The 144,179-nt window shown below is 43.3% G+C and overlaps 3 protein-coding genes across 3 annotated transcripts in view; 1 reads left to right on the top strand and 2 right to left on the bottom strand.

Moving 5' to 3' along the window:
* LOC308164731 (neuroplastin-like) overlaps window positions 1-24,798 on the bottom strand; it is a gene marked incomplete at both ends in the record, with an annotated part of 31,632 nt that extends 6,834 nt beyond the window's left edge. Inside the window, 4 exons of the mRNA XM_080538751.1 lie at window positions 3,265-3,359; window positions 8,641-8,815; window positions 13,509-13,856; window positions 24,723-24,798. Of these exons, the coding sequence (XP_080394877.1) occupies window positions 3,265-3,359; window positions 8,641-8,815; window positions 13,509-13,856; window positions 24,723-24,798 (694 nt within the window). The remainder of the gene's footprint in view (window positions 1-3,264; window positions 3,360-8,640; window positions 8,816-13,508; window positions 13,857-24,722) is intronic.
* A 25,291-nt stretch (window positions 24,799-50,089) lies between these two features.
* LOC308164870 (E3 ubiquitin-protein ligase TRIM21-like) lies at window positions 50,090-52,719 on the top strand. The gene is made up of 2 exons (XM_080538923.1): window positions 50,090-50,139; window positions 50,388-52,719. The coding sequence occupies exon 2, from the start codon at window positions 50,390-50,392 to the stop codon at window positions 52,028-52,030; it is 1,641 nt and encodes a 546-aa protein (XP_080395049.1). The 5' UTR covers window positions 50,090-50,139; window positions 50,388-50,389; the 3' UTR covers window positions 52,031-52,719.
* Window positions 52,720-64,754: 12,035 nt separating this feature from the next.
* igdcc3 (immunoglobulin superfamily, DCC subclass, member 3) lies at window positions 64,755-129,845 on the bottom strand (the record flags this gene model as incomplete). Its single annotated transcript, XM_080539717.1, has 14 exons — window positions 64,755-64,907; window positions 69,757-69,979; window positions 71,083-71,218; window positions 71,999-72,103; window positions 72,315-72,503; window positions 74,616-74,780; window positions 76,664-76,911; window positions 82,248-82,413; window positions 83,752-83,910; window positions 87,585-87,722; window positions 88,041-88,171; window positions 88,309-88,453; window positions 118,899-119,204; window positions 129,779-129,845. The coding sequence occupies 14 exons, from the start codon at window positions 129,843-129,845 to the stop codon at window positions 64,755-64,757; spliced, it is 2,331 nt and encodes a 776-aa protein (XP_080395843.1).
* Between the last annotated feature and the right edge of the window lie 14,334 nt (window positions 129,846-144,179).

Here is a 144,179-nt window from a genome sequence, read left to right as displayed (position 1 = left end):
GCAGAGGGCTTGGTTCCAGATGCTGCGGTTTGAAGAACACATCATGCTGAATCTCCCAGCTAGGGCATTCATAGGTGGTCAAATCTGCCATGTGCCAAAAACACTTTCTTAAAGGTGAAATGTGTGAAATCAGAGAGTCTCTGGGTTCAAACAGAGAATCCTCAGTTTAACTCTGTTCTGCAACAGGGAGATAACTGCTACAGCCTTTCGCTAATCCCTGAAAATTACGGTAATTCCTTCCATGCAATTAAGCAGGATCAGGGAGAGGCCTAGAGCAAGCATGTCTGCTGTGATGGAGTAGGAGTAGCATGAGTTCTCAGTGACATCACCCCCGTCTCTAATTATGGTGCACATGTGCTCTCTGAGCGGGGTCGGATGGAGGGGGCCACGTTCATCAGTGCCTCATCCACAGCCCACTATGCCTCTGATTGACAGCATGGACACTGCCCCCTGAGTGGCGCCAAAACAGGCAGAAACCTCCATTTCACACTCCTCCTGACAGCCTGTGATTACTGATCCCTATGCTTGTGTGTGTGTGTGTGTGTGTGTGTGTGTGTGTGTGTGTGTGTGTGTGTGTGTGTGTGTGTGTATCAGAGGGGTATTAAGCAAGGCACCAGGTCATTGTAGTCAATAGGTCTGGAAATGGTGATAAGGCAGTCAGATGACATTTACTTGACGCCCTCATCTCTTAACCCCCCCCCCCCCCACACACAAACACACACACACACACACACACACACACACCACTGTGTTCTCCCATTTGAGGAAAATAGGATGATTGTGTGGAATTTGGAATTATCTATCATATAGTAATATACCTAGAAGGCCATTGCAATTTACTGAAAATAAGACTATCCAACAATAATAATACATATCCAGCTGGCCTGGAAATAAGACTGTCCAAGATCTGTTGATATTGGAGTTGAATCATCTTCGGGTAGGGGTTAATGGTTCAGGCCATACGTGAGGTACGTACCTCGGTTTTGGGGTGACGCTTCGGTTTGATCCTCGGTTTTTAAAGAAAAACTCATTTCAGTTACCCATTTGAGTTTAAATGAAATTGACCCCAGCTCCAGAGCAGAATCATACTATAGACTGTAAAGCCCCAAGACATCATCACATGTTCAAATTCTTAGGCTTTGTGGCTCATATACGGAAATATTACACAAAAAAGGAATAATAAAAAAAGGATTTAACTTCTGATCAGTAATCTAGCCTACACTTCACTAGACAGGGATAACGTTTAAGTGACTGCAAGAGGAGCAGAGGAGAGGACCGCGGCCCCATTGCACTAACAAGGACTTCTTCACTGGCTGAAGTAGTGTCAAAAACTAAGTGGTATAGTAGCTGCCTGACAATTCTCTGCTGTTGTAAAACCAAAACAAATCCATCCCTCGAGGTTACAATTGGAAGTGAAGTGAAGTGAATGCTCATATGAAGCGGTAAAATGTAGTCAACTCGCAGCTGAGTCAGTCACTGGAAATGGGCAAGCATAAATACCTCAACATCCGATTGTTGTTTGAATGTCTTAACACGCTAGACCAGGAGACTTCAACAGTCAAGTCGGCTATTCACATGCGATTGCTGAGGGGAAATCATTGAGAGAATAAAAAAATATGCTTTTCCGCCTGCAACACTAAATATGTTGAACTACTAATTCATTTGGCCTGGCCTAATAGGCCGACACGCAGAGTAGAATGTCCGGCTTGTTGATAAAACGAAGAACGGCAAGACACGGGTGGAAATGAAACAAATGTTGTGCCCCACGGTTCACTTCGGCTTGTTTCCCGAACAATACGGGTATTACCCAAGAACCCTTACCACCCCGACCTCGGGTGGTTAAACACCCGTTTGAAAACATACATAAACGGGGGGAAAACTAACTGAAAAAATATGCACGCTCAAGACAGCTTATCATCATGGACAATAAACTCCTGCCATTAGAAACGGCTGGGACCGGATTCTGAGGCTTAATCCCACACCATCACACAAGCCTCCATCTGTTGCCTCAGAGCTGAATGCTGGAGGGCTCAGAGTGCCAAGGACACTGTAGCCGGGGGGTAGCGCAGCCCACTGCTGCCAGGACCAGAGAGCCATGCTGGCCTGGCCTGGGATCCTTTACCAGGGCCAATAGTGGGTCACCTAGTGCCCTTAAAGGGATTCTATACACCAGGGCAAAGTTAATTGTTTAAAAAAAGGGGGTCACAACCATGTACTGTTTTTGTTCTCAGATATTGGACATGGATTTTTAAATTAATTTGACCATTTTGGTAACCTCTCTTTAACAACCAATAGAAAAGCATGCAATTATATCTGCATACAAAAAACCTGTCCTGCTCATATTTTCCTTTTCCAAACCAAGACATCTGCATGCTAAATACTGTCCCACCAAACAACCATCTCACTAACTCATGTCTACAGCCATCGTAGTAGAGGCCAACGGGCAATGTGCAGTCATGGTGTTTGTCCGGGAAAAACTGGGCTGCAGACTTCCACAGAGGTTACAGGCTGCAGTCGCCCCGCCAGCCGGCCAGGGCGGTGGTGCATCTTTACTGGAGATGAGGCCTGTCATCTCCTAGGCTGGCGGAAGCAGAGCTGCTGAGCACATGCTGTCATCACACACGTTACGGAGCGAGGCAGCACTGAAGACCGGCGCAGCACAACAGCCCGGCCACGCTCAGTATGCAGCGTAGCGATGTCTCAACAAATTGGCTTAGACACTACAGACAGGGGAGCTTCTCTTGAAGAGAGTTTCACAGCTCTACCTTCACCAGAGAGATCTAATGGAAGACGGGAACCAATATAAACAGATGAAAGCTGAGCTGTCGACTTTAATCTGCCTTTGCATGGTAGTATCTCTTTTTTATGCGAATCGTGCGCTTCAATGAATGGATATTTAAAAAAAAGACTTGTTATTTCAAATGTGAGGTCATTATGTAGATTTGTATATTTACTTACTGCATTTATTGTGTATGTCTACAAGACACACAAAAAGTACAATGAAAAATTATTCATAATATTCTAAAGCATTGGCTGTTAGATGGTGTGTCTACAGAAGGGACTAGCCAAGAGGAATGGGTAAACAGACAGACACAGTATTCTGTCCTCTAAGTGACAGCGCAACCATGAGTGACAACCACAGCCGATGGCCTCGCTGTCATCATCGCTGCACCAAACCTCTCCGTCTCTCAAGCACACAGACTCCAATTAACCTCACTCTAAACCTGACGCACAATCCAATCTATGCTAGCCGCGGAGTCTTACCTTTTATCTCTATGGTGGCGTTGGCATTAGGCGCGTTGGCAAACGTGTAAACACACATGTATTCCCCCGAGTCGTCTGCCCTCGGCTTTTTAATTCTGCAAGAAATCACAAAATAAGCAAGATTAGGCCAGATTAGATTAGCATTGTGGAAATGTTGAAACAAGTATTTTTTTCCAGTAACATGTGCTCTGTTATGTTTAAACAATGATGGAAGACAAATGGAACACTCTGAGACTAATGTTGGCATTCTGTTCTGTGTTCTATGAGACGGTGTTCTATGAGACGGTGTTCTATGAGACGGTGTTCTATGAGACGGTGTTCTATGAGACGGTGTTCTATGAGACGGTGTTCTGTGAGACGGTGTTCTATGAGACGGTGTTCTATGAGACGGTGTTCTATGAGACGGTGTTCTATGAGACGGTGTTCTATGAGACAGTGTTCTATGAGACGGTGTTCTATGAGACGGTGTTCTATGAGACGGTGTTCTATGAGACGATGTTCTATGAGACGGTGTTCTATGAGACGGTGTTCTATGAGACGGTGTTCTATGACATAATGTTCTATGAGACGATGTTCTATGAGACGGTGTTCTATGAGACAGTGTTCTATGAGACGGTGTTCTATGAGACGGTGTTCTATGAGACGGTGTTCTATGACATAATGTTCTATGAGACGATGTTCTATGAGACGGTGTTCTATGAGACGGTGTTCTATGAGACGGTGTTCTATGAGACGGTGTTCTATGAGACAATGTTCTATGAGACGATGTTCTATGAGACGGTGTTCTATGAGACGGTGTTCTATGAGACAGTGTTCTATGAGACGGTGTTCTATGAGACGGTGTTCTATGAGACGATGTTCTATGAGACGATGTTCTATGAGACAATGTTCTATGAGACGGTGTTCTATGAGACGGTGTTCTATGAGACGATGTTCTATGAGACGGTGTTCTATGAGACGGTGTTCTATGAGACGGTGTTCTATGAGACGGTGTTCTATGAGACGATGTTCTATGAGACGGTGTTCTATGAGACGGTGTTCTATGAGACAGTGTTCTGTGAGACGGTGTTCTATGAGACGGTGTTCTATGAGACAGTGTTCTATGAGACGATGTTCTATGAGACGATGTTCTATGAGACGGTGTTCTATGAGACGGTGTTCTATGACATAATGTTCTATGAGACGGTGTTCTATGAGACGGTGTTCTATGAGACGGTGTTCTATGACATAATGTTCTATGAGACGGTGTTCTATGAGACGGTGTTCTATGAGACGATGTTCTATGAGACGGTGTTCTATGAGACGGTGTTCTATGAGACGGTGTTCTATGAGACAGTGTTCTATGAGACGGTGTTCTATGAGACGATGTTCTATGAGACGATGTTCTATGAGACGGTGTTCTATGAGACGGTGTTCTATGAGACGGTGTTCTATGAGACGGTGTTCTATGAGACGGTGTTCTATGAGACAGTGTTCTATGAGACAGTGTTCTATGAGACAGTGTTCTATGAGACAGTGTTCTATGAGACGGTGTTCTATGAGACGGTGTTCTATGAGACGGTGTTCTATGAGACGGTGTTCTATGAGACGGTGTTCTATGAGGCGGTGTTCTATGAGACGGTGTTCTATGAGACGGTGTTCTATGAGACGATGTCCTATGAGACGGTGTTCTATGAGACGGTGTTCTATGAGACGGTGTTCTATGAGACGGTGTTCTATGAGACGGTGTTCTATGAGACGGGGTTCTGTGAGACGGTGTTCTATGAGACGGTGTTCTATGAGGCGGTGTTCTATGAGACGGTGTTCTATGAGACGGTGTTCTATGAGACGGTGTTCTATGAGACGATGTTCTATGAGACGATGTTCTATGAGACGGTGTTCTATGAGACGGTGTTCTATGAGACGGTGTTCTATGAGACGGTGTTCTATGAGACGGTGTTCTATGAGACAGTGTTCTATGAGACGGTGTTCTATGAGACGATGTTCTATGAGACGGTGTTCTATGAGACGGTGTTCTATGAGACGGTGTTGTATGAGACGGTGTTCTATGAGACGGTGTTCTATGAGACGGTGTTCTATGAGACGATGTTCTATGAGACAGTGTTCTATGAGACGATGTTCTATGAGACGGTGTTCTATGAGACGATGTTCTATGAGAGGGTGTTCTATGAGACGGTGTTCTATGAGACGGTGTTCTATGAGACGGTGTTCTATGAGACGGTGTTCTATGAGACGATGTTCTATGAGACAGTGTTCTATGAGACGATGTTCTATGAGACGGTGTTCTATGAGACGATGTTCTATGAGAGGGTGTTCTATGAGACGGTGTTCTATGAGACGATGTTCTATGAGACGGTGTTCTATGAGACAATGTTCTATGAGACGGTGTTCTATGAGACAGTGTTCTATGAGACGGTGTCCTATGAGACAGTGTTCTATGAGACAATGTTCTATGAGACGGTGTCCTATGAGACGATGTTCTATGAGACGGTGTTCTATGAGACGGTGTTCTATGAGACGGTGTTCTATGAGACAGTGTTCTATGAGACGGTGTTCTATGAGACGGTGTTCTATGAGACGATGTTCTATGAGACGGTGTTCTATGAGACGGTGTTCTATGAGACGGTGTTCTATGAGACGGTGTTCTATGAGACGATGTTCTATGAGACGGTGTTCTATGAGACGCTGTTCTATGAGACGATGTTCTATGACATGATGTTCTATGAGACGGTGTTCTATGAGACGATGTTCTATGAGACAGTGTTCTATGAGACGGTGTTGTATGAGACGGTGTTCTATGAGACGGTGTTCTATGAGACGCTGTTCTATGAGACGGTGTTCTATGAGACAGTGTTCTATGAGACGGTGTTCTATGAGACAGTGTTCTATGAGACGGTGTTCTATGAGACGGTGTTCTATGAGACGGTGTTCTATGAGACGGTGTTCTATGAGACGATGTTCTATGAGACGGTGTTCTATGAGACGGTGTTCTATGAGACGGTGTTCTATGAGACGGTGTTCTATGAGACGGTGTTCTATGAGACGGTGTTCTATGAGACAGTGTTCTATGAGATGGTGTTCTATGAGACGATGTTCTATGAGACGGTGTTCTATGAGACGGTGTTCTATGAGACGATGTTCTATGAGACGATGTTCTATGAGACGGTGTTCTATGAGACAGTGTTCTATGAGACGGTGTTCTATGAGACAGTGTTCTATGAGACGGTGTTCTATGAGACGATGTTCTATGAGACGGTGTTCTATGAGACGGTGTTCTATGAGACGGTGTTCTATGAGACGGTGTTGTATGAGACAATGTTCTATGAGACGATGTTCTATGAGACGATGTTCTATGAGACAATGTTCTATGAGACGGTGTTCTATGAGACGCTGTTCTATGAGACGGTGTTCTATGAGACGGTGTTCTATGAGACGGTGTTCTATGAGACGATGTTCTATGACATGATGTTCTATGAGACGGTGTTCTATGAGACGGTGTTCTATGAGACGGTGTTCTATGAGACGATGTTCTATGAGACGGTGTTCTATGAGACGGTGTTCTATGAGACGGTGTTCTATGAGACGATGTTCTATGAGACGGTGTTCTATGAGATGGTGTTCTATGAGACGGTGTTCTATGAGACGATGTTCTATGAGACGATGTTCTATGAGACAGTGTTCTATGAGACGGTGTTCTATGAGACGATGTTCTATGAGACGGTGTTCTATGAGACGGTGTTCTATGAGACGGTGTTCTATGAGACGGTGTTCTATGAGACGGTGTTCTATGAGACGATGTTCTATGAGACGATGTTCTATGAGACGGTGTTCTATGAGACGGTGTTCTATGAGACGGTGTTCTATGAGACGGTGTTCTATGAGACGGTGTTCTATGAGACGATGTTCTATGAGACGGTGTTCTATGAGACGGTGTTCTATGAGACGGTGTTCTATGAGACGATGTTCTATGAGACGGTGTTCTATGAGACGATGTTCTATGAGACGGTGTTCTATCAGACGGTGTTCTATGAGACAGTGTTCTATGAGACGGTGTTCTATGAGACGATGTTCTATGAGACGGTGTTCTATGAGACGATGTTCTATGAGACGGTGTTCTATGAGACAGTGTTCTATGAGACGGTGTTCTATGAGACGGTGTTCTGTGAGACGGTGTTCTATGAGACGGTGTTCTATGAGACGGTGTTCTGTGAGACGGTGTTCTATGAGACGGTGTTCTATGAGACGGTGTTCTATGAGACGGTGTTCTATGAGAGGGTGTTCTATGAGACGGTGTTCTATGAGACGGTGTTCTATGAGACAGTGTTCTATGAGACGGTGTTCTATGAGACGGTGTTCTATGAGACAATGTTCTATGAGACGGTGTTCTATGAGACGGTGTTCTATGAGACGATGTTCTGTGAGACGGTGTTCTATGAGACGGTGTTCTATGAGACGGTGTTCTATGAGACGGTGTTCTATGAGACGGTGTTCTGTGAGACGGTGTTCTATGAGACGGTGTTCTATGAGACGATGTTCTATGAGACGTGTCCTGTGAGACGGTGTTCTATGAGACGTGTCCTGTGAGACGGTGTTCTATGAGACGTGTCCTGTGAGACGGTGTTCATATGTTATACTGTGTATATATGTTATATGTTATAGGGATATGTTAGAGCCGACACAGTGACTTCAGCTGGGGTCATACACTGGTGGGTTACTCAGATGCAATGTGACAGGGTATTGCCCAGTGGTCTCATCAAGAGGCTGGGGAGAGTCTGTGGGACGTATACGGGGGCGGCAGTTGCTGGGTTTTCTTCTCTGACAGATGCCCTGAGAGGGCCAGGCCACTACAGAAATGTGTGTCTGGACTATTTTCACCCAAGGCCATGGCAACGTGTTTGTGCTTTCCATTTCCAAAGCAGATGGAAGGAACCATTTAACACTATGAGCGCCACAGCATGATTTGAAACAACTTTGCCGCTGTGAAAGTGACATCCCCCTTACTACCGACCTTACCTCAATAATAGTTGTTTTTTGAATTGGTGAAATTGTGGTATATCTATATGTACAGGCTTAATTATCTGTAAATATGATATTCAATATGTAAGCCCTTCAAAACACAAAATGTGTTCTTTGTATGAATTTTAAGTCTTGACTAAACACAACCAATGCATAATTATTTGATGGTATTTATCTAATTGAATAATTGCACTGTTACACTAATGTAAACAAAAACTGACGGACAAAAAAAAGATGTTCTCTGGCGGCATTGGTTAGTGTGGAGGGCCTAGCGCCCTAGCGGCCTAGCGGTGTTCAAGGTTTTGTTTTGGGGTCAATAACCTCCGACAACCACACTAGCTTATCAGTTCAGTTCCTCACCTGTACTCTGTACTCCCCTGTTCAGTCCTGGTGTCTGAGATCTCCTCTCCGTTCTTCATCCAGAAGCTCTCGTGGTGGGGGCTGTGGGCTCCTGTCAGGTTGCACTGCAGTGTGATGGGGGGCCCGTGGGACGCCGCGGGCAGGATGACCTGATCAGAGGCATTGATACTTGGCTCTGAAACACAGAGACAGCCAAACCTTATCGCAGAACTGAGGCTCAATGCTATGCTAACTCTTCCTCACACGACTCTCGCTGTGAGCGACCTGAGGGGGAGGGAGGGCGGGAACAGACAACAGAACACATGTAAACACACTTCCATATAAACACAACCAGGACCAGAAGGGGCATGCCTGGGTCCTCTCCTCTGCTCCTCTGGTGTTCTATATTTACTACTCTATAGCCTTGCTTTACCTTAATGGTAATTATCCTCAAAACAATCTAGTGCACTAAGCCTACTGTATATGTTTGATGATAATAATAATAATAATAATAATAATAATAATAATAATATTCAACTTTATTTGTATAGAATCTTTCATGCATAAAATACAAAAACAAATAAATGTGGCAAGAACAAAAAAATACAACGGCAAAGATGAAAAATAAAACTAATTAGTAGAAATACATTTATAAAAAAATAAAAAAAAGTGCTTAGTAATTATTTCATAGCAAGCCTAAGGTTACACTGCCAACTCCTGGAGAGAGGAACCAATTAAAACTATTTTATTGGCCCGACTGTAGACCCCCTGGGCACAGTGGCAAGGAAGAACTCCCTAGTAGGAAGAAACCTTTAGAGGAACCAGGCTCAGTGGGGGGCAGGCCCATCCTCCTCGGGCTGGTCGGGTGAAACTATGCTTTTCTTTCTTCCTTAAAAGTGACACTGCCATACTCACCTTCAGCTAGGGTACAGTGGAGGAACAGAAGAGAAGCTTCTAGGGGTGCAGGGGAACACTCAGGGACACATTTAGATAGGAATCATTTGTGAATATACAGTGTTTACCACAGTGTTTACCGGGTGGATCTCAGACCCTCTAAAGTCCTTCATCAACAGGAGGGCAGGGTATTATTTCCATAGCGCTCAATCGTATGGCGAAAAATGGGGTTAGTCATTGGTTAAGACTATGGTGGGACAAATTAGACTATGGCGGGCCGCCATTAATGGGAAACACTGATATACATAACTGCTACCAAATATGAATAGACCTAACAAGAATTATATCTGAAGGAACTGTTTATATATATATCTCTCTCTCTCTCTATATATATATATATATATATATGAAAAAAAGACTTAGAAACTTAAAGATTTAAGAAAAGAAACTGTTAGCTTAATGGAACTGCAAATACAGTAATAGTAGGCTTTGCATTCCCTGTAAGTACACTCACATTTAGTTGAACTGAAGTTGTAAATGAATTGCACTTCAGTTCAATGTAATACATGTGCAAAGGTGTATATTACATCACAGACAATGATGGCAAGTTCCTGCTTCAACCGTTAAATTAAACTGCACAGGTCAGAGATAAGAAGTTAGATAATCATAATGCTGTAAAAGGCTTATGTGAGTCATGGCAATAAAGGTGTTGATGGCATAGTATGTCTGATTTAGAGCAGCAAGCTCTAACTGAACATTATAATGTTGTCATTATGCCCAACTCATACCACCAGCAGTAGCATTAGTGTTTATCTAATATTATGTATTTTATAAAATAGACCTACAATACCTTCAGGAAAAAACGTATTTAATTATATTATTATGAATTATTACAAAATTATGCAGAACATATGTGGGTGAAATGATGAGAAAAATGTGGTCTGTCTGACACATTAGGTGTTCAATCTGACCTCCTGACAAATCTGTAATTCAAACCAAGAACAGAAGATAAACTATACCACTGAGCAAACTGAAGGAGAATGGACGTTGAATTAATAGTACAACAGAACATTAATTATTGTTCTAGGTGTGCAAACATAAAACTGACAACATACTGCTACCCTATGGCCACCGCTACAGGAACTACTAGCCCATCTACTAACAGCCTGTGTTGGTTATCAGCAGGGAGACATTAGGGTCCGTTTCTCAAGGACGTTCGGAGAGGCAGGATGTGTCATCAGTGAGCATAGCACACTCTCTGCCTTGGAGTAGTGAGGAGAGAGATCCCTCCCCCTTCTCCAGGGTGGGCCTACCATGGCAACCATGGAACCCCAGAGGGGAGGAGCAGGGAGGAGGAGCATCGTAACCTACTATTGGCTGCTGCGGCTAGCATAACCCCTCTAGTAAAGGAGGGGGATGTGGGGGGGCGGGGGAGGTCCCTGGGCCTGGCGAGTGACTTATATTAGCATTCATGGCACCTTCTCCTGCAGTTCTGTATACCCAATAGCCAGAGGGATCTCTCTGTCTGTCTCTCTCTCTCTGTGTCTCTCTCGTGAATGCCACTCACCTCACACAGTGTGGGTCTTGTATAATAATGCATAGACATAAACCATTGGGCATTTTGCATTGGGTAAGGAAGGCACAGAGGTCCGCGGGAGGTTTCCCCAGAAGGTCATTTGTAGGACACCTGCTCAAGGGAGAATGATTCAATGAAAAACAAATCATGCAGACAGTGACCCACTTGGCCACCTCTGTATTTATGGCTGTTTACAGCCATTATAGCACCGGCACTGACACACTCATTACATTGTAGTACACTCCAGGATGACCTATATGTGTACCTCTGGAGGATGGTGGCAGGAAGTGTAATTTCTTGCTGACACAGAGAGGATGTTTGCCCACATAATCCTTATGTCAGGCCAATTCATTCACATCTCACAAGAAACACAGCTATACGAGGGTTAGGTGTCTATTAAAAACATAATTGTATTGTTGTTGCTTTTTGTACGATTAAATATTTATAATATGTATTCATTTGAAAACTGCTTGCATTAGGGAATTAATTATGTACTTAAGAGAGCTACAGTAAAACCTTGGCCAACCAACCACAGATTCAAATGAAGGACCACCAGAAGGCTAGGACAAGACAACCACATAAATATTTGAACACATTCCCAGACAACAAACTATACATTATCAGCTCCATAGGTTCAGTATGTATAGCCTGTTATATACATGTAATAATACAAACATACATGTATATAAGGACGTTGATTCTCAGTAATGACAGAATATGTTCAGTGACAAAAGGTCTGACTATGACTTAGAAAATATAGGCTAGTTGTTGTTTTTTAACAAATTAATATCTGCACACATTTATTGAGTGTGTGATACATTTTGTGATACAAGTGATGCATTTTATTCAGGGTAACACTTTACCTTACAGTCCCCTAATTGCCTGGTAATTATGTAAACAGTACATAGTAACAGTGTAAATGTATGGTTTTTTACTCAATAATTACTATAATTTGTGATTCACTGTAGAAAATAACAGAAAGTATTAATTGTATGCATGCCGTTACCAATTTTGTTGAATTATGTCTAGTTGTTAAGTAACAATTGTTACCATGTAAGTTCATGGTAAATACCAGGTAAGTACTAGTGGTAATAAGACTGTAAAATAAAGATCATGAATCCAATTATTATCATTAGTAGTAGCTTAGTCAGTGTAGAGCCAGTGCATACAGTTCAGATAGACAGCATGGTAAACAAATGTGTAAGACAGACTGATAGGTCGCCAATGCTTACAGGAGCCGGAGAGGAGCAGACTCCTCTAAGCCTTTAGAGTGCCTGCCTGTGACTAAAAAACATTCCACATATCCCTGTGCTCCAGTGGGCAAGGTGCTGAAGCGTGCACAAATTAAAAGGGTCCAGTTAACATTCAGTGTGTTTGAATGTTTGTATGCACACAGCGGAGGGGTAGAGGATATAATGTCATTACTGATTCACGGTCAAACACTTAACGGCTAAGAAGGCACAAGGTCATCCAGTACACAGGGTGAGTCCGGAGAGAGAGTGTCTGCCGCAGAAACGACACTTCTCTCTTATCTAGAAAAGGAAAAAAGAGACACTGAAGACCCTAAAAATGGTCTTGTCCTTTTATTGGATCTTCCCGCACACATTTGCAAACAATTGCAGATATTTACTTTTGCGAGGCAAGACTTTAAAACAGGAGCACTCTTTACACCTGAACGACCCCTTCCTTGTGTCTTCTTACGTTCCCATCTACCCCTTCCCCAGGACGAAATGCACAAACAAAAGCAGCACAACTTCAAAGCGCCGCAAGGCCTAGGCTACATGTTGCAGACAGCGCAGGATATTGTCAGGCTTTGAAGTAAATAAAACAACCCACGCAATGCAAGAGACGCGACAACATTTGAACACAAAGAAAAGGTTTAGGGGTTAGGGTCACAAACAAAATCCAGAAATAAATGGATGAAATTAGGCTTTTGAGAATAGGAGCAAAAAAAAAGAAACTGTCGTAGGACACATGAGACAGAGGAGAACAGCCAGGAATGGGCTATATGTAGGGTGGGAGAGTTTGGTGTGGAAGGAGAGAGGGTAGGTGGACAGAGACTGGGGAGGTTTCTGGGTTTGTGGTCATCTACAACCAGACGCTCAAGGGGTTTTGGGAGAGGCAAGAAGTCTACTGAATTGTGAGAGTCCTCAAATTCTGCAGGGATGGGAACGGAAGGGGCTGTCTAAATAGCAGAACAAAAAACAGGAAAGGAGGTACTGATTGGCTTGAACAGAAATAAAAAACAATAAAATGAACAAATAACAACAGTTGGTTGGTGTTTTTGTTTTATTTCTGTCTGGCCAATGCTAGTTGTGGCGCAGATGGGCTCCCAAAGGGTTTTTACGGAGTGGGGGTGGTGGGACAGGGGTTGTTAGTTCGTTCATCATCTAGGTACTACAGGACATAGACCACTCACTTAGCAGCACCGAAATGGTGGCCTGGGCGCGGATCCAGGTGATGGCAGGGTTTTGGCGCAGGTCGTTGCGCCGCGGGTCGTTGCTGGCCCGGCACTCGTAGGTCCCGATGTCCGACAGCTTGAGGTCCGTGATACCCAGCACACTCACCCCGTTGTTGCCATAGGCCGTGTTGATGGACACCCGGCGCCTGCGGGCGCCGTCCCACAGCTGCTTGAAGGAGTCGGCCCGGTTGATCTCGGCGTACCACCATTGGATCTCTGGGGTGGGGTTACCGACCACGTCGCAGTACAGCTCAAAGGTGTCCCCCGTGAGCTTAGTCTCAGACATTGGCGACTTCACAAACCCAGCTGGGGAAGAAAAGTGTGTTGGGGTGGCAGGGGAGGAGAGGGGGGTAGAAGAGGGGTTAGAGTGGAAGGGAGGGGATGGAAAGGCCAGGAAATAAAAGAAAGGATCAGTTGGAAAAAAAGAGAGGATGATTAAAGGCAAATCAAGAAGAAGCAAGCCACAAACGTAAGTGGGTGGAAGAGAAAAAAAACTGTTGAATATAAGAACGACAGAGTAAGAGATTATGTGAGTAAGAAAAAGAGTAAGAGATTATGTGAATGAGGAAACAGGTTAATGGCCCCTGAAACCCAATGTGTCGGATGTTACTCGATAACTCCCTTGGCCCGCTCAGGGCCAGGCGACCTTCAGCCGAGGACAAAGCCACCCAAACCCTAGCCCCTGTCATAGAGCTGAGAGGAAGTAGCAGTCACCCCTGAGATCTCCGCATGGTTCTAGGATGATTACTTTACCAACATTCTGGATCGCTGCTCTCAGAGCAGAGCTAGTCTTCAATCCTTTCAGAAATCATGATATAAAACTAATACTTTATGCTCAAATATTAAGCCAAAATCATATTCATCTATTTTTTGTGGAATTCAAGATATTGATTCTATTTCAGACATGGATTCCGACAGATTATCCCTTAGGTGGCTATCTGACTGCTCACAACAGGAAGTGAGGAAACTGACACGGCAACGAAAAAGAGAAACTAAAATGGAGGAAGTGAAACGCATCGGTTTCAAGTACAACTCTTGCGACACAAATCTCTGCTGTTGACACACGTCAAGAACTATTGGTGAATAATAGCTCACATAACAACTCAGTCTAATCTAATCTATGCACCTTGTCTTGTCAATAAGTCAACCTTACTTTACACAGTTGCCTTACAAACTAGGCCAAAGGGAAGTAGTGGCCATCATTTGGATCCCACATTACTGTAGTTCCTCTGATGCCTCGAATGCCATCACGACACCCCCACGGACCATTATGTGGAGGTCGATTCAGGTGCCGCGTCTCAGCGATTTGAAATATGCAAGTGCTCTAAGCACCAACAAGACTTGGTACATGCCTGTTTCTGTCGAGAAGCATTGAGGTGTTGAGATGCATTGAGCATGAAGAAGCCGTAATGACAGCAGAGCTTGCTTTGCTTTAAGCCTCACGTGATGACTTTCGGAGGATTTTGTGTATTCTCCTATTGCCAGACAAATTCGGTCTGTATCTGCTCGAGTGGGAAACCCGGGTAGGAAATGAGGTCAGCTATAACCATCATTCACAATGAGCGGGACTGAAAGGTCAGCATATCATCATTACTGGGAGGGTTCTCGCCTGTGCGTGCTGTCTCATTACCTGAATCATGCTACTACGGTTCCACATCAGTAGTCAGCCCTGCAATTCATTCCCGAGGTCATTTCCCGGTCTCTCGTGAAAAAGAGGTTTTTATCTCAATGAGACTAACCTGGATAAATAAAGGTTAGATAAATCACTGTCCAGTCTTCTAATCAGCTCGGCCTAATTCCACTCCACCCGGGCCCCAGGGTTCATGCTGTGTGGTCTGCAATGCCTGCCTGTTTCCTCCATTCAGTTCATATAGGATTATAGGGTGATGTTATAAGGTTATGTTATATGGCTATAGGGTTATGTCGTAGGGTTCTAGGGTTATGTTATGGAGTTCTAGGATTATAAGGTTATGTTCTAGACTAGTGTTATGTTATGGGGTTATAGGGCTATAGGGTTATGTCCTAGGGTTATAGGATTATGTTATGGGGCTCTAGGGTTATGTTATAGGGCTATAGGGTTATGTTATGGAGTTATAAGGTTATGTTATAGGGTTATGCTATAGGGTTATAGATATAGCTTGTATATTGGAAACGGATTGACGTATCGCCATTTCTTTAGCAACTTAAGATCAGTGAAGTTTGTAGATGATCCTGATTGAATTTTGGGACGATTGGGCCAGCGTTTTCGGACGAGACTCTTGAGGAAGAGTGCCTTTCTGCTTGGACCCCTAATACTTAGGGGTTTGTACTCCCCTTGGACTTAATCCGATAGCTCTGCAGCTAACGATTGCATTATTGAAATCATGGTTTCTCTTTTGCTCTATGCAAAACAAGGCCCTACAGTATGTGTGCTCAGGTGAATTACAAGAGAAAGACTACTCCCTAGACCAGGGGTCGGCAATTAGGTTTGGCCTCGGGCCAAAACATTTTTGAGCCACTAGATGGCGGGCCCGAACGTTTTTTTTTTTATTTTTTTTATTTTTTTTTCCTAACACCAGGGGAGCCACCCCTCCTAAATTTCGTTGTTTGGTACCTGTACTGTAGCAATGACAATAAAGACCATTCATTCATTCCATTCATTCATTCATTCATTCATTCATTCATTCATAAGTAATTGATTGTTTAAAAATGTGACACGTTCTAATGCTTTGACTTTTCTTTCGAAAAATGTACACATCGCTAGTCAACTAACACAGCTTGTTTTGTGAGCCTGCTAACAATGTAAAGTAGTGTTGTAGTTAACTAGGTAACAATGTAAAGTGGTGTTCTAGTTAACTAGATAACAATATAAAGTAGTGTTGTAGTTAACTAGGTAACAATGTAAAGTAGTGTTGTAGTTAACTAGGTAACAATGTAAAGTAGTGTTCTAGTTAACTAGGTAACAATGTAAAGTAGTGTTCTAGTTAACTAGGTAACAATGTAAAGTAGTGTTGTAGTTAACTAGGTAACAATGTAAAGTAGTGTTGTAGTTAACTAGGTAACAATGTAAAGTAGTGTTGTAGTTAACTAGGTAACAATGTAAAGTAGTGTTGTAGTTAACTAGGTAACAATGTAAAGTAGTGTTGTAGTTAACTAGGTAACAATGTAAAGTAGTGTTGTAGCTAACTAGGTAGCAGTCCAATCCATTACGTTGCAGTATTTTGGCTTGACTAGCAAGTTTGTGTTGTGATTCTCAACAACGTAGAAACGTAGTTTCACCCTTTTCCATAGTTTTGAATAATAAATGTGTGGACTGACGATGTAGCGCAGCCTAGCTTATTCTAATAATTATTTAACATACTTTCATTCTGAATGATTCCCCCCTCCTCCCAGACAAGGTCACATTATTATTGGATTGGTTGTTTGCCTGCCGGGTGAAGTTAGCTAAACATTTAACCTGCTAACTAGCAAGAGAAACATCATGTCACTCTCCAAAGGTGTAAAGAGGAAAGTTGACGGTGAAAACAGGGCATTTAAAGAAGAATGGACAGCGAACTATAATGTTCATCCTACCTGGTTTCATCAACGCAAAGCCGTTGTGAGACTCACATCTTCCGTGCTCACAATGTTCCCTTTCTATACATGCGAGTCGTCCTTTTCCTCAATGAATGTGATAAAGACGCACGAGAGGAATCGATTGATGCAAAAAAAAACTTGAGAACTGCCTGCGGATTAAAGTGACGTCCATATAACCAGATATCAAGCAAATACTGACCGATGGGAGATGCCACTTTTCACATTAAGTGAGTACCAAGCCTGTCGTTATTGTATTTAATAACCTAATTGTATTTTTTATATTTTGAATGAATGGCTCATTGTAATTATTATCCCTAATAGCGTGTTTGCTCTGTCTTTTCAGGAGCATAGGCCTATGCACCACCACCCCTCGCATAAGCGGATTACTTTTCTTTCTTTTCTTTTTTTCACCGATTTTGTTGTCAATGTTTTTCAGAATATTAAACTGAATTTGCTTTGTTACTGTTCATATGTGTGTTGCAGTCACATATACGTAAACATTACGTTTGAATTATTTACTGAGCTGGTGTTATTTTTTTCAAACCACACACGGCTATTTCAGCACTACACGTTGTCCACCTACTTATGATTCACTATGAGGGGTTCAGCGTCAGTGCGCTTCGGTGCACCCCGCTGCCTGATTGTCTGTCCCTGTGTCATTCACTCTCAACATGGATAAAAGTACAATAAGCATTATTCAGGTGGAGGTAGATTCTCTATTCGGACATTATAGGCGCTATATGTGGGACTGTCGGTCCGATATTGTAAAAAAAAAAAAAAAAAAAAAAAAAGTGGATTCTCAAAATATTCTGCTGGGCCAAATATTATTGGTGATGGGCCAGCAATGGCCCGCGGGCCGCCTATTGCCGACCCCTGCCCTAGACCTTTCTTGCCTAAAGGCCCCGCCCGTGTCAAGGGCCAGACGAGACACGAGAGCTGGTGAGTTCTCTGGTGCTTTTTCTAGTGCTCTACTACAACAGATTACAGGCCTTCCCAGACCTGCCCAACCTGCTCACAAGTTATGTATCATCAGCACATAAGCACATTAGCTAGTGGGGGAAGGTTACTAAGCGACTGGGGCTGTCAATACTGCATTCGAAATGAGCTGGGTGTCACATTTTCACCATTTACAATACAGCCTCAATATTAAGCTGATAGATTGGGCAAATAATAATTTGATCAGTATCGGTTGAGGCAAGAAACCGTGTTTACACGATCATTAATTCCCCATGTTCTCGCAACTCAAATACTTGTTCTAATTTCCTTCCTGTTAGAATGCTGCGTTTACACAGCAAGAGCCAGCACGCTCAGCACACACCAGTTAAGCCCAACACCACACTACGCAGGTCTGCCCAAAATCAAGGCATTTCACACACACAACGAAACAAGGGTGGAAACGGGAAGCAATTCTTTGAGCCACTATAGTCGGTGAGTCAGAGCCAACTGCAAATAGAGAATGTTGGGTGTGGTGGACAGAATCCAGCCTGGCTCACAGAGAGATCTGGTCCCTCTGCCAGGAGTGAACTGGGCCTTCACCAGAGTTATCTCCCTGCCCGGAGCATAGGGACATGAAGGGTAATTAGTGTTTGTGTCTTTCTCTGGAAACATCTGGGCCCATCCAACCCACCCACCCCCGTCACCCCTATCACCCCAGAAGGTAAACCCCGGCCAGCCTGCCTGTCCCTCCACTCTGCCAACTTTTTCTGGACCCGTAGAGATGAAGGAACTGCACCAAGCCCACATCCACTCTTTTAAAGGACAAGAGAGAGTAATGGGAGACAATGGTGCAGCAGTCACATATACGAGAGAGTAGACAGTGTGTGTGTGTGTGTGTGTGTGGACCCCAGATCCAATTCGTTAAGGAATCATAAATAGCACAGACAATGAACCACAGGCTTCCTCGTCTCGTGCACTACTCTCTAATAACAGCCATTTACACTTTTACATTTTTGGCATCTAGCAGACACCGTTATCCAAAGTGACTTACAACAAAATATATATTTTTTCTAAGTCAGTGAATCATCTATCCACTAGTCATCGCAAGAAAAAGTCATCTATGCTCGGGCCAGGGGCCATTGGCAGTCATTAGATGTATATATATATTATTTACAGTATAAACTCTATAGAAACGGTGGTGGATCCTGTCTGAGGCTGTGTGGCTGTCACACGTGTGCCTTACTGAGTGGGGGGGGGGGCGTACACATCACCATCATGCAGCCTCTGAGTCAGCCAGTCGCCCACAACCTGCCTCCCAGTCCCACAACACAGCAGCAGCTACAACAGGGCCACTGCACTGGTTACGTGCAGGACATTTTGGGGGGGCCAGGGATGCGTGTATATTACCTGTAGGTTTTTATAGGGGACAATACCTACACACCTGGGTATATTTTGTAAGTATGCGTGACTGTTTTAATAAAAACACACTCAACGGAGAAATGGATGTACTAAACGTTGGATTTGATATGAAAAATGGTGAGCATTGCACATCGAGCAGTAGTAATGTGGTGAGTCACAGCTCTTACCCAGTATATACAACTATCCAATCACGTCTTAATCTGGGTTAGGTGTCACAGTCAGCTGAGCACCAGAGGTTTCGTTTCACAACGGCAGAAGTAACTGATTCATCGCTGTAGGTGGAAGGATGGATGATGTATTCAATCGTGCTCTTAACACATCCAAGAGTGGGCAGCTTTACAGGTTGCCTCATTCATTTGAACATATCACCAAAAAACAGACATGCATGTGTCGATGGAGAATGGAGCTATGGCAAAGACTGCAGTTAGCAGTGGAGCCCAAAAACCTCCAATGAGGGATGTAGTGACCTCTGTCATAGAACTGTAAATACTTATAGGAGGGGGGGGGGGGCTGCCACTCAGGTCACAGAGATATGGCACAACTATATGAATGAGATTTAAATCCCAATAACCCCCATCCCAGGCTGAAACGCGTTAATCCCCACTCAACCAGTAAACACTGATTAACCCTTTTCAGAGGTCAAGATGACAGAGAACACTGTCCCTCTGGTCAAAGCCGGCAGTGTTTAGATATGCGACAGGGCTCATCAACCATCACCAGAACCACACATAGCAACACATAGCAACGATCAAAGCAGGGGAACTTCCTCGCTGGACACACTGCTGACTCAAACCACACTGCTGACTCTCTCACTGCTGAATACTATAAATACCCCTATATTACAACATATCAACATTAAGAATAGTATGACATGTAATTCAGTGTGTGAAGAAAGAAACTCGTGCACAAACATTCATCAGAAGAACCAATGTTTCGGTGAAGTTCTCTTGGTCGGAAACGTTCAGTTCTGATCCGGTGCTATCCGGTATTATCCCGTAAATATATTTACGTTCTCTCTATATTTATGTCTTTCCTCTCGGCTAACATTTCATCTTTCTCTGCAGTAATGGTATAACACAACACTTCCCGTTTGGGTACCAGAAGCTAAATCTGTGCCGTCTTTGAGGCTGTGGGATGCTGTTACCGTCAGTGCTTTGTGTATCATGTTTCACAGTAGGCTACCGTGACTCAGTGGAAGATCTGGCTCAAGTCCTACAGCACATTTTCCGGTCTAACAGATGTACACTGTGCCCAGAACATGGACAACAGTACAGTATGGATATACACAGTATTGACCCTACACTACCTATACCGTACCTTGCGGTTATGTTAATAATATTGAGGGAAACGTGAGTTAATAGTGAATATATAGTATAGTATATGTGTATTACCTTCTGTGCCTCTCTATCCTTCCGTTATGTACTGTATGTAAGCACCCACCAGTTTGAACCTCTATGTCTACCAGGACATACTGTATAGTACAGTCTTAGGTGTCTCCACCAAGAGATCAGTTATGTACAGAATAGGACAGAACAGTCTGTTCTCTGAAACAATGAAATATTGGAGCAGCTGGTTTTCTCTTTAGGGTGTAATCTGATACTGGGTTTTTATGGTGAAATCTTTAAGCATGAAGTTCTACCATTTGGGTTGGGGGAAACTCCTCTTTTTCTATAAGTATATATACGGCTTGTCCTGACCGGTCGTTAATAAATCTTGAATTGAAGTGTATATATACAGTATATATGTATGTATATTCATCCTATGCACAGGATAAATAAACTTTGATTTGATTTGAACATCGATTGATTGATCGATTGAACCTTGATTTCAATGTATCGTCACAACCATCAGACTCAAATCACTCAATTGCTACACCACGTGATGAAGTCATTTGAGGTTATACCTTTGTATCATACAGTAAAATAACCTTTCCGTAGTAAAAAAAAAAAAAATGTTTTAGAAGGGCTGCATTATTTTGTGCTTGAGGCAGTTTATGTCCCCAGTTGGTAAAACACGTCAAATCTAATCCCATTTACTATGACGGTCTTCTAAACTCTGTGTCAACTCACAAAGAGAATATCAGGAGGACATAATTGTGCTTAACTACAGATGGGATGTTAAATTGCTCATCCGGGGGAGATTATGCACGGTGCAGTTGTGCCATAAGTACACTCTTCAGGTCAGAGAATCCCCGCTCATATTCCTCATGCATAAAGAACACATCCCTTTTAAAGAGACGGCGGTAGTTCACGTGCACCCAGTCCCCGGTCTTCAGAGTGGTGTGTGTGCAGCTGTGCACAGTGATGCAGTCCATTAAGAGTTAATGGGTTCACTTTCACAAAAGGAGGTTAAAGCCACAGTTCCCCGTGCTGTGTCTCGACGCTATAAATAGATTCTCGCAGCAGAATGGACCCGGCGCTCTTCGCAGTCCCCCCCCCTTGCTATCTGTTGCTGAATCTGGCCCTCGACAGTGTCTCCCTGAGCAGAAGGGAATAATAGCTCCAACTCCCTCTGCTTCACACAGGCAGTGATTACATCTCCTTCACTTAGAATTACACATTGCCCTGTCGTAATTGTCAAATCAGGAAACATCACTAATGAAATCAGACACTAGAAAATGAAGACCGACACATTAGATTGGATCCACTTAACTGGGATTGACGAAATGCGAATTAATCTGTTTTTGGAGGGCGGGGGGGGTGTACTGTATTTTTGTGACCAAACAACATAGGCCTTGAATTCCGTTCTAAACATACCTGTGTGAAACATGACTAACACTGTCACTTAGTTCCCTATATCATGTCACTAGGTCCCCTATGTAGACGCCACTGGCTCAACTTGACAGTACTGTACAGTGAGGAGAGGTGAGGCTCCCCTCGTCAACAGCGGCCAGGCTCAGACGCACAGTGACAGGGTGGCACCAGCCTGGCTCCCACCGCTCCCCCGGGGAGTCTCAGTGGAGCCCTACGTGCCGCTCTGGGGCCGGGCAGTGGGCATCAACACTGGGCAGAGACTAACAGCAGGGCTTGGGCTGCCTTCACTTGGGCTTTACCTAACAATAGACGGCTTATTTAGGCATTTGACTGTGTGGATGGAACCATCAAAGCTCGTCCCTCACACACACACACACACACACACACACACACACACTTCAACCCTGCAGATCAATGGTACAGTAGTGCGGTGTAGAGCCAACGATGGAGATCTCTATCCACACTGAATGACTGTGGCTTATGACTAGTGGCATTTCATATTAATATACATCAATATGTTCCCTCGTGGTCAACGTTGTGTTGTCAGATGTGACAATTAGTAGCTCTCATTGGCAGGCAGGCAGAGCATGCCAAAGCCTGTGTGGTGTGTATTGATAGATGGCTCCTAGTCTGTGTTCCCCCTCTGGATAACAGTGGTGATAAAGTGATTCACCAGGATTGGATGTCAGGGACATGTCAAGGGACAGGAGCACTGAACACACAATGATGGTTAGAACTGACATGTTATTATGTTAAGTGATATCTCCCTCAAACTTTCCCCTTGTGACTGTTGGGCTAAAACACATTCATATTGCAGAGAGCAATGCAATATTTCATACAGTGATGCACAATTAATGTTGTCAATGACCAACGACCAATGTTATGTTGTCAATGAACAACGTTAGTCAATGACCAACACTGCACTGGACTTCAGTGGCTCGGCAGGTGCGGCTGTGGCTCAGGAGGTAGAGCACGGCGTCTAATGATCGCGGTTCAATCCCCGACTCCTCTTGTCCACATGTTGAGGTGTCCTTGGGCAAGACACTGAACCCCAAATTGCTCCCAATGAGCCGACCGGCGCCTTGAATGGTAGCTTGCCGCCATTGGTGTGTGAATGTGTGTGTGAATGAAAGGCCATTGTAAATAATGAGCTTGAGGTTTGATAGAAGGCTGCATTGTATTGAATCTCATTGTATTTGAATAGAGGGAACATGGACCTGGATGACCCCTGACGAGACGATTTAAAAAGCTGGTGCCAAGCTGGTGCCAAGTCATCTGAAAGTTATGCAGTTTATCTCAGTCAACTCCACTGATTCAAACCAAGGATAAAGACCTCATTATGCCATTTACAACAATGCAGGCTCTATTTGCTGAGATTGTGTCATGACCTTTCTAAATATCAAGACTGTCACTGACTACCAAAGGTTGCCTTTTAATACTCATGAAATGTAATTTCAGATGATTCTCCCTCCTTCTCTCTGACACACGCACACAAGTGTACACACACACACACACACACACACACACACACAGTGTGTGTCAGAGAGAAGGAGGGAGAATCATCTGAAATTACATTTCATGAGTATTAAAAGGCAACCTTTGATAGTCAGTGACAGTCTTGTTATATAGAAAGGTCATGACACGATCTCAGCAAATAGAGCCTGCATTGTTGTAAAAGGCATGATGAGGTATTTATCCTTTGTGTCACACACACACACACACACACACACACACACACACACACACACACACAGTAAACACTGACAACTTGCACTGAAAACCAGATGATTTGATGTGTTTGTTGTTAAACAAGGAGAGTCCTTGACAATCCTGAGTCGTGCATCCTGTTTGGCAGGTTCTTAAACTATCTGTCTCCATTACATCAGGAATGTCAACCGCTGATACCCGGACCTCTCAAGAGCATAACATACAGTAGGCCCACAGGCCATGTATTACTTACAAACAACAAGGCGAATCAGCAATTTGTGCATGCAATTACTTTTTTTTTTTTTTTTTAAATAACACAATAATCCAAAGCCAGCTGACTGTCTATGGATATATTACAATGCATCCAAAATAGCACTAATCAATGATAAGGAAGCCAACCGTGCAGGGTAAACTTAATAAGCACACACAACACAATACACAGGATATTACCTGCACTTATCTAGTTTCATTTCAGTTGTCTGCATAAGGTTGACATAAAAAAAAAAGGAAATTATTTCTGCGCAGGAAAATGGTCACGGAAAATATGAACACTCTCAATACAGAGAGACGACCAGAGTTACATAAACAGATTCGTCTATCTAAATAAATACTGTTACTGCGATGCAAATGCGCCCATGCCCCTCATATTCAACATGGTGAAATGACAGACGCCCCCTTCTTTCAAATCTTTCAAAACATTGTCTTCAAATTATAATTCCTCGAAACGATTATTACTGTACGTCACGGTGCCTGACTTCGACTGGGTACCATCGCCCGGGCATGGTCACATCTAGATCCTTACCGTTCTGAGACGAAACGTAATGCAGCATCAAGTTTCCAATGAGGACCACAGCCAGCATCCCTGCGTTGGACCGCATTCTCTGGGTTTGGACAAGAGGACCACGGACCAGGCAGGACGAATGTAGGAGGAGAGATATTGATCGCGGGAATTAGAGATATTGCCTAGAGGTGCATAGCAGAGTGGAGCAGAGTTCTTTTATATTGGTCCACCAACGCTTAAAAAAAAAAAGAAGAAAAAAAAAGACCGTCCTCCAGAAAAAGAAAGATATGTTTGTATGACAAAGGCAACGCGGTAAGGTCCGGGTCAGGCCAGCGGCGGCTCAGGGATGCCGATGTAGGGCCATAGACTGAGCAGGAGCCTCCTTCATCGGATTGCGAGGAGAGGTCTTTCGGTGTCAGGGAGACTAGCGACCGCGGTTGTAGTTCTGAGGGATCAGAGATGCGCAGACCGATGCGCATTGGCGCCAAGAGAACCAAGGCCCGCTAGTGCCCAAAATAAAAGGTGCGCGAATATTAAAAATGTATTCCAAAATTATTTTATAGCCTAACATTATTACATGTTTCTTCTGAGACGTTCTACATAGATATTTGACTGGCAGTGGCAGCACATAGAAAAACGATGGATCAAGCAAGACACAGGATCACGTAAAAACCAGGCGCGCCTACACGCACGCACACACACGCACGCGCACACACAGACACACACACAGACACACAGACAGACACACACACACACACACACACACACACACACACACACACACACACACACACACACTTACTAGGCTGTAGTGCAAATGAATAGGAGTTCCTTGTGAGCATGATGATGGTGAGCATTACGATATTGTTTGTTGCATTAAGCAATTATTTGCCAATGAAAGATGCATGTTAATTAAGAATGCATAGGCCAACAGTTTCCCCTCAGTACCCCCCCCCCCCCCCTGCCTGGAGGGCAAGTCATTATGTGGATTTATGTCCCCCATTGTCCTGCAACACCCATAGGCTCCTCCATTCTAAATCCCAAATCCATGGGAAATAAGCCAGTCTGTCTGTCTGCTGTCAGGCTTCGCTGGGGTGGAAGATGGCAACTCCCTTGCTGTAGGAGTTTGTGTGTCCATAAAGCTGCCCTCAGAGCAGATCAGGATGCACTGTGACTATAGGCTATCACTGCTGTAGATCAATCAGAGACCCTAACATGGCCTCCAGTAAGCCTCCACACTCTGGAGTTTTGGTGGTACATGGGTGACCTCATGTGGCCATTCATGGCAGCCCAGAATTGAACTGAATTGAGAGTTGATCAGCAAAGTCTGATTACGGATGAGCGGTGGTATTTTCACTGTTTAGCCCAGAATTTAACCAAATCATGAATGTTGTGTGAACATTATTAGCAGTGAGTGAAATATACTTGGGTATAATAGAGCTGATTGAATAATAATAAATAAACACATAAGGGTGATTGATTAAAAAAACAACCTCTGATGTCAAGACTATCAGGGCCACACTGTGTTGTTGTGTACATCTGATTTCCAATTCTGGAATACAGTTCATAATAGACCACTCAACTAAATGTGGGTATCTACTGCAGCTATACTACGAATGTCCACTGCACTGAGTATTTGTGTGTTGGAGGGCTATTCTAAATGGCTGTTCTTCTCACCCAATAGCAGAACAAACTGGACTGGAGAGTAAAGTGGAGGGAAACTTTACTCTCCTCCCTCTAGTTTGTCTGTGGAAGAGTACGTTTAAAATGTAACCCCACCTGAATCCTCTCGCGAACCAATCGGTTGGAGAAATGTCAGAGCAGATGACACACCCTCCTTTGTTCAAAACCAATGAGAGTGGAAGTGTGGTATTTTGCCCGAGGGAAAAACGTACCCCTAGATGTGTTAGTTACGCATCAATTAACTGTTGCCAATGTGTTCACATCGGTGGACCCTCTGTTGGCCTTTTTACCTCTTCTATTCTATTATTTTGGTCTATTTAGTATGGAAAGTAGACAACAATGGCTTACCAGACTGAAAAATGAACTTAGCGACAGCCCACTGGTCTCAAATGTGGCTTTCGGCTTTATCCTCATGGGACTAGAGAAGTTGGTGGAGCTGGAGTTTGAGTGTCCTTGCAATCCTACATGGAATGGATTGTTTTCATCTGCCTTCTTCATCATCCCCGCCGTCATGGCCTTCACGCTGATGCAGATCATCCAAGGATGCAAATGCGAGACGTGGTGCAGGAAGACTGTGAACATTTCCAGTTTCGTCCCTGCCGTCGTGTGGCTGATCTTGTTGTTCCTCGACGGCCAGTACTTTGCTTGTGCAATGACAGACTGGAAGGGCAGATTTGTCCTCGTCGATAAAGCGGCACCCCTGAAATGGTGTGAGCCAACTAGTGAGGGAGACGTCACGCCGCAAGAACTCATGCTCCGTTCGCAGCAGTTATTTGTTGTGTCTCAGGTCAGTTTAAACTTTCATAACAAGCGCAAGTTTCACTCCCTGTGTGTCACCTATGGCTGTTATTGACAGTGAGGGGTAGGGTGATGAGATGGGAACAAACCTCTCACTTGTAACAATACCCATGGATAATTGTAACCTGTAGCGACTTAAACCTGTCGCATAGTGTCGGGGGATGTCAATTAATATAGTTGTGTGTAATTAATTACAAAGACACGATGCATAACTCGGTTTCATTTCAATGCTGTTTCCCCACATTCACTGTGGCCTCCTGTCTCCTCAGGTTATAGGTATATTTCTCCTCATATTCATCTGTGTGGGACTCATAGTATATGTGGTCAGAGAGAGCTGCCAACAGGAGGGGGAGATGCAGGACGCCAATGCATCGGAGCTCACAGTGCTCAGAATGAGCACTCTGCGGACCAGGACGTCATGAGCGCCTGCTACCCCACCTGCACTTTCTGGGTTCAGCTCTCACCTGTGGAGGCGCTGACCTGAGCCCTTCCTCGTGCTGAGACTCTTTCCTAAATCACCCAGAGAGACAGTATCATTTCAAATACTCGGATACTCGGTTTGTAAATAAGTGGTTTTTTGTTGTTGTTCCTTCTTACTTGGAAATACTGTTTTTTGATATTGATATAGGCCTACTGCAAACATGTTTACACTAACTGGTGGAGCCAGTCAATTTCCTTTCTCTTCAAAACGAACGTATGAACAAGATATCTACTTCCGGGTCTCACGTATCTGCCTCACATGTGTGTCACACAACAGACGTGTTGCATCTGCCTCTGATTAGGGCTCCTGTCTGGCTTATGAGAGTCCCTCTCTGGACTGGCCCTCTCTTCCTGTTGTGTGACCCTTCCCCACACTCTCAGACCCCTGACTGGACCATAACCCAGCCAACCCACTTAGCTGCCGCTACCCACACCAAAAAGATATGCCTCACACATAGTAGACAATGGCTATCTAACGATCAAAAAAGGAATAATGTCATGTCACATTTGTAAGACTTAAATTCTAGTTTTTAGAATGAAAATGTAAGACAAATGGCGATGCCAACATTCTGTTTGTACCATGTCTTTTTGTAATAAAGAAATTATTTATTTAATAAAAGAAAAAAGCTCAGGACTTTGTACAGTTATGTTAGTCTCGCGTAGCTATACCTCCAAATCATGTTGTTCTCACGTCTCCTTTGGAGGTCTGGAGAGATTGTTATTAGCCCATTCTGTCTGAATGGAGCTCTGGCTGAGAGGTCACGTTTTGATTGGCTTTGAGTAGAAGGGATATTTAGAAAACAACAACCCACTCTCCTTTCTCATTACTCTTGAAAGGAGCATGTTTTTGAGCTGCCTGTTGACTGGTAGAAAATGTGGCAAGCATGTTACAGGTCTCCACCCCTCGCTAATGCACTCAGGGTGCAATAAGTAACACACTGTGTGGATCAGGTTGTCATTACAAACCGAGCAAATGGAGAGGAACAAAACTGCTCAGGAATGCTACCCTGAGGCCTGGGGAGACTTACACAAATCTACAAAGTTGAATGGTGGAGAGGAAAAAGCACAGTCGATGGGAGAACATCATCTCAGTCACGACACAAATGTGGCCAATAAGAAACCCTTAATGGAAAATAATCTATCTCATATTCATAATTGTGTTTGCAACAATGAATTGAAGTAACAGAGCAAAGAAAGTGGCTGGAAAATCTGTTTATTTAGTACTACAAGGCATTAAGCTTAGTGCAAATCCAGCACATGCAATGCAGTTTCAGCACCATCGCTCATGTGTGAAGAACAATAGTGGTAGTTGCATCAAGTTATGTGTATTGTTTGTCACTGGCAGGGACTAGGGAGTTTGTCAGGATCAAGAGAAAATTATGTCATTTTCTGAGTTGGTAGTGACATCCTAATCTACACAGTGTGTAATTGATTCCTATGCAAATCAGAGACCCTATAAAAACAAATATATGAATTCCAAAATGACATGAACTATTATCCTTGTATTAAGATGGACTCAATTCAACTTATGAGTGATTTGTTGACATATTTGCATTTTCTCTAATTTTAAGAGTGTCATAGCAAAGGGTCTGAATACTTATGTACATGAGGTATTTCTGTATTTCAATTTTAATAAATTTACTGAAATCACAAAAAACTTGTTTTCGGTTTGTCTATGGGGTATTGTATGTGGATTTATGGCAAATAATTTGTATTTGATACATTTTAAATTGAGTCTAACACAACAAAAAGTGAAGGGGTCTGAATACTTTCCGGAGGCACGGTCCATTTACAAACCCCCCCCCCTCTCCCCCAGGGTGGGTTTTCACATGATTTTATCTGTCATTCAACCTTGAAACAGTTGGATAATGTCAACCAGTTGGGTCTTGTGACAACTTTCACATATTCTTATCCGTTATTCAGATAAGAAACAGATGGGTACATATCAGCTACACAACCTCATGTCTAGCAACACCTCTACTTCTCTATTCTATTAGTCTACTCAAGTTATAAGCAATAGCACTAGCTAACGCTAACAACATAAATAACATTCATGATGTTGAGACATGTGAGACACACACACACACACACACACTAGCTTGAATAAAGTATAAAGCAAATGTGTTGCAGTTGTTGTTTTTACTAAGTTAGAGCTCGCATACACACACTACACTAAGTAGCCTAATCACTCACACACACACACACACACACACACACACACACACACACACACACACACACACACACACACACACACACACACACACACACAGCAGTAACAATTCACAATTAAATATCCTACTCTGGCATTCATCCAATTCAATCAAAAACACAAGTCTTGTATCCTTTGTGTTAGTAAACCTTGCACTCAATAAATTGGTTGCAAAACGTTATCATCCCACATGCAACATTTTTGACATGAATTCCACGGTGTCGTGGGTAGAGAAGCAGCTCATTTGCATTTAAAGCTGAACACATCGAAACTGCCCGTTGTAAAACAGAGGGTTGTAGAGCATTGTTAGAATGACTTTAGATTAAAATCTGAGTGGTATTTTCAGTAAAAAACTTGACATGTTTTGAGGACCACAGAGACCTATATTAACTTGTTGAAATAGAGTATAATATGACTCCTTTAAATGGTTAGTATTATCAACATTATTAATGCTTACTAGCGTTTCATAGTACAGATACTTATTGAACCATTACATCAGATGGTTCCTTAGCTTGGAAGTACTCTATGGGCTAGGAGGGGGAAACTGTAATCCATGGTTCAGAGTTGTTTAAATAGCCACTACTAACAACAGCTAACTTTAGCCACCGCTAACTCAAAATAATAGGATTCATATTGGTAAAAAAAACAATGTTCAAAATGAGTGGCCAAATCACCTCAAATGAACTTTCCCTCAAATAACCCTAACCCTTTAAGTGCATTATACCGCAGTGGAATCAATCTTGCCAGTCAGTAATATGGTAATATTTGTGCATCTTCAATGAAAATAATTATTATATTCAGACCAGTAGGCTACACAAAACTGTTCACAATGTCCTTTTCACAATTATTCATGTTGAATGTTTTGTCTACACATCCTGACACATAATAACAGCTACAGTCGTCAGCAGAGAAAGTAGCGCCACCGTTAATAAGAACACAACTATGTCTACAGAGGGCCAGGAGTAATGAGGCATTGGACTCTGTGAGCAGGTGAGCAGCGCCACTGTGTCCTATGACAAACTCAATCCAGAAGAGGGCGCTAGTGTTCAGGTGTTTTTATTGTCTGGTCTCCGTGTAGCCTGGAGAGCCTCTGCATGTTCAGTCTGTAGGATGGCTAATGTAGTACTTCCTCTACAGCCTCAAGGAAGTTATTGTTCTGGTCTGTTGTGGCTATAGATAGAATCTTTGCCGCTCCTCTCTCTTTCAGACGAAGGAGGTTGTCATATTGGTAAAAAAAAAAAAAAAACAGAGGCCAGGGCTGCCAAGTTTCAACAAAAGTTTGGAGTGAGATTTTTTGGCGGTGGAGCGACCCAAAACTGTGCACGTTTTGGCAGCGGCGGCCCCTCTCTCCCACCCAATTGCTTGTGCTAGTTTCCTGCAATTTTACATGTTGTTCATAATAAACCAGCACAAGAAATGAAAATAATAAATAATAACATTTTATAAAACAAGAAAAACATTCAGACAATATATCATAATAAACAAATACAGTAGCCTACAGACTCTAAAAGAAAAATTGGCCCCATCAACAGGACTCAGCCCCTTGGTCAGCAGCAGAAAGACCCGTGGTCATCATCTTATATACAGTGCATTGCTCATAGATGGCTATTATGTTATACAGTACATACCATGGTTTTTCCTGGGTCAGAATGAGGGCTTGGTGGGTGATTTTGTGCGCGCGCAGCGTGCCCACATTTTTTTGGAGGGACCCCCAATTGTTGTATTTGTATTGTAAATTGTAATTATTAATAATAATTATTATTATTAATGTACCTGGTTATGTTACAGTAGAGAAACAAAAAACTGTTACCAAAACTGAGTATTTACTAGCTAAGATTGGCAAAAGATTGGCGTGGTGCAACCGAAATTAGTAAACAACTAGTTTGAAACTAACTAGTAACAACTAGGGGTTTAGTAACTACTAAATGCCTGCATTTAGTAATGACTTACGCCATATTGGTGCAACCCAGTCCAGTAGGATACCAGATAGCATGTTGTAATGTATGCACATATTTTGCTACCACGGTTGCCAGATGGAATTGACAATGTCCAGCCCAACCGGTCTAAAAGCTGCCGAATCCACCCGTCCAGTGTGACCAAAAGTAGCCCAACCTGGCAACCCTGCTTGCTACGTTCTTGCAGCTCGCGTGAACACAGGTTCTTCCATCAGCGCTCGCCTGCCGCTTCGATTGCAGACTCAAGTTAACGCGCGTGCAGAAAGATGCCACGAAACTCATATCCGGTAGCTTTCTTTCAAGGAATTTCAAAAATAAAAGTCCCGTAAAAAAAAAATTTATATATATATATATATATATTATTATGTTATTTCTCGCCGTGAGAAATAGAGATGCGGCGTGAGAGCGTGAGAACTGGTTGAAATGCGTGAGTCTCACGGTGATTGCGTGAGACTTGGCAGCCCTGCAGAGGTAGACCAACAACACAGACTAAAATAGTAAATGGCCTCCATTAGTTCCTCCATCAGGGGTGCAAACTGGCGATGAAGGTGTCCAAAAAGGTGTCACCGAAAACAAAGAAAATGGGGGGGGAGATAATGCTAGCACTAACAGTGCTACATGGATAGCCTAGCACTAGCGGTGGTAGATAGATAGCTCTTGCATTAACAGTGGTCTAACAAGATGCGCGTGTAAGTAGCGATGGCCCTGACCGTAACATTAATGTAGGCAACCTGTTCTCAAAGTAATTATGCGGGTTCCTGCAGGTTTCAACAAGTTACATTTAAGACCTTTTTAAGAGAATTTAAGACATATTCGTCACATTCGTTGATTCTTTTCAATGCTGGGCGGTCTGTTCTGTTGCATAGCCTGTATCTTTTCAGTTTGTAATTGTAAAGCGTCTTTGAGAGTCTAGAAAAGCACTATATAAGTCGAATGTATTATTATTATTATTATTATTATTATTATTATTATTATTATATAGAACAATGATAATCAGAGCTGCCAAGTCTCACGCAATCGCCGTGAGACTCACGCATTTCAACCAGTTCTCACGCTCTCACGCCGCACCTCTATTTCTCACGGCGAGAAATAACAATTGTTTTACGGGACTTCAATTCCTTGAAAGAAAGCTACCGGACATGAGTTTCGTGGCGTCTTTCTGCACGCGTTAACTTGAGTCTGTAATCGAAGCAGCAGGCGAGCGCTGATGGAAGAACCTGTGTTCACGCGAGCTGCAAGAACGTAGCAAGCAGTGTTGCCAGATTGGGCTACTTTTGGTCACACTGGACAGGTGGATTCGGCAGCTTTTAGACCGGTTGGGCTGGTAGCCTACTGGACTGGGTTGCACCAATTTGGCGTAAGTCATTACTAAATGCAGGCATTTAGTAGTTACTAAACCCCTAGTTGTTACTAGCTAGTTTCAAACTAGTTGTTTACTAATTTCGGTTGCCAATCTTTTGCCAATCTTAGCTAGTAAATACTCAGTTTTGGTAACTGTTTTTTGTTTCTCTACTGTAACATAACCAGGTACATTACTAATAATTCATAATAATTACAATTTACAATACAAATACAACAATTCGGGGTCCCTAAAAAAATATTCTGGGCGCGCCGCGCGCACAAGATCAACCACCAAGCCCTCATTCTGACCCAGGAAAAACCCTGGTATGTACTGTATAACATGATAGCCATCTATGAGCAATGCACTGTATATAAGATGATGATCAAGGGTCTTTCTGCTGCTGACCAAGGGGCTGAGTCCTGTTGATGGGGCCCATTTTTCTTTTAGAGTCTGTAGGCTACTGTATTTGTTTATTAAGATTTCATAAATATGATATATTGTCTGAATTATTTTCTTGTTTTATAAAATGTTAATTATTTTAATTTCTTGTGCTAGTGATTATGAACAACATGTAAAATTGCAGGAAACTAGCACAAATAATTGGGTGGGAGAGAGGGGCCGCCGCTGCCAAAACCCGCACAGTTTTGGGTCGCTCCACCGGCAAAAAATCTCACTCCAAACTTTTGGTGAAACTTGGCAGCCCTGATGATAATGTAAGTTAGCCTACTCTATCAATTTCTGGATTCATTTCCATTGCTTAGCAACACAATGCTAGATATAATAGCATAAATAACAGAATAAACTCATACACTTACTTACACTGCATAGGCTACATACTGAGATATGACACACACACACACACACACACACACACACACACACCTCTCACAGGTACACACACACACCTCTCACAGATACACACACACCTCTCACAGGTGGGCTAGAGGAGTTTTGGATTGATGGGTGGTAGCCTACAGGAAGTCGACGACTAAAGTGTGGCCCCCTCTAGTCATTGTGGCCGCATAGACTGCTTCTGCCTCGGGCCGGCCCTGCTGGCAGGTGACTCCCATTTACTGAGATAAGTGGTTGTGTAGTCAGTTAGGATGCAAACAACTATAAATATATTTTTACGTGCTTAACAACATGAACACTGGAAATAATCTCGCGACTGTAGCCCCTAACAACTTTAGAAGGAAAAACTCCCCGGTGGGAAGAAACCTTGAGAGGAACAAGGCTCAGAGGGGGACCCATCATATTCTGGCTGGTCAGGTGACATCAGCATTTACACAGAAAATGAATTGGGCCTCTCGCAACAAACATGTGTTACCATAACGTTGTGGTTTATTACCAGGGCAGTGTGTTCTGGATAGTTAAAACTAAACTCACTTGAAAATATGTCAAGGTCTAAGTCAGGTGTAATTAGATGCACCTGTGCAGCCATGCAGAAGGTTTAATCTCACTTGCAACATCTCCCAACATAGAGTCTAACATGTTGCACAAGTTAGTGGGACATACCCCTACCCCATTACCTGAAAGGGGGACGTTGCAAGTGACAGTATTGACACTTGCAACGGCCAGCCGCAGACAACACAGCCAGCAGGGATGTAGGTGCCCTGCCCTGTAAATGGTGAAACTGTTTACTGTCCGGTTGCCCTCTAGTGGGCAAAACAACTAAGCACTTGGCACACTAATAAAACCTTGAATCCTAGACCTTGGAATTCAAGGTTTTATGAGTGTGCCAAGTGCTTCATTGTTTTGCCCACTAGAGGGCAACCGGACAGTAAACAGTTTCACCATTTACAGGGCAGGGCACCGACATCCCTGCTGGCTGTGTTGTCTGCTGCTGGCCAGCAGATGGCAGTACCTTTCTTCCCTGTTCTTACCTGCATCATAACTGATATCAACAGTCAATCAACACTACTCTGCATTGTGGCCACAGGTTGAGCCATCTAATAAGATTAGTTTAGTTTGTAATTTTGTTTTAAATCAGCTAATTTCCAGCAAGTTGTCAAGATGGTGCGGTTCTTGGTTACTCACGGTCATCTGGAGACGCTGTGATGCAGCCTAGGAGGGTTGTCCTTCCAGTGTTTGCCGCTACAGGTCAAATGGGGATTAATGGCTATTGATCAGACTGTCGATGAGAACACTGAGCATTGAACTGAGGAGTACAGTGTCAATACTCGAGGTAACCTTGCCCTTGCGGCACGACCCCCAGCCCCTGGTCACATGACTAAAGATGCTAAAGAAGTTCAGATGGAGAAGCCAATCCACCACAGTCCTTCCTCAACAACCAGCCACTGATGTGGTCAATGCAATCAGGTGTTATGCAATCACCCGACTACTCATCCAGCTGCTAATTCATGGGATTAAATTGCAGATTAAATTGTTGTCCCCTCATTATCCAAAACAACAGCCTCGCCCAAGTCTGTCTCCAGTCACAGCTGAGCTTCTGCCTCTAGCCTCCATGTGTCTACTCATGTGTCTACTCAGGCTTATGTTATAATAATAATACATTTTTGAAGCGCTTTACTCTCAAAGTGCATAAAATATGATATATATACTGTATATATACAATATATATATATATACACACACTGTATACTATTTATATATATAATATATATATATATATATATTATTATATATATAGTGACGAGTCAACCTGTTTGACCCACCCCACTGCCCTCCCTGTCTACTTGGGGATGATTGTTTTTGTAAAATGAATGGTGAAGGAAGCAGTCACTGGCCCATGTCCAATCTATTTAAATCAATGTGGTGTTTATACAATGTATATTTCCATACAAAGCCCTGTTACATACAGCATGTGCCATTTTGTCTTGAGTATGTCAGATCACGTTAAGCTTGGTTGTCAGCACTGCACTCATAAACACCCACTGGACCTGAGGCTGATTGGTGGATGAGAAGAGAGGTGGAGGATGGGGGAGGATGGGAGGAGAGGAAGTATTCAGAGGTCACCCTCTGATTCACGACTCCTCGGAGAAAGGGCGATATAAATATATAAATCAGATGTGCAAAGCAGGTCCTCCTGGCGTCAGAGCAGGGTCTGTTTTATCATGCCGCTGGTTCGGCAGCTATGCTAATGAAATCATTATCCTGAGACTGCCTTCATCGGGTGACCAGGGCCAACCAAGTGATATGTCACCACACTGAGTTGGTAGACCTTCTGTTTTCAATTCCGCATTCTGGAGATGTGGGTGCGACAGAAAAGAAAACAGACTGTGGAATTTGCTGGAAAGGCAAACGGGGGAGATGACATTCCCGGTGTGATGCTTTACACATACCTTATTATTGCACATTGCACAAAACCTCTTTGATACAGCCTCTTTTATACATCTGTACATTACAAACTGTACATAAGATAGCTTAACTGTACATAGCTCATAACCGTATACACCTCTAAACTACCGTACATGCCATACTGTACTATCATTGTTTTTGTCATGTTTTTACATCATGTTCTTAAATCACTATTTGCACTTCTGGTTAAATGCTAAACTGCATTTTTTTGCCTGGGACTAAAGTTGAATCTAATCTAATCTAATCTTTAGGGGGGATTACAGTGTCTGTGGATGAAGAAGGCGTTAAATGAGGGCAGGATGGTGAACAGTGGCAAGGCAGGGGAGAGAAGGGGAGCAGGGGATCAGAGGGGGAGGGAAGAGGAGAGGAGTCCGGAGGGGGGAGGGAGAGGAGTTCAGAGCGGGGGGGGGGGGGGGGGGAGGAGGAGAGCAGGGCATCAGAGGGGGAGGGAAGAGAAGTCCAGAGAAGGGGGGGGGGGGGATCAGTGGGGGAGGAAAGAGGAGAAGAGTCCAGTGGAGGGGAGACGAGGAGAGCAAGGGATCAAAGGGGAGGTAAGAGGAGAGGAGGGGAGCAGGGGATCAGTGGGGGAGGGGAGAGGAGAGGAGGGGAGCAGGGGATCAGTGGGGGAGGGGAGAGGAGGGGAACAGGGGATCAGTGGGGGAGGGGAGAGGAGAGGAGGGGAGCAGGGGATCAGTGGGGGAGGGGAGAGGAGGGGAGCAGGGGATCAGTGAGGGAGGGAAGAGGAGAGGAGAGGAGGTAGCTGTGCTGAAACTGATACAGCTGGAGGTAGCTGCATTCTCCTCTCTAACCTCCCCACCATCACCCCCACCCCTGGCATGGTGGAAGAGGGGCCCCATCCCACCGCTTTGTCCTCTGATTTATCAGAGCAAAGGCCACTCCCTCCCAACCGTCCGCCCCCTTCTAACTGTTCCTCCACCAACCCCTCACCATCCCCCTCTTACCCCCCACCCCCCCCCATCCTTCCCCCTCTAACTGTCCCCCACTCTCTACATCCTCCCCCTTCTTAACTGTCTCTCTTATTTCAACTGGTCTGGGGACAGCTGGGCAAACACTGACCTGTATCAGTCCTTTTCCCCAAGACCCCCTAAGCCTTGTTTGCCCCCTAGATCGCCCCCCACTTCCACCTCTCCAGCCTAGCAACTAGACCTGGGGCCCACCCACAGCACACAGGCTCTCTGTGGGACTACATGTGAAACACAGGAATTCCAAACACTCAGTTCAAATACACAGGGTCAGGCACAGAGGTCAGAGCAGGTTCTGGAATCTGAATGTGTGCGTGAATCTCCCTGAAAATTCCATTCTGACTACCATTCTGAGCAAAGACAGCAGGGGAGTCTTGAGCTTTGCAAGACAGGAGAAAGGGTAGTTAGATGAGAAAACGGTCTCTTCTCTTGATGATCTCTTCTCTCTCCTTTTGTGGAGGGTTGTGCATTTTCTGCCCCACCCCCCACCCCCTACCCCGTGTTTAACCGGTGGTGTGGAGTGTGACAATGATGCTTCTGCCACACACTGAAATAGACTTTCCCCCACAGGCAGTTTATGAGATTTACAGTAGTCCCCCTGGCTGTGTGTCTCTGTCAGTGTGCTGGATGAATGCACACTGCCGCTCTGCAGGGACCTGGGACCAGAAAGGGCAGATCCAGAGGGAAAACATCCTAGCCCTCTCCCTGTCTCTTGCTCTCATACCCCTCCTCGCTCTGCTTTTCCTTTTCTGTTTTGGTATGATATTCTTCATCAAATTCAAATCTGTTTTATTGGCATGACAGATATTGCCAAAGCAGAGATTGTGGTTTTAATATTCACAGTATTAGAAATGGAGATAACAATAATAACAGAACATATGATATTACAATTGTATTATGACATGTTTGGTCATAAACCATAGTTAATAACATGTGACACGTTCTGGTGAAAAGGGCTGCATGTCGGCAATTCTCAAGTCACGCAAATGAGCAAAAAGCTTTGTGCTTTTTGTGTTTTCTGTTTTTTTGCATATTACACAAGTTGAAGTGTTGAACAGCCCACTCAATATAACAAATAACAGGTTTAGGATCACTAAATACTTATAATTATATCTAATAATTAGTTAATTGGATTCACTGTCTCGTCTGCCCTAGGCTACTGGGTAAGTGATACATGGCTTGTAAACAAACGTATACTAGCATACTAGCATCTGTTTTGTGTTTTGATTCAAAGCGCATTTCTCCACTATTTGGTATGAGGTGTACCAACAATCAAATAAGCATATCTTTCATAACCTGGGGGAAAAAAAGAAAAATTACAATGCCCTACTTGAGGACTTTCTAACCAGACCCTGTCACAAATAACGAGAGTAAAAATAATAATAAAAAATGTTTTAAGGTAAAATTACAAATGGGTGACGGTTGTACAATAATAGTTATACAAAAAAAAACAGTCAAGACTAAGTGAAATCCTCTCAGCATCTTTGTGCACTAGTTGTATCCTCGCGCAAATCAATGCAATATTTACAAAATGTTGGAGCACAGTGCTAAAACCACAAGCAAAGACAATTTTGGTAATTTGGGTGTCATTTCAAAATGCAGCTGCTCTGACCAATACAAACTTTGCAATAAATGGGAGCGTTCGTAGGACTTGTCAACTGAAACTTTGCTGAACGCAATTACTAACGTAGCGTCCCAGACAACTGGACTTAGTCGTGCGTACCTTTTAGCAGAAGCAAGTTGGAGCCCATAAGTTCCACCCAAAAAGGACAAATACTGAAATGAATTACAAGGGTCCCTCAGGCTATGGCAATTATAAACGTATTGAGCTGCAATATCTTATTTATATCGCAATTCTTCCTCTCCCAATATAATTCTTTATAATGTTTTATTGCATCTGTAGATGCATAGAAATCGTGAATTGCTTTTAATATTTTATTTTAATAAAAGATTCTCTTGAGAGAATTGTTCATAGTGATGGAGGGATCTGTCTCTACCTCCCCTGTCAGAGTAGGCACATAATGTACTGTACACCCCCCTCCCCAGGCAGTCACTGGTGTGTCCCATTACTCAATACAATGTCTCTTTCCCACTCCCACTAGTCTCCTCTTGACCCGGAAATCTATTTTCATATTGCCATTTTTGACAGGTGTCTCAGTAGTATAGGAAACAGCTGGAAGTCCACTTCAGATACATGTCGAAGTGGACTTTGGCTGAGGATACATACCTGTATTGCGGAATTCTTACTGTGGTATATTGGCTAACTCACAGTAGTGAGGTGGACACTGTCTGAGATCAGGTATCCAGTATCCATCTTCCCCTGGGTGTAGACTCCTCAACCATGTGAGCCACTGCAGTGACCGTATGGTCACGCCCTAGGGTCTAATTAATATAACACGCTGTGCATCCATATGGCTCTATGGGATTAAACAGATAGAAAAGAGAGAGTTAACCACACTGGTCCATCTTCCCGTCAACAGACTGTATTGCTGTGGTAGCTTGCTCTGTTTAAGAGGCAGAGACAGTGATATGGACCTTGACACAAAGGAGTATGATTAGATCAACGGAAATCAATACTGGACATTTTGGAATCAATCAAACAAATAATGAACTACAATCTGTTGTCATGTCATCATGTTGAGGTAATGTTTCACAAAGGCCAAAGGCAAGCATATATTTGTCTTTTCCTGTGGGGACAAAGGCAGCATCTCTGAGCTCCCTCTTGACCAGTTTCCCAGCTATTACCGGTGCCATGGCTCTCTGCCTGTGAATGTGTTGGGAGGGGGCGAGTTGCAAGGGGCTACCGGGTTCATGGATGGAGATGTCATTTCTCCTCTTCCCCACACCATCATCCGTCTCTCCACTCATTGTCTTGCTTCACACGTCGCTGGCATCATGCGCTCTGGGCATGCGACATCTCGGCCGAACAACACAGCCCCACCCCCTCTCCTTCACTTTCTTTCTTCAGGGGCTTAGGGAGTGTGTGTCAATGTGATTTGTGTGTGTGTGTGTGTGTGTGTGTGTGTGTGTGTGTGGAGGTGAAAATGAGGGAGGGAGGAAAGGATAAAGGCAGAGAGAGAGAGAGAAAGAAAGAGAGAGAGAGGTGCATGTTTAGAGATACTTTATTCCGCATCTGCTGTATGCATGTCAGCCATTCCGTCACTGTCACCAAATAGGTCACAACATGTATTTCTAGCAAATATAAATGTTATTTTGGTGGATCTATACGATTCCCTCCGAGTGATTCCCTCAGTGCAGACCGCAATTACAGCAGTCAGTAATCAGTCCATCTTTCTGAGGAGAAAGTCACTCCAATAATGCCTTCAGAGCCACATCTCTTGTGGCCTTAGCATGTTAATGCATACATCCTCCATTGCACAGGACAGTCTGAGCACTGAGAGGTATGTCCCTGTCATGACCATGGGCTGAAGCACCATAGGATGAGAGTGGGAGCAGGCATAACATTTTCTGTGTCGATATGCAAGTACTGTATGTGACTATTTCAAGCACAGACAGACAGACAGACACACAGGGCCACAAAAAAAAGAGCTGACAAGATGGTTTTGATTGTTATGTGACGTATGAGCAGGGAAGTTTTTTCCCCTTCACAGTCACCTGGGAAGCGTGTTACGGCTCGGCAATCTGGAAGCAGTAAAATAAAAAAAAGAGAGAGAAGAAAAACAGAAAACTTCAGAGAAAAGCGGCATGAAAGTTGGCTGGTCTGGCCTCTGACCTCTTTCCCTCTCGGCTGCTCCCTTTGAGCTACTAAAAGGCGTGCGGTGTGAGAAGGCAAAAGACAGCTGCGTCCCCCTTTTCTGGGTGCTCTTGGGAGAGTGAGGTTCCCCTCAGCTAGGCCTAAATTCTAAATTATGTGTGGTCAGGGGGGAGGAGGCCAAGTGGAGGTGGTCCAGTATAAGGCAGGGCCGTTTCTAGGCATAGGCGAAATAGGCTGTTGCCTAGGGTGCCAAATGCCTGGCCATGGAACACCCCCCCAAAAATAATAATTAAAACAAACATTTTGAATTAAAATAATTTAATTCCGTAATCCCTACTGTCACTCGCCTCTTGCGTGAACACCCACCGCCCGCCCCTAACGTGCCCTCTCTCGAACATTCAGAGGACTAAGGGCCAATCCCAATTCACCCCTATGGCTTCGTTTTGCGCGTTCACGTTTAGGGGTAGGGGTGTCCCAATTCATATTTCATCGAGCCATGGCTTAATTTCGAGGGCTAACTATGACTTCATTTCGAGCGATTCCAGGACCAGACTAGCTTTGAAGCCATAGGGGTACGCTACCCCTTGATTCCAGGATGCATTGCGAATCATCTACAGAAATGTTATGTCGCTCTATTCAATGCGGAAATGTAATTTTACTTTCTCTGTAATTACTTATTAATAATGATTAGAAAAATTATGATAACCATCTTATTATCTTAGTTTAATGTCATTACAATGCATTATAGACCTTTTATTTATAACAAGCATAACCCAAAAAAAAATCGCTTTTATGTCGGTGCTGTGTCTAACGTTACAGTAACGCAACGCTGCATGACAGTCGAGCATTTCAGAGATGTACAATCATAAATCAATTATTACCTGTGGCGTTTGACAGCGGATGATGGTACACATATGTAAAGTTATCTATCAAACGTTAGTTTAATGTCATTACAATGCATTATAGACCTTTTCTTTATAACAAGCATAACAAAAAAATCGCTGTTATGCCTGATCACTTCCATTAGACACCGGAGCACTCATATCTGCGCGTTTGTCACAGGCTGACAGTCACCCTGTTCCTCTGCCCCGGCAACTGACCCATAGAAATGTGCGCGATTAACATTTCAGAGATGTACAATCATGTTTATTTAGAAATAAATTGTGGTGTTTGACAGCGGATGATGGTAGACATATTTAATGTAAAGTTATCTATCTAAAGTTTTCTATCCACAGGATGATATGTGCATGATAGGCGCGAATTCCCCCCCCCCCCCCCCCCCCCCTTGGTGGTATAAATTGTATTGCGGCATACCAAAACAACTCGCAATCTAATCCGAGCAGTTGTTATTATGTAATATTATCGATGGATGTGCCATTTTTGATGGAGGGCAGTGAGCGGGAGACTCATCAAGTAGTTAATTAATGCAGTGGACAGCGGCTGTTTCTCCAGCGTTCCTGTCACTTCGGATTTCGGAACGTCATAAAATGAAATATGTAAGTCATGCATTTTTCCATGTTTCCCATTGATGGTATATGACGCCGTAAATTTAACTAAAGTTCAGCCGCGATGTTGTTGCACTGTTGTCCTAAATCAGTGCAGACTGGCAGGGTAGGAGCACAGGTTTCATACAGGTTAGAGCGCCGTTATTCTGTCATGGTCTGATAATGAAGCATTTCATTTCATCACTTTTTTATTTGATGACTTGTTTGATCGATTGATAGCGTAAAAGTGAAGTTGTGAATGAGTCGCGAGCGTCAATGCTTTTCTACGATACTCCTGATGACGTATCAGTCTTGAAGGGCTGTCCCATTTCATAGGGGTAGATTTCAACCCCTTCGGCTTGTGGCTCTGTTCGAAGGCCTTGGCTCGAAATCGAGTCACACTCGAAAACGAGCCATAGGGGTAGAAAAGGGAATCGGGATTGGGCCTAAAAGCACCCAAAGTAAAAGCAAGGCTACAAATAGTTGTTTTAACATATAAGACCATTTTGTAATCAAACACCAAATCCATATGAAAATGTTAAAAAAACATGATTAGCACACAGTAAAAAAATAATTCATTTACATTTACATTTTTGGCATTTAGCAGACGCCTTATTCCAAAGCGACTTACAATCAATACATTTGAATACTAAGCATGTGAATCAGCAATCCATCATTTGTTGCAGGAAGAGTAATCTAGCTCGGGCCCGGGGCCACTGATAGAAGGAAAAACCTTCTCCCTATCGCCTTCCACTAAAACCTTTTTTTTTTTTACTGGAGAAACTGAGAAACAGTACAAGGGGGGCAATAGAAGTTCTTAGGGACACAGTAGAGGGGAAAGCGGGTGTCTTTAGGAGACGTAGTGGTGAGGGTCAGAAGATGTCTCAGGAGGAGCAGTTAAGATGTAACCTGAAGAGATGGGTCTTCAGTCTACGACGGAAGATGGGTAGTGACTCAGCCGTTCTGACGGCCGTGGGGAGCTCATTCCACCACCGGGGAGCCAGTGTTGTGAAGAGACGTGATCGGGCAGCCCGACTGCTGTGTAGAGGAGGTGGGGCCAGTCGGCCAGCCGAGGTGGAGGAGCGGAGTGAGCGGGCAGGGGTTTGGGGGGTTACCATTTCCTTCAGGTAGGCAGGGGCTGTCCCTTTAGCTGCCTGGTATGCAAGCACCAGGGTCTTGAATCTGATGCGAGCTGCTATCGGGAGCCAGTGCAGGGTGCGAAGGAGAGGGGTGACATGCGAGTATTTGGGGAGGTTGAATACCAGCCGGGCAGCAGGATTCTGGATGAGCTGCAGAGGTCTAATGGCTGAAGCGGGGAGCCCAGCCAGGAGTACATTGCAGTAATCCAGGCGAGAGATGACCAGTGCCTGGGTCAAGAGTTGCGCTGCCTCTCTGGTAAGGAATGGTCGTATCCTTCTGATGTTGTAGAGGAAGAATCTGCAGGAGCGAGCCGTTGCTGCAATGTTCTCCGCACAGGATAGTCGGTTATCCAGGATCACTCCAAGGTTCTTAGCTGTCAGGGAGGGGGTTACAGTAGAGTTCTCCACTGTGATGGAGAAGTCTTGGAGAGGGCAGGCTTTCCCGGGGATGAAGAGGAGCTCGGTCTTGTTAAGATTGAGCTTGAGATGGTGGTCAGCCATCCAAGTTGAAATGTCAGGGAGACATGCTGCGTTGACTCACAATGGATGTGTTCGAAATGGCATACTAGCATACTCAATGAGTATATACTGCATACTAAATTCATAATAAGTATGCCAATACCAGCCGACCATTTACACTGCAGTATGCATACTGCCTCCCAGAATGCATTTCGCACTGGCCGGCAGCGGGCAATTTTAAACCTCCTTTGGCTAAAGGCTCGGCTTTGTGTTAACATTAACATGTCGTTTTAATATGTTTTCAGGCGAGAAAGTAACCTATATTCCCAAAATGTGTCCAGTTTATCAAAATAACCCGTTTATATATCTGATCTGACGTTTTTTTCCCTCTTCTGTTCGCTAGCTAAATTACGGCTGCATTCGTAAATTCGCCCTGGAAATCTGATCAGCACTCATGGAATGCCTCTTGTCCAATCAAATTACCTGGTCTCTTTATGACGTATGACAGTGTGCGCTCCGGCGAACGCACCCTATATTGCTTAGATAACTTCATTGCGGGGTTCGACAGAAACGTCGGAAGATATTAGCTAAACAAGTTGTAAAATGATTTGATGAATATCTTTAGCTAGCTAAAGTAACTAGCTTACTTTATTGTTGTCTCAGCAGTTGGTAAAAGAACAGGATTCAAATAAATATATCAGCATTATAACATCGTGGGCTTGCTGCAGCAAGCACAGTAACAACCCAACTTGAAGCTACAATACTGGGACCATTCGTGACTGGGCTACAGGCAGTCAAATACTAGGCGAACATGTGTGTACTGTGGATTACTGTGGAACTTGGATTTCATGCATTTCTAGTGGCATCTTTAATCACACTGAACATTTTGAAATATTTTAGAAAGATATATTTAATATGAATTCTTATATTGCTATGTTCAAGCTCAATGTCAAGTTCTCACATAGGTAGCTAAACATGTGCCTGTTTTAACTGTTAACTTGAAGAAAATCATTCGGTACAACCAAAAATAATCATTCGGTACAACCAGAAATCTGGTCAAATATAAGTATAATGGTTGTACTGAATGATTGCAATCTATGTTAGTCCTATTTGCACATCTTTTGGTGCAAAAAAATTCAATATATTATTAAGGGAAAATGTTGTATGCATAATTTATTTTTGCACTTCTGAACACCTTATCCGTCATTGACCCATCTATACTTAATTCAAATGTATTAGGTGGTGGGCCGAACGCGTTTATCGCGAAGTTTATCTTTTTCCATCTACAGAGTAAACGATCTCTTACATACGATATTAAGTAATTCTCTTACGTCTATAACAATTTGTTGGCAGCTGTATTTATGTCTGAGATTTTCACAAACTTCTTTTTTAATCGTCTGTCTGCTCAGGGACATCGCTGGTCGCTCTAGTTGATAAACCAATCAGAATTCGAGTACGGCTTCATTAGGACCCCGAAATGTAAACACTGGCTGTTAACCCTAGCAACTGACTGGATGTTAACCCTAGCAACCGCGGGGAAATAAAGAGATGTGATGAATTATGGAGTGTTGTATGCATTTAACAAACCGAACTGACAATATTATAGCATTTTCAGATGCAAGTTGGACCAAATTTGTACATTGTTCTCTAGTGGGTGAATCTTCACACTGCAGAAAGCCAAATTGCAGAAAGGGCTGTAAAAAAATATAACCTAGTAGACAGTTACATTCCAGATGTGCCAGCTAATATTGGCTACCATAGACAATGCTATATATTAATAATAATAATAACTTTATTTGTATAGCGCTTTTCCTGCAAACGTTGCAGCTCAAAGTGCTTTAATCATTATATAATCTTAATTTAGTTATTTTGTAACTTAAATGCAATATTAAAAGCATGGGTTTTTATCATTTTAATTTAATTATTTAGTCATTTAAAGGCAATATTAAAAAGATGGGTTTTTAGTCTTGACTTGAACATATTTGCTGAGGTTGCATCCCTAATGTATATGCAGTATGCCAACATACGAAACATTGAAAGAGCCCACAAGAGAAGGGAAAAATCAGTACAGGAGGCTGCTGGTTTTTTATAGCCATATAAGTTATTTATAAGAACAAGATGATATAAACAAGCTAAGATATGACATGAACATTATTAACAATATAAACAAGATAAGATATGACATGAACAAGATAAGAACAAGGCATCACTGGGTCAGGGTCAGCCCTGCCAGGTCAGGTCCAGAAGATGTGCAGTGCAGTCCAGGGCTGAACGAGGTCGACGAGCAACAAAAGGATGTCAGTTGACAACAATATATTCAGCTGACCAGAAGACACCAAGACAATGGTCCAAGTTCTTGGCTTGTGGCCAAAACAAAGAAAATCTACAACAGTTTCTTTTTGAGACATGGTCCAAGTCCAGGAAAGACCAAATTCAAGACATCACTTTGATTGTTGGACATGGGTCTGAGTGTCATGTGATCAGAGTCAACAGCAGTGGCACAGAACTTGAGGTTTTACCACTGCTCACACTGTTCTCAATACAGGAGGAGGCAGACACCCGACTGTTGCTTCACTGTGCACATGCCTCACAGTATAGCTCACATGTTGTGATCAGCAGTCCTGACACAGATGTGTTTGTACTGGCTATCGCTTTCTGTAAGGAAATAGGAGCAAACCTGTACTTCCACACAGGGAAAGGGACAAACAAACGCACCATACACGTACAGAGAATACACAGCCATCTTGGAGATGAAGTCTCTGATGCGCTAATTGGATTTCACTGTTTCACCGGCTGTGATACAGTGAGTGCACTGCACGGCAATGGAAAAGTGAAGGCCGTAAAAACACTCCTGTACAACAAAGAGCATTGTGCTACTTTCCAAAAGTTGGGAACAGCTTTTCAACTGCCAACAGAGCTTTATGAGGAAATTGAGGCATTTACATGCGACCTCTACGACCACAAAGGCTGTAGAGATGTAAATTTAGCTAGGTGTCAAATGTTTAAGAGTGGGAAGTGCAATGACCGAAGTCTACCACCAAATAAGGATGCCTTGCACAAACATACTCAGCGGGCAAACTACCAGGCAGCCATATACAGGAGGTCCCTTGAGAGCCAGCCAGACATCCCTCCGCCAATGAGCCATGGCTGGAAGATAGAGGGAGATTTCTTTGAGATTGACTGGATGTCACTTCCCCCAGCCCCAGTCGCCGTTTTAGAGCTTGTATACTGCTCCTGCAAAAAAACAAAATGTGTGAAAGGGAGATGCACATGCAAATCTAACAACCTACCATGTACAGACATGTGTCTGTGTTTGCACTGCGAAAACACACTAGTGTTATAAATGTTCTCTAACACTTGAATCTTTGTCTAGTCTCGTCAATTATAGGCAAGGCAAGTGAAGATACACTTAGTCTTGGGTTTTGTCTTACCAGCTCACCTCGTAAAAGTGAGACGATTGACAATATCAAAAACATGCTTGCACACACATATAACATACTCACACATAAGTTAATGTTACTGGTCCCAATTTGGCACAATTACTGAAATTATTGAGAATAGACATGGTTGACATTGGTAACTTAGCTATTGTACCCTTTAAAGTTAGATAACTAGCTTGTTAATTAATTAGCTTCACAATCGCGGGTGACGTTAGTTCGGATTTTTCACTAAAATAGCATATTAGAACATGTTTGTATTGACACAACATGACATGGACTTGTTCATTAATATGTGATATGAATTAGTATGACATGCAAATCTTACCTGAAACATGACTTGACAGTAAAGTTATCCGAAACAACTCAGTCTTCTGGTCTTTCCAGATAATACGTTGGTTACTTCCTAGTTCCGTATTTTGAAGGAATATCATTGGCAGACGTCAAGTCAGGTGACGCTTTAACGGGTTTTGATTGGTTAGCGGCATAGTAGCCCCAAGCATTCTCCTTATTAACTTATGGATCGTAAGTTTACTTTTCATAAAACGTCGATCGAAAATCGGCTGCCAACCGACGGAAACATGTTCCAAAAAAACCGATTTAGCTTATATGAAAAAATCAACTAGTCTGTAGTTGTAGATCGATCATTTCACAAACGAAAGCAGATAGACAGCTTCGGCCCACCGCCTATATGCATTAGCCTACGTGCTGTCAACAGAGCATTGACTATCCACACCAACAGAGCAGTGAATGTAATACCAACAATACAACAGATATATATCAAGTAGCCTAATAACAGAGCAGTGAATATAAAACCAACAAAACACACTAACAGTCAAACAGAGAAATAAAATGGCCGTTGGCTTCAACTAAACGCGCGCTCTTACCTTCGGCTAGCACACCTGCAAACTCAACTTTCCCGTTCCTCTTTCATGCCAAGCCTCTCGTAGTGTCCCCCATGTCTGACAAACAGAAGTAGCCCCATAGTCTGAAGGCTGAATATTATTGAAAGGTTTAGTTTTTCATGACAGGAATAACTAAGGTAAGTTTGGTTTGAGGTCTGAGGAGAACAAGACACGGCGGGAAGCGCGAGACGCAGCTGCCTCTAATTGAAACCTGGGACACCGGAAACAGCTGTGAGTTAATGAGTCTCTTATGTAGGTGTGGCTGATGGATCCTGTTGACACCTTAAACGACCGTCCTGATTGGATATCAATAATCATTGGTCAACTATTAGAATCGACCATTGACCCAGGCTCAGTGTCCTCACAGCTGTGTATGCTAATATAATCAAATATTATACTTGTAATATCTTAACATTACTTAAAATAAATAATAATAATCATTTAAAAATCATCATCATTCTTCCAATTTTATTCCTCATCCCTGCTGTCTCTATTATGCTTCGCGATTAGTCACACCCGCCTCTTACGTGAAGGCTAGTAACAGCTAGTATACACAATATATAAAGCATGAAAAGGACTTAGCCTTCGTGCACAAAACAGAGGTAGATACTATGTCATGTCCATTTATTAATATGTTCGTTTCCTATTTTGGTTAATATGAAGCTATGCAAACATTCGCTAATCGCTAGCTAGCATCATGCCATTACCCACCCAACATAGCTGCTCTGTTGACATATGATAATTATGTTTATGTTATATTAGATTGTCCCTGCTGCTCACAACAAACAAATCACCTTGCTACTACTGTATGATATGAATTTAGATGGTTTTAGCCCACTTGATAGCTGCTAGCTAATTCACTTCAGCTAGCTACATGATGGTCGTCTGGTCGATCAACATCAACTCTCTACTCTGCAGGCTAACGTTACACCACCACCTGCTTGCTTTCTTTTGGGGGATTTAGCGATTAGGCTTAGTTTTCCTGTTTCATATAAACTGCTTTTTGATGATGGTTCTGTTGATGAGTCCTACTCTGCAGCTAGCTAAATGTTTTTTGCTTGTAATAGGCTAATATCTAACTTTATAATTGTCTAGATGCACTCAGGAAATACTGATATTAATAGTAAACACATGTTATTGTGATTACAGTTTATACTGACTGGCAACAATATGATGATTGGAAATGACAGGTAAGAAGAGCGTATCTGTAAAACCACATGTTAGAAACAGACTAGCCTAAAGGGTTAACTCTGTTCCAGGGAGGAGAGCTGTACTGGGAGGGGAGGAGCATTTCAACGTCAGTTTGCTGAAATGAAACTAAACTGTGTCGAGACGTAAAGTGTATCGTGGACAAGTGCAGACTCTCTCAAACTTGTTAGATATCGTCCTCAAACAGGCATCTATCACACATACAGTAGAAAGGACAGAGACATCTATCACACATACAGTAGAAAGGACAGAGACATCTATCACACATACAGTAGAAAGGACAGAGACAGCGTCTACACTCTCACAGAATCACAGACCGGTGAGTTCAGAGACTTACAGTGACAAGTCAAGATAAACTATTGTGTTCACACTCTTTTTATAGACGGTTCAGTATGTAAAACATATTGATTTGGTTGAAGGACTATTTTCTATGTGATGTAGAATAATGTTATCATTATTGGTCGCTGTATAATCCCATAAGACAGTCTTGACAGCTCCATAGTTGAAACTATCGAGATCTGATTGATTCCAGGAAATGCTTTATGGTGTCACCTCTGGTCTCTCTAGATATGGCTTCCTCCAGCAGTCTCCTGTCTGAGGAGCAGTTCCTGTGTTCTATCTGCCTGGATGTGTTCACTGACCCTGTCACTATTCCATGTGGACACAACTTCTGCATGGCTTGTATCAGAAAGTACTGGGACAGCAATGACCTGTGTCAGTGTCCAATGTGTAAAAAAGCATTTGATAAGAGACCAGATCTCTTTGTCAATTATTTATTCTCTGAGATGGCCACTCAGTTTAGGAAGTCTGTTGAAGTGAAGGCAATCAGCAGCCCAGCCCCAGACACACCTGTCAAACCTAGAGAAGTGTCCTGTGACATCTGCACTGGGACGAAGCTCAAGGCTCTGAAGTCCTGTCCGGTGTGTCTGATTTCTTACTGTGAGACTCACCTGGAGCCTCATCAGAGAGTCGCAGTCTTAAAGAGACACAAGCTGGTCGACCCTGTGGAGAACCTGGAAGACAGGATGTGTAAGAAGCATGACAGACTCCTGGAGCTGTTCTGTAGGAGTGATGAAATGTGTGTGTGTCAGTTCTGCACTGAGATAGACCACAAGACTCATGACACCGTCCCCATAGAGGAGGAGTACGGAGAGAGGAAGGCTCAGCTGGGGAAGACAGAGGCAGATGTTCAGCAGATGATCCAGGAGAGACTGCAGAAGGTTTCAGAGATCAAACACTCGGTAGATCTTAGTAAGAAAGATGCACAGAGAGAGAAAGCAGACAGCGTACAGGTCTTCACTGCTCTGGTGGACTCCATGAAGAGAAGCCAGGCTGAGCTCCTTGACGTGATCGAGGAGAAGCAGAAAGCAGCAGAGAGGCGGGCTGAAGGGCTGATTAAAGAGCTGGAGCAGGAAATCACTGAGCTACAGAGGAGAAGCACTGAGCTGGAGCAGCTCTCACACACTGAGGACCATCTCCACCTCCTCCAGAGCTTCCCTTCCCTGTCCACCCCTCCACACACCAAGGACTGGTCTGAGGTCAGCGTCCACAGTGATCTGAATGTCGAGTCTGTGAGGAGAGTTCTGTCTGAGCTGGAGGAGACACTGAATACAGAGATGGAGAAGCTGCCTGAAGTCAAGCTGAAGAGAAGTCAGCAGTATGCAGTGGACGTGACTCTGGACCCTGATACAGCAAGTCCTTATCTCATTCTGTCTGAGGATGGGAAACAAGTTAGATTAGGAGACACAACAAAGAATCTCCCTGATAACGCAAATAGGTTTTCCCAGTGTCCCAATGTTTTAGGAAAGGAGGGTTTCTCCTCAGGGAAGTTTTACTATGAAGTGGAGGTGAAGGAGAAGACTAGCTGGGATGTAGGAGTGGCCAGAGAGTCCATCAACAGGAAGAGGAGTATCAGACTGAGCCCTGAGGATGGATACTGGACTGTCTGGTTGAGGAATGGAAATGAGTACAAGGCACTCGCTGGCCCTGCTGTCCTCCTGTCCCTGAGAGAGAAGCCCCAGAAGGTGGGGGTGTTTGTGGATTATGAGGAGGGCCAGGTCTCCTTTTATGATGTGGAGGCCAGGTCTCTGATCTACTCTTTCACTGGCTGCACCTTCACTGAGAAACTCTATCCATTCTTCTGCCCTGGTAGTGATGGTGGTAAAAACTCTGCCCCTCTGATCATCTCTCCTGTCAATCACACTGACTGATTTTTAACCTTCAACTCTGACCAAGCAGAAAAATAAGCACATTTATATTTATATTTATCTGTTGTCACTCATTAGGGAAGATTATGGTGTAATTTACCAAATAGAGTAATTTTTTACTTGGTTATCGTTTGTTATCATAGTTTGTGCTCTCAGTGTGTCTGCTAGAGATGGTGAATATGCAGCAGCAATGTCAGATATAGCCCAGCCTCTCCAGCCTCATAAGAAGATAATATGACTCTACATACATGAGGCTGTTTGACTTCTCAGGGTGTTCACATTATTATAAATCAGATGCTCTCAACATACTGTATTTTTGTTATCAGCTAGTTATCATTTTAATGTCTTCTATAAATGTAAAGCATTTTGGGGATGTTGAGTGTAATGAATACTGTGTGTGTACAGAGTGAAATTGAGGATGTTCAGACAATTAAATTCACTTGGATTGGTCAAATTCATTGATCACATTAATAATCAGTATAGTCCAGGTCCCAGAGCTTTAGAATGGTGATGGTGGGGTAGCAGACTGGCTGTCTGGCTTATTAAAACAAAAACATAAGTTGTCCTTCAGTCTCTGCATGTGTGTGACGTAATTGCATTTAACAGAATGTACGTTTGATGATAATGTTATAAATATAAAAGGGAATCAGATGCTTAAAAACTGTTTAATAAGGGTGACTGTGATTGTAATATGAGAGAGATAGAGAAGATCTATGTGATATTATACGTTTGTCTAATGGTCTGTTTCTGTGGTGGTTTTATCATCGCTGCATATCAAACATCAACACCTGATTAATAAAGTCTCTGTTACCTGACACCTGTGAATGATGATTAACTAATTTATCACCGAGGTGAATAAAGTCGCCCACATTATCAACATTCTAGACTGCCATGGGAGACTTTATTCACCAAAAAAGCATCAATTATGACGCTTCATTTTGTAGCCAATCAAAGTGTTGTTGCTAGGTAGATACCACGTAAAACACTGGACACTCTAGTCTTCATTCCGTCCTCAGGCCTGTGTTCAATACCTAACTCTAACCCTGGAGCCAATCAAAGTGTTGTTGCTAGGTAGATACCACATAAAACGCTTGGCACTCATTAAACACTGAGATCTGTGGCAGAGAAAGACTTTACTCTGTAGCAACCTATGACCTGATAAACTCTCCTGTTTACTGTTCATACCTGGCACCTGAGAGAGAAAGAGAGAGTATGAGCAGAGCTGCCAAGTCTCACGCTTTGGCCGTGAGACACACGCATTTCAACCAGTTCTCACGCTCTCACGCCACACCTCAAATTTCTCACGCCGAGAAATAACAATTGTTTTACGGGACTTTTATTTTAGTGGTTAGAAACTGTTTAATAAGGGTGACTGTGATTGTAATATGAGAGAGATAGAGAAGATCTATGTGATAGGGTTAGTGTGGTGTGGTGGTTCATCACTGTGGTTTTATCATCGCTGCATATCTGTGGTGGTTTTATCATCGCTGCATATCAAACATCAACACCTGATGAATAAAGTCTCTGTTACCTGACACCTGTGAATGATGATTAACTAATTTATCACCGAGGTGAATAAAGTCGCCCCCACTGTCGCCCCCACTGTAAATACTCAGTTTTGGTAACAGTTTTTTGTTTCTCTAATGTAACATAACCAGGTACATTAATAATATTAATAATAATAATTATCATTATCATTATTATTAATATTATTATTAATGTACCTGGTTATGTTACAGTAGAGAAACAAAAAACAGTTACCAAAACTGAGTATTTACAGAGTATTTACTAGCTAAGATTAATACTAATTACAATTTACAATACAAATACAACAATTGGGAGTCCCTCAAAAAAAATTTGGGGTGCTGACCAAGGGGCTGAGTCCTGTTGATGGGGCCCAATTTTCTTTTAGACTCTGTAGGCTACTGTATTTGTTTATTAAGATTTCATAAATATGATATATTGTCTGAATTGTTGTCTTGTTTTATAAAATGTTAATTATTTTCATTTCTTGTGCTGGTTTATTATGAACAACATGTAAAATTGCAGGAAACTAGCACAAATAATTGTGTGGGAGAGAGGGGCCGCCGCTGCCAAAACGTGCACAGTTTTGGGTTGCTCCACCGCCAAAAAATCTCTCTCCAAACTTTTGGTGAAACTTGGCAGCCCTGCTTTCAGAAGCCCCCAGACCCAGGTGCTGGTGAAGGGACATCTGATCTCCCATCTCCACCATGTAAATTCAGCCAATTATTAATAAAGTGTATTTGTACAGTGCTACTTTATATGTAATAGAATGACACACATTACTTAATGCAGTGGTGTAACAGTATGGATGTGCTACTAATAAATAAACGTTATTTATTCATATTTATTCACTTGGTAACACTTTACTTGAATCCTCCATCATAAGGTCTTCATAATAGTGTCATAAAGTGGACATTAGAGGTGTATGTTTGGATTTGCCTGCAGGTGAAGGAAAACAAGCACAACTCTCCAGCCTGCAGCAGACGCCCCATCAACATCAACTGGAACATGTCCTGAGGTACATGAGTCTATCAAGGCAGCACCTACAGATCCTGTCATTTTAATTTATACAAATAATTATTTTTGTCTTAAAACCATTGTTGTCCATATTTTTAATGTTGAATGTGTGGGTGGTGATGAGGCAGTACTGGTCGGTTAATGTGGTGGTGGTGGTGGTGGCGCCCCTAAAATGTTGCCGGGGGGGGGCATCAAATAGTGGGGGGGTAGTGGGGGTCTAGTGGATAGTGAGTTGGACTTGGGATCGGAAGGTTGTGAGTTCAAATCCCGCCTGAAGCCACACCACTACTAGTGTGCCCTTGGGTAAGGCACTTAGCCCTCAGTTACTCCAGGGGGAATGTCCCTGTAATTCGTAATTGTAAGTCGCTTTGGATAAAAGCGTCTGCTAAATGGCAAAATTAGTTAAATTTATAAAATTATCAAATCATACTCTCGCCTAGAGCCGGCCCTGGGTGTGAGAGAAGCCACTGCAGTCTTCTCAAGGTCAAATAGACACTTAAAGTACAGTACATTGTGACATAAAACCAGTAGTGAGATAAATTGTAGTGTTTTCTTTAATGAAATTAATTACACGTTAGCATACAGCATATTGTGTTACATGAAACACATAGTTGGTTAAGAACATATCTGAGAGTGGTGTCCTGGGGTAGGAGTCATCAGCAAGCCTATTACCGCTACTCCACCCTCCTGAGCACAGGTAATTTCACCTGTACTGCAGACACAAATGACCAATATGCACGGTTCCGACACTGGTCTTAAAAAGCCTTAACGTCTAAAATCCAGCAAACCAATGCATAAGGCCTAAAAAGGTCTCAAATTCCAGCTATTCGGTCTAAAAATGAGGTGCTAGGTCTTAAAAATGAGATCCTGCAAGGAAATCAGTCCAACCCACCGCTGGACTGGCCATACAATCTACCTGCCCGCTGGCAGGTGGGCCGCGCTAGTTTTGGGCTGGTCGGGCCGCCCCGCCCCTCCCCCGCCCCTCCCCCGCCCCCCCCCCCCCCAAATACATAAACTAGTGCGGCCGACCCCAAACTAGCACGGCCCAAACTAGCGCGGCCCAAAATAGCGCGGCATCAACTAGCGCTGAATCAAGCGGCGGCCCCCGTTTATACTAACACATGGGCTGGCCCAATCACATGCTTAGGCCCTGCTGTCCATCGGCCCCCTCCCCCACTCTGATCCCTCGGCCGACAACCCAAGTGCAGTGTCATGTTCGTAGATAAGATAGTGAAAGGGGGTGCCCAGAAAATTAGGGAGAAAAAAAGTAAGAAGCTAGCAGAGGATGCCTCAAAATGTCAGAAACTGACAGATATGTTCTCTGGATCGACTGTGGGGGCTAGGCCTACTACAGATACAGCAGCTATGTCTCATCACCGTGGAGTACGTCAACAGTGAGTGAGTACACACTTGCATTGGTATACTTGCTGTCCATGTCACTTACTCCGCTCTATAGGGGGGGTTTACAAATGGTATATTCAACAGACTGCCAGCATGTTGATCGGCGGTGTCGGACCGATTGTGTTGGGCCGGTCTGAGCCACATGGCAGGGCCTAATTTTTGTCCCAGTCCAGCCCTGGTCCAACCACATCTATTTACGCGGAAATGAATCAAGCTGGAACCAGAAAAATGCCAATTCGCTTCCTTTTTTGTCTGTATGGCAGTGAAATCCCTAATTTCATCACCTCGAGGATGACAAAAAGCTATCATATGGTGTCGCGAATAGGTCTAAAATTCTATTCAAAGAGGTCTTGAATTTGACTTGTTGAAACTTGTAGGAACCCTGAATATGCCTGCGCTTGGGCTTCTGCGTCCGTTTTGCACCAGTTCAAAATAGAGCCTACACTTTATGCACAGTATGCACCAAGGCAGTTTGAGGGCCGGTTCAGAGCCGGTGCCGAATCTTAAACCAGTTCTTCGTGTTTTGACAGCAAAAGAACCGTCTCTCGGCCAGGAAAACTGGTTCCAGAGTGGCAACAACACTTGGCTGGTCTAGAACCAAGAATCGCTTACACCAGGGGCTGGGGGTGGGCTTATCGTGACCAGCAAAGATAGAAATCGGTGTATCATTAATTTATTAGTTTAGTTTAACCACAATGTGATTGATACCAGCGTAGTCGATGCTAGCTAGCTAGCTATATTGACCTACAAGTTAGCGTACAACAAAGGCTAACATTAACATCTTACGTTCTTCTTGAACGTAATCGCCTTCCATAGCAATCGTGACAAGCAGCACAAATACGTTATTGTTCTATTATTCTATTATATGTTGTTTTGCTTGAAGTTGGCGAAAGCGGAGACATATACAGACAGTGACGTAATGATGTGGCTCTCTAGTCCGTGGAAAAGTAAACAGTTTTTTACTGTAATCTTACATGGGAGAGTGGGGCCGAGTGTGAGGGCAGGGGGCTTGGGGAACACACACACAGACACGCAATAAAAACACATAACAGGTGTCACTTTTATTACTAGAGCTAGTTTATTATCATTGTTGTTCTTTTTTCTTTATTCAGTGTTGCACAATGAACTCTAAAACAATACAAACCACAAAAACTGCCTATTTGGCCTATGTACACACATATACATATACAAATACATACAGTATACTGTATATGTATACACATATAGAATCATGACCAACAATGTCTTGGTCTTAAGAAATGACAAATAGAGAACACAAATTTGTGGACAGTGATCCCTGACGAAATGATCGGACACATCTTAAAATAAATTCATATTGACCTGAATTCGATTGTGGGACACTTGAGTAGGCAGAGGCACTGACCTCAGCAAATAGACAGACAGACAGACAGACAGAGAGGTGTGATCAAAAAGCTCCCAACAGGTTTGTGCTCTCTTAACTCTCCCCTTGGCCTGGTCATTTATATGACTCCGTCTCTGTCCCGTTATCAAACCTACACAAGCATAGAAACAGAGCCTCCTTTTTCTGTGTAGTACAGCCAGGCTCTAAGAACAGGGTCGGTATTTGGTTTAGGCTAGCACCACATAACCTTGCAGCGGTAAAACAATGGCATAGTAGTAGCAACAGTTATCATGACTATCGTACAGTAAGTGTAAGAGAAAATATTTCCCCTCGCCCTCTGATGTGACTAGGGGGCGTTTAAATGAAGGGGAGACAGACAGGAGATAAATGCCACAGGTCTTTAGGGAGGGTGGGTGAGGTAAGATACAGTCAGTATTGCCAACCACACAGGGCAAGGTTGCAAATGACACAGCAATGCCACTTGTAAGCTTTAATCACAATATGTTGGCACACATTTTCAGGGGACACAGCACTTGTTTCCCTGCTATGTTGCATAATGAAGGTTTGTATTGTGGATTTCAGAGCTACAGTTGTGCATATGTTGTGTTGATTTCCAGAAACATATGTTCACATCAGTGCAGAAAACAAAGCTGAAAGATGAATGTCTATGCCACAATCTGGAATTGATGAAACAGCGAATTAGCTGATCCCTCGCCAATAAACTGTTTAGGCCAGTTGTGTGGCTAGACTGCCTCTCTGGTTACTTTTACTAAAGACTTTTACTTTACTTCTGAGGGGTGTTGTGTCAACCAATTTTCCATTTATTCAATTGCAGAATGTGGCTTAAGTAACAACATATGTGGTTTGACTGTGAATTCTGACATCTCAGTGCAGGAATAGGCCTGGAACCAAATAAAACCAAAGCTGGCACTCAAACTCAAGACCTCTTCATCCCCACTACCACTTAATAAAATAAAATCCAAAAAGTCAAGCATTGTGACTGCCAATATCCCCTGGTTCTAGCATAGATTTATTTTTCTTATGTCTGATGGATAGATAATTCACTTACTTAGACACATTTATTTGTAAGTCGCTTTGGATAAAGGTGCCTGCTATACATGCCAGAAATGTAATGTAGCCTAAATGTAAACCAACTGCAGATAAGCACTGGGATTGAGGTCTAATCAATGAAGATATGATGATGTCATCAGTTGAAAAGACAAAACCACACTTTTGTGTAGGCTTATTATTACAATAATGGATTTGGATGTGTCAAAATATTGTATCAAATATAAAGCTTTGCTAAATCAAACATTACCAAATTGTGTCACTGGAAGTCAAAACATAATTAAAAAGTTATTTTCAAAAACTACAACCCCAAAGAACTTGTAGTTTCTGAAAATCACAGAATCATTTGTATTTATTTTACCCCAATGGCGTTATATACATATTTTTATGTAAATGGCACGTTGTAGAAGAGTAAAAACACTTTTTTGTGAATCCTCTTGGTTTTGACAAATTTACCGGCACCAGTGATCAGTCTACAATGGAAGAAATGGGGCACAGGTGCAACCGCAAACAAAGGCTCAAAAAGCACTCAAGTACGTACTTATTGAAACAGCAAAGCTCCCAGCATACTGATGCAGGACACACAGTACACACAGACAGCGTCAAAATGCAATCCGGCCATTCATTCAATGGGAGGCAATCCCCGCGCTGCTGCGACAGAGCTGCCAGACTAGGCTACGTTGTGTGGTGTGCGTCTGAAAAATCTAACTCATGCATTGGTTTGCCGTGTGGTCACTGCAATCACTGCAATGGATAATAATAACCACTATAAACATTGGCATAATTGCAGTGCTTATCTGCGTAGTAAGGTGGTTTGCAGATCGGCGTATGTCACTGTGTAAAAAAGACAGCTTGGAACATAATGAAGATTATTATTGAGCTTCACAGCCAAATATCCAACCTAGAGGCTGTTATCAAACAGGTGGGCCAAATGTGGAAAATGACCATCAATAGCTCCAGGTTAAGATGACAATATTCACAATTTGCTAATGTCAGTGTTATCACCATAAATCCAATATTGATAAACCAATATGTTCTGCTGCCATTACAAATGTGCATGTAGCTCTGACTGATCTAGTCCACATTGTTTCTGAAGCCTGTCTATAACACATATATTGGATTTAATAGGGTCACCTAGCATCTATCCAGTTTAGCCACACTTTGTTGTTTGTTTTAATTTCTAGCATTATAAGTGCATCATTATTACTATGTTCTCAGGATCCTATTTCATCTTTCTGCATGACCTCTGCCTATGGGGGGAAATGGGGTGTAGTTTTGACAGCTAAGATATTGCTTACCAACTATGTATACAAGAACATAACATTAGTTCATTAATATAAAGCGAACAAATGTCGTCTCCTCCTTCTTGCTCCTGCCCCGATTATCAAGGGTGTGAATGACTCAGCCTACTTCATCCTTTTCTTAGTGATTAAGTTGCTTGTTTGAATTAATGAGCAATGAAAAAGTGGCCCGATCTAATGAAATTACAGTAGAGCTAAATGGTATTAAATCTTTCAGTGCAATTTTGTGACCTTATACTGATTTGACACAACGTTGTGTTGTGGTTTGTTAAGCAATTATCTCTACTGATTGTTTGCTTTGGTGGGAGGTTCTGTTGTGATCATTTTGCTCTGGATTTAGTTAGGTGGAACCGGCCCGATTCTGCATGGAGAGCTGTTGCACTGTAAGCGATGCACTCACAAAATATATATTATTCATATTATGGCAACATTGTATTTACAAACAATTTGTCCACAAAGAAAATATCGCTATTAAAATCACGCCAATATGATGGATGTTTTTAAAATATCATAACAAATGAGTAATTCCGATGCAACAACTTGCTTTTGACAGATTTAAGAAAGAACAGGATTGGACTGACCTCTAGAGCAAAGTGAGGTGATTTGTAGCCATTGATTAGCAATGAACCAGCTATGATAATTCCCAGGCCGTATGAATCAACTGCAGACACATTCTTACACTTCAGTGGGAATTGCTAAATATTTGGGCCATTTTGCGATCCCTCTTTTTTTTTTATACATGCTCTATTGTCACAACTGGATATTAAAATGGCTATCAGGAGTCTCAGGGGACTGTTCACCTTTTGTGGCTAGGGCAGAGAAGAGAAACCTGAAGGGTAAGGGGAGGCAGTACTGACGGGGCCAAGGAAACACAACTACTAAGAAGCTAGTCTGGTTGTGAACAGAATCTGTCACAGCTGGATCCTCAAATCCCTTAGTATGATCTCCAGTTTGTTTACATTCTGCAGTTTGTAAGGTGGCGAAAAAAGGGCTTTGAGCACTAGCTGGCCGCTAGTAAGCCTTGTCTAGGACCAGGGTGTAGAGGAGGCTAAAGGCCTGAGTCTTAAGCACAGAAAAGGCCCTGAGTTAGAACCGTTGAAGCCCGGAAGTGACTATGGTAAAGCCATTGGTGCACACAGCTTTCGCACCTCTGTGGAAATGGGGCTAGCAGGGCTCCATACCTTTATGTTTTGGGGATTGTTATTATCTGCTAAGTATGTATGAAAGTCTGCTGTTTGCTTAGCTAGCTGATAAACAAAAAAGTGTCCTTCCCCCAAATCGGCTGAATAGGGCACAGAGAGAGCACTGAGAAGGAAGATTGTACTAAATACATGGACTCTCAGAGAGGAGCACCCAGTCTGTGTGTCCTGCTATGGCAAATACAACATGAGGATTAGACAGTCCCTGAGCACACAGTTGGCACACACTCTCTTTGTCCAGAGAAACAAACTCATTGGACGGGAATCTCACCAGAGGAAGGAGGCGCTTGCCAAGATTGGAGGGAGAATCTCTTCTCAACGGCTAATAAATTCAGTAATAAAGTCAGTAAGAGCAGTTTGAGCAGTAAATCATTGGGGAGCACCTGTTTAGTTGATCTACAGTATGTATGGACTGGAAGATCATGATCAAATCATGTAAACATGTTTTTTTTCAAATGTACTGCATTCTCTGTGAATAAGTTGTGCTGTATGGCACTAAATTAACCTGTCAGATCAGGGATTAAATGTGGGTTATTTACCTCAGGGAAATTAAACCTTCAACTAAAAATAAATGTACTGTACCTCTGGTTTCTCTGGAAAGACCCCTCCCCACAAAACGGGCACATTGATTAAGTGTTTAAAAAGCACAAGAGATAGAATATCACAGTCAGTTAATAAATACACATGTATGGAACATTGAGTCAGGCATTTCTCCCACTAGTTTGACAACTATCATTATTGTTTTCTAGCACTTGTAATGTAGTATACCAAAATGCATAATAAAAGTACAAGACATAAATGAATACACATGAGACAAATAAAAAGATCTGTGTGAGGGGGAAAAACAGCATTAAGTACAAAATAACTGCAGATTAGTTTTGTTTTCACTTCTTGAAATGTAAAATATGTAATTCAGCATATGCAACCATTAACAATGGTTTGTACTGCTTTATACAAACAAAAACAACAGGCCAATCTCTGCTGGAGGGACACACTTACAAATCTCTCTGGAATGTAATTTGCATTACAACTGTACAATAGATAGTTTATATAGAAACACAGTTTTACAGCTTACCAAATACCTCCTTTGACCATTTCAATACGCCTATGGTACCACACTCTAGAATGGACCAATCACTAGAAACACTACTGCGCTAATTAGCCAACTAAAAAGGTGTGAGAGCACTGGCTTACATATTGGATCGTGAAATTAATACGACCCAAGTGATTATTGAAGTCTAGGAAAATACAGTATGATGACTATTACAATTATTATTCACAAACACCCATTGTTGCAGATCATGCACATTGTCTGTGAGGAAAAGTCACCATACTATACAGATACTCCATACTACAGAATGTGTAGTGAGTGCTTGATGTCCCTGTCAGTCCATGACAGACACACATTCAAAGACATTCAGGGCTGAGTGGAAAACATTTAAATAAAATAATCTTGTGATACAAACAATGTAATAAAAACAATAGTGATATAGTCACACAAACAAAAGCTATGCACAAAGATGAAAACAACTGTTTTTTAAAATTACTGCTCTAGTGAAAGGCCCTGAAAACGTCCTACTCTTTTCACTGTGTGTCGGTGTGTATCTATAAACTTCTAGAAGTCCCTCCCACATTCCCTGAGTGTGCACCAATGCTTTCAGATGTCACACTCCCTTCCCTGTGTATTTGTGTGTGTGTGTGTGTGTGTGTGTGTGTGTGTGTACTTATACAATCCCGTCCCTCTGTGTGGGTGAATGTATTCTCTTGTGTTGGCGTATGTAAAGTACCTATACTTCTGAGATTTCACCCTGGGTGTGGGTGTGTGTACCTATACTTCTAGAAGTCTCCTAGGGGGAGGGGGAGCGACTTGAGAGCAGGACTGCTGAGTTGAGGTAGGTTACCATAGAGCATGCATCAGAGCACCATGCGACTGCGAGCCAGAATTAATAGAGTGGGTCCAACAGCCTACAGGACTGGATCGGGTTGGCATATCCCCAGGGTGCTGGAGGAACTGGTGGAGCACTGGACCAGTACATGGGTCAGAGGTCACTCACAGTACATGACTGTGTATTTGCTCAGTAATGACAACCTGAGCACAGATGCCGAATGCTCCACCTGTTAAACCATCTCTCTCTGGATTAGCATACAGCAACATTAATGGTATTCCTGAAGCACTTTCATTAGTCAGGGTGGAGGGGAAGGTGAGCACCAAGCAGCAGCTACTGTTTGTGGAATTGGAAATTAATGGACAGGCTTAATAAGACTGGGCTATTCCTTCATAGGCGTGACATGGGTTCGTCCAGACGAACGATCACAAAGAGCACCATGTGACTTTGAATGACGGTGCCCAAATCGCCAAATCTGATTAGGAAGACACTATTGCCAATTGAGACCTAATTATCTTTTCATCAGATCTACATCACCATTTGTGGTTGTCGATGCCTACAATGATATGTTGAGAAATTTGTGCTTAATTTTCTTAATACATCACATATATACAGTATAACGTATACAGTTTCTGTCTCTGTAACACTAACATGCGTACACACGGACAAATGTAGCATGCATGTATGTATGCACATGCAAGCAAGCACGCATGCACGCACACACATACACACAAACTTCAACCATGCAATTAATTATAAATACACATATGATGTATGCCTCAATTGAGTGTGAATGTAATCTCCCAGTGGAATATTACGTAGCATATCTCAGCAGCAGTACAATTATCCTGAAGTCTTTAGAAGCAGTGCATCTATAACAGTCTTTTCATTCAACTGAAACAACTAAAATGAAAATAAAAATGTATATTGAAAACAAAGCAAATATTACACAAACACTATTAAACACTATAAAAAATGTCTTTACAAGTAGAATTCATACAACAACGTTATCTGTCAACTAGCATGAGGTACTGACATATTCAAAGACAGCAATTCATCGACGGCGGGAAGCCAGGATCTCACAACAGAAGTACATGTTTTCATTATGAAAGAAAGAACAACGACAACAACAACATCGTTATCTTGAGGTAGAACATTGACTTCAGCGTTTGGAAGTGCTTTACGTTGATTTTTTTTCCCCATTTTACTTTGACAAACAGGAGAGTGGCGGTTCTTGACATCTGAGGTAGCGCGGCACCTGTTCTTGTTTTTCTAACCGTTCGCTCTATATGTAAAGTAACTGAACACAAGGAAGACACCAATCCAAAAGGCTTCCCACAACACATTCATTCCGGCTGAGGTAGGTTTTTGTTGAATCCTAAGGTTCACATAGCCAAGTCTAGAGCCTTAATGAAGGCTGAGAACTAATAAAAAACCATTGATTTCACTGAAAAAAAGTCCTGAGACAGAGAATATATCAAATCCCTGGAAGAAGGCCGTGGTCTTCTGTGGGTGCGTTTGTGGAATCATTGGTAGGCTGAGAGTAGGCAGCAGGAGTGCATGTCTTTGACATCAAAAGAAAAGTAGAAATAAGACCAATAACTTATGAACACTTTGTGAGATCATGACATATAAACTTAGCTCAGACGTGTACTGTAGGACAAAGACATTCTTGGCCTCCTCTGTGTGCTGCCGGCAACCAGAAAAGTAAGGAATTACCAAATCAATTGAAAAAGAAAATATTTGCCTGCCAAAGCTAAAACATAGCTTGCAAAAAAAACACAAAACTCAAGCCAGTGGCACCTCAGAGAATGAGTCCTTCTCCTTGAACCTTTTAACTTAGCAATAATAAAATCTTTGCACAAAGGAAAAATTACTATGAAAGGAAATACTTGGGTTGACCTGAGTGAGAGAGGAGTCTGAGTGGACATTGTGACAGTATCACACGACAAGGCCTTCATTGCGTCATCAGCCCTGGTCATGCTGGCTGTACCAATCCCGGCCCTCTGCTGGAGGATCCTGGAACTGCGTTCCTGTGTGCCGCTCAGCATTGAAGTCATCCAACGGCAGTGTGGACAATTGGGTCTCATTCAGAGTACAGGAGACTATGGAGCTCTCCATCTGTAAACACACACACACACACACACACACACACACGCACATTAAGATCATAGAGAATATAGTCTTATTCCCACAGAGATGGGAAAAATACCAAAAAACATTTCATGGTATTTATTGGCTGACCCCTGTTTACACACTTGAATTACTGTGCTTTACTCAGATAACCTTGTTTACACACATAAGCGGAATGCAGGTCAAGTGATGGGGGATGGGAAGGTTGAGGATGGGGGGCGAGACATAGAAGCGGGCCTTAGTGATTCTGAGCAGTAGACCACCTACTGGTAATGATTTCTATAACAATACATTTCAATAGCCATAGAAATAGATTAATACATTTTTGACTGAGATGAGGGAAGCATCTACTGCTAAGACTTGTTAAGCTAGGGCTTAAAACTGTGTGCTGTTGCTTAGTTGTGTGCCTATCAGTTAATCAGTGTTAGCCAGCTAGTTTCAAACTGGATAGCCAGACAGCCAGTCACGCCTCTTCTCAAGAAACCAACTCTTGACCCTTCTTCTGTCCATAAATACAGACCAGTATCCCTTCTCTCCTTATCTAAAATCCTTGAATGCGCTGTATCTAACCAGGGGCCCAAGGAGACCAGAGGCCCTTCTCTCTGCTCGAGCTTCCTCCCTCTCCTCTTCATACTCCTAGACCGCCTAGATCGCTTTCCTCTCCACAAGCCCTCACCACTGGGGTCCCCCAGGGCTCCGTCCTAGGGCCCTTACTGTTCTCCCTCTATACCAAATCTCTTGGTTCAGTCATTTTGTCACATGGTTTCTCCTACCACTGCTATGCAAACGACATGCAACTCTTCCTCTCTTTCCCCTCCTCTGACTCACAGGTGGCAACACGTATCTCTGCATGTCTTGCTGGCATCTTTGCTTGGATGTCAGCCCATCATCTCAAGCCCAACCTTAAGGCCCAATCCCGATTCCCTTTTCTACCCCTATGGCTCGTTTTCGAGTGTGACTCGATTTCAAGCCAAGGCCTTCGAACAGAGCCACAAGCCATAGGGGTTGAAATCTACCCCTATGAATTGGGACAGCCCTTCACGACGTCATCAGCAGTGGTTTAAATAGACGCGGTACGGGTGACGCGTTATGTTGCCGGCGAATTCTCACATCTCGCAATGCCTTCTTCAGCTGTGTTTATTTCTGTTGCGTGTGCTATAAGCATCTTTTTTCGCTTAAATCGCTTAAATCATGGAAGAGGGACAACCCTTCAAGACTGATACGTCATCAGGAGTATCGTAGAAAAGCATTGACGCTCGCGACTCATTCACAACTTCACTTTTACGCTATCAATTGATCAAACAAGTCATCAAATAAAAAAGAACATTATCAGACCATGACAGAATAACGGCGCTCTAACCTGTATGAAACCTGTGCTCCTACCCTGCCAGTCTGCACTGATTTAGGACAACAGTGCAACAACTTCGCGGCTGAACTTTAGTTAAATTTACGGCGTCATATACCATCAATGGGAAACATGGAAAAATGCATGACTTACATATTTAATTTTATGACGTTCCGAAATCCGAAGTGACAGGAACGCTGGAGAAACAGCCGCTGTCCACTGCATTAATTAACTACATGTCCTTGATGAGTCTCCCGCTCACTGCCCTCCATCAAAAATGTCACATCCATCAATAATATTACATAATAACAACTGCTCGGATTAGATTGCAAGTTGTTTTGGTATGCCGCAATACAATTTATACCACCAAGGGGGGGGGGGGGGGGAATTCGCGCCTATCATGCACATATCAGCCTGTGGATAGAAAACTTTAGATAGATAACTTTACATTAAATATGTCTACCATCATCCGCTGTCAAACACCACAATTTATTTCATGATTGTACATCTCTGAAATGTTAATCGCGCACATTTCTATGGGTCAGTTGCCGGGGCAGAGGAACGAGTGAATGAGTGCTCTGGTAGTCTAATGGAAGTGATCAGGCATAACAGCGATTTTTTTGTTATGCTTGTTATAAAGAAAAGGTCTATAATGCATTGTAATGACATTAAACTAACGTTTGATAGATAACTTTACATATGTGTACCATCATCCGCTGTCAAACGCCACAGGTAATAATTGATTTATGATTGTACATCTCTGAAATGCTCGACTGTCATGCAGCCTGTAACGTTAGACACACAGCACATCGGCATAATAACGTTTTGTTGTTGTTGTGCTTGTTATAAAGAAAAGGTCTATAATGCATTTAAATGAATGATACAACCCATTAATAATATTACATAATAACAACTGCTCAGATTAGATTGCGGGTGCCGCTACATGGAAATAGGTAAAAATGTGCATCATGTACAAGTCAGCCGAATGTTTGACAGATAACTTTACATATGTGTACCATCATCCGCTGTCAAACGCCACAGGTAATAATTGATTTATGATTGTACATCTCTGAAATGCTTGACTGCAGGGGCGGCGCTAGGGGGTGGCTACTGGGGCTCAAGCCCCGGATGTTTTCTGAAAAGCCCCGAATGTTTTACTTTAAAAAAAAAAAAAAAAAAAAAAAAAAACTCTCGTGAGTAACGTGACATAGATGATGTTTCAGGTTTGTGAATCTTATTAGAAAGGTGACTGACTCACTGACACTACTTTTCCGGTTTGCTAATGCTAGCTGGCTATCATAACATAACGTTATGTTATAATGAAAATGAAACATAGCAAGGTACTGTTACGGTACATGGTAAGAAATCAAACAAAGGATAATACTTATTCAAATAAAGTAATATTATACTTATAATACTTATTCAATTAAAGTGAATAACAGGCTGATAGTCTTTGATATCTGCACTCTGGTTGACTGAGTAACAAGTGAAAAAGAATGATGTAACGTTAATGTTACAGCTAGTAAACATGGAGTAACCACATTAAGTATGCCCTTATGGTAGTATGTATGTATACAGAACATGACTCAAATCTATCCTAAGATGTAACTCTAACTAACTAAGTTTGTTTAATGTCCCAGGGGGGATTTGATTTCACAGTACTATACACAGGCCAACAATACATGTAATATATCGTCATATAACACAGGACAAGACTCTAAATACAATATAAGTGGTGAGCACAGAGTCTGCCCTGATATACATACTGTAACATAACTAGCCTCAGCCCATCAATTATGTAATTCTATACAAATATAAATGATGGTGACTGACAGGGGGAGCTACGTGTGCTGACCTCCCTCTGTGCCCAGAACCACCACAATTAGTTTGCTTCATTAAAGGGTGTGAATGTATATGTGTTCTCCAGTGCCTTTTGTCCGCTTTAAGGTGGTGGTAAGTTGAAGGTTGAAGGCAAAAAATTTCACATTATATTCTCCCTCTGGGCTAAGCCCCGGATCTCCTACGATCCGAAATCCGCCCCTGCTTGACTGTCATGCAGCGTTGCGTTACTGTAACGTTAGACACAGCACCAACATAAAAGCGATTTTTTTTTGGGGTTATGCTTGTTATAAATAAAAGGTCTATAATGCATTGTAATGACATTAAACTAAGATAATAAGATGGTTATCATCATTTTTTAAATCTTTATTAATAAGTAATAATTACAGAGAAAGTAAAATGACATTTCCGCATTGAATAGAGCGACATAAGATTTCTGTAGATGATTCGCAATGCATCCTGGAATCAAGGGGTAGCGTACCCCTATGGCTTCGAAGCTAGTCTGGTCCTGGAATCGCTCGAAACGAAGTCATAGTTAGCCCTCGAAATGAAGCCATGGCTCGATGAAATATGAATTGGGACAGCCCTCCCGCTAAACGTGAACGCGCAAATCAAGCCATAGGGGTGAAAACTAAGTCATAGGGGTGAATTTAACAAGACTGAGCTACTCTTCCTCCCTGGGAAAGCTTGCCCTAAGACTTCACCATCACAGTAGAGCTCTATCTACCTCCTCCCTGACAGCCAAGAACCTTGGGGTGATCCTTGACAACCAATTATCCTCTGCGGCGAACATCACAGCGACAGCACGCTCCTGCAGATTCTTCCTCTATACCATCAGAAGGAGAATGTCCATTCCTCACCAGAGAAGCGGCATAACTCTTGGTCCAGTCATTGGTAATCTCCTGTCTTGACTACTGCAACGCACTCCTGGCCGGGCTCCCTGCGTCCGCCATCAGACCACTGCAGCTCATCCAGAATGCTACCGCCCATCTTGTGTTCAACCTCCCCAAATTCTCCCAATCTCCTCTCCTTCACACCCTTCACTGGCTCCCGATAGCAGCTCACATTAGATTCAAGACCCTGGTGCTCGCCTACTGTGCAGCAAAGGGAACAGACCCTTCCTACATGCAAGGAAGGGTCACCCCCCGAACACCAGCACGTTCACTCCGCTCTTCCACCTCGGTGCGGATGCGCCATTCATGCCACCTGGTCACGACTCTTTACTGTCCTGGCGCCCCGCTGGTGGAACGAGCTTCCCACTGCTGTCAGGACTGCAGAATCACTCCCTATCTCCCACCATAGACGAAGACCCATCTCTTCAGGCTACACCTTAATTGTCCCTGTGGGAGATCTACTTCCTCTCTACCCCCCAGGCATCTGCAGATTTTATCCAAAACAACTTACAACAAATAAGTAATCCTATCCATTAAATAAATAAATAAGTAATGACTATCCATCAGTCATTGCCAGAAAAGTAATCTCTGGTTGGGCCATTGGTAGTCATAATGCTAGATGTAACAGGAAATGCTCTGTGCAAACAGAGCTGTAAGTTAACTTAGTAGTTACTTGTAACCCCTTGCCTATTGTGGATGCAGGTGATTTAAATTCCCGAAACCTGCTTTCACTTGAAAAGCTATTGTTCTATCCACTTACTATGTGTGTGCTGTCTGTTCTGTCTCCATGATGGGTTTGGCCTGAGAACAGTCTCTCCAACTCGTTGCTGTCCTCCCTGCCCTTCCCAGCTGCACTGCCGTTGGCCTCCACATTAGCTCTGATCGCCCCATTCAAGGCCAGAGCACCGTGGGACGAGGAGGACGCCCCAGTGGCGTTCCGCCCTGCCTGTGGGGTGGCCTGGACCGTCTTACACATCATTAACCTGGGGAACACACACACTGTTAAGTAAAGAACAGGACATACAGGCGCACAGACGCACGCATGCATGCACGCACGCACAGCACACACTGTGGCAACCCTGCCTGTCGACCAGAGGATGAGGGCTTTCTGCCAACCGACCGACCCCCACGGAGCTACCCCTGGCCCACCTACCCACGGCTACCCCAGAGAGTGGAGGAACCCATATGTGGACTACGACAGAGGGTGAGAGCCGGCTAGCGGCGATACATTCAGTTACATTTAAGTTACATTGAGTTGTGTTAATAATAACATATTCTATGCGGTCTCCGTACCAAGCGTCGGACGAAGCCTTGTGAAGAGACAGACTGAGGCTGGAATAAGAGACGCCAACTGACCCCCCTCCCCCACACAGAGCCACCCCTGCCATACCCTTCTACCCCACCTAACCCAGAATAAGAAAAACCTTAGTTGGATTATAACCCTCTGAGCATCATGGTTTTAGAAGAATACAAACCTAAGTTAAACTTTATTCCCCTGTCCTATGTTCCTTTATTAAATACGCCCGTTGTGGCTAAAGCCTACACTAGTGTTTGTGTCGTTCTCTAGCTTATAATAATCATGATAACACAATGCTTAAGTGGATTACAGTGTTATAAAGTGACTTTTCAAAAATAATGTTATTATAATATGTGCATATTTACAGAATGACTGGACATAAAAAAATAAAAATAAATGTTTTCTGAGTGGGGTAGTCTCACTCAAATGTTTCTTTTCATTGTGATAGAGACAGTAGAGATTTGACAGGAAGGATGGGTGAGAGAGAGAATGGATGACATGCAGGATATGTCCGCAGCCGGAATCGAACCCGGGAACCCTGCGGTTACGTGGTCAACACTTAGTCCGCTACGCCACCAAGCACCCCTACTCTCACTATCTAAGGAAGCAAAATATGTAACTAAAAACTGCCTGTGCTAATCAACTGCCAATGACAGGGCCAAACCAAGACACATTTGAATAGTGGAACATGCATTTAAATTGTTTAACAGTGCGGGCCACCAACTGAAGTCCCCTGATTTACTGTATAAAACACTACACACAACCCTCATGTTTTGTGTCCATACATACCTGCCCCTGTAGCTGAACATGAGGAAGAGCACACAGAAGATGATGCAGGTGACGCCTATGTGGATGCCAATGATTATGCCCGTGGTGGAGGTCTTGCTCTGTTCTTCCTTCACACAGTCACACGGGGTGTTGAGCACTGAGGAGATACACAACCCCGTAAAGACAGATGCAGCGACACACACAACAGAGACGAACCCCGCAGACACCACAGAGATACAAACCACAGAGACAGACATTAGACAGACACCACAGATACACAAACCACAGAGACAGAGACAGGCACCACAATGACACAAACCACAGTGACACACATTACAGACAGGGACAGACATCACAGTGACACATTACAGACAGGGACAGACACCACAGATACACAAACCACAGAGACAGAGACAGGCACCACAATGACACAAACCACAGTGACACACATTACAGACAGGGACAGACATCACAGTGACACATTACAGACAGGGACAGACACCACAGTGACACAGAAAGAGACACCACAGAATAGAGCTGTCATTGATCACAATCTAACTCAGCCAGCAAAGCAGCGCCAAGGCTGCATGGGGAGGCTACCTACAGCCCACCCATAATCCCCCTTGGAGTTATTTCAGTGTCTCACATTGTTTAAAAATAATAATGTAATCCATCCTTCCTTCCTTCAAGCATTGTGACTACCAATGGCTCCTGGTCCTAGCATAGATCATTTTTTCTTATGATGACTGATTCACTTAAGACAAATGTTTGGATAAAAGCGTCTGCTAAATGTGAAAATGTAAATGGAACGGTATAAGCAGGAAGAGAACTGCATGTGGTCTGCCCTCTGCTGCTCATGTAAGAGGTAGGTAGAGGCAGAGCTGATAGGTGAGCTTGGGTCTGTGAGTGAGTTTTGTGTGTCGCAACAGGCAGTCACCTGATTTCTCCACAGCCTCCTTCAGTGAAACATAGCGCATGGTGGCGTTGCCATCGCCGTGTTGGTTGAATGCCAGAACCTTTATCTCATACACCAATGTTGGGTCTGAGCAGAAGAAGACAACAGGGGAGGTGTTAACGGGGGGGGGCGGGGGGGTTCCTGGATAATGCATGGACAATTGACTTATTTATCACATCCATATCATTCGGATGAGTAAGAAGCTCTTCAATCCATCATTATAGACCGTACCATACAGCATAATGACCGTGACCACCATCAACTCCAAGCCCAACACCAAATCTCCCTTCTGACTCACCCAGCTGTGTGATGTTGTAGTGCGTGACATTGCGGGGGAAGGTGAGTGGCCCGGTGAACACAGGAGCATGCACCCGTCTGTAGTAAAGTCTGAAGCCCTGCTGTTGGCCCATCTTAGAGGAGGGCTCCCATATGGCCTGCACCACGCTGGTGTTCATCACCTTGGTGAAAAGTGACGGGCACGCAGGCACTGCAACAGAACAAAACACCTTTAAAAAACAAACACAACGGAGAACAATACAGCCAAATCACACATAGTTCTGGTGTACACAGCTGGTTCTGTACTACACACCTGGTTCTGTAGTACACAGCTGGTTCTGTAGTACACACCTGGTTCTGTAGTACACAGCTGGTTCTGTACTACACAGCTGGTTCTGTACTACACAGCTGGTTCTGTACTACACAGCTGGTTCTGTACTACACACCTGGTTCTGTACTACACACCTGGTTCTGTCCTACACAGCTGGTTCTGTACTACACAGCTGGTTCTGTACTACAAACCTGGTTCTGTACTACACAGCTGGTTCTGGTGTACACACCTGGTTCTGTAGTACACAGCTGGTTCTGTACTACACAGCTGGTTCTGTACTACACAGCTGGTTCTGTACTACAAACCTGGTTCTGTACTACACAGCTGGTTCTGGTGTACACACCTGGTTCTGTAGTACACAGCTGGTTCTGTACTACACAGCTGGTTCTGTACTACACAGCTGGTTCTGTACTACAAACCTGGTTCTGTACTACACAGCTGGTTCTGGTGTACACACCTGGTTCTGTAGTACACAGCTGGTTCTGTACTACACAGCTGGTTCTGTAGTACACAGCTGGTTCTGTACTACACACCTGGTTCTGGTGTACACACCTGGTTCTGTACTACACAGCTGGTTCTGTACTACACAGCTGGTTCTGTAGTACACAGCTGGTTCTGGTGTACACAGCTGGTTCTGTAGTACACAGCTGGTTCTGTACTACACAGCTGGTTCTGTAGTACACACCTGGTTCTGTAGTACACAGCTGGTTCTGTACTACACACCTGGTTCTGTAGTACACAGCTGGTTCTGTAGTACACAGCTGGTTCTGGTGTACACAGCTGGTTCTGTAGTACACAGCTGGTTCTGGTGTACACAGCTGGTTCTGTAGTACACAGCTGGTTCTGTACTACACAGCTGGTTCTGTAGTACACACCTGGTTCTGTACTACACAGCTGGTTCTGTAGTACACAGCTGGTTCTGGTGTACACAGCTGGTTCTGGTGTACACAGCTGGTTCTGTACTACACAGCTGGTTCTGTAGTACACACCTGGTTCTGTAGTACACAGCTGGTTCTGTACTACACACCTGGTTCTGTAGTACACAGCTGGTTCTGTAGTACACAGCTGGTTCTGTAGTACACAGCTGGTTCTGGTGTACACAGCTGGTTCTGTAGTACACAGCTGGTTCTGTAGTACACAGCTGGTTCTGTACTACACAGCTGGTTCTGAACTACACAGCTGGTTCTGTAGTACACAGCTGGTTCTGATGGCTCAGTAAGGTTGATTCCAGTATCCAGAGTCACAAACATTTGCTAAAAGACATCATGCATTACAGTGTCACTGTAAACACAAACAATCAAATATGTTGATGAGAACTGATGAACTGTTGTGCCGACACTTAGAAATGTGTGGGTAGAATGTGAGGGTGGAAAAAGCTACAGTATGAATTGCAGTATGAATATATTTATAAGAATATATTGCCAGGAGGATCATTTTAGCAAAAACAAGTCGAATCAATGGGATTGGTTGTTATGTAACTTTTGGTGGACAAAATGGCAAATCCATCATACTTCAAGAGATGAGGGTGGCTTGGCTCATGAAAGATAATCTTCCTGTTATCTTCATTAAAAGCATATGCTTTTATTACCATAATTTGTATGTGTAATATCATCAGAGTGCTGCATGTTTCTAGTGCACCTTCAAAGGTGCAGGATGTTAAATGAAACAAATAACTTAAATTACATTTGTTTGTCTTCTAATAAACATACACATAGCTTTCACTTGGATAATGTTGCTGCACAACTTGTTTGAGGATAGCTTGAGTTATTCTGGAGGATAATTCAGTAGTTTTGTAAAGAGGGAGATTGAGATCCATGAAAAAGTGCTAGTGACTAATGTGGAAAACCAATGAAAGGCTCAATGCAGATGGTGAAACTACTGGTCCATGTAAGGTACAGTATGAAAAATGACAATGGCTTTCGCACACCTGTATTCTCTATTCTACAGGTGCGTCGGAATAAACAAGACTAGGAGTAGAAAAAGGAGGCTCACCCTCCCCCAGCGTGCTCTCTGTGGTGCTCTCTGATGGCTTGCTGGCCCCGCGGGATGTGTAGGCCTTCACGTAGAAGGTATAGCTGGTCGAGGGCTCCATATCCCCCATAATCTGCTGCAGGGTCACCTTACTGACCGCTTCCTGGTACTCCATTTCCACAGGGTCTGAGAGAGAAAGAGAGATGGAGGGAGAGAGAGGGGGGGGGGGGTCATGTGAGAGAGAATAGAAGAGAAGATAAACTGCAACTTTAGGGCACCGGCTTTGATGACTCGGTGTTGACGCACTGTTATTTACAGCACACTCTTTAATTGCTTGGTAATACATAACGTCATGCAGAGCTGTGTCTCTGAATTACATTCCTAGATGAATTGCAGTGGTGGCACTATCGGTGACGGCTTGTGTGTGAGGTGGTTACAATGTGCTAAAGGCTGTAAGTCAGACCTACTGACCCGTAACCACTATCTACCTCTGGCCCTCAGCCCATTGGGGGACCCTGTCTTCGGTAGGTAATTAAAGCAGAACCCACTGGCTCTCCCCTGAGGCCTTTAATTATCCATCTGATTGCACTACAGAGGAGACAGCAGCAGCTGTGCCTGGAAGATGAGCTTTTTGTTATGGTAGCACACATGCACACACACAAACACACACACACACAAACCATAACACATACCTCACACACACACACTCAGCTGCTTTAGCACCCTCCGGAACATTAACACGCCGCCATAAAACGGAGTCGAATGCAATTATCAATTAAGACACTTTTTATGGTTCCTACTGGAATAACGTGTTTTGCTCCTCTCCTCTCCCTCCTCACTCATGTTCTCCTCTCCTCCCTCCTCTCCCCTGTTCTCCTCTCCTCTCCCTCCTCACCTGTTCTCCTCTCGTCTCCTTCCTCACCCCTGTTCTCCTCTCCTCTCCCTCCTCATCCCTGTTCTCCTGTCCCTCCCTCCTCACCCCTGTTCTCCTCTCCCTCCTTACCTGTTCTCCTCTCCTTCCTCACCCCTGTCCTCCTCTCCTCTCCCTCCTCACCTGTTCTCCTCTCCCTCCTCACCCCTGTTCTCCTCTCCTCTCCCTCCTCACCCCTGGTCTCCTCTCCCTCCTCACCTGTTCTCCTCTCCTCTCCCTCCTCACCTGTTCTCCTCTCCTCCCTCCTCACCCCTGTTCTCCTCTCCTCTCCCTCCTCACCCCTGTTCTCCTCTCCTCTCCCCCCTCACCCCTGTTCTCCTCTCCCTCCTCACCTGTTCTCCTCTCCTCTCCCTCCTCACCCCTGTTCTCCTCTCCTCTCCCTCCTCACCCCTGTGAGTCCCTGAGGAATTACAGCGGCCTGTGTAAGTAATGAGACAGTGAAGCGTGGATTTGAAATCAAACAATTACTATAAGGTTAAAGTAGATATTCTCTTAACCTCATAGTAAAATCAAAACTTTTGGAGTTTGCAGAGCCAAAAGAAGAAATAATGCTTCACTATCCCGTTACTGATGCAGGGCACTGTACGTAACTATTTTGCAAGTGTCAGTTGTGAGAGTTGAGCACACACTGAAATTAGCACCGAAGTAATGAAATGAGCATCGCGCCGTCCACGACACCTACAAGGACCGGCGTGTCATTAAAGGCCCTCAGGATTATTAGGGACCCCAGCAACCCCAATTAGAAAATGTTCGAGCTATTGCCGTCAGGGATACGGTATTGAAGCCTCGGGGCTAAAACCCAGAGACTAACAAACAGCTATTTCCCCCAAGCAATCAGGCTCCTGGAGTAATACACTGGAACTGCCACCCCCAAACCAACCCCATGCATACTACAAAAATTAACATATTATAACTACTGCACACTACTGGATTACTTTTATACCATTGGACTCATTTACTACCATAATATATTGTATTATATTGCATTTAATTTCATATCATTGTACATCAATGCACAGCATTTTTGCATTATTGAAACCACTGTAAAATCCATCACTTTTCCATTGTTAAATAATAATTAAAACTGTACCGTAAAGAAAGGTGCTACCACTGTAGTGTGTTGGCGCTGGTCACTAACCTGCAGTCTTGCGGATGTGCAGCACATAGCCAATGATGTCCTGAGTGTTTTGGACAGGCTCCGTCCAGGACACCTGGATGGAGGTGGGTGAGAGGGCCTCGGCTCTCACCAGGGTGGGCATCCCAGGCAGGCCCTCTGCCCACAGCACAGTGAGGCGGGCGCTGGCCTGGGTGGAACCAGCACTGTTCTCAGCAATGCACTGGTATATGGCTTCATCCTCCTGACTGATGCCATAGATGGTCAATGTGCTGGAGGAGGGGCAGGACAGGAAGAGGAGGAGGGAGAGAAAGAGATGGAGAATGAAAATGATATGGCTGGTAAGTATTCTGTGTGGTGTAAAAAAAAAGAAGATTGCAGAAGAATAGCAGACCCAAACATTGACTTTGTTAAAACCACCAACAGCCTCCAAGAACAGAAACATTTAAGAAATGATTGTCTGTAGCATTGTCAGAAGGGAATTTCCCCCCAGGCCCTTTTCCCTAGGATGAATGCTACATATCAGTTATGCATCAGTAAAGCAGTAATGACACACACTGAGTGTGGCATGTGTCATATGGTGACAAGCCAATCAAATGAAACAATATTTCTGGGTGCCATATCAATGTGTGGATGTGAATGGTGTGTTACTATTACTGTTATTGTGTGTGTGTGTGTGTGTGTGTGTGTGTGTGTGTGTGTGTGTGTGTGTGCGTGTGTGTGTGTGACATGAAAGCTAAGTGATGAGAAGTGCCAGTGCACAGACAGAAAACAGAGACAACTGTGTCTTTCTCTCCCCGCTCTGGTTGCTCTTCAGCATCAGTGAAACTCCCTGCCATCTGTCGACACGCCGCACACCTACCATCCTGGTGCCTGTGTTTGCTAATAAAGGGAAGAAATCCTTTTTAGATGGCTTTTACTCTCTATTTCTCACATCCTCCCACAGATGCTACTGACAGACTGTGATTGTAGAAAAAGGCCTTAAACACGAACTTCAATTGCTCTATAAGGAAGCAAAAGAAACAAGGACAGAACCTGATTGGAGCGGAGGCCTTTGTGGCCCATGAAACCTGCAGGCCCATGCTGGGTGACAGGACAGGCCTTACTATGCCAACTGAGTTTGTGGACCCTGAAATCAAATGTTTGGGGTCACTAGTAGGAAAGGATCAACAGCAAAAGTCAAATGGATTTACGCAACAAAAAAAAAGGTCATGACTAGTAAGGAGCTCCAGAAAGAACTGAGCACTGAAATGACTAACTTGTTAGGGGAAATGGATGTACCACCAAGCTGTTGAGGCCTGAGAGAGTTTGCGGTCAGGGAAAAAGCTATGCTGAAGCCTTGAAGCCTGCTCCTCCAGCCTGTCCAGCACACACAACTAACCCCCACACACACTTTTCAATTCAAGTCAAGGACAGTGAATTCATACCAGACATTCACACGTTATGGACAGTGGAGATAGAGGCTCTTCTTACAGGTCAATCAGCAAATGTGGACTACATTGAGGAGTGCATCATTCAATTACCTTTTTCAAAATGTATGTTGTATACCTTGATCTTTTCAGTGGTCCATTTGAGTGGAGATGGAGCGGAGGCGTGGGTGTGGGTGTGGGCGTGGGTGTGAGAGCGAAAGCTCCAGAGCGTACCGGCCCAGTGTCTACCAGATGGATCCAATCTTTGCAGCCTTTCTTGTGTAATAACCAGAACATAGAGGGCTTTCTATTTCATTCTCCTCAGGCAGACCTTCTCCAAGCCAATCTCACCTTTGACCTCTCATGTGGCAACAGTCGCCCACCTTCAGCATTCTCCACGACCGTCACATTTCTGACAGCCTTTCATGTGAGGGATCGATGGAGTGTTATTCAGCCAGGCAGCCTGACCAGGTGCCATGGACACAGACCAAAGAGGCCTCTGGGGAGGAACTACTGAGCATCAGCCTGGCCCCCTGCGTGAAATCTCACAAGACACTGCATATTTCATACAGCCCAGCAGACCCCGTCCCCTCAAGACTTTTCCTCTGGGGGCGCTTAGCGGTGTAGCACATTAATGTGCTTACCACATAATCGCAAGGTTCATGTCTTGCATGTCATGCCTCCTCTCTCTCACTCGCCCTTCCTGTCAATCTCTAATGATAAAAGCAGAAATGCCGTAAAAAAAGCATACATTCATAAATAAAAAATAAACTGTTCCTCTAATGAACAGCAGTCAGAGCAAACACGCACGTGCGCACACCCATCAGAGGCCTGCTGTTGGGTCATGGCGTATGAAATTCCACACCCATTGGCAACATTCCTACCCCTCTTCCCAAGAAGCCCAGGTTGAGTCTGGTCTGTATCCTATATTCTCCTCAGCAGCTTCTGGCATCTCCTGGGCTAGTGATGGTGTCACTCATCCCCTGGGCTAGTGATGGTGTCACTCATCCCCTGGGCTAGTGATGGTGTCACTCATCCCCTGGGCTAGTGATGGTGTCACTCATCCCCTGGGCTAGTGATGGTGTCACTCATCCCCTGGGCTAGTGATGGTGTCACTCATCCCCTGGGCTAGTGATGGTGTCACTCATCCCCTGGGCTAGTGATGGTGTCACTCATCCCCTGGGCTAGTCATGGTGTCACTCATCCCCTGGGCTAGTGATGGAGTCACTCCTCCCCTGGGCTAGTGATGGTGTCACTCATCCCCTGGGCTAGTGATGGTGTCACTCATCCCCTGGGCTAGTGATGGAGTCACTCCTCCCCTGGGCTAGTGATGGTGTCACTCATCCCCTGGGCTAGTGATGGTCTCACTCATCCCCTGGGCTAGTGATGGTGTCACTCATCCCCTGGGCTAGTGATGGTGTCACTCATCCCCTGGGCTAGTGATGGTGTCACTCATCCCCTGGGCTAGTGAGGGTGTCACTCATCCCAGCAACGGCACAGAGAGTTTTTGACCAGAGGACATGGGGTTTAGGTAGGGCCCTGTAACCTACACATCCCTGCAAACACACATTTCTACTCACTCACTGTTAATATAGACTGAGTGACCACAAATAGGTTCTAGTACTTAGTGGATAAAACTGATTACATATCCTGAGCTGAGTATATAAACATTGAACGGGGTCTGTGAACTGTCAAGATAAGCACACTCAATACTAAAAACAGAAGTGGGTACAGTATGGGTAACGCTTTACATGAAGGTCACAATTGTAAAGAGTTTATGCATGGTTTATAATTAGTTAACAAATCACTTATGACCAGTTTATTATTAAAGTATAAACCATTTATAAACAGTTATAATTCATTTCTTTAGAACCTTCTAGTATTCATTCGATATTCACTTGGTGCTTGCCAAATAGGGAGCTTGCAATCAGGAGCAAGTTATTAATGCTTTATAAATGCACTTATAATTTTACACCAGATTTGTTTAATTATGGGTATAATTAGTATTCATTAATATACTCTCTCTATCTTACAATTACCACCATGACTACCATCATGTGGAAGAAACTGGGACCCTATTGATTCATTTCTGGTATGGCAAGACCTTATTGACAACAGCAATAGCAGACCAGTTTTCTCAGTCTAATTAGCCTGGGGGTAAAAGCTGTTTCAGAACCTGTTGGTCAGGGAATGGATGCTCCATATATAAACACGAATGTCATCATTATCATGATGCTATAAATTACAACTAAATAGCCTAATGTTTATTGTCATACAGTAACTTGGGAGTGTAATTGGCAAAGTTTACCACATGAAACCTTGGATGATGGGATTCCAAAGTTCCAAACGTCTGAGGTCTGTATGGTTAGACAGGAGAAGTCCGTGTTTAATACACTTATGTTATCTCAAAGTGAATTTGTGGGGTCATGTGTGCTTGACTCTAAAGGACATCACATGTTAGGATTTGCATGTTTGTTTATGTGTGTATGCATGTGAATTACTGTGTGCACTAGAAGGGTCTGTGTTGAGTGTGTGCTTACTTATGCTGATTAATGTTTATGCATGTGTGAGTGAAATACACTATCGATTGCTTTCCTGTCCTCTCTTGAAGGTCAATATCACATAGTCAACATGCTATAGGGAGAAAGGTGCTGTATGGGCACATCTCTACTGTGTTATCCCTCCGTTTACACACAAAGGCATGTGATGTTCCATTAAATAATTGGAAAGGAGAATAATATCACCTGGTGTGATTAACAGAAAGCAAGTGCTGCTGATCAAGACTGTTAGGTCATGAGATATATGTACGTAGATGTGCTGTTGAAATTAAAAGCAATGACGTAAGGCACTATTCTGACCCCCGAATACTTCCCTCACAACGCAGGAATGGTAAACCCGCTTAGGAGCCAGGATGCACATCACGTTCTACTCCATAAATGGCTGCTGGCCACTTTTCCTGGTCGGTTAGCTCAGTTTATGAGCCAATTAGGTAATGGTACAGCTGGAACTCTGGTCATAACAGTGTCAGAAGGACATCTATGACTAGGCTGCTCTACAACCCTCTCCCTCTTCTGTTTATGACAAACATGATTTTGGTGTGGCGCCTTGCCAAAGGATACCCGGCCTCTATGTCCCTATGTTTTCCTAGTAGATAGTAAATAATAGCCTATTAGTGAGATTACACTTCCCAGTTGGGCCCACATAAAACAAATGTTCCCTCCTTGCTATTCTGCATTGTTTTTCACCATGTTTTTAGTCAGGGTTTCAACCAAGCTTGTTTTACTCCCCACATGGAGCACTGATGATGTGATTGTTTCGATGGCCCGGTATCATCAGTGAGGAGAGACACATTTGCGCTTGCAAAAAATCTACGTTCTAGTCACCTGTGATGTATTTATTTGTAATTTTGAAATAATTTCAATACTACAATGTAGAAAAAATCTACAGGTAGGAAAGCCAAGGAGGGAGTGTTTATTAATTAGAGTCTACATCAACGCTGTTGGAGATGGTGGGTCACCATTGTTCCACTGACCAGGGATGAGGGGGTCATTGGCGTCCACTGTCTCGCATATTCATTAGAGCGCTGAGTTACCTGAGAAGTTCATTTTGCCAGGTACAGTATACCACGTGACAAGAAAGTGTTTCATTTGTTTGTATCTTTGAGCTCAAAAGTCCAGTCCTTGTCCTGGGCCCAGGCCAGCAGCAGCTTCTTAAGATCCTCTCAATTCTCCCTGCATGGGAGCCAACCACCACAACATAAACACCATGTTCTCTCATATTGAGAACGACACCATAATGACACCGTGCCCGCTGTTCCTGGAAATATAACAGAGCAGACTTGGGCACAGATCCAACATCCAATACCCTCATCGCAGATTCCCTTAAACAAAGTGGATCTCTTGGCAGACATCTTTACCAGCTGTTACATGAGAGCCGATCAACACAGAAATTGAGCATTTGATTACACTTATGATCAGATAAAGCTCTCCATCCAACACAGCTTTTTACATCCATACTTCTACCCTTGTGTTGTAACAGCACCAGTCATGGAAATATGGGTTGTAAGCTAGTGACCTGCAGATATAGTAGAGTGCTATAAATGTACTGTAATGGCTAGTGTGATACTGTTACAGATCATAGTAGAGGGCTGTAGGTGTGGTGGGTAGTTCCTTGGACAATAGGTGTACGGGCTAACTCACCTGTTGTTGTTCCTGAGTTTGACGTGCCCCCCAGGCTCAAGGATCTGCCCGTTCTTCAGCCAGGTTAGCTGGGGCATAGGCTCTCCCTGAGCCTGGCAGTTGAAGATGGCAGTAGTGCCCACAGGCCGGGCAATCGACTGTGGCGGCTGCACGAACTCTGCTGGCGCTGAATCAGGGAAAATGGAGAGAGAGTGAGCTACTCAATATAGGTTATTTTTAGCTGGATGACACATTTACAGTATACCCCAAAACATATATTCCACTAGCAGTTTGAGAACAAAGGAGAGAAAGGCATTTTAAATAACCTAGAATTTGCATAATCGGACCATTTCGCTAACCCGGAAGTTGCTTATGCTAACAGTTCAAAGTTACAGTTCAAGTTAGAAATTGGTGACACTAGAAGCCTCAGGCCATCATTACTAACCCAAGTACCCAGAGTGAGGTCCAGAGACTTCCATTTGTTTATTTTAAAAAATGTTCTCGTTCTAGTTCCAAGTTCTCACAGCAGGGAGAGTATTGATGTGCAACTGTGGTGTGAGACCGATGAGCACTCTCCCCCTGCCTCCTCCTCTTTCTACAGTAAATTACATGTAATGCAGTGAGCTGAGGGCTGCTGCGCTCACCATCTGGCAATGAACAGCACATCAGTTCTCCTCAGCCTGTGTGCCACAGTAAGATCACCCGCAGGCCCTCTCATATGCAGTCATACAAGCCCTGTGAAATGTGCCCGTCATGCTACCACATTAATATGGCTTCACACTTCAAGGCTGTAAAGCAGGAGTAGCCTACTCTTATTCGTCCATGTAATACACAGAACTGATCGGATCTGAGGTGAAAGTACGTTTCAGCTTTCACCAATCAATAAAGAAACCAGTGAAATGTACACATAATTAAGAGCATGGCTTTCTCCCACAGTCTTCTACTGCAGAGGCTTGTCAAACAGCGGACAACAGGATTAAATGAAATATTGACAGGGAGCAGGATTTCTATAGGCTAGGGGCAACTGCAGGGCTTTTGGTCGATATGCAAGTAAGGCACATATGCTGAATGCTTCATGCTTGGTGACAATAATGCAGGGCCTCAGTGATGGAGAGCCCGCCCACCCTTAAACATTTCTCATGGGTCAAAATAAGCAGCTTCCCACTGCTGTCAGGACTGCAGAGTCACTCCCTATCTTCCACTGTAGACTGAAGACCCATCTCTTCAGGCTACACCGTAACTGTCCCTCCTGAGACCTCTCCATCTCCTCTACCCCCCAGTACTCTCTATAGTAAATAAATACATTTAAAAATCGTAATTCTTACTTCTGCTAGTATTATGATTGCCAATGGCCCCTGGCCTGGGCATAGATTATTTTTTTCTTGCCCGGTTAGATGCTTCACTTACTTAGACAAATGTATTTGTTGTAAGTCACTTTGGATAAAGGCGTCTGCTAAATGCCAAAATGTAAATGTAAAATGTAAACTACAGTGTGAATGAGATCTGGTGGGTGTGTAAGGCTTACCTTGGACCACAAGACGTCCCTGAGCAGTCCTGCGCACGCGAGTCCCTGGTTTGTTTGCTGCGCACACATAGACACCTGAGTGCTGGACCCCTACGTCTGAAATCATCAGATTCCCTGTGCCCAGCACCTGGATGCCCTCCACACCAATCGGACGCCCATCTGACCGGAGAGGAGAAACAGGGAGAGAGACCGTTGGATAGAGCAGAACAGTTAAATCACAAATGCCCTTTGAATATACAGTGCTTAAGTAGTTGGACAGTGAAGCATTTTTTCTTCTTTCGGCTCTATGTTGTATTGGAAATCAATTCATATTAGGTCAAAGATCATGAGCTTATAGGGTATTTGGATAAGGTTCCAACATTAAGAAACAACAACACTTTGCATAGATAGTCCCCCCATTTCAGGGTACCAAAAGTATAAGGACATTCCATTCAATGTATTACAATGACCCTGTTCTCCGATTTCTATCTCTAGATTTCTAGTGAACTCCCAGACAGCCAAGAACCTTGGGGTGATGCTTGACAACCACTTATCCTGTGCGGCGAACATCACAGCGGCAGCACGCTGCTGTACATTCTTCTCTACAACATCAGAAGGATACATCCATTCCTCACCAGAGAAGCAGCACACACATGTCCCGCCTTGACTACTGTAATGCACTCGTGGCCGGACCCCCCGCCTCCACCATCAGACCTCTGTAACTCATCCAGAATGCTGCTGCCCATCTGGTGTTCAATCTTCCCAAATTCTCCCATGTTATCCCCCTCCTTTGCTGGCTCCCGGCAGCAACTCGTATCAGATTCAAGACCCTGGTCCTCGCCTTAATTCTTCTTTCTTCTAGCATTATGATTGTCAATGGCCCCTGGCCCTAGCATATATTACTTTTTCTTACGATAACTGATGGATAGATGATTCACTTACTTAGACAAGTGTATTTGTTGTAAGTCGCTTTGGATAAAGGCGTAAATGTCATAGGTGAAACTTGAACAGCTGCCCACCCGTTGTGTGGTTGTGGAAGGTAAATATCACATCTCAGACAAAAACACGAGGGCATGTGTCCCACACAGGCTTTCAGTTCAAGTCAAACAAAAACATTATTTTCCCCTTTGGTAGCTACGGGGTTTGTGCAGCAATTTATTTTTCAGCTGCATCACTCTCCTCTCCCCAGAATATTCTCTCCTCTCAGTTAGGCTACAACATATAACTAGGTACTACAAATGTAAATTAAATTGCGGTGCCCTTTGTCAACTGTCAACATGCCATCGATCATAGCCATCACACATGTTAAGTCTACAAAAAACATTCACTCAGGAATGCATAGTCATCCTGTGTTAAACCCAGGCTATGTTGCTGGAAGGGCCAAGGTACTTCAGTCCCTCTTTATTTCCACACCATCTGCAGCTCCAATGCCCCAGCTCATATGTGTTAAAGGGCGACATGGGGGAGATGTCAGCCCTGCTAAAAGCCTGCAGAGACAGCAGACTGACTGGCCTCCTCTCATTGGTAGGCCCAGCCAGAGAATGGGACCATCTGGTCAGACCCCTGCCTATTATAGCAGGGCATCCCAAGGCCTCCTCAGTGAGCACCGCGGGCATCTGAGCAGAACCTCAACAAAGACTGGGAGGGTCATTTAGAAACCATCCACAAACTGAACTGTGGACAAAAGAGGGCAATGGGAGATGGGGAGAAATGAGAATTAAATGTGTTTCCCCAAATCACTATTGTCCTTCAGAATGCCTTCATATGAAAAACACTCATCATAACCAAAGCTATAATAACTTAATACTGTATTGTTTATCATGTTTTTCTTGACATGATTTTATAAACAAATTATGTATTCATTATTATGTATTCATTATTATGTATTCATTATTATGCTTGAAATCATTTTAGAAAAATTAATGCTCCTCTTATGGAACAAAGTCTATAAACCACTGTGGAGCACAATGTGCCAGTTATTATTTTACTCTTTAATATAGATTAACTTTAGATGACTTCCATGACCAATTGGCTTAACCCAAAATGACAGTCTTCAGGGATGGCTGGGTACTGTTCCATGAATAACTCTTCCTCCCTGGACTCTCCAAAACGGTTAGATACAGTTCCATGACAAACTCCCTGGATGCACAGACATTTGAGCTTCCTCCTTTCTTAACAGTGTTTCAATGTCAGGCTAATTCTGTTAGTGTCAGAGCAGTCAGAGAGCTGGCAGAAAGCAGACTCTGGCATTAAGGACTGACTTATGTGAATCTATCCGATTAATTATGTATCTTATCCCAGCCTCCCTCCCCCTAATCGAATACACTGAAATCCCATCGTGTTAGCATTTAATTCCAGCAACATTGTGCAAAGCAATATCCACAATCTGATTACGGGCCTATGATGGGAGGGGCTGCAATTTACATTTTGAACAGCAAATCAGATTGGATTATAGCTTTGAAAAAACTGATATTAGATTGCAAAATTGCTAGGGGCAGAGTTTGGGAGATAGCCAATGCGTGAGGTGGGGGGGACTAAATCTTGCCTGGTCTCAACACCTCAATGCAATTATTCTGACGCTTCCAGCATTTGTGTGTCACTTTAGAGATTCATCTCCGTGAGGAGAGTTAGAAATGCATTCACCAGAAAAATGCGTTTAGCCTAAAGAATCAGATACAATTCCCTTGCTTCATGTATAGAAATTCATGTTCCTACAATGTTCAGATTCAATGAACACGCTTTGCTGTACAATATTAGAAGCAGTCACTGGACACAGCTTTTTACTCCATTCATTTAGGGACATGTCAGGGACAGCAAGATAAATTACTGGGAGGCTTTCAGCAACTCCAAATCATCTGGAACCATCGACCAAATAAGGGCTCAGTGTAAGTTGTGAAGGAAGCAAGCCATGGTCAATTCAGACACAAAGCCGGTGTATCTTATTCTATGAAATGTTCCTATTTTACAGTCCTCCATCTCTGTATTTCATTTTCATAATTGTGTAATAAACAGAGTGCCCTGTGTAAGTAATGGGACACTCCTGTGCAGATTTTAAATAAAACAATTGCTATGAGGTTAAAGTAAGAGATTATTTATTAGAGACTTTTATTTGATAGTATTTGTGTACATATTGGTTTCACCATTCAGAAATTACAACACTTTGTATGCATAGGCCCACTACTTCAGGGTACCCAAAAAAGTGATGGGACAATTGGCTTGACGGGTGTTTCTGTGCCCTCACATCATTTCTGTAGTCATAAGAGCTGTGAATGTTTAGTATTGATTCTAGGCTTTGCGTTTAGGGTTAGGCTTAGCCTAACTGTAACCCTAACACAAAAACAGTATGGCCAGGTTACGGTTTGCTAAAAATAGAAAAGGTCTTGTGGACAGATGAAACAAAGATTAACATGTACCAGAGTAATGGCAAGAGTTACGTGTGGAGAAAAAAAGAAACTGCCACCTCATCCGTGAAACATGGTTCAGGGGGTTTTGGCATGTATAGCTGCCTGCCACTAGAACTTGCTAACTTTTGATTATTGTAACTGCTGAAGTGTACTGAATGGTGAAACCAATATGTACACGAATACCATTAAATAAAATCTGAGAGTCTCTACTTTAACCTCAGAGAAATTGTACTGTACAAGTAATTGGAGTGTAAGGCCTAAAGAAGAAAACAAATGCTTCATTGTCCCATTACTTACGCAGGGCACTGTATATATATCTGTATATATATTTTCTTTCAGTTACAGTATACTTTGTTGATTACTTTTATATCAGCTGCATTGGATAAAAAGAGACAGGGGGTTAACGAGGGTCCATCTTTGATTTTAGAAGACAACGGGGTTGTGTCTTACCAAGCCTACTCCATGACACGATGGGACGAGGATATCCCGTGGCAATACATTCCAAGATGGCGGTCTGGTGAACGGTGAGAGTAAGGTTTTCAGGACCCACGAGAATCATGGGATCTTTGTAAACAGAAGACTGGAAGCCTGAAAAAGAGAGAGAGAGAGGGAAGCAAAGCATGAGAGCTTGAATTATATGCGACATTAAATTCTATGTCACTATTGTGTATCATCATGATAGTGAGCATCTTTTAGATAAGGCAAAGGGGTGACTATATTAGAGTGTGCATGGACACATATCTAAGTGGTACCCAGAGGTGTGTAGGAGTATGAGACACATACAGTATATGTAGTAGCTAGAGGTATGTATGAGACACATCTATGTGGGAGCTAGAGGTGTGTAGGAGAATGAGACACATCTATGTGGTAGCCATGGTAGATATAGTCCAGTATGACTGTGCAGACCTGAGACAGTGAGGTGAGCCCCAGTACTCCTCTTGACTCCTGCACTGTTGTGGGCCACGCAGCAGAACACACCACTGTCCTCCTGGCGCAGACCTGTGATCTGCAGAACTCCAGTGGGCAGTAACGTGTACCTAAGAAAAATAAATGTATATTCGAGACAAGTTTGGCTACTTCACGCTTCGGGAAGTAACTGACAGTTCGGACTCGATGTTTATATGCTCCATGGTCTAGCTCTTTCATTGGTGATTAACGCAGAATCCTACTGTACCTCTCGTCCTTTGTGTCCACCGGGTGACCATCTTTCTCCCAGCTGATGACAGGCTCTGGCAGGCCGTGAATCTGGCACTGGAACCGTCCCACACTCGCCTCCTCTGCCCGCACAGACCGCGGCTGCTCATGGAAGTCAGCCATCGCTGGAGAGAGAGGGTAAAAATACAGCGGTCAACTCTATTTCAACCTACCTCTTTCCAAGCATTATTCACAGAAATATAACCTAGATAACCTAACCCTAACCTCGATGTAACAGTGGAGTGCAAAACATAGGGCCCAAATTTGCTTGAGCAAAACAGGAATGTGAAAAAACTACAAAAAACAAAGTACCTTGTCCATAACAATGTTTTTGAGAAACAAGTGATTATTGAATAGAGTTCATGTTAATAGTGTAAAAAAAATAAAAGTAGCCCATTACATGCTATGAAATGGCTAGCTGCAGTATTCAAACTCCCACTGGATTATTATGTCCCATCGCATCTATTTGAAACATTACTGTCAACTTGGCTTCCTCGAGCACAATTTGGACCTCTTACTGCAATACAAATCAGGTTCGCAATTACCATTTGCCAGGTAGATATCTCCTCATAAATAAAAACCAATTGAGGCAATTACCTGCGCTTCACATTTACACACTGTGCGGTTAACCCAAGTCCTCATTCCCCCAGTCGAGGGGAAAGCCTTTGTTTGAGTGAATTGCAAGAGATTGAGACAACTGAAGTAAATGGCACTCTACCTACTGTGAGAGCTCTGACTCATAGGCTAACACACAGAGCTGCAGCATTAAGGGGTAACCAGAGTAAGGAACCACTGTGTCAGCCATTAGGAGTGCAGAATAATGATAGCTGAGTGGTACAGATCTCTCTGTACTGCTGTGAAAAAGTCACAGGCTCCATTTTCTGAACTAGAAGAAAAGGTCAATTAGCCCCCATTGTTCCCTGTGATTAGGCAAGAAGGGCAGATCAAGACAGTGATGTAGAACATGGGGGAGAGGACAGTGCAGGTGAAATAAGTTCCCTCTCTAGGGATTCGGGAGAGGTATCTCTCATAGTTACATATTGGATAATAATCCTATCCCACCCTATTGAATCAAATTATATAATACCATGCCAAACAACTGCTATTGCTTTCAAAGATCAAAACCATAGAATGTCTCTTTGTGTCCAGAGTTTCAAAAGACACAGCACATGAATGTAAACATTTTCTCCATTGTATACACACAAGAAATGTCCATTGTATATACACACAACAACAAGACTCCAGACTGCTACACTCTAAGTACAATGCCAGTGTTTTCAATATAAAAATAGCAATTCTAAATCACATTTCTTTAAACACTGGCCTTCAAACTGCCACACCATAATTACCTGTTCACACTCAATTGGCAAAACACTTCAATCATGTGTCAGAGCATAAATGTGGCCTCAGGTGACCTCTACTGTGTTGGTGGGGAAAATGGAGCAGCTTGGAGAGCTGAGTGGAAGAGGAAGAGTGAGAGCAAGAGGAGGAGGAAGAGAAGGAAGACGAAGAGGAAGCTGAGCCAATATGTCTAATGAAATCCGCGCAACTTGGGTTGACCATGTACTCAACCATGGCCTAACAATAACCAAAGCTGGGCAGCGAGTTCAGCTGAATATGAGCCGTTTCACGGTAGCCTCAGTTATCCGTGCATTAACGAGCTACAGAGAGTCGTGAGAACAGCACAGAAGATCACCGGCGCCCCCCTCCCCTCTCTGGAGGAGCTGTACAAAACACGCTGTCTCAGGAGGGCCTCCAAGATCTCCAAGGACCCGACCCACCCTGGGCACGAACACTTTGTCAAGCTGCCCTCGAACAGGAGGTACAGGACCCCGGCCGCTAAGACAAACAGACTGAAGAACAGCTTCTACCACAGGGCCGTCAAGGCCCTGAACACAGAAAAGGCCTAAGTTCTGGGCCCAGGACAGTCCGGACGGATTGTATGGCAGCTAGTGCTGAGGCACAAACATGTACATTTTCAAGCCTGCAAACTGTGACACTTTAAAATAATGTGAAAAAATACTTTTTGTGCAATATGACAACCCTAGTTGACTATCTGTGCAGTATAGTACAGTGGATTGTGTACATAGCCTTTATTGATGTAAACCAGCTCCTTACCTTCTTGTGATTTTATGCATCTATGCTTTTTCTAAAATGTGTTTTCATTTTCCTTTCCTAAACACCAGGGGAGCCTCCCCTCCTAAATTTCGTTGTTTGGTACCTGTACTGTAGCAATGACAAATAAAGTCCATTCCATTCCATTACCCACCACCACTTACCTACTTCAGTAGTCTTCTATACTCTCTACAGTAATTACAGTAATGTAACTTTATGGTTTCTATGGATATCTACAGTGCTTAGAGAAATGTATAGTGTAATGCTGTTTTGTCTTACATTTATGAACTATGTATAGCCTATACACATATATGTGTAGCCTGTGTGTGTAGCCGGTATACACTGTTTACTGTACTGTATATACTGTTCAGGCAATGGAGGAGGCGTGTGGTGACATCCACGCAGATGCATGCCAGGGGTGGATCTGCCACGCCAGGTGCTTTTCCCCTACTGCTTGGCCAGGAAGAGTCTTTATACTGTACCAAAAAATTACAACCTATTTTGCAACAAAAAAAAGGAGAAAAAGGAAACAAACTTACATTTTGCACTCCAGTGTTTAATTGAAGATATAGGATATCATATGATAGCGGTGTGCCTCGTTTTGGTGGAAGGATTTTTGACTTTTGACAAAACGGTCAACTCTTTTCAGTTTTGTGTTTGGAGTTTGGAGAAATTGAGCTATAGTTTCAGGGAACGTGTTTAAACGATTAGGAACAGCTGTAATGGCACTGACCTTTCAGCCCATTTTATTAGTGGAAACATGCCCGTTTTAAGACCACTAGAACAAGAACACAATGTCTTGTTGTCTCTGTGTAGATAGAGAGAGAGAGAGAGAGAGAGAGAGAGAGAGAGAGAGAGAGAGAGAGAGAGAGAGAGAGAGAGAGAGAGAGAGAGAGAGAGAGAGAGAGAGAGAGCTCTGTAGGTGTCAAATAGAGCTTCAATCCATACAGGTAAAGGAAGATGCAGTTGAAACATCATCTCCAAACGAGAACATGGATAATTCACACACACACACGCAAATATCCATAACGGGGCCTCTGCGTCTTACATGTGGAAGCCCAGTGGAACAAAGGAGGCGCGGGGGCGGGGCATGCAACACAAACTCAATTAGATCGAGGCCTGTCTTTTTCAAAGCTCTGCCACCATCTTCAAGACAAGTGCACTTATTTAAATGTCAACCTTAATTAACTTTGACCGAGCAGGACTTGAATCTGAACACTCTTAGCATAACAAGAGGGCTGGAACCCCCTCCGTGTTCTCCTTCTCTGTTATTTTCCAGCTAGAACATTTATTCAAGCTAATCTAGCGCCACAGCTCAACATGATCCTACAGAAAGCCCTCTCGGTCAGTCGCTACATCCGGAGCGGATCAGCATTCAACCAGACATTTTTGTAGCGTGTTTTGTGGAACCAACCCGCCCCCCCCCCCCCCCCGCCACCCCCAAAACAGGGAAGGATTTAGCCAAAAAGAAAAAGTTAAACTGAGAAATAAGTCCTATAGAGGGGATGGCTTGCTGGAAGCGAGGGGGGAAAGGAGGTGAAGAGAACACGGTGCGTCAATGGTGGCTCGAGCCATCAAGTCATTCAAACACAAAGCTGATTTTGAATTCATCCGATACTGACAGTCACACATATAGATGTGTCTACATTTTCACCTGTCTCATTACTAGAAATGTTATTATCATTCACCTCTGACTGTTACTCAAGCTGATGTATGGACTTGCAAAATGTATGGACTTGCAAGCTTGTGTTTGTCTCCCATCCATCACACTGTACATTTAAACAGCTGGATGCTGTTCAGGCTAAGTGCCCCTCTCATGAGCCCACAGCTACAGCCCCATCTGGGACATGCGACGTTATGGCCATAGTCAAACATCCTCCCATCCCCCATGGACGTGGCATACTGACGAACACATACTGAACGTGCCTCCCTGCCAGAGCACCAGATAGAGGGCACGGAGCTGACCTAAAGGCTTTCAACTGACTGACACTCCAGGGATGCAGTGTGGAGTTACTGGTCGCCTTGGGGGATGACGTCAGAGTGTACGGGTATATGGCATTAAAATACTACCATCCCTGACCCCAGTGGCTTTTACCTTCTATGTAAAATATCCAGCTCTGAGCACATCTCCTAATCTAGCTTTCCACTAGAACACAATCATCACCAGCATTGGTTGCCGCCCCCTGTGAAGAGCACTTGAGCTTCCTGTGTGGAGCATTGTTTTAGGACCCTGGAGGCGGTGATGATAGGTGCATTGGAACAGGGAACACAATGTACAGAGAGAATTGAGCACACATGACTAATTCAGCTTGCTGAGCTGAGGATCCATGACAAAGCAGCGTGCTGTCTTTTAACACACACAGATACACACGGCTTCTTTTCTTTTTTTGGACACACGCACGCACATCTTTTTTTTTTTTACACACACGCATGCATGCACCCACACGCACATGCACACGCACACACACATGCACACCCACCCACCCAAACACACACACACACAACACACACTCCTGTTTGTGCAGTCCATGTCCAGTCCTGTCACAGGCACACAGAGGATACAGCAAAAGAAAATGGGCATGAATGCTGGAGAACAAAGAGGGAAAAGGGGAGAGACCACCTCATAAAAGAGCTTTCTGTTGTATCTCTGCCAAGTAGCCATCGCGTCCCCTGATTTGCCTGTTGTGTGTGTCCGCAGACACGACCCCCCCAGCGGGTCCCTGCCCTCAGCCCTCATGCATAAAACATGGGCAGCAGCACAGAGAGGCCCACACCTCTGTCACCATCACGGAAACACCCACACACATAGACACTGCATGTATACATGTACACATACAATACACACACACGCACACGCACACGCACAGACGCAAATACACACACATACACACACACATGCACATAAAGGTTGATCGGAGGTAGGTGTGTGTTGCAGCAGCAGCAGCCCTCTCCAGCCTGCAGTCCCGCTGGTGGACTTGTTGTTTTTTTTACATCCCTTTTTATTATTCCTCACAGATTGTCACTCTGCCAAGTGTTTAGAAACACTCACATTATTACAGATTGCCCGTTCCCAGCACAGCCCCGCAGTGTAAATTAAGCTGATCTAATTACGGGGACTGAAGAGAGAGAGGGACAAAGATCCATATATTAGAGACAGGGGGAAACACGCAGCCTCTGCCTCTGCTGCAGCTGGCTCCACACTGACAGGCGCCACAGGAGGGTGAGCACCGAGAGAAGTGACGCAGGCAGGAAATCAAAAGTATGCCTTCCCGCTGATGGTGACTCGGGGAGCAGGTAGTCCTCCCAGGGCTGTCAGCAGTCCCTCTGATCTGACACAGTTGCCGGCCGGGTCAGACCTCTCATTTTCATCTCAGCCAGGGACTCCCCTCCTCGCTCACATTCCAGGAAGAGCCCAAAGGACTTTTTATGGCCCTCCATGAAACACAACAAAACCTGCTCAATGTCAAAAGTGATCGGAAAATGTCACACACACACACACACACACACCATCAATGAGTGATGAAAATAGACCAGGGCGGCCATCTATGACTTAAAAGCCAAACACATATCGGAGATTCATGTGACACCCAACATAACAAATTCCATATATAATAAGGCACTTCATGGTTTCCACTCATGCCTGTGATGTATGTTTCCTATGTAGGCCTATGGGATGAGCAGCCCTGATTCATCGATATGACAGAGTTAATGGTGCCAGAATAGTGACAAGCGTTCCTCGCACACTCAAACCTCCAGCCATGTTGTGAGGCTCCATTGAACTCCATGTTTTAATGCCATTGCCACCGCACAACCCCTCCCCCCCTAACCGTGTGGGCTCCCCGAGGCTCATAACCTCATCGAGTTGTTCTATCAGGAGAAAACCCTTCCTCTCTCCAGTAAATCCGTGGAATGGAAATGGGGTCCATAAATAATTTAGATGGTACATGATGCTATTCCAGCGTGGAGAGTCACCACTTCAACAGCCTTTAAATAGGCACCTTGAAATAGCATTCAATGCGCAGGGACTCGGGAGACAGAATTTTAATGCAGATGTGCTGTTTTATTGGCCTCCCCCTGCCTGCCGTTCCCCTGTGATTAATCTGCGGGGCTGTGGCTCATGTGAAATGGGGGGGCGGAGGGGTGGGTATTTACAGCGGCACCTGCGTAAACATATGCATCACTCACCATCTCAGGGATGGGAGCAGGCTCCGTCCACACTGCACACAAGAGGCTCTGGAGGAAAAGCCAATGACAAACAGCAAATATACATAGGGAGGAGCCATATCGTCCAATAATACATCAGTACAAGGAGCCATATCGTCCAATAATGCAACAGTATACATAGAGAGCCATATTGAACAATAATGCATCAGTATACACAGGGACATACTGTATAACAGCTAATGACAAAGAATGGTGTAGAATGGTCATTCTAACATCCAATGACACAGCAGAATACACAGGCCAGTGAATTATCATCCAATGACACAAGAGCGTACACAGACACCGACGTATATCAACCAGTGACACACAGGATTGTACACAGACACCAATCCCAGCCAATGACACCCAGCACCACACACAGGGACCTGTCATAGCCACCTGTCCTGCCTGTATCCAATGGTGCATTCACCTAGAACTGGACCTTGGCCTTCTGACACTGTTGGTTACCATGTAATTACGATTCTCTTCCTGCGTCATGTCGTTTTCCAGGCTTATTAGAGTCACTCTCTGCCTCTCTGTCATTCACTTTGTGCATGAGTGAAACCCATCTCATCTCACCAAAACTCAAAACAAAATTGGTTCATCGTGCAGTGCTGTATGGAGCTATGGTTGAATGGAACTCCCTTCCCGGTCATATATCGAAAAACATATCTCGAATAAAGCTAGTTTCAAAAAACAAGTGAAGCAACACCTCACGGACGTTCGCATTAGATCTTAGTGTGCATTGCTTTTAGTTTTGTTATTTGTTGTTTTGTGATGGCTTATTCTTTGTATATGTTTTGTGTGGACCCCAGGAAGTGTAGCTTTTTGCATCAGCTAATGGGGACCTTAACATCTTAGAACATCCAGAGCTGGAGTCTTGTCATGGCTTAAACTGCGCTTTCTCAAACCATCAGTGGCTGTACACCAAGAGGCTCTGATACAGTTTAATTGATGGATCAAGTCTGCTAGATAAGGTCAGACAGAAGGATGTGATACCGGGACAGAGCAGCAACATTTACTCACACTCACACAGACAATGGGTCAATGGAAATACACCAAAAGCACACGGCTCTAGAGAGAGCAATAAAACTGGGCCTTACCTTTAGAAACAAGCCTAACCTCCATCCAGTTTATTTACCCTTAAAATCAACCAAATATCGGGCGCCTGGGTGGTGTAGCTCACTAATGTGCATACTGCAAAATCGCAAGGTCCCTGGTTCGATTCCATCGACCTATCCTGCCTATCATCCCTCCTCTCTATCACCCATCCTTCCTGTTAATCTCTACCGTCTCTATCCCAATACAGCAGGAATGCTCTAAAAGCAATTAAAAACCAAAAAAAGGAAACGATCGTTATCTCCATCCAGTCTGGAGGATGCGAGTCTTTCTCCTTTTGAATTGTTGAAGTGAACAAGGCCCTGCGACTGTCCTCTTGTTAAGGATCTGCTTTTATCGTTTCATAGGAAAGTAAACACAATGAGAGCAGAAACGTGTTACCACAGAGTTAAGGTTCCCTGTGTATTCAGCACATTATTGGGACTACATGTCTTTGAAAAGGAAGATGAAGGATAAGGGCTTTTTCATGTTGCAAATGTGGCTGAGACCTCCAATCATGCAGTTGTGCATTAGAGCTGGACATGGGAAAGTGAGGTAATTAACAGGCAAACATAAAAGCTTTCGGGATGAAATGGAGCCAGAGAGGAGTTATGTCACTCATTACGTGTTGCAGTGATTGCGTCCCACCTGACCTCTCAACCCCAAGGACAAAGAGCGGGCCTCCCCAAGCCTATCCACCACCCCCCTCTCAACACCTTCTCTACATACATTAGCATGCAGGCCTAATTAAAGAGGGGCCCATTATAACACAACAGATGCTGAAAATTAAGAGACTTTTTAAAAAATAAATGCTAGAGGAAGGACGGGGGAGGGGAGGAGAAAAGAGTGCAAGGGAGAGAGTGGAAAAAAGGGGTGTTTGTAGGGGAGTGGACTCCCCAATTTTCACCTTTCTGTCTCCGGTGGCTGCCATTGACTCGTGCACGCATACAGCTAACAGCAGCTAATGTCCGACTCTGCAAGTCCATTTCTGGGGGGTTATATCATTATAAGAGATGATGTTGTTCTTTGGACCTTCAGACTGAATTTCGCCGCGGTGGCCAGAGGGGGCAGATTTCCAACTGACTTACTATCATTTAATTGCCACGGGATTTTGGCTGTTGTTACTGTCATTGTTGGTATTTTGTGCCTTTAAAAAAAAAACATTAGTAAGTGTTTGTGTGGGTGGTGACGCAACCATAACAAAGGCAAGCCTTGATGTGTGCGAATACAGCAACCACAGAGAGGGGGCTTTTGTTTATGTTAATGACTTGCTGGCCAGAGATATTCATGCTCATTACAGCACTTCAAACACTGCCATTAATAATCACAGAAAGCCTGCATGAGAGGCAGTGATAAATATGCTCCGAGTGGGCTCCCTTCACTGCGGCACAGTGCGTCCCACTTCCCCGTGGAGCCGTTGGGTTCCCAGGCAGGGCTCTCCTCCTGCTGACGTCCACAGCACAGTAGGAGGCGTGGCGGAGCACAGCACACAGCCCTGTAGAGCCCAGCACAGCGGAGCAGAGCATGACTCTATAGCTCTAAGGAAAAATACTAGCCCTTGAGGTCTTATCTCCCCGCCCTTGCCAAGCCAGACCTTTTAAGTCACGTAGCTCAGTATCAAAGGTTAAACAGCATGGCTTTTTAGCCAGGCAAGGCTTAAGTGGAACACTAAGAAGAACACACTCTCCATTCCACTCCCAAACAGAGATGTGTTTGCATATAGATTAAGGCTTGGTTAAATAAAGGATATTATATAAGGATAGTGAGTTAGACCTATCTTCCCATAAACTTTAGGGAAGGGTATATTTTTCTGGTTTGCTCTTCGTTACTCGTGTGTTCTCTCCATGCCACCCACTGGGTGAAGTTAATGTTAATACATTGTTATGAAGAAGGACAATACCATACAACAACAACAATGGCTGCGGTACAGGCCTGGTAGAGCATCACCAGAGAAGATAGCCAGCGTCTGATGGGGCCAATGGACCGTAGACTTCAGGGAGGACAGGCATCTACATTTACTTTTTCGACATTTAGCAGACACCGTTATCCAAAGCGACTTACAACACGTACATCTGTCTGAAGTAGGCCTAAGTGAAACATCTATCCATCAGTCATCATAAGAAAAACTAATCTATGCTAGGACCAGGGGCCAGGCCTGGGAGAGCATCACCAGAGAAGATACGGAGTCTGGTGGGGTCAATGGGTCGCAGACTTCAGGCAGTTATTGCATAGGATTGTCAACCAACTACTAAACATGAGTGCTAATTTCGGACATTTGATGAATCTGTTTATTACCAAAATAGGGGGACTATGTATACGTGTGGTGAAAGTGTGGTGAAATCAATACAAACATGTACAAATACAACATCAAATAAAAGCTGACAATCTCTAATCTCTACTAACCTCATAGTAATTGTTTGATTTAACTTCTGGAGTGTAGAGCCAAAAGAAGAAGAAAATGCATCAGTGTCTCATTACTTACACAGGGCACTGTACTGCTGTCCCAGTCAGAAACAAACTAAATAAATAATTATTATAATATTATTGTAGTTAATTTGCTGCATCCAAAGATCCATTGATTTCACAAAAAATAGCACTCTACCGAAACCCAGTACGGTACTCATCCAATCAAATCACTTTTTTATTGGGTTTGCTGGTGCACATGGTTGGCAGGGTTTGGACAGTTGAACTTTTTTCATTGGTCTTCAGTACTCATTCCAGCTACTCCATATGATGCGTAGCACAAAAAAGTACACATTCTGCCAACGTTAATCTCAGCATCAGGCAAATAAACCGTGATTACTGTACACAAACCATTATGCATACTTTCAGGCTCAGCTACATTTTTCACATGATAACTAACATCACATCTGATACTTTGGCCAGCTTACTATCCTTCTCATCTAAATCCTTGGTTAAATAAATCAAATCACTGGGTTGTTGTCTGAATGCTTGTGAGGGTGGAACTCTGTGCAAGTGATTTTAGGAGTGTTCAGTAAGGTTGCAAAATTCCCCTAAGTTTGGGAAACTTTTCAAATAATGTTTATCAAATAATAATGTACGTTTCCCAAACATACGGGAATTTTGCAGCCCTAGTCTTCAGGCACTCTTGTCCGAATCTGTTGATAGCGTGGCCTGTTGGAGTTGCGAAACAAAAGCCACAATTTCACAAAGCTACAAAACTGACACAACACAACCCATTCATGCCATCCTGGCTTGCTAAAAAGACCAAGGGGCTTTCAGGGCATGTGCAATAGTAGTTTGTTCCCATTCTATAGGAGCCTGGAATTCTCCACTTGAAAGAACCTGATCTCCTCTTAACCTGCCCCCTCTCAGGGCGGCCCCCACGCCAAATTACCTCCTCATTAAAGGCTTTGCACTGGGATAGGTCCGGATGCAACATGCCGATCCGGCTTTGACAACCGACAGTCTCATCGGCTTGTAATTTCAAATCACTTTCTCCCTGTCAGAGCAACACTGGGGCTGTGTGGAGGGAACTCTGTGGAGTTAATGGGCTTTTTCCAGGGGAAGAATACAGTGCGGTCGAGGCGCGGCGAGGTGCAGCTAGCGCCGGCACCCACAATCACTAAAGAAGAGGTTTCTCTCTGCCTCGAGCTGAAACACTACAACATCCCTCTAGAGAAAACCAAAGATAAAGAGAGAGAGGGATGGAGGAAGGGGGAGAGAATATCTGAGAAACGAGCAGGAAAAGGAGAGTGTGAGGGGGGGAGGGTAGGGCTGAGTGATATTGCCTGAATATCCTATCAGTTTCAAAAAGGTTGACGGTATGGCGGTATTGGACAGTATTTTTGGTTTCTTAATAATTAAAGATCAAATGTTTTTTAATGAGTTTGGAAAACATGACTCAAAGCATAGCTCACTTCAAAACATTACCACCAAAGATACAGGGGCTCCCCCTAAGCAACTTGTGCCTCTGTCATTGTCAATCTTCAGACAGACACACATTTGGACTATACACAATGCACTCCATAAGGCTTACCAGTCGGTCACTAAGCCATCAAGTCTGTAAACCATTCAGAGTAGAGGAAGGCATGGGGAGGGACATCACCTTTCGTGTCCTGCATACAGCAGACTATACTGTATATCTTTCCAGTCTTAATGGCTATATAACCTAAAATTAGGTTAGATTCCTGTCTAAATGGAAATGTGTCACTTTGCGAGAAATGTGCCACTTTGTGTATTGCGTGTCAATGTCATGTCATATTCTCCTCTATTTTGTTGGTCAGCTGTCACATGAATTTTTAGAGATGAGATTTACCATTTCAATGGTAAATATGATAAATACACAATATGTCTTGCATATTGAGAAATAAAGTTGGCTTGGGTTGGTTTCTGGTGTATTAACTCACGTAACATTTATGAAGGCTAGCAGAAACTCTACAGATGGTGCCACATACACTCACTGAGCACTTTATTAGGAACACAATACTACTGGGTAGGGCCTCCCTTTGCTCTCAAAACAGCCTCAGTTTGAGCACACAACTGACCTCGGTTGCTACAGTAGATGGAGCTATTAAGTCACGCTTGGGCCAGTTTTTCTAGAACTAATGCAATAACCGAGTTTGTATCCCACGAACTTCAAATTCACATGTGAACATTAAGTTCCTATTTCAGCGGACTGGGACATAACAGAGAAGACAAAAAGAACTGCCCCAGAGCTATTGTACTTATCCATAGTTGATGAGTATAGTACAGCAGAAAAGAAAATAGAATAAAGACTTCTCTTCCCACCTCTGTAACTCTCTGAACAGCACGCTCTGTGTAGCAGGTTGATGCTGATGTCGACACAGCGTAACACGTGTAGTGTTAGTTTGCTTCTTATAAGAGCAATTAATACTTTAGTTATCATCGTTAAAGACAGCGTATAATCTTTTCCATCAATCATCTACCCTACCCTTGTCACATCACTCATTAATTCAGAGGGCTATAACTAATGTACCCTAAAATGCTCATCTTGTGGACAGAAACTAATTTCAACACCTGATTGTTGGTTGAGGGAATCCTGCCATTATTCAGTTGCCTAGGGCCAAATATGTTATTAATATCACTAATGGCATTCGATGCAACTGTCTGCTTTATAATTCAAACGGTGCTTCTCCAAACACCTTATCAGATCATGTCCATGTGAATATATACAATATCTTTTCATTCACCTCCCTGGTAAGGAATAGCTATTCTATTCGTGGGAAACAACTAAAAAAGAGCTGTTTTCAGTTTGAAATCTCGAAAACAAAGACATCTGTGGGTTACGTACCATTTATATTCAAATGGAAATGCTAGTTTCTTCTTTGGCCTTTTTTTTACTCTCTCATTTTCTCACCCCCAGGAAAATTAAAGAGCTAAATCGAGTGCGCAGCACACAGGCCCAGCCCTGAATAACAAAGAGGATGGACATTTGGCATCACAATCCTCTTCAGCCAAAGACCAATTATTTCCCCCTCATTAGAGCCCCATTCTTATGAGGCAGAGAATAAATCTCTACTTCTCCCACACAGCCGTGGCACCGTCGCAAGATTATGGACACCGTGTGTCAGACCAGGGAACCTCCCTGACGCAGACTTTTTATCATAATGGAAATATCCCAGTGTTTTAATCAAAGTGTTCAGAGCAGTGGCTGTGAACCTGACAGTGACTTGGAGATGGGGGCCAGTGAGAACGTGAGGTGACAAATGGCCTCACATCTGGCACTCTCTCCCCCTGAAAGGAACCTGGGCGTGGTAGCCCCCGTGCGCTCCACTGCACTTCACAAGACCCTGCATATTTGGGGAACTGAACATGGTGCCGTTAAATCCCTCACATCCATCAAACACACAAACAAACATTCACGTACACACATGCACATGCTCTCACACACACGCTCTTCTCTCTCTCTCTCTCTCTCTCTCTCTCTCTCTCTCTCTCTCTCTCTCTCTCTCTCTCTCTCTCTCTCTTTCTCTCTCTCTCACACACACACACACACACAGAGACACAGACACACACAGACAGACAGACAGACACACACACACACACACACACACACAATGGACCATTTGGAATCCCAGCTCATGGCTGAGGGGGAGGTCCACGGCTTGCCCCTCTGTTCCTACCAGGCCCCTATAGGCAGCAGCCATGCATCATTGTCACTGCAGGGGTCGGTTGCCCACCCCTCCTCCCCATTAGTCGACAGAGATGAGAACACAATATTTACTTTTAGAGCAACGTAGTGTACAGCCTTTGAGAGTTGTTGTGGCATAATAACTCAGGCACTAGCACGGAAATAGACGAAATCTGCTGTGCTGAGAGCCACACTACACCTCATTATCCATATTCATGGCTGCGCTGAGATGGGTCAGAGTTCGGTAAAGACAGACATAGTAGGAGGGATGCATGACTGAGGGAGACAGAGGAAAGACAGAGGAAAGACAGAGCAGAAGGCGAGAAGAAATCGAGCAATATCTGATGAGCCGCCTGAGGGGAGTTCAATCACTGCACCTGACGTGGCTTGTTATCACAACGGGAGATGCTGCTGTTTCAAATGGGCCTACTGTTAGCCCTACAACTACCACGGCTTAGTTTCCTAGGGAAAGGAAGACATAGGCTCACTAGGCTAGTAATCCCAACCTGACACTGTGAAGGCAGGATAACACGGAAGTGAAGCATGTAGGCATGTGCGTCTGTCAAGACCCAGAGTGACGGCACGCCAGTGGTGTAGCACTCCCTCTCTCCCATGATCCTCCCTGTCACTCTCGACTTCCTGTCACTCTCTACTATCTCTATCCCAATAAAGCAGAAATGCTCTAAAAACATATTGAAAAATAAATAAAGGAGGAAAAAAAAGACCCAGTTGGTGACATTCTCTCAGGACGCCTCCCTCAACGTAACACATCACTGTACAATCTGTTCAATCTGCACTGGTCATACAACGCTTTAAAACTAATCCTCTTTTAGGCATCCTTAGTTGTGTTGGTTAATGTAAGCATGCTTTCTCTCTCATTCTCCTGTTCGATCACTCTATATACAGTATATGTTACGGTACATGTGGGAAAACTGTTTATGTCGGCATTTCCCGGGACATGCCAGCATAAACCGTCAACCGTCAGGATGGTTCATGTGGGATAATACAGTCTTACTTTTAGCACCATGGACAGCACCAGCGGCACGGACAGGATTTGCTTCACACTGTATTTAACTAAATAGCCTACGACTAAAGCAGCCTATATTACATCAATCAAAACATATGTCTAGCCTCCATGCAGTGAACTCTAAAAGTAGGACCAAGACATTTGTAAATGGGGAATGCGGGGTCTTCTATGTAAGGGATAAAGTATGGCCAGCTGGTCAAATCCCAAATCCATTTCCCTGGACATGCCAGCATAAACCGTCGACTTGGTACATGCCGGCATGTCCCGGGAAATGCCGACACAAACCGTTTTCCCACATGTACCGTAACATATATCTCTCTTCTGAATGGATGAACAAGTAGTAAAACCTCTATATTGATCGAACAGGAATGGGATCCCTCATCAGATAAGAAAATCAGAAGGGCTAGCTGTATTTACCTAAATGCTACTAGAAGTCAAAGCTCTTCTATAACATACATGGATATGTGTACGAATCACAAACAAGAATCCCTCGGCTCCAACTGGGACAGTAAACAAAGAAGGTGGACAGAGCCTGTCAACACCTTATATAGGCTAACGGTGCGATTAAGGTGCACAGATTATCCATTGAAAAGCTCAAATCAAAGCTTGAATGCAGGGTGCTTATGGAATACATAGGCTACACATTTCTAACGAATGTGTTACCTAGAGACAAGCTGTGGGGCGAATGCACACACATGGAACATGACAGGATACAGTACAAGTGTATGCATAAGGGCACACATGTAGGAACTGACACATGTATGCACAGAGCTCACCGTCTCTCCCTCCCACACATGCATACACACACAGACACAGACAAGCACACACACACACACACACACACACACACACACACACACACCCATGCCCCCATCCACCCACCCAGACTCCTCCCTGTTCCGTCAGCTCAACTGACAGCAGTAATGAGTTTCTTCTCCTCTTCTCGGTGGAAGCCAACTGGCACCCACTCAAGGGAATTTTTCAGGCTGAATTGCAGCCATTAATCACAATCTAGGGCAACACTGTGCCATCACGTGTGTGGCAAGCAGAGATGCGTTTACGGGGGGCAATGGGAATACAAGACAGAGAGGGAGCGAGTGTGAAAGAGACAAGGAGAGGAGGGGAGGGAGGAAAGGAAGAAAGAAAAAATATAGCCTATGTAATGCAATGTTGTTTAATTCAATAAAAACAATTTCCTGGTTGGTACAGTACTGGAGTGTGAGGCATTCCACACAGACACACACTCAACCCAATGGAGGATGAGGACATAAAGAAAAACAAAAGGCCAGATGCCCCACTCTGTGCATATAAGCTCAATTACTGGGAGGAGAGACCCCCTTAAATCAATCACAGCCAACAAGACAGACTTCGAGCGCGGAGGAGCGCTTGAATATTTCAGTCAACAAAACCACACTCCTCAAGAAACACATGATCTTAAATGCATAAATGAAGTGCAAGAGGGGATAAATAAGGGATTTCCCTGTGCCCCAGAAATAGCACACTTGTATGGCTGAGAAGAGAGGTAGCGAGTATGTATTGTTGTCAAGACAAAGAGCATAAGCAAAAAAAAAAATCTTCCTTCTAGCATTATGCCAATGCCTAGCATAGATTACTTTACTTTACTCTTGCTATAACTGATAGATGATTCACTTATTTAGTCAAATGTACTTGTTGTAAGTCGCTTTGGATAAAGGCATCTGCAAAATGCCAAATATTTAAATGTAATAATAAGGTTCTGATGGAGAGAATGGTAGCCAGGATACAGATAGTAGGTGTCTCTAAACCCCCGCATTGATCCTCCTAGCGATGGGACTCACAGTAGCCATCTTAGTAAATCTGTGTATCTTCTTTGTGATTTCATATGTATTTAACATCATGTCCTGCATGTTCAACAGTTCCTCTACTGTTAAAAAATAAATTAAAAAAAATCCTTCTTCTAGCATCGTGACTGCCAATAGCCCCTGGCCCTAGAATAGATTTCATTTTTTGTGTAGGCCTATATTGTATCTTTTTTCTTGATGTTTATTTATTGCCTAGCCATCAATGTTTTTCCTAAATCAACACATGGTGTACGTGGACAAGCACCAACCCTCATGATAAACAGAACGAGTCCCTGTGTTTTCTTGAATTAACAGAGTTGCACAGCCTGGCATCGTTGTTGACGGTGCTTGACGTGTTTAGAAGGTGTGGTGGCACGCAGCGCAGAACTGTGACATGTGAAGAGGGAATGAGGGAGACTGAAAACGGCCCCTGGCCATACCATAGATCAGTTTTTCTTATGATGACTGACTTGTAAGTCGCTTTGGATAAAGGCGTCTGATAAATGTATGACATGTAAAACAAAATGTAAACCTAGGCTCCGTTGACTTGCATTGGTTTTTGGTAAAAATATACAATAAAATAAACCCTATGATATCAAACTTACTAAAAAAAGAAGATCCCTGATGACATCATACCTTTTGTTATGTTGTATCTTTTCACCACAGAATGTAGAACATTTTAGTTTTCACATAATTCTGTATAGTATGTAGATAGCAGGGGTACCCAATCTGTGCGTGTGTGTGCATGGATGAGTGTGTGTCTGCGTGCGTGCGTGCGTGAGAGAGAGAGAGAGAGAGAGAGAGAGAGAGAGAGAGAGAGAGAGAGAGAGAGTGTGTGTGTGTGTGTGTGTGTGTGTGTGTGTGTGTGTGTGTGTGTGTGTGTGTGTGTAAGCTGAGGGCACAGAGGAGCAGTTCTAGTGTTCAAACTGCAGAAGCATGCTCCCTCTGTTGAGGGTCACTGGGGCTCTGCATCCTGCCGCCCGTGGAAAACTGCCCTTGAAACAAAGCTGGCGGGGTCACAAGGTCCCAGCACCGCATTGGAATGGAATGTTCCTTCCTGGTTCAAGGTCCAGCCTCCAAAGCCAGGGGGGCCCGGAGATCATTTGAGACCACCAACATATGTTAGCCCCATTTTACTTGTTCCCTTCACTAGCATTTTCAGCCTGTTTAACTCGACAACTATCTATTGTTCAAATCAATTATGTCCTGTTACCAACAATATGACACGAATACTGCCATATTTTGAGGCTCAAGTACTCCTTGAGATAGTCAGAGAAGAGATACAACAAAAAGATACACAAACATACACCTCAATTAAGAGATAAGAGTATGGATCCAAAAACATGCCCAATATAAAATACCCAGAATGCCCACACACACACAGGTCCAGTTGTAATGGAGAACATGAAAGGGGGTACTTGTGCCCTCCCCAGAATCCCTGGCTTGCATTCCAACCGTAACTTCCAACAGTAACTTCATCTACTAATTGGTTCCTGTGGAATTCCATTTCAGCCCCAGGCGGCCTGAGCCACATACAAAAGTCTTCCTGGCTTTTAACCTTGTCCAATTTAGGTGCATTCTCCCAATGTGACAGAGAATCCAAGAATTCATATTGCCAGCACACTCTCCCCTTCCTCTTCGTCCTTTTGTTTGGCATTAAGGAGACAGTCAGCTCTGAATGTAATTATCTCTACATAATGGACCATTTCATTTCAGACTTTCATTAAACACACAAATTAATGTTCATTAGTCAAAAGATGGATATTCTGGAAAATCAAACCAAACTGCTTCCAATATTCAAAACCAACTGATGTAATCATTCCCCTAACAACTATGAACACAAAGGATGTTCATGCTCATAAGATGAACACTGATTTACTCACTCTGAATTACCATTCAGCCGTCTTGGAGAAACATTGAACTGTTTCCTGTGTGTGTAAGTATGTGTGAGTGTTTGTTTTGCTCTATCAGGCTAATGCTGGCTAATGCAGGCTAATGCTGTTTGAGGAAGGGGTCGGGTCTGTGGTACAGTAAGTTAGGACCACTTAAATTCACTGCCAAAGCCAAGGTCACTGCAGCTGCCCAGGGGCCATGACAAGGATGGGACGGGGAAGGGGAGACGGGGGGACAGGGAAACAGGGGAACGGAGGGGCGGGATTGAAGAGAGCAAGAGCTCTAGGGAATTGAAGAGAGCGTTATGGGAGGAAGATGAAAAGAAGGAGGTATATTCTGCCTCAGAGCACACAGAGAGATCTCCATTTTTCAATAGACCCCTCCCCCTAACCATCGCCCCCCTCCTATGAGCAATAACCCTAGTCAGTAGAGAGACAGGTAGGGGGAGAAGGGGAGGGACAAGCAACCAGACTACAGAGTGACAGATGACAAAAGGGGGGTCAGACCAATCACAAACCAGAAGAGAGTGGTGCCCTGGCCATCTTCACAAAGAGGAGCCAATCAGAGGTTTTTCTCCCAACATTAGTCTCTCGGTCTCTCAGTCAACTCACTCTGTTACCAACCATTCCATAGACTTCACTCCACTTAAACTCAACTATGAATGGAGCTCTCAGAGGTTCTCCACATAAGGAAGGGGGATCAGATAAGAGCTGGCCCCTGCCTTGCCCTCTGGTGGACTCCCCTCGCGTAAACACCAGACCTGACTGTCATGGGGAGAAGGAGACTGGCCACAGCTAGATTGTGTAAATTTGTGTGAAGTATCCCTTTAAATCTGGGGTAATGTGACCTCTCGTTCTGGTCTTGGTCAGTACACGCGCTGCAGAACTCTGAATCAGTTGCAGTTGATCAATTACTTTTTTAGGTAGACCAGACAGGAGAGTGTTACAGTAATTAAGCCTACTAGTAATTAATGCACACGTTTCTCTGTATCAGCCTCAGAGAGAAACAGCTGCACCCTGACAATGATGAAGTGGTAGAAAGCCATTTTGGTCACATTCCTAATGTGTGCTTCAACATTTTGTTCAGAATTCAAGAGGACACCTGGCTTTTTAACCTGGTACGTTGTGAGCCATCGAAGTGTAATCCTAATCTATGACAACCACTATCATGATTGATTTCTGAGTCGGTTTAGAGGAGAGTATTGGCTCTGTGAAGTGGACGGTACCAGAGATTTGGACGGTACCAGTGTTTAATGTTGGGCAGGCATAATTCATAACTTCAAAAGCTGGTGTTTTTAGAAATCGTATTCTTTTATGGTCTTATAACTTTACTATTTTACATGTCACAAAAACACCTCACCACTCACCACTCAATAGCCAAGGTTAGCTCAAGGTTGGATTACAACTCACTGACCCCAAGTGCTGATTCTACATGCTGAATTGTCTGAGACTGCAACTGATCACCACTTCTACCGCAGACGGTTTGGATCACACCACAGAGAGGCGTTGGTTGGCCACTGTGGGACTTTGGCAGACAGTTCCTAGTTTGGCTCACTCAGACAGTCACTCCTACTCTCCTCTTTTAAGGCTGTCTCCCGGCTTTACATTTTCTTTCCTTTCACTGGTTAACATGTCTAACAATCTCACAGGTTGTACAAAATGTCCGACAAAGAGGAGGACAGGAAGAGGGAGTTTTTATTGGTGGATGGTGCTGGCCCCCGTAAACATTTTTAACTACAGTATTCGGCCATAAAGGTACTGTTAAATGTATTCAAGCGCAGTGACGGGGCAGTGGGGAGGGGCCTTTTGAGAGAACTGCCACAGAGATGGTAGGGCCCCTGGTGAGTCATTGAATCAAGGGAACACACAGCAGAGTAAACACTTGCATACTAACTCTGTATTCAAACCGTATACCACACTGTCTCTTGCTGTTGCCGAGAATGACTATTATAAGTGTTCCTTCTGGGTGACAGGTTAGGATCAGCATCTAGCATCTAGCTAACTGCAAGTGGCAGTCACCATTTCAAGCCTGGACCGAAAATGTACATTGACATGTTGCCAACTGCCATGTTGGTTGATGTCTCTTTATGTCTCCTTCTACTGAAAATGACTGATTTTACAGTTGATTTGTCATTTATTGTAGCTTGTGTGAACACACAGTAACAGGGAAACTGACACTGATATGTGGGCAAATACACAGGATGACATTAGACACATCACAAACTAATTATAAGACACACACACACTCTAATGCCTGCTGCACAGTCGTGGTGTGTTCCTCAACACGCGTGAATGGGTGGAGCTATCTTTAGTGTTCTTGTGTTCGTAGTCCCTTGCGGTCTTGATTTGGTAAGACAGCTGAACTTAGCTCATGAGGCATATATAATAAGATATTCATCAAGAATCAATGTTGTCTATTGTTAATTCAAATTTCCCAAAATGGACGCTCCAATCCCAGATTGCCCCATTAATATGGCACAATTGGTTTTATCATTGCACACTCAATGCATCAATGCACACTCAAATCTAATCTAACTGCCGCCATAACGGCTGCCCTTGATAAATCTGCCCCACAGTCAGAAAGTGTGGTAAAAAAACTGCCCCAGACTGCAGTACTCAGAATACAAGAGTCTGTCCCGCCCCTGTCTACCCTTTGACCTCCCCTCTGCCCTCTTCTCTCTCACCTCTCACCTCTACTTCTGTGGAATTCCCCAGATGGGCCTTAAAACCAGGAATGAGGAATTTTAGGCCCCCTATTCATTTGTTGTTTGAAGAAGGCTGGGGTGGTCCAGAGACATCCGGACCGAGACAGACTTCATTAACAGAACTGCACCCCACCATGTGCCTTCTACCACCACCTTCCAAATAACAATCCTCTACTTCACAGAGGAAGAAATGGACAATGGACCTGAATGTTAATGTACACCAGCAGCATGCAGACACTTTACATGCTACGGTAAAGGTGGGAGCCTTTACCTCCATTCAACTGACAAGTCAAAGGTACTCTTTGGTAAGGTATGTTTAGAAAAATTAAGTGATTTTTCTAAAAAAATTCCGATGATATAAGACGTTCATAGTGAATAGTTTATTCAAAATAATAATTAACTTGATTCGAGATACCCAGGACTAAGAATTATCCAGTGCTCCCAAATCGGTTATTTAGGAGTACCAACAATAAGGAGCATCCCCAAAAAACAAGATATATGACTGTTTTTGTTGAGTTAGTCTGCACATTTTAAAGTACTGTAGGTTTTGGTACCAAGCTTAAAGGTCCAGTGTAACATTCAAGCTTTCTAAAAGTCTTTAGGTCTTGCACATTAGGCCTATTCCCCTTTCCTATTAAGTACCTTACATTGTTTACACAAGGCTGGCAGATATCATTTATTTAAGACAGAAGAACATCCAATCAGTACCACAATGCAGCTAAGCAGTGGTACTTTATGTTCATCTAGCTGACGCTTATATCCAAAGCGACTTACATTGCAATGAGTGCAAACATTACAGTATATATGGTCCGAGCAGGAATCAAACCCGCAACCTAAGTGATGTTAAAGCCGTGCTCTACCAACTGAGCCACAGAGGACCACTTCACTGCTCTCCCAAACTGTAGACTGTTATAGTTCTACACACATGGTATACCCATGACCTGTCAACATAGCCCTGTGGTTAAGTATGGCTGCGCTCTGCAGATGTCCCTGAGGCTCAGGGCTCACCGGCAATGTCTGCCATTCAGAAATAGAGAAATCTAACGGGCTGAGATGGTTGTTCTGCTGAAGAGGTCAAGGTTGCATTCCACATGAATTCTCTCTGGCATGAGACTCCTTCCAGGTGCTGACAGAGGAAGCTGAGGCATCTAGGCTTTGCTGGTTTAATGGCATTGTTGGTACTTTCTCAGAAACTCCCTCAGAAATGAACCGATTCTTATCAACCCCCCAGTGACTCTCACCTCAACAAGACTCTCGGTAGAGGGGGCTCCGCAATATATTATTATCTCCACTAATCTTAGTTTCCAAAGGATATAGACATGTACTGCACATATACTCAAACAGTAAATGCCTACTGTAAATGCTTACTGTATTCTATTATCACCACCTATAAAAAAGAACATAAAAAATAAATAGAAAAAATACATTGATGCAGTCTACCATTGCCCGCTTTAAAGGATAAGAACAATACATTATGTAGTCAACTGCACCCAGCCTTTTAGACCCAGTGTATGGAGGTCCAATTGAGACATTCCCTGACATGTGCTGTCAGTGGGAAGCTCAGTGTTTCCTCAAAGGGAAGGTCATAAGGAGCAGAGGGGCGGGTTTTGTCACATAGTTAAAGGAAACCAGAGGGCAGTGGCCAACCAGTCAGGACGCCAGAACTGAGGGGAGGGGCATGGCCACTCCGACCCTTCCAGCCTCTCATCCCCAGACAGACAGCCCCATATCTGACACTCACCCAGTACCTATCGCTACCACTTCTTACACAACAGCCTTAGCCGAATAAGAGGCTGTGGGCTCAAATTCAGAGTGTTCAGAGGACAAGTGGAGTGGGCAAATTAGCCAATCCATGTTCAAGTGTTAACAACAGGCTTAACTAGTCACTTTGATCATAACGAACACAGCTGTGTGGAATCAGGGAATCCCTCGTACAACTATGTGGAAGTAGGCCTGATCTAGCCATCTCACATTACTAAATTGAGACTGCAGCATACACTGACCGCCTCCATTCTCTGTGACAAAATAAAAAAGATGGTTGTGTGATTCATCTTGAAAGTTGCCAAATTCCAGTTCTTCAATTCATGTTCTTATTGGGGGAGAATATCATTTTAGAATACAATAGGCAAATCTAAATCTACCCACATCTAAATCTACCCTAATATGAGTCTACCGTATAATCTAAATCTACCCTAATCTAAATCTACCCTAATCTAAATCTACCCTAAACTGAGTCTACCCTAATCTTTTTTTTTGTTATTATTTATTTGGGTAAATTTACCACCATCAACAACCACGTATATATGAAGAGTTCCTATATCTAAAAGATAAATGCAAGCTAGAGAAAAATTAAAATAAAAAATAAAGGAAAAAATAAAAAAAATAAAAAGTGGATCTCAAATAACGTCATGGATTCTCTTCCATAAAAGATAAGAAGGGGGACCACACTTCAGAAAACACATCCATCTTATCCTGCAGGTCGTATTTAAGTCTCTCCAAGGGCAACACAGACATTATCTGGGTGATCCATAGCTGTTCAGTAGGAATTACATCAGTGTTCCATAAAATTAAAATACACTTTTTGGCCAAAAATCTAAGAGTATCAAACAATTTCCCATGCTCAGGAATCATATTTACATTTGCATCAACCCCTAAAAGGTACAAAAGGGGAGATTTACTAAATTTGAGCTTAAGTATGGATTCAACCAGAGCATGGATCGCTTGCCAAAAGGGTTTGATCTTGGGACAGAGCCAAAACATATGAGGATATGTCCCCAGACTTTTCTTACATTTATTACATAACGAAGAGTACTCCGGGGACATCTTATTAAGACGAACTGGAGTAAAGAATGTTTTAAAAATAAACTTGTAATTATGTTCAAGAACTCTGGGAGACAGTGAGGATGAGTTTACTTTCGCACATATCTGCATCCATGTTTCCTGGTCCAAATGTATGTTCAAATCTTTTTCCCAAATCCTTTTCAGAGGTTGGAAGGAGGAAGGCACTCTACTGCTAAGAATATTATAGATCTTTGAGGTCCTTTTAGTCGTTAGTTGAGTACTAACAATAAATGTTTCTATGTCATCTATCTTAAATCTAAAACTGTCTTTCTGAGTTAGGGGATACAAAAAAATTCTTAGTTGTAAGTACTGAAAAAAGTTGGTAGAAGAAAGACCATATTCTTCCTTCACCTCGGAAAAATATGTAATGTCTGTCTTCCTAAATAAACAACCCAAATTACTAATGCCTTGGTTGGTCCAGTTATATAAGCCTATCCTACTTAGGCCTGTTGGAAGATCAGGATTAAAGGAGACAGGTGAAAGTACAGATATACCTTTATGGAGTTTGAAATGTTTCTTGCAATTATACCAAGCCGATAAGGCACTGTCAATAACAAAATATTTCTCAAACCCTGAAGGGGGGTACTTGTTTATAAATGGAAGAGATTTAAAATAAATTGGATAACTGAAGTTTACTTCTCTGAGTCCTGGAACCATTCATTTATCCGTTTGATTTGAGCAGACCAATAGTAAAGCTCGAAGTTAGGGAGAGCAAGACCCCCTTCCTTACGAGGTTTACATAGAGTAGCTAGTGATACCCGTGCTTTTTTACGAGACCAAAGAAATTTGGATAATTCTGTTTTTAACTCTTTAAAGAATAACGTTGGAATGGGACAAGGCAGAGATTGGAATAGGTAGTTTAATCTTGGCAGTAAATTCATTTTAACTACATTAATCCGGCCAATAAGCGAAAGAGGTAAATTCTACCCTAATCTAAGTTTATGACAATCATCTGTGCGCATCTCAGTCCCAACAGGTTCTAACAACCATGTTTGCGTATTATATACTATATCCACAATGATCTCCCTACTCCGGCCCCAAGGTATTATTGTTCACACTGAATATTATCGACTACTGCCAGCAACCATATTGTAGAGATGTAGTAGTAGTGACAAGATCATGGCAGCGTCGTTGGCGTTTGCGGAGAGCAAACAAACCAAACCCCCTTTGAGAGGCAATATTGAGTTATGGTTATTTTTCATCCTCCAAGAATTTATCTTACAAACTAATTCACTAGATCTTATGTCTTTTTTTTTTTTATTAGGTGATCTTCACAACATTAATAGGATAGTTCAGAAGTTTTTCAATGTTGCTTTCTTGGGCTGACTTCAGAGCTAGCACTTAGCCAGACCAGTGTAAATGAATGGGATAACCTGTATGCTATGTGTCATTACTACTACTACATTTCAACAATAAATCCTACATCCATCTCATATCACATCTATACAGTAATGATCCTCACTGCTGTGGTTTGGGTAATGGGCATGCAGCAGCCTGGGGAAAGGGGGTGCTTAACTTTGTTTCATTTCAATGTCTTTTTGTATATAAAGTGATCTGTGTAAGACGCTTTGTATTGATATGAATATTGTCACATGACAATATTGAGAGAGGGGGGGGGGGGGGGGGTTGGTTGCTGGAAAAAAATAAAGATGCACCAATGAAAACATCATGACTGGATGCCTCACAAATTGGTACGGTGCACTAAGCACTAAGCACGACTGCAGGGCCACAGAGAGGGCAGTGAAGACAGAAGATGCCATCACTGGGGAGGAGCTCCCTCCCATCCAGGTCATCTGCTCCAGGCGATGTCACAGCATGACCATCATCAAATACCTTTGTCACCCTGGTCATGCTCTGCTCTCTCCCCATCCATGTCGCCGACAGATCACATCCATCAGCCTTTTCTTTTATTTCTCTCCCTTTTTTAAACATTTTTTAAATGCATAGTGCAAAAAGTGAAGGAGCAAGTTAGAGCAAACATTTCATGCTTCTACCAGTGCTCCTTCTTCTCCCTCTCCCTTTTAATGAAATATAAAAAGGTGATAGTGACTTGCTGAGTGATACAAACACACCAGAGGTCAGATTAAAGTTTGAGTTAGCTTTTTATGTATTGTTTTGTGAAGGAGTGGAAACTAATAAAATGTTAACATTAGCCATGGTGCTACAACAACACCAATACTGAAACACAAACAGTTAACTTGTAGTCTGTGAACTCTTTTGAAGTGATGGAAATGATTTAAAAAAGGTAAAAAAAGGAACAAACTATCGCTTAAGGTTCACACAAACGACAGCCTTGGTAAACTGTATCACTTTTTACAGACATTCTCCCCTTCGGCCTCTCTTTCATCCCTGACAGCCCCCTGGAATCTTCTTTTTTATGAACGTCTCAACAGCCCAGAATTACACTGGGAGGCCAATTCACCATAGCAATCAGAGTAAAAAAAATTGGAGTAAAAATAGTGTAGTTGCTGAGGTTCTACAACACACTGTAGTTGTCTGTGACACTTGTATAGAAAATGGGAGCTATAATATATACTTATTATATATACTTATACCTAGTGTATTGATTTGCCTATTTCCACCTTACTCTTAATGTAAGAGTAAAATAGAAAACTTACATTTTCCCTTTCAGTACCAAATGTTTATTTATGTTTCTGCAACTCCCCCAGGTCAATTACAGTTTTAGAGGCGGAATGCCTGAATCCCAGAGAAAATACATTATGAAAAACATATATACTGAAAAATGTATGCACTCACTGCAATGTAAGTTGCTTTGGATAAAAGCGTCAGCTAAATGGTATGTTATTTTTTATTTTTATAATACAAAGTTTATTCTTTCCGATCAATTTCTAAAGAAAGAAACAAAAGCATGTCATTTTCATTAATCCTAAACGCTTTGTTGTAATGGGGGCTTTTATGATCAGTTGCCTGGTGACAGGTGTGTAGGGCAGGAGAGATGGGCCAATCACTAAAGCGCTGGCCTGGTCCACTGTACTAGTTCTGTCAGTCATGTAACACTACGAGCACCCTTGTGTGTTTTCATGTGTGTGTGACTTTTATAAATGAAATATCTTTGCCGCTGTGAAAGACGCTTTCCCCTCCTTCCCTGACTTTTTCTCAATTATTGCTTTTTTACATTGTTGCCGTTGAGAGGCTTGGAAAGGGTCTGCTATTGCCAATCTGCTATTCGGTTTTGCCATACCAGTAATTATCAATAAGTGGAAGGTCTAGGTTTCAACCATATCTGATGAGGCTAATCTATCCTAATTGTAGGATAGAGGCCTAGATAGTAATTACACTAATCCAGTGAAAAAACTAGCAAAAACAACTTCCCAACTGTGCCAGCAAATAATGTATTATTTCACATCAGGGTTAGTTTTTCGAGGCTTATAAAGCATCAAAAACAGGCTCCTGATTGCAAGATCCCTATTTGGCAAGCACCAAGTAAATATCGATCAATCTAAACGAATGACTTATAACTGTTTGTAAATGGTTTATAATTGAATAATAAGCTGTTATGACCACCTAGTAACTGATGATGTTGGGGCCAAACTCACATAAGAACCAACATAACACTTATTATTATAATCATAACTGACATGACTGAATTGAGAACAATGGTGTACTGATGGGGATATTACTCCACTGTTCTACCTGCCACACACTCCTCAGGTGCGGAGATATCACTCACTCTAACAAAGACAAATCTACTCGTGGTCCAGTTGTCTAGCACCGCGGTCTACAGTGCACACATATGCCCATGTTGGCATGGGTTCAAATCTGGCCCATGCCCTGCTGACATGCCCTCTTCTCCTTACTTTCCTGTCTATCTTCACTAACTCTATCCAATAAACTGCCCCAAGTGAGAGAAAAACTAACCTTTAAGGGAAAAAAAGGAAAAAAGGAAATCTACTCTATTTCAGACTGGTTCTCTAATAATAACTAATGGAATAGCCAGGAGGCTATAGGAGAGGTGCTACACGATAACTATGACTTTGACCTTTGAGAGAAAGACTCCCTGGAGAGGTTTCCAAAGGTTTCTCGTGTCTGCTGGCACCGCTGTGCAGGGATGACTCTTTCCCGTGGCCTGTGTAACACAAGGCCCTATTCAGAGCGCCACAGCCACCACCGTCCCACTGAGTGGAAAGGCCGTGTTGACACAACAGCACAGCAGTGCACTGTCTACACATCACACACGCCAGGAACCTTAGTAAAAAATCCATTAATATGTTTTGTTTTTTGGGGAACAGATAGGCTTACAATGTGTTACAGACCCCTTTCGGTGTTAACAAACATTTCCGCCTGTGGCATGATGTCATAAACAAAATGACAGCAAACTCCACACGTACACTCACCGAACACTTTATTAGGAACACTATACTAATACGGGATAGGGCCTCCCTTTGACCTCAAAACAGCATCAATTCTTTGTGTTGGTTTCATTCCTTTGAGATTCTGGTGCATGAGGACATGATTGCATCATGCAATGCATAATCAGATTTTTTTTCAGGTGCACTTTCAAGCTGTGAATCTCCCTTTCTACCACATCCCAACGGTGTTCTATTGGATTCAGATCTGGTGACTGGGAAGGCCACTGAAGAATACTGAAGTCATTTGTCAACAAAACTGTGCATCTCATGATCTGCTCTCAAGGTCTGCTCTATGAATCATTTCTTTGTGTCGTAAATGCTCTTTTACTTTTATTTTTCGCTTTATCTCATGTTTTTTTTTATCTTAATGTCAAGTCTGTTTGTGACCCTGTGTGAAATGCACACAATCGTCTTCTCTTCTCAATATCTCAGTAGGATCATCAGTAGCCTATAGTTGGTGACAAATTCACTCAACACACCTCCCCCAACCTGCACAATATTACCCATTTGAAACAGACACCTTTTAAAAAGAGAGATCATTTTGTCTGTAGAAATGATTAGGCTATTGGCCCATCCACCTCCTTCAGCATGAAGGAGCGGCTGTGGTGCAGGAGGTAGAGCCGCCGTCTAATGATCGCAAGGTTGGCAGATCGGCGGTTCGAGCCCCGGCTCGCCACGTGTCGAAGTGTCCTTGGGCAAGACACTGAACCCCAAATTGCACCCATTGGTGCATCCCAGTGAGCGGGCCGGCGCCTTGCATGGTAGCTTGCCGCACTTGGTGTGTGAATGTGTGTGTGAATGGGTGAATGAGAGGCCGTTGTAAAGCGCTTTGGATAAAGGCGCTATATAAGTGCAGTCCAACATTTGTCATTTCATGAAACCAGTTTGAGACGACTTTTGCTTTGTGACATGGTGCATTATCATGCTGGAAGTAGCCATTAGAAGATGGGTTCATTGTAGACATGAAAGGATGCACATGGTGAGCAACAATACTCAAATAGGCTGTGGCATTCAAGCGATGATTGATTGGTATTAACGGGCCCATAGTGTGCCAAGAAATAATTCCCCACACCATTACACCACCTGAATGAATGAGAAGGTCTACAGATGTTCCTAATAAAGTGTCCAGTGAGTGTATGTCTGGAGTACCTTCCTAACAATTTATCCATTGATACTTAATACGGTGAAGCATTTTTAGTTGTGCACCGAAAATAAACCCAAATCAGCACAAAGGTGCTGTCTGAAAAGGGTTGGACTGTCTTCTTGCTTAGAGCAGTATATGGAGATTAGTAAATGTTACTGAAGACACTGTCTGTTATGGAACAAATCAAATCATTGAGTATTTATGCTCCTTCATGCTGGAGAAGGTGGATGGGCCAATAGCCTAATCATTTTCTACAGACAAAATGATCTCTCTTTTTAAAAGGTGTCTGTTTCAAATGGGTAATATTGTGCAGGTTGGGGGAGGTGTGTTCTTGTCTCTGAGTGAATTTGTCACCAACTATAGGCTACTGATGATCCTACTGAGATATTGAGAAGAGAAGACGACTTCAAGTGCATTTCACACAGGCTCACAAACAGACTTGACGTTAAGATTTAAAAAAAACATGAGATAAAGCAATGGTGAAAAATAAAAGTAAAAGAGCATTTACGACACAAAGAAATGATTCATAGAGCAGACCTTGAGAGCAGATCATGAGATGCACAGTTTTGTTGATAAAGCCTATGGGCGCACCAGACTGATCACTGAAAGATCTGTATAGACATGGTCATAAATAGCTTTATATTCTATGGCATGTATTCCTTAATGAAAAGCATGCTGCAAAAACAGCAGCCAGCACAAAACGTCATCTATCAGACAATGACTTCGTCTATCCACCAGTTTTTTTCCAGACTGTCCTCATTATGATTATTATTTCTTATTTTATTTTTATTTTAGCGCCACTGATTATGCCACAGGTTTAGCCCAAACACGGCCACTGAGTGTGTAGGGGGCTCTTACAGAGCACAGGGTTTATACAGTACAGATGATGACTGCAATGCCTACCACTTGATGTGGAAGTGTTTTGTGTTGAACGGACAGCAGACCACTTACAAAATGTATCACTTTGAGATTATTGTGGGTCTAACAAGCAATTATTGCAAGGAGCATGCAACATTAAACAAGGGAAGGCAAAATCCAATATTGCAGCGTAAATTTGTCAAATATCAATACTTTTCCCCACCCCCCAAGGAGTTCAAATTTACTCTCCCTCATCTCTTCAGGGCAGCCACAAAGGCAATCTGATTACTCTGTAAAGCACCTAAATCAGTTGATGCACGCTTGGAATCTTTTCAAGAAGGAAAATAAACAGTTGCATCTTGAGCACTGAAGAGACACTTACTGGCAGCCTGCACTCGGGCTCTCCGGCTCACCACAAGCCCAAAGGAATTCTGGGCCATACACTCATAGTCTCCTTCATCAGACGAGCCATCCGATTTGGTCATTTGGAAGTGGCCAATCAGTAGAGAGCCATTGCTGAACATGGCATGGTGTTGGTCCTCGCTCAAGAGCATGGCATTCCTCCTCCACTGGGTGGTGATTGGTGGGATGCCTTCCACTTGACAGTGTAGCATAAGGGGCTGCTCCTGCACGGCGATGATGTCACTGGGCTCCAGGGTGAAGGAGAGGTCCGCACCAGATGTCACACCTGCAGAAACACACACATGGAGAACAGCACTCATGAGCAAACAACCTTCGCAGCTTTAAAGGGATGGTTCACAGTTTTTGACACTTAGATCTTAAATATATTCGCATGTTGTTGATCGACCAAGATGGATTCTAGGTGTGTATCTTTATTATAAAGCTATGTTCAGCAGTCGAGTCAGCTCAACTGAACGACATAGTGGTCGAGCTTCCTACACAAAACATAAGGGCATTCAGGCTCTGATATGTTTGGATGAAAATCAACTTTACGGTGCTATTACCCATTTAGTTAATTAGTTAGTAAACAGCTGCATTCTCTTGAGAAGAAGTCATATTTTGTGGGAAAGAAAAGTAGCTAGCTACAGCACTGGTCAGCCATGGCTTTTGTTTTGAAAAGCCATGGGGTGTATATTAACCCTTAACTGCCCGGCACCATTTTCTCAGCTGTGTGGTTTAGGGTTTAATATTTTCCCGTTACAAATATTCCATCCTGAGAATAAATCAATTTTGTCCCAGGTAACCCAGTATTCCTGCCGAAACCTGAAGTGTAATTTTAAAGCATTTAGAATTCTGAATTTCTGAGTAGTTTTCTCTCCCTCAGTTGATGAGCAGAGGGGGAGGGGCAGACCTTTTACCTCACTCAAGCCCACTCTCTCACACCAGAGTAAAAGTCTAGAGACTATGGCTCACACACACACACACACACACACACACACACACACACACACACACACACACGCACACAACAGCGGGGATCGCGGAGCTCAAATAACAACTCTACCTGTTGTCTATTCATTCACTTACATTTTATGGATAACAAAGTTGGTAAAGTGCACTACAGCATGTCACCTAGGTTGAAAATCACAATCTTTCCAACTAACTTAGTCAAAAATGCTCTCCGCTTAAGCCGTCTGCATTTGCTTCACTAATTTGCTAAAAAAAAGTAGTAGTAACCTACCTCAATGAGCTTGCAGAGTTCAATGAGGTGCTCAACTGTGTATTTACAGTGTTTTGTGGCTCCTTTTTTCCCCTCAACTCAGACCATATTGAGTTGTTGGACAGTTTATCAACACACATTAGGAGATAATTGAGATGAAAATTACATAATTAGGCAAACACTATCGTTACACAGGCCAAGTATCTCAATAGGCTTGCATTTGCAATATCAACATTTCACTTTGTCTATTACAACTGTATGGGATATAAATGACAAATACAAAATGTATTTGATTTGAACAAACCATAAAACTGAGCCAATGTTGAAGAATTGGTGAAGCTTTCACAAAGTATGAATGTGTAGCCTAGAGCATTAATAAACGAAGTAGGCAACCAATAAACATCCCTTTTAGACTATAGGCGCCCTTTAAAATTAACAACAAATTGAATGCGCCACCGCTGTAATAAAAGAAAAGAAAATGCTGTCATAAACAGCATTTGCATTAAGAGGTGCGTTGGTGGGTCTTAAATGTCCCCACTTGTGCCGCCTGAACCTGTCACTCAGGCACTCGTTTTTTAAGGACACACCTCACATAACACCCAACCCTCCCACCTTAGTGCAAGCATGACGAGACCGATAATATTAGCGTCATGATTTGATACCGTTGCGTTGTGGCCAGACGAAAATATAGCCCTTAGTGGGATAAAAGAGGAGCTTAGCGGGCTCTCCTGCACCCCTGTGCTCTTGGTGTCAGGTTTCAGCTACTGACGGACTAAGCACTAACAGTCCCTGCCTCGGGCCCTGGAATCTGGCTGGAGCTAGGGGGGTGGGGATGTGGGCGGGTTGGGGGAGCACAGGGGTCAGTACAAAGGACCGCCGGCATCATCCCTCAAATTCCAGCCCCAGAAATACACCCCTTTAAGGTGCAGACAAGGAATGCATTGACATGCTCGTCCCTGAATATCACATAACAAATGCAGGGGAGAATAAATATCCTATCCCCCCTCTCTCTCTCCCCCTTGTTGCTCCCTCTCTCCGTCTCCATCTGTGCTCTTTTCTTAGTAAAGCTGTCACAGAATCAAATAGGCATCAGTGCTGCTGCCTCTGAAAAACAAGGGGGTAGTGAAATATTTAACCCTTCGCTAGCCGTGCAGTGCCACTACTAGGTCCGTAGTGGCGCCCTAAGCACTGCTGGGCTGGGCCTGATCTCTATCCTCCACAGCTCCAACAAAGCCTTAGTATTTTCACACAGGAAGCCAGTGCAGTCAGCACAGCTACCAGTGAAACAGCACAAAATAAACAGCACAAAAAAAGCCCCGTGGTACAAAGGCAATCAGTCATGCTACATGAGCAAAACAATGATGAAGCAAAAAACATTATACATTAAATGTTTCTGGTCACAAATGAGAGATTAGAGATTACAAAAGCATTCCATTAAATCTTTCCTTAGGACACAGAGAGTGTTCTGTCCAACCTCTGGTTGTGGTGGTGATTTTCCAGCTTTCAAAACTGAGAGAGTCACTCAATGTAAGTGCTGTGGTGCTCATTGCTTGTAGTTTAAAGGATGGGTTCAGATTATAATTTTTAAAAAAAATAATCTATGTTTGATGTAAATGCCATGTTGTAGAAGGGTAGACACTTTTTGTGATTTCGCTTGGTTTTGAGAAACCGGTGTGGCTGAATTCACTTGATAGCTATCTGTGTACATCACCATTGAAGTTGGAATGCCTAATAATAATGCCTAATAATGAAATGCACTCTAGCTTTAAGACCATTTGTTGTCTGTAGTACGAGTCAATTGTTTTCTTTCACTTCAAAATAAAAGTTCCACTGTTAACTTTTAACATGTCCAAGCGTTTACGTTATTTAAATCTGTGACTTGTGGGAGACATGTTTGACATGTTGTTTATATGATTATACATTTTCTTCAACTTTTCCAGGTAAAAAGTGCTTGTTACAAATACAATTGTCATAAATTGTTTAAGTTACCAGCACACGTGTGTGTGTGTGTGTGTGTGCGTGTGTGTGTGTGTGTGTGTGTGTGTGTGTGTGTGTGTGTGTGTGTGTGTGTGTGTGTGCTGTTGGGCTACTGTGCCCAATATGAAATTCATGGAGAATGTTAGCAGGTGTTTTGTACCCTAAACATACCATATATAACCTATATCAACCAAATGCAAACCCAGATAGGCTATTCTTCTGAAAACAGTCCACTATAAGGTCTACTATCTCTCTGAAGAGTAAGTATTAGGATTAGTTAGTAGGGCTGCAACAACGAATCGATGAAATCGATAAAAATCGATAATGAAATTCGTTGTCGACAAATTCCATTATCGATTCGTCGGGTCTTGTTCCATAACAAACCTACTTCCTGTTGACGCACGCCACGCTGTCTTGCGGAGCTGGCGCGGCGGCTACATTTATTCGCATTCTATGCCTTCAGCACAGGAGTATGCTCATAGTCACTTGTATTAGTAAGGAGATGCACTTGTGAGTTCTGGCGAAGCGTCAGCTAAATGACTGTAATGTAATGCGATAGCCAGTGAGTGTTTGCTCGCATTCATGAATTCAATATTGCATGACAAGTGTATTTAGCTAGCTTGCTAACGTCAGTGGTAGAGCAGAGGTGATAAGCTAAAGGCTAGCTAGTGGTAGCCTACCAAGCTACCCGTGAGTTAGAGTGAGGCACTGACTGTAGCCTAGCCTATTGTATGGAGTGAGAAACATTGCATTGTTTTGGAGCATATCTGTTATATAAAAACATTAGTGTCTTGTCTGTAGCCTATATTGCCCTTTGGGTTACTGACCTTTACATTTACAATGCATGTATTGAGCTAGAGTTCAACTACTTTATTGAAACAATCTACCGCCATAGTCCATGGCCTGTTGTTAAACCTATTTGATGTAGCAAAGCCTTTTTTATTTATATTATTTTTTATTTTTTATTAATACTTATTCATTTTGCACATGTATATGTATAGGCCTGGCTGATTTAGAAAACATCAAATAAAAATTTCAAAAGAAATCTGTTTTTTCCCCCATTTTTATCCGATTAATCGACTAATCTAAAAAATAATCGGTAGATTAATCTATTATCAAAATAATCGTTAGTTGCAGCCCTATTAGTTAGTATTTAGTATTTGAGAGAAGTACACAGCATGTCCAGTGCTGAATTTAGCCTAAGTTGTTTGAGGTACAGTAGCCAACAAAGTTTATGTAAGAGGACTAAAAACTGAGTGTGCTGGAAGACCCTGTCAGTGCTTAGGTCACATTTACTTCAGTTTTAACAACTGTCCCACAGATCAGGAACACTCTCCAGGAGGTAGGCATGAATGTGTTATTGGATGGCGTTTCTTCATACAGCAGGACAATGACCCAAAATAATACTGCTACAGCAGCTAGGTAGTTTTTCAGGGCCAAAAAGCGGAAAGGTGTTGACTGGCCAAGTCAATCTCCAGATTTAAATCTTATTGAACATGCATTTCATTTGCTGAAGTGGGAACTTAAGGCAAAAAGACCTCAAAACAAACAACTACCGGTACTAAATATGGTTGTTAGACATACAATCAATGGAATCAACTATTGGAATGTGGTAACACACATGGGGCCCTATTATGCACTTCTTAACTTGCCGTCTTAAGTCTTATTTAGGAGGCACCGCCAGGTTAAGACCTACCGCCACCCTTATTATGCGCTTCATACGCGCTACTGCTATTATGCAGGTGTCCCTAGGCGCCCACACATAAGACGTAAAACTCCCGTGCATATATTGCTCATTGTGGGAGTGTTCATATGTTAATGAAGTGCACTAGGCGCCCCTGCTATTATGCGATCTGACTTTGCTCCTCGCGCTAAGAAGTGGTTTGAAAAGTTCTTAAGTTTAGACTTCATGCACGTTTTGAAACACGAGCGCGCCTCCGCGGTTTGCGCATGCATGTGGGCACACATGAACACGCACATGGCTCCACGGCAAGACGTCAATTACGGTCACAGTATAAATGCTTTATTTCAGAAGGGAGAGGCAGAGAAGCGCGCTGACCTCCTTCTTAGGACTTCCATAATAGCATAGCGCTAATGACTTAACACAGCCGGTTCTTAAAGGGAATGGCACCTGGCACGCTGATTGGGTTGATTGAGAAGACGCCCAAAACACACCCATGACTCATTTCTTTGCTTAGCGCCGGGTTTTAGGCGCCCACTACCGCACGCATAATAGCAAAGTGGCCTTGACCACGCCTCCACGTCTTAAGTTTAGATCTACCGCCTCGTCTTATTGATGAAGTGCATAATAGGGCCCATGCACTCACACTATCTCAGTGATCTCATACTAGATATGTAGATGTGCAGGTTCATGATTACATTTCTGTTCCAAATCCAAAGGAGGATTGGAGTTAAAAGAAGACACATGCTTCCCTCTTCCAATACATATGGAGAGCATGTCATAGAAATCAAGTTAAATCACTAACAGTGCCTTTAAGTGTGAATTATCTTTAAAAAATCAATTATGAAACCATTTGGCAACAGCTAAATACTGCAGGTTCTCGAAGTATAGGTTGACAATGAGTTCAACGAGGTCATCAGACTATGACAGCCACCAAAACTAATGCTCATGTAGAACATCCATAACAGGGTTGAACACTGTCTTTATAGTCAAAATGTACAATCCGGTGGCTGACCATTTGAGTTGCGAGCCAGGAGTGGGGAACAGGAGAGGGAGCCAGCGCAGCGTTCAGATACGAGCCCCTCCTCTTCATGCCTGCTTTGACCAGAGACACCCTGGGGTTTAGGATTACCACCAGGAGCCTTCGCGGCTGGAAGAGACAAGTGCTGGTGAAGTGTGGCTCGTGCATCAGCTTACTACTGACATTCAATAAAGCCCACCATCCGACTGTGTCACAGTCAAACTGCTGCACTAACAAAACAGTGTCACTGGGGGTACTGTATATACAGTGGAGACCTAGGTTTATCACTCTTCCATTGGAGGACGGTTAGTCATCAAAGCTGTAATCAAAGCTAACAATAATAAAGCATTCTCTGTGATTCTCGTTTTGGTAAACCGCTGAGGGATGGGGGCTGGACAAACGTAACCACTCTCCAATTCATAGACGGAGCAATGGATGACCATGATCATCAAATTATAGTCTTAACCATGTTTTGAAGCTATACAGCTATAAAGCTAAACAATTGCGTGATGCAATCATGTCATCATGGACCAGAATCTCAAAGGACAGTTTCCAACATCTTGTGGAATCAATGCCACATAGAATTGAGGCTGTTTTGTGAGCAAAGGGAATAATAAAGTGATCGATGAGTGTACATGCTCCCAATATACTTACAATTACAATATACTAAAAACAACGTAGCACATTTTTACTAGGGCTGTGACGGTCATGGAATTTTGGGACTCAGCCAATCATCATGCATATAACCGTCATAATCTTCCAGGTTGTCAAAACAACGATGTAATAACAATACACCTTTAAGTGCCCAGAGAGTTATGGGGAGACACAGAGAATAATGGTAACAGGCTGCATGGTGAATAAGTCCAGATTGTCTACCCATATAGTAAACATTACAATTACCATAAACACTTAATTATTACTACTAATTAATAAAAGATTCCCCCATCAAATTAACATGCCAGATTGAAGCGGATGGGAAGGATCAGACGGGTGCACATTTTGAGGGAGACAGTTAGACGGATGAGGAGATTTGGTAAATAGACAGATGGTAGCAAAACAGTAGTTCATAACTTTTAATTTACACTTTGTGTTAAGTATATCTACTTGAAAATAAAGTTGAATTATAAATATATTTCTTTTAATTAATGCATTAAAACAGCCATTTATTTCTTTTCACGGTTTAGACACATTACCGGTTATACGATTACCATCACAGCTCTAATTTTAAGCATGATGTCACATTCAGCACTTTCAGCACCATGATGTTTAGGTCCAAACCAACCTGAATGCTGAATTAGTGTGATCTAGAACATACAGTAAGACATCCATTAGAATTGCTCAAAGATGACCACTGGGGGTTGTTTGGGTGAGAAAGGCAAATTAGATTACATTAGATTTAGATTAGATTCAACTTTATTGTCATTGCAGAGTACAAGTACCAGACAACGAAATGCAGTTTAGCATCTAATCAGAAGTGCAAATAGTGATATATTGTTCACTCACTAACTGTTCAACAGAGTGTGTATGTGGGGGGGATTGTTTATCAGAGTGACAGCTCTGTGAAAGAAGCTGTTCTGTAGCCTGTTGGTATGGGACCTTGAGTTTCTTAGATGGTAGGGGATCAAACAGACCGATGATGTTTGCGCCCTCCGCTGACACTGGTCTGCCTGGAGGGACTCGATGGTTGAGAGTTTGGTGCCGATGATGCACTGGGCAGTTTTCACCACCCGTTGCAGGGCCTTCCGGTCGGACACAGTGCAGTTGCCGTACCACACTGTGATGCAGTTGGCTAGGATGCTCTCAATGGTGCAGCTGTAGAAGTTGGCCAGAATCCTGAGAGACAGCTGGGCTTTCGTCTATCTCCTCAGGAAGTATAGGTGCTGCTGTGCCTTTTTGACCAGGGAAGAGGAGTTGAGGGTCCAAGAGAGGTCCTCTGAGTTGTGGACACCCATGAACTGGGAACCGGGAACACGTTCCACCTCCATCTCATTGATGTAGATGGGGGAGTGCACACAGCCAATAGTTTTCCTGAAGTCCACAATGATCTCCTTGGTCTTACTGGTGTTGAGGGCCAGGTTGTTGTCAGCACACCACACCACCAGTTGCTGGACCTCTTCCTGTAGGCCGACATGCCATTGCTACTTACAGGGTTCCTACAAGTTTCAACACGCCAAATTTAAGACCTTTTTGGACTTTTTTTAGACCTCTTTGAATATAATTTTTGACATCCTCGAGGTGATGGAATTAGGAATTTCACCACCATACAGACAAAAAAGGAAGCGAATTGGCATTTTTTTGGTTCCAGCTTGATTAATTTCCGCGTAAATAGATGTGGTCGGACTGATTTCCTTGCAGGATCTCATTTTTAAGACCTAGCACCTCATTTTTAGACTGAATAACTGCACTTTGAGACCTTTTTAGGCCTTATAGGTTGGATTGCTGGATTTTAGACTTTACGGCTTTTTAAGACCAGCGCGGGAACCCTGTATCAGGCCTATCACCATGGTGTCATACGCGAACTTGAGGATGGTGTTAGAGCCATGCATGGCACGCAGTCGTAGGTGAAGAGGGAGTAGAGGAGAGGGCTCAGCACACAGTCCTGTGGCACGCCGGTGTTCAGGGTCGGGGTGGAGGAGTTGGTGGTTGTCCAACTTGACGAGCTGGGGTCTATTGGTTAGGAAGTCAAGGGTCCAGTAGCAGAGGGAGGTGCTGATACCAAGGTCACTGAGTTTGGTCACCAGCTTTGAAGGAAGGATGATGTTGAATGCTGAGCTGAAATCAATGAACAGTGTTGCTTGTATCAAGGTGGGTGAGGGTGGAGTGAAGTGCCGTGGAGATGGCGTCTTCCGTTGACCTGTTCTTGTGGAAGGCGAAATGGAGGGGGTCTAGTGTGGGGGGAAGGAGAGTTTTTAGGTGGCCCAGGACCGACCTCTCGAATAGACTCACCACCGCTGTCACGGTAACCGTTGTCTGCCGTCGTTAATAAATTCATATATTTAACACTGACCTACTGTATAGAAACAGGCGTCAAAACTGTGTAACCACATAAGACATACATGTGTAGGCATGATAATACAACTTTCCAAAATTGTCCTTTAGATGAGATATTAAACTGAGGTCCTGATTCTCTGTGGTCAATACAAATCCTTGTAACACCAGTGTCCTGGCTAAAATCCCAATCCAGCCTCCATTCCTTCATGGCCACCTAATGACCCATGATTCCCTACAAAGTTGATACACATCGACCGTATCTTTTTTCTCTTTGGTGAAGCCATTGTTAGCTGGCTTGTCCTTTGTAAACTAACTAGCTAGTATTGGGGGGTTTTCTCCCTTTGAGTCCAGGGGGAAGGTTTTTGCTAGCACAGTGCCCGAGTTCTGTCTGCATTTGGAGGCACGCCTCACGGTTGTGTTAATTCAAATTAAATTAGGACAAATACTTTACTCAGTAAGGTCAATCCCATAGAATTCTATGGCCACTCCCACTGGATTGCTATTCCAGGCTTATCTGTGCTGTGCGCAATAGCCTGTGGATGAGGTTAAGTCTATGCTAATATCAGGGCTAGGGACCAGTTCACTCGCTAACCAACATCTCTAGCATAACAATGCCATAAAAAAGATAAACAAGTGATTTATTGGGGTGAATTTTTGTCAATAATGCTTTGGTTATAGGCCAACAAAACTGCTGCACGTGTAACCATGGGGCATTGACTTAAGTCTTTAAATGGCACAAAACACATCCTGTATCCAACCCTTCATCCTGTATCCGGGTTGGAAAATGGGGCCTCAATTGATAGGCAAAAGCGGTTAATCATACTGAACAAAGGACCCAAGAAAATGTTAAAAGGAGGAGAGGGGCAGCCTTGACATTTAATCTGTACAAATGTTTTCCTCTGTGGGCAAAACCCCCTGTTTTATCCATTTTCAGAGCAGTGCATTGACTATACAAAGACTCTGAGCCTCCATCAATGACAGATGATAGGTGCAAATGTTTAAATGACCTGCCTTTAAATGACATACTATGAGCATTGCAAGGTAAGTTTGAATTGTCCATCTAATGGTAACATTGTTTCATATTTACATGGATATTTACATATACTAATAACACACATGTATAAGGTTGGAGGCTGCAGGGGATTGAAACGATTGTGAAAAATAGGCATACCATAAAAATCAGTGAGGATGCTTTTAATAAATGTGTCAAAGACTCATCTTTAAACACCAAGGACATCATAAGTTTGTTGAACACTTTGGCGCACAAACATCCCACACACAAGCATGCTCACGAAAAGGCACAGTGCATTGTTATTGTCATCATTATCAATCATACTAGTAGTATTATCAGTATGATAGTGTTATCAATAATTATTATAATAATAACAACAACAACAACAACAGTGTTAGGCTAGTGTAGTTGATACATTATCATCTTCATCTTCATCATCGTCATTATCTTTAGGCCTATTCCAATTTCATTGTCACATTTTCATAAGAAGATTTGCTGTGCAAAACAATCTATTGGGTTGTGGCTATAGCCTACTGCACGTGGCTACTGTACATAGAGGAGACTATGAACAGACTCGAGATTCATATATGAATATTATATTTTCATATATTTTACAACACACAAAACAATGCAATACGAAACGTTTTCAACGCGGGTCAGATAACTCCGTGGTTACACTTGACACATTCATTCTGTTAAAAATAGACATAAATTACCACATTTCATTGACACATTCCAACTCAACACATCTAATAACAGACATGCAGCACTGAAACAGAGATAACCGCGAGAGTAGCCTAGAATAGAATACGGCCAAATTCGTGACATGAGATAGTCAGTGCGTCCAGGTTTGTAAACAGTCTGCAATCGCCTACCATCGTATTTGGCAACACAGCGATTACTTTCCAAAAGGGTGTTATTATCCTGCAACGGTAACAGTAAGAACACCAGACACTTACCGATGATGAAAGCGCTTAGGAGTACTCCAAAAAAGCACAGAACAAGGCAGTGTCTTCTGGTAGCCATTGGATCACTTTGAATAACGATACTTGGGGAAAATAACGTGAAGCGATGGTAGGAAAGTAGTAGATGACCAGCTTAGCTCTTCATGTTCAAAGCCACAACAATTGGTGACTCGTGAGGGTCGAACATGCTTGCGCCATTTTGCACATCTATCAGGAATCTATCAGCATCTCTCCTCCTCCTCTGTATCCCAGAGCCGCTACCTCTCTCGCTCGCACACACACACACACACACACACACACACACACACACACACACACACACACACACACACACACACACACACACACACACACACACACACACACACACACACACACACACACACACACACACACACACACACACACACACACACACACACACACACACACACACACACACCGCTGTTCACGTTGTAGCACCATACACTACCTCCCTTCCTCCCCCCACCTCATTCGCCGAATCTTTTTTTTTTTACGCTCTTCTCCAGGAACAAAAGAGGACCACAGACCGCTGCATTCACAGGAAGGTTTTACAACCTTTCAGTAATATTAACACCGTAGCAAAATATAGCGTTATTGCTGATAATGTAGTTCTCTGATGATGTGATTATTGTATACATTTTATTACCTCTCGTAAAAGTACTATCATTGTAACAATGGGCTTGTAATAATAATAACAACAATAATAATAACAATAACAATAACAATATAATAACAATAACGCTATCATTGTTATTGCTTAACGACTTGATAAACATACAACAATGTATAATGACGCGTGAAAGAGAGGAATATAATAGGAGAGGAGTGACATCTAGTGGTGAAGAACATTTTTGCTGAAGCACAGTAACCTTTTCGAATTTTAGCGCGCTTGCATTACCAAGAACACTACAGCCTTTTCCCAACACGATTCCTCCCCTCCGTCCTCATTTCGCGTCCTACTGAAAACGAGTAATCGAGGATAATGTTCAATCACAATTTCTAGAGATCACACAGCAGGTGCCTCAGGGTTCAATTTGAAGTCTGTTTCTGTTTACCCTGTATATAGATTATATTGGCTCCTTAATTAAGAACTGTAAACTGCACTTTTTTGTGGCTGAAACTTGGTAAATGGACTGCACTGCACTTATATAGCGCCTTTATCCAAAGCGCTTTACAACAGCCTCATACACCCATTCACACACCAATGGCGGCAAGCTACCATGCAAGGCGCTGGCCCGCTCACTGGGAGCAATTTGGGGTTTAGTGTCTTGCCCAAGGACACTTCGACATGTGGCCAGCCGGGGCTCGAACTGCCGATCTGCCAACCTTGCGGCAGCTCTACCTCCTGCGCCACAGCCGCCCCACTTACTCTGCAGCCTCTTCTATAGATGGAGCTTCTTTGTCTAACCTACAGACAGCTTTTGACACCATTTAATGCTCACTTATGGACCTCAAGTTAGTACTAAATATAGCCAAAACTAAGTATATGGCTTGGCTTGTGGGCTATACAAATTAATTGGTTACTGGGAGAACACTACATAAAAGGAGGAAATATTAGAAACCAAAATCCATAGTCCAAAACAGTCTTATTTGGCCAGATGGAATCCGAACATAGGTTTCCATGGGGATTGGGGAAACATGCTTTTGGCACCAGCCACTGCAGTGCCCAGCAGTTCTCCCCTTGGCCACATGGTATTAGCCGGCTTCAAAATCTCTCTGCAGGAATGCTCCCCTGCTACTGAATGGTGATGACCTTAAGGTGACCTAACACAGGCTGCATGATAAACCCTCATCACTCTGTAGACACTTGGCTCCCACACCACATGCCCATTCTACCATCACAGGTAGACAGAAAATGTCTATAAAGGTGTATTTTACGAACAATATAATTTAAAGGCTGTGAAGAGGGGGCAACTTTATGACATTCTGTGGGTCCTCAATGATAGTTATTTCTTACTAAATGAGGTGGACAGGGGGGGAAGAGGGGAGGGGAAAGGAAGTGTGGAAAAAAGGACAACAAACAAGCAAACACCCACAGTTTGGCTGTCTCCAGACAGGATGCATGCTGTGTAATGTCTACATGATGTCATTTAAGACTGCACTGTCCAGTTTTCCTCTAGCTATGTCCAGTGTTATGTGTTTTCTATGTCTGTCTGCTTTGAACAGGGAGAGGATCATTATTCCATTGTCACTGTTTGTATTAAGTCATGTACAAGAAAACAATGTAGAAGAAATATATTTCACAAGGGAGACTTAAGGGCTCTGCACACAGCGTGCGATTCTGTTGCGCGTCAACATTCCATTTTGAAGTTTGAATGGAAGTCTATGAGAACATCGCATTTCAACACACACGGCCCCGAATGCGATGTTCTCATAGACTTCCATTCAAACTTCAAAATGGAATGTTGACGCACAACAGAATCGCACGCTGTGTGCAGAGCGTGCACATAACTTTTTGGGGCCAGTGCTCAGAGGAGCACCTAGGGATGCTGCTTGGTGCTCCCCGAGCTCGCGAGTCACGACCCGTCCCACAGGATGGATGAAAAAGGGATACATGGATAACTTATATTAGCAAAACGACATTTATTCATAAATAAAGATGAACGAACAAATGATTGTGTGCAAAACTAAATAAACAAATGCAAAATCAAATGACTGCTCTTTAAGCATGAAAGTCTGTCAGACTCCTTTAAACACAATGAAATCAACTGACATCTCTTTAAGCACTGCTCTGTTCTGTAAACACTGAAATCAACTTTTCAACAAAAAGTTACAGCCTAAGCATTTATTTATGCTACAAGCTTCATCATCATCATCACTGCTCTCTTGACTACTGTAAGTTATCACTGTCCTCCATTTCAACAATGGTAGAGGATGTTGTAGGGCAGGCCATCACTTTAAATAGCTCGTTATTTTGATAGTCTTTTTTTTCTTCTTTTTTCTAATATAATTCCCAACCATATTCCCTGGGTCAGGGGTCTAGGTGCGATAATGAAGCTGTAAAACAAACGTCTGAACGTTTGAAAGCTTCAGAGAAAAGAAACGTGAAGTCCCTTGGTGTTGTTTTTCCTTTTAGCGACGAGTCGTTTGGGACTGAATTTTCACGTGTCGGCGTGATAACCGTGCGATACGCGATACGCGGAATGAAAGTACAAGTTACGATACTTTCCGAATGTTTTCGTGAGGGGAGTCGCCGTGGTCGTCGTGATGAATTACTCGTCGGGCCTTCGGCTGAGGGGCGGCAAATAGTTACTTACTTGGTGGGGCTTGCTTCTTGGACCCAGCTGTTGGTGCGCAAAAGCGCTGATCTGCCGCTGATCTGCCGCGCAGCACGCATTTTGGCGACGCATGCGCACTGGCGCACAAGTTATGTGCACCCCTGCCTATAGTGATCAGATTCTGATCATCATGTTTGGATAATAAATGTGGCATGGTAATACCTGATGTAAACACGGCCTTAGAGAGAGAGAGATTAACTTTTGGTAGAATGAGAAAGAGATAAGCAAAAGTGTCCAAATGCAATTTCAGGGGAGAAACAGACTAACATCTAGAGCCAATTTCCACTGTGATCATTTCAAAGATCTTGGGCTGCTGAGACCCAGCCAAGTACAAGCAGTAGCAACCTTCCCTAAAAAGCCTGTTGGGGTTGAACACAGAGCTGAGCAGACAGGAGACTCCAGTGGTTTGTGTTAGTGTACTGGGGTTTCATGGGGATCCTAGGCGTAATCATTTCACCAGTGAAGGTATGCAGAGCAGCTTCTGCTACTGTCATTAGGGGCCCCCATCACAGAAAAGTTACTTGGAGAAGGAGAAAGTATTCCTTCTTCCTCCTGACATGTCCAGAAACACTTTGCTACTTCTCGGCTTTTATTTGATACTATTTGTGTACATATTGGATTAACCATTCTGGAATTATTTTCTTTACCCTATTTCAGGGTACTCAAAAGTGATGGAACAATTGGCTTGAAAGGTGTTTCTGGTATGTTCCATCGCATCATTTGTGCCATGAAAACAGGACGGCCAGGTTACGGTTTGCTAACTAAAAGAGCCTACAGAGTTCTGGAAAAGGTTCTTGTGGACAGATGAGACAAGGATGAACATGTACCAGAGTAATGGCAAGAGTGAAGTGTGTAGAAAAGAAGGAACTGGCCAATATCCACAGCATACCACCTCCTCTGTGAAATATGGTGAAGGGAGTGTTGGGGCTTGGGGATTTATGGCTTCCACTGGAACTGGCTCACTTGTCTTCCTTGATGATGTAACTGCTGACGGCAGGATTCTGAAGTGTCCAGAAACATCTTGTCAGCTCAATTACAAGCTAATGCCACCAAAATCATTGGGCGGAGCATTCATCATACAATGACCCAAAACATACTGCCATAGCAACACGTTTTTCAGGGCTAAGAAGTGGAAAGGTCTTGACTGGCCAAGTCAATCTTCATATTTAAATCCAATTGAACATGTATTTCATTTCCTGATGATGAGATTTTAGGCAAAAAGACCTAAAAACAAACAATCAAATAAAGATGGCTGCAGTATAGGCCTTGCAGGCCTAGTTTAACCTCATAGGATTTCAAATCCAAACCTTTGGAGTGTAGAGCCAAAACAATAACAAAATGTGTCACTGTCCAATTACTTATGCAGGACACTGTATATGTTCTATATTTCTTTTTGTTTTAAAACGTTTTTATTGTGAAGCCTGAGGTTATGCAAATTAGTTGTGCACACAGTAGACACAGAGATTACTTCTTTTTTTGGCGGGAATCTAGGCCTGGAACTATAAACCATGGGGACATTATAGAATGAAAGGCCATTCTAAAAACATGTGGGTGACCTGAAAGACAGATGATATGTGCTTCACAGAATCAGAGAAATTAGGCCATCCATCTTCCTCCAGCTCTCGTTGGCTGTAGACCCCAGAGGGCTCCAGCTAAATGTCAGAGGGCTATGGAGAAAATTGCTCAATGTATGCCCCCATCTAGACAAAGCAAGAAGAACGCCTGAGCGAAAGGCAGCCCCTGGGCAGCCCCGGGCAGGTATCTGCCGTTGAGTGGAACTATTGAACAGTTAACCCTAGCACTAACCCCCTGCACTACCTGCTACACACCTACAGCTTCAAGACAATGCACTGACTCGCTGCACATCAACCATACCACACATAGGCTCTCTCTATCACATACATTGCTTCATAGTCACAATACATTAGAATCCATTTCCTGGTCCATTGATAGCCCCCCCAAAAAACATGCTGCACTGAAACAGCTCGAAGCGCTGTGACTTTGACTCGCTGAGCAGGATAATAAGTAGTGACACACTCTGACCAGCATTGTGTTAAACCCCCAACACCAATGGGAGAGCCACATCGGCAAATCAAGGTGGCGGATGTCTAAATGAAAACATGTGAAGACAAACCCAGTCCATATACATGGAGCGAGATCCCCTACCGCTCCCCCCCCCTGCATTGAACACAACCATGCCACACAATAATGTTAACAGACAGAGATAGGAGGAGCCAACCCATTCCTGTCGCATTCGTTCCCGTTCGCAATCTGTCTTATGCATTTACAATACCTACCTATTGTCTGGTGATCTTTCCCTTTAACTATGAAGACAAAGGCACTAAAAATGATATGTGGATAAATGTTGATTTAATGTGGATTGATGTACCTGATGTAAATACGGTCATTGTTACCATCCCTACTAATAAATGTGCTTAAAACCTTGACCCTCCCAAATAAACAACGAGGACAGTATGCTCAGTGTAAAGGTAGCACATAATAAAATATATTCATAGGTTTTGGCCAATGTTTTAATGTGGAACAATAACTGATTTTCTAGGTAGTCTGTGAGGAAGCAGAGGAAACCTGCTGTCAAACATCCACCCATGAGTACCACTAACTCTCTCTCACAGGATTATTATTATTACAGAGAATGCATTACCTCACAATGATTCCTAACAATATATGTTACGTTTGTATTTTAATCACAAGACGCAAACACAACCAACACTTACTTAACTTTACTTCACTTTTCAAGTTTCAATCAAAGTTCCTCAGTCAAATACTTGGGTAAAATCTATATTATTCAGAACCTCATTTGATCCACCGAGAATAATCTAGATTATACTGCCATGACGTTGACATCATAACACAGGCCCTCAACATCACAAAAGCATTGGCTCACACCAGTCACACTACTGTCACGCTACAGGTCTTAGCTAATGGGTGAAAGTGCTGCTGGTTCTTATTCAAAGGGGCCATAGAGAACAGTCTATATTTCTAGAGAGACAAACAGGAGGAGGGTCTAGGGTATGTTCCAATGGGAAAAGTATGGAGTGGGTGGGAGATAAGTCTGGCAGAAAACACAGAGGCAGCAGAGGAAGAACCGGTACTGAGCACACCACAAAACCCCCTGTGACCCCAATGAACAGGAGGCATTACTACCTCTTCTTGTGTATGTTATTAGGCACACATGACATCACTGTCTAAAACTTCCTGGCTAAAAACAGCTTCCATTATCCTCGCTCACCAGCTTATCAAACAGGCTACAATGGAAAATTGTAAAACTGAAATACCCCATCAGACTGATTATTCCCGGTCACAAAAGCTAACAAGGGCCTCCAACATCTCCCGTGTGAGACCTTTGCAAAATCAAACAAGCATGAAATACATTTCAACAAGCAACTTTTCAGACCAACATCTGTTCCTAATTTGAAATAAGGTATTGGCTTCTGGACTGGGTTCATGTTCGGAGTGAGTGTGTGTTGCGATTTGCGAAACCATGTTCGGGAATGAGTCTGTGGTGTGCCGGTGTTGTTGCTTAGCACTAATTATGCCCAGCAATTACATGCTGTATCCCCCTAGGTCCTGGGTGCACTTCCTGAGTTTGCCCTCTCCTGCGTCTCATCTGTCATCCTCTCCACATTTCCCAAAGCAGCAGCAACACACCACATGAACGTGCCACGTAATCTGTTCTTTCCTATCATAGTTTACAGTAGACTACAATTCTTGGGTGAATGGTGAAGCGTTGCATAAACTGTCTGCTTTAAGCCTTGTCCCATGTGATGGATGTTTTCATTGGGATAGAGACAGTAGAGATTGACAGGAAGGATTGGTTGAGAGAGGGATGACATGCAAGATATGTCGAGGGTCGAAATCGAACCAGGAACAATGCGATGATACTACGCCACTAAGCGCACGTGACGGATGTTTTTACGTGTCAATCAGCTGTCCATCGACTTAAAGTGTCCCGCCTGAACTAACACAATGTTCCTTTCAGTCAGGACTTACGTCGTTAATCATTGTTTAATGTAAACGATAATACGTTTTAGTTTGGCGTAATTGGATGGCTCCACTCTGTATTCCCTGCCTGAAGTTTAACAACATAAACAATGTGACCTCTGTGTTTCAGGGAAAACCCTCCGGGTGTCCACCTGCACCCTCTTCAGTGCAGGGACGGATAAACATTTACAGTACATCCTGGATCAGACAGAGGTCATAGCATTATGTGAATCTAAAACTACGTTGCCTCGGTACCTGCTTCAGTAGGATGACCCCCCTGCACCTTCTTCATTGTAGGGATGAATGACTTTGCATCTTGCATCAGTAAAACAGTGAAAAAATAATTTGTTTTTATTCTCGTCATTGCAGATAGCATGTATGTTTTTTTTGATTTTTTAAATATCTACTGCCACTTTATTTCTCTTGTTGCTGAAATGTCGAGGAACTGAAGCCCAAGAATGTTACTCTCTCATACTCATACTTGTGTAATGGGATGTAACAATAAACTTGAATCTTGAAACATTTTGACTGATTCATGAAAGCTCTCCTTTCAATCATGTGAAATACATTTAGCGTGAACTCACAGTGCCAGATAGTCCTTGGGCCAAACCCCCAAATTGAAAATTTCATTACCAAATTCTGGGCAAATCCTAGATGTGATTTTCTTATTCCTATACATCCCTAGATTATGTTTTGATATGATAGACCTTTTGGATTGGCAGCTTATTAGTAGTTATCACCTCGTAAAGGTACGGAGTGCTTTTTTCAAAACCGGAGTTTTGCCTAGAAAAGTCCCCTGCCATATCTTGCTCCCCTTCGTATGATTCGCGCCTAGCTGTGGTGTGGTTTTGATAGAGACATGAGGCTTTTCATGTTCTTTATGCGCCTGAGTCTCCTAAACACGTAGAGACCAACCCCGAGTCGATCAATGATTCCTACGATGAGCTATGGTAACTTTACCGCATCTACCCCCTACCGATGGTTGCCTAATTTTTGCGGTTTTCCGGAGGTATTGTGCGGTAGGTGCGGGAAAGTTACCATAGCTCAGCGTAGGAAGCTCTGATCGACTCGGGGTTGGTCTCTACGTGTTCAGGAGACCCAGGCGCATAAAGCTAACCTGGCTCATGTCTCTATCGCAAGCACAGCCCGAGCTATGCGCGACTGACGTGAAGGGGAGCAAAATATGGCAGGGGACTTGTGGACCCGAATGCAGGACACTGAGGCGGAGTCAGATGAAAGGTCAAACCCATGGATGGGTACATTTATTGTTTTCTGAATTTGTATGTTTAAATATACAAATGATACATTATCTACTTAAAATATGCGTTAATTTACATAGTTTTCCAGAATAAAAATCTAAAACAAAGTGCTTAAAACAAATAAAGTGTGTGTTTACCTCCTCAAATAAATTAACTTAGCCCCAGCCAGATCCATATTTAGAGGTAAGTTAGCAAGCTAGTTTAGAGTTAGTGGTAATGTATAGCTGGTTACTGGTTAGATAACGAAGCGACCTTGGGTTCCCTGAAAGGTGCTATATAAATAAAGTTATTATTATTATTATAACTAGCTAGCTAGTTTTTTCTACCATAAATCATCTCCTGAAGCCACAACCATCTCCCACTACTGAGGCTACAGAGCAGCGATGTAACAGCTTCATTGACTTTTTCAGATCCAAGGTCAACAACATTCGCTCTCTGATGCCCAGCTCTTCCTCTCTGTCTCCCTCTGCTACCAACCCCTCGCCTGGGAGTTTGCCATCTCTCCCATGTTTCACAGAGGTTCAACAGAGCCACATTATGGAAATCCTTAGAGGAATGAAATCATGCACTTGCGCCCTGGACCCCATTCCCACTGCTCTGCTCAAGTCATACACCAACCTTGCCTTCCTGTCCAAGGTGCTAGTGAAGGAAGTTGCTTCCCAACTCCAGGATCACCTCAAACACAACAACCTGTTTGAAAGATTTCAGTCAGGCTTTCGCTCAGCCCACAGTACAGAAACGGCTATGCTAAGGGTGACGAATGAACTGCTAATGACATCCTCCTGGACCTGACAGCAGCATTTGACATGGTGGATCACACTATCCTCCTAGAGCGCCTCCACACCACCATTGGACTCTCAGACTCTGCACTGAAGTGGTTTCAGTCCTATCTCTCTGGCAGGACTGAATACGTCTCACTGGGAGGATGCAAGTCCAGACTTCTCCCTGTTACCTGTGGGGTTCCACAGGGGTCGGTTCTCGGCCCCATCCTCTTCATCACCTACATGCTCCCCCTCGGTCGTGTCATCACCAGATATGGGATGTCTTTCCATTGTTATGCTGATGACACACAGCTCTACATTAAAACTACCCCAAGCCCCTCTGCAGCCATGTCATGTCTCACCACCTGTCTTGAGGAGATAAAGGCATGGATGAACAACAACTTCCTTCAGTTAAACAGTAACAAATCCGAAGCTCGTCTTGTTGGCACCCCACACCAGGTTCAGTCTTCGCCCATATCACAGCTCACCTTCGAGGGTCAAGTCATCCTCTTCTCCTCCTCAGTTTCAAATCTGGGGGTTAGGTTTGACCCTCACCTGACCTTCAGTGACCATATAAAACACCTGTGCAAAACCTCCTTCTATCATCTCAGAAATATTTCCAAACTCCGTCCCACTCTAACCCTGTCAGATGCAGAGAACTTGTCCATGCCTTTGACTACTGCAATCCGCTCTTCATCGGGATTCCTGGCAAAAGCATACAGAAGCTGCCATACATCCAGAACAGCGCTGCCAGGATCCTGATGAGAGTCCACAAATACAAGCACATAACCCCTGTTCTACACTCACTACACTGGCTCCCTGTCTCATTCAGGGTTGACTACAAAGTCCTTCTTCTCACCCACAAATGCATCAACGGACACGCACCTCCCTATCTACAAGAACTCATCACTCCACAAACCTCCACCCGCACCCTCAGGTCTTCAAACAGTTTGCTCCTCCAGGTCCCCAATACCAGGCTCCGCACCATGGGGGACCGAGCCTTCTGTTCGGCTCCGCCGTGCCTGTGGAACAGCCTTCCTAGCCAGCTAAGGGCAGTACAGAGCCTGTGCAACAGCCTTCCTAGCCAGCTAAGGGCAGTACAGAGCCTGTGGAACAGCCTTCCTAGCCAGCTAAGGGCAGTACAGAGCCTGTGGAACAGCCTTCCTAGTCAGCTAAGGGCAGTACAGAGCCTGTGCAACAGCCTTCCTAGCCAGCTAAGGGCAGTACAGAGCCTGTGGAACAGCCTTCCTAGCCAGCTATGGGCAGTACAGAGCCTGGACTCTTTTAAGACAGGCCTTTGACTGTTGAACTGTGTTCATTTTTGTGATTTATTTTGATGTTTTTAACTTATTATGTTTTAGTTTTTTTTACTCTGTAGCACTCTGAGATTCTTTTGAATGAAAAGTGCAATACAAATAAAATGCATTATTATTATTTATAGTTATTAACACTTTAGTTAGCTAGCTAAACTAGCAAAGTAGCCTGTTGTGTACCCAGGCTTGAGACAGGGTTTTATATTGTAGTAATATTAATGTAACTTAATTTACATTAAATTTACAGAAGATTCCTTGTTTGTAGCCCCTCTAAGTTGTAATGAGATCTGCCCCAATTACTGCACCCTGACAATATTTTAGTTTAGAATAAGGTTGGTAATTTAATGTCAAACTAGATGTGTTCCTCTATTTCAGAGACCCACATCATCAGCAGTAAGTGTAAGTCTAATGATGGATCCAACTTCAGGTGAATGCAGCAGCAACCTGCCAAGAAAGCGGCATGGACAGCATCATCCACTGCTCTGATGATGGACAGCATCATCCACTGCTCTGATCATGGACAGCATCATCCACTGCTCTGATCATGGACAGCATCATCCACTGCTCTGATGATGGACAGCATCATCCACTGCTCTGATCATGGACAGCATCATCCACTGCTCTGTCATGGACAGCATCATCCACTGCTCTGATCATGGACAGCATCATCCACTGCTCTGATCATGGACAGCATCATCCACTGCTCTGATGATGGACAGCATCATCCACTGCTCTGATGATGACTCCAACTCAAACCTGGTGTCACCCCAAAACCTGGACTTATGGAGAACTTTGTTGAGGGCGGCAGAAATCAGAAAACATCTCCCAATTTTGGACCACACCTACCACCGGACTCCATACACCTACAGCTTTCACTGCCTTGTGGGCTAAATAAATGTAACTGTTCATCTGCCTCCGCCTCAGTGTCCTGCATTCGGGTCCACTCCCGTACAGAACGTAGGCTAACACACATTTTAAATGACAGCAGTCCATACTTTAAGAGGGGATAAGGTATTAAACTACTAACAACAAGGTCCAACAAGGTCTATCACATCAAATAATAATCTAGGGATGTATAGTAATTAATTACTGTCTTTATCCAATCTGTGGTCCAAATGTTCTTTAAAGATATGCAAATTAACTCATATTTTAAGTAGATAATACATCATTTGCATATTTAAACAGAACATTTCTGAAAACTTGTAATACAAAAAATTATTGTCTCAATGTAAGTAATCAACTGGGGAAGTTTCATGGTGATATCTATTAGGTAAAATGTTTTACCCATCAAAAAGTCCCCGGCCATATTCTGCTCCCCTTCGCGTCAGTCGCGCATAGCTCGGGCTGTGCTTGTGATAGAGACATGAGCCAGGTTAGCTTTATGCGCCTGGGTCTCCTGAACAAGTAGAGACCAACCCCGAGTCGATCAGAGCTTCCTACGCTGAGCTATGGTAACTTTCCCGCACCTACCGCACAATACCTCCGGAAAACCGCAAAAATTAGGCATTCATCGGTAGGGGGTAGGTGCGGTAAAGTTACCATAGCTCATCGTAGGAATCATTGATCGACTCGGGGTTGGTCTCTACGTGTTTAGGAGACTCGGGCGCATAAAGAACATGAAAGGGCTCATGTCTCTATCACAATCACAGCACAGCTAGGCGCGAATCATGCGAAGGGGAGCAGGATATGGCAGGGGACTTTTCTAGGCAAAACTCCGGTTTTGAAAAAAGCACTCCGTATCTTTACGAGGTGATAACTACTAATAAGCTGCCAATCCAAAAAGTCTATCATATCAAAACATAATCTAGGGATGTATAGGAATAAGAAAATCACATCTAGGATTTGCCCAGAATTTGGTAATGAAAAATGGTTTGGCCCAAGGACTAAGAGCGGAAAATTAATGACACAAATGGTCTTTGAATGAATGAATGCAGCGTACTCAGTTCTGTGCTTGCTCACATAGTAATCCCTACTTCACCGTTATCCCTGCTCAGGACATGATAATCATATTTTTTATGGTTTTCTGACCCTCTGTCTGACATCATTTCTCCTGTCTAATGAGTACTATGTTTCATCAGTGTTGTATTCAACACACAAGCTTTCAGTGCTATCATAAGTCAGTGTATTGCTTTTGGCAAACCATTATGGCAATTGACAGTGTTTATCAATGCATTTATCAGTGCATGACAGTGTTTATCAAAAGATCTATGGGTCAGGATGAATTATATTATATTTAATGATTAATTTTGTTTAATAATTTAGTTTTTGGTCAGTATGAGTCAGTTTGTTTACTGTCTTCATGTGGTGGAGTACAATAAAGGTCTCTTGTCTAAATTGTTGATAAGAACAGATTCAGAGGAATGTCCTTGGTAATCACCACTTCACGCTACTGATGGCAGAGCAACCGTGGACTCTGGTTGGGCTGTGTGTTTGTCTTTATTCTGTGTGTTGGGCTGTGAGTTTGTCTTTATTCTGTGTGTTGGGCTGTGTGTCTGTCTTTATTCTGTGTGTTGGGCTGTGTGTCTGTCTTTATTCTGTGTGTTGGGCTGTGTGTCTGTCTTTATTCTGTGTGTTGGGCTGTGTGTCTGTCTTTATTCTGTGTGTTGGGCTGTGAGTTTAATGTCTTTATTCTGTGTGTTGGGCTGTGTGTTTGTCTTTATTCTGTGTGTTGGGCTGTGAGTTTAATGTCTTTATTCTGTGTGTTGGGCTGTGAGTTTGTCTTTATTCTGTGTGTTGGGCTGTGAGTTTGTCTTTATTCCGTGTCTTGGGCTGTGAGTTTGTTTTGAATTTATGAAGGTCTTTACCTCTATCTTTTCCAACTGCTTTGTTTTTGTACAAGTTAATGTGATGCGTCTGTATCACTCCAAAGTGAAGTGTTAGAGAAATACACATTGTGTGGCAGATGTGTATCAGCAAGAAGAAATGTCATATAATATCTATGCATCATATGGTGAGCCTTTACTAACACTACGACCAGAGTTTGTGGGTCAAACTCTGGGGGATACATTGACCAGTCAGTGTATCCTCCGTCTGTAGATGGAGAAAAGCAATGGAGAGCAGGCTCATATGGTCTCTTTGCTCTCTCATCTGGCTTCCTGTGAGTGGCACAGAGCCGACTGCTCTGAGCTGAGCTATGTGAGAAAGAGAGAGAGAGAGAGAGAGGGAGAAAGAGAGAGAAAGCAGGAGGACTCTGAGCTGTGCTATATAAGAGGAGCTCACTCAGCACAGACACTGAACACCGGAGACAGCAGCACAGTAGGGAGGGAAGACTACTGAGCGTTGGGAGACACTCACATGGGTAAGACTGAGATCCACACTTTCCCTCGCTGTCCCTCTCTCTCCTCCTGTTGACCTGTCTTTTAACAACACCAATGTTTTCTCACATTTCACTATAGGATTTTAACTGATTTGTATGGGTCTGTGTTAACTTTTAAATAGTTAATGTGTGTGTGTGTGTGTGTGTGTGTGTGTGTGTGTGTGTGTGTGTGTGTGTGTGTGTGTGTGTGCCTGCCTGCATAGAAGTGTCTGCATGGCTTTGTGGGGTATACAATTGGTGTGTGTGTGCGTGGGGGTGTTTGGTCAGTAGATGCAGAAACATTTCAGTATTCCCTTGATAATCAGTGATGGCTAGCACAGATGTGATATTTGAGAGGGGTTCTGTACACATCCAGACTGTTCTTGCATTCTGTATGTTTCTACAGCATCTGTTAGTTTCACTGCCTCAAGACCTCAAAGTGTGAGAGGGATAAAAGTTATAT

This window comes from Nansenia antarctica, assembly GCF_963989245.1.
Source record: "Nansenia antarctica genome assembly, chromosome: 9".
Taxonomy (NCBI): domain Eukaryota; kingdom Metazoa; phylum Chordata; class Actinopteri; order Argentiniformes; family Microstomatidae; genus Nansenia; species Nansenia antarctica.
The sequence above is the reverse complement of the archived record's forward strand: the minus strand, read 5'-3'. Positions and strand labels throughout refer to the sequence as shown.

Bases quoted from the DNA above. Each gene is read 5' to 3' on its own strand.
- LOC308164870 (XM_080538923.1), top strand. From the start codon at position 50,390: ATGGCTTCCTCCAGCAGTCTCCTGTCTGAGGAGCAGTTCCTGTGTTCT.